The sequence below is a fragment of the Malus domestica genome, chromosome 03, assembly GCF_042453785.1.
Source record: "Malus domestica chromosome 03, GDT2T_hap1".
Classification (NCBI taxonomy): domain Eukaryota; kingdom Viridiplantae; phylum Streptophyta; class Magnoliopsida; order Rosales; family Rosaceae; genus Malus; species Malus domestica.
The window spans coordinates 13,651,231-13,795,409 of NC_091663.1; the positions used below are offsets into that span (position 1 = coordinate 13,651,231).

Genomic DNA, 144,179 nt, shown 5'->3' on the forward strand with positions numbered 1-144,179 from the left:
GTGGTAATAACAATTTCCTTGATTTATACATGTCAGTTTCGTTTTTGCAATATAATAACAAATCAAATTAAAGATAAAATTTGTATACTTTTAACCAAAGTTCTAAAAATCTCCGCCTAACGCCGCCTAGGCCTCGACTAGACAGTAGGCGGCTAGCCACCGCCCTAATTAATCTTTAGGCGCCGTTTAAAAATTAAGAAAAAACGCCTAGACCTGCTTAGGAGTCCACCTAGCCCACCGAAATGTCCGCCTAAACCTGCTTAGGTCGCGACTCTCCCTTATACTAAAAATTGATAACTTGCATTTGGATTTTAAATTTTCAATTAAATGTAAGAGACTTGTTAAATACTTGAATGAACACTCATTATATGCTTGTTCCCATGTTCTCAATATGTTTTAATACTTTATAATTTATAAGTCATTTTATCTTGCAATTTATTTATCCTAATACAATTATGTATCATTTTTAAGTATAAATATGCACTTATTTATACGATAATAATAAATTTACTTAAATTCGCCTAGGCCCCAACCCCCCACCCAGCTAGCGTCTTTTACAACCTTGCCATTAACTCATATCAAACATCTCGATGATATTAAATATAGATATAGTGTAAGATATAGACATTGTCACTTGAAGCTTCCTTGTACAAAACAAAAATAAGAAAGATAACCTAATTAGATGAGAATAAATAAAATGGCTCTTATACATGTCAGTTCCATGTGGAGGACTAGAGTGAAGTAGAATTTCACTTTTGGAATTGCTTTTTGAGAATGACAGTAAATATAATTTCAACTAGAACTGTTATAGTTTTATAATTCAAGTCCTGAAATTTTTTTAATTCAACCTCTCAGAACAAATATAATAAGCTTCAATCTAAACTGAAATCAAAGATAATTGAAAGATTCCCTTTCTTGAGGGTTATCGTAGCTCATACTCATCATCAGATCTCTTTTCGCTCTTTCATAATACACTTTACAAACTAGATCTTCCATCACTCTGCCACTTAAAAACTTATGCTCTACAATCAACGAAAATCAAAGTTTCCATCAAGAAAGCAAAGAGTCTCATATACAACTACGACCTCCACAAATCTCATCGCATTTGACACATAATAACCATCCGATCCAAAATCATCTGGTATAAACTCGACTGAGTGTAGCATGTGTAAGTTTAGCTTTATTAATTATATATATATATATATAAAGACTGACTCATATACCGATCTAACCACTAACCTGAGGAAGACATCGTCTCAGAAATAGGGTAAGGAACTGAGGCTCTTTTGTAACTCTGCACTGATCGGAAGCAAGACTCACTCAATGGGGCTTGATAATTTCTGTAAACTTGCGTGTGTTTAGTGAGAGCACAGGGACCTCAATTATATACTATATGTGATGGTCTTTGATTAGGAGTCCTCCCATTAAGTAAACCCTATCAAAGATTAACCTTATCACCGAAGATTACTTATGCATAAATCATCTAGGAGAGTTCTAGTTTATCTAAGAATGTTTCTGACTTGTATACCTAAGTAATACAACTCCTGAAAAGTCTACCGCATGTGCTAATGTTAATCTCCTTGTCGTCCCAAGAGTCTTTGTACAAATCACAAAGTGTTTGCTCTCAAATAGAACTTACATTCTCCCACTAGAGCAAATACTTTGTAAAGTTGTATAATCATACTTGAGTTGGGAAGAATTTGAATTGGCCATGAGATTAACTTTTGACACTTCTTAGTTTTCCAGTCTTCGTCATTGTTAAGCATTTATGAGAATTATAGGGCAACACACTCATTACACTGAAGAGTACCGTCCCCATAATTACATTCAGTAAAGCTTATCAACACATAAGATTCCAACAAGATATATAGCATGTAAGACACAACCGAACATGTATTAATTATGTCAAACATTTGGTCCCTTTCAGAATCGAAAAACCGATCCATGTGCTTCTATATAAAGCCCTCAGGTTGTCTGACACTGTATAATGAATAAGAATCATAAACAGCATGCAAAAATATTCATGCATTATCATAGCTAGCAGCTGAACTCTTTAAGGGAACTTGAACAACTTTTCAGCTTTATTCTTTATTAGCTAAGAAAACTTCATTGTTAATACTCAAAACTTATCCTCCATAACATAAATCGCTATTGAATTAAAGCTAGCATAAAAGTTTAAACCTGTTGCATAGCTCCCACTAATTCGCTTCATCAAAACCAGCCAAGACTCCCATGCTAGTGACATGCTTCTTGAAAACAATGGTGGGAACTGCTTTATTTAACGGATCCGCAATCATGGATCCAGTCTCCAAATAATCAACTTTAACTAGACCTGCCATCACCTTCTCTCGAGCAATGAGATATTTTATATCCAAATTCCTTGTTGCATTAGACCTCTTATTATTCTTAGTAAAGAATATGGCTGCATTATTATCACAGAAAATCTGTATAGGTCTCGATATAGAGTCCATTACTTGAAGCCCAAGTATGAAATTCTTCAACCAGATAGCTTGATTCATTGTGTCACAGACGGATAAATACTCTGCAACCATTGTTGATGCTGCCACAGTTCCTTGTTTGACAGACTTCCAGGAAACCGCACCATATGCCATTAAGAAAACATAACCTGTAGTCGACTTCATATCATCTGGACAACCTGCAAAATCTGAATCACTATACCCTTCCAAAACCAAACTCTCGGTTCTTTTATACATTAACATTTGATCCTTGGTTCTCTGAAGGTATCTCAAAACCCTTTTGGCAGCATTCCAGTGAGCTTCACCTGCATTGGATTGAAACCTCCCAAGCACAGAAATGGTGAAAGCCAAGTCAGGCTTTGTGCACACCTGTGCATACATTAAACTTCCCACCAGGGAGGCGTATGGTTTGTCGTCCATAGCCTTCCTCTCTAAGTCTGTTTGTGGACACTGCAGCTTACTCAATTTATCACCCTTCGATATAGGCATCTCAGTAGTTCCACACGAAGACATGTTAAACCTTTTTAACATTTTCTCTATATATGCTTTCTGTGACAATCTTAGCAAGCCTCTCATTCTATCCCTTTTGATCTCAATGCCCAAAACATAAGTCGCTTCTCCTATGTCCTTCATTTCAAAATGCTTCTGCAAAAAGGTTTTTGTATCATCCAACAAACTGTGACAATTCGTGGCAAGCAGTATATCATCCACATAGAGAACTAGGATGATAAAGTTGCTCCCACTGAACCTCAGATAGATACAATTGTCTGAAGGATTCTCGGTGAAGCCATGTTCTTTCACAATTCTATGAAATTTCAAGTACCACTGCCGTGATGCTTGCTTCAATCCATATATGGATTTGTTGAGTTTGCACACTAGGTTTATTCCTTCTCCCTCCTTGAAACCTTCTGGTTGTCGCATGTAAATGCACTCTTCAAGGTCTCCATTCAAGAACGCCGTTTTTACATCCATTTGATGTAAAATCAAATCAAAGTGAGCCACCATAGACATGATAACCCTAAACGCATCCTTTGTCGACACGGGGCTGAATGTTTCTTTGTAGTCTACACCCTCCTTTTGTGTGAAGCCTTTCGCAACGAGCCTGGCTTTGTGCCTTTCTATGTTTCCATTTGAATCCCTTTTTGTTTTAAAAAACCCATTTACATCCTATGGGTTTTGATCCTTCTGCCTGTTCCACTAAATCCCACACTTGATTGTTTGCCATCGAACTCAGTTCACTCTTCATGGCTTCTATCCATTTACCAGCATCTGGTCCTGCAATTGCTTCTTTGTAACTCAGTGGATCATTAAACTCTGAAAGATCAGTGTCAACCTGTGTCAAATATACAAAATCATTTAGGGTTGTAGGTTTTCTAACCCTAGATGACCTTCTTATATTTGCAGCACCCACAGCCGTGATGTTGTCTTCATGTGCATGGTGTTGTTGTTGTTGATTTTTTATCACAGCATCTTCAAACACATCTTGTATGACAGTGTTATCATGCAGTTCGATGTCATGTGCAACCTCTATCTCGTTACATGGTTCATCAGAATCATTACTTCCCATGTTCTCGGTTGCTACAATTATTGGTGCCATAATCGTTGTGTTATGATCAACGTTTTCAACTGCAGCTTCTTTATTGTTAATTTCTTCTTCAAATACGAACCCTTCAACCCTTGTCCCATAATCAACGCTTGCATCAGACTCAATGAAAACTGCTTTTCCAGTTTCGACAATTCTTGTATTTTGGTTAGGGCAATAGAATCTAAAACCCTTCGATCTTTCAGCATATCCAATAAAATGACAACTGACAGTCTTTGAATCAAGTTTCTTGTAGCCAGGATTATATATCTTTGCCTCTGCTCTACAACCCCATACATGCAAATGGTTTAAACTCGGTTTTCTACCTGTCCATAGTTCGAAAGGTGTCCCTTCCACAGATTTTGAAGGTACCCTATTTAATATATAATTTGCAGTTTTCACTGCTTCACTCCACAAACAACTTGGCAGATTAGTTCTACAAATCATGCTCCTTACCATGTCCATGAGAGTTCTATTCCTCTTCTCGGCTACTCCGTTTTGCTCCGGAGTACCTAGTGTGGTATATTGGGCTACAATTCCATGTTCTTGCAGAAATAACGCAAAGGGTCCAGGATTTCTACCAATTTCAGTATATCTACCATAGTACTCCCCTCCCCTATCAGACCTTACAACCTTAATGTTCCTTTCCAATTGATTTTCGACTTCACTTTTATAAATTTTAAAGGTTTCAAGTGCTTTAGACTTTTCTGAAATCAAATAAATGAAGCAAAATCTTGAGAAATCATCAATATAAGTTATGAAATATTTGTTTCCTTCTAAGGTTTGTGTGGGAAAAGGACCACAAATGTCCGTGTGAATGATCTCTAATGGTTGCTTACTCCTAGTTGAGCCTTCTTTTCTAGTGTTTGTCATTTTCCCTTTAATGCAATCCACACAAAAATCAAAGTCATTGAAGTTTAATGGAGGTAGAATTTCGTTTTTGACAAGCAGCTCCATTCTTTGTTTAGAAATATGGCCGAGTCTCTTATGCCATAATATTGAAGATTGTTGAGTTTTGACTTTATCCTCTTGTACGTTGAAAACACATTCAGTTTGATTCAATTTAAGTTGAAACATACCATCACTCATGAAACCATGTCCTATTTGAGAAGACTCATAAAAAACGTTGAAGCCCCTTTTATTAATAGTAAAATAAAAACCTAATATCACTAGCTTTGAAATAGAAATCAACTTCCTTTTCATGGAAGGCACATAAACAACGTTATCTAACTCTAAATAAAAACCAAATTCTAGCTTTAGTCTAACACTTCCTAAGGCTTTGACTTCAACTCTTCTTCCATTGCCAACCGAAACTTTGACTTCATCCTTATTTGGTGTTCTCCTTGTTGTGAAGTCCTGCAATGAATTTGTAACATGTATAGAAGAGCCCGAGTCAAGCCACCATTCAGTGCTAGGTATGTTAATTAAATTTGATTCAAAGCAAGCAAAAACATTTTTACCTTTCTTTGCTTCTTGTTTGGCAAGCCAAGCCTTATATTTGGGACATTTTTTCTTCATGTGGCCTGCCTTTTTGCAAAAATAGCACTTGAAAACTGAAGGTTTATTAAGTTTGAAGTTTCTTTTAGGAGAGGGAACTGACTTGGTAGAATCCTTTTTTGGCAGTATCGGGGACATGAGATTTAGTAGCCCTAGTAACACTTTGGACAAAATTCACAGACTCAATTCTCTCTTTCTCAAACTTTTCTTTCTTCATCCTTTCTCCTTCACTCACACAAATAGCTATCAATTCATTCACATCCCATTTCTCACGTAGACCATTATAATAAACTTTAAGTTGTGTATAACTCTCAGGCAGAGAATTCATAATGACATGTACCAGAAAAGTATCAGAAATTGGTACCTCGAGTGCATTGAGTTTTCCAGCAACGTCCACCATCTTCAATATGTATTCTCGCACACTTTGAACCCCATCATATCTCATGGTAGTGAGAACATTCATGAGATTACCTGTCTCAGTTTTTGGCGATTCCCTATACTTTGCCTCAATGGACTTCAGAAAATCTTTTGCATTTGATTCATCAGGAAAGCCACCTCTCACCACATCTGTCATGCTCCTTTTGATGATCAATAGGGCAATTCTGTTGGATTTGTGCCATTTTTCATACTTGGAGATTTCTGATTGGAGGTGCTGTCATCAGTGAGTGCCGGAGGCTCTTCAGTTCTCAGTGCCAAATCCCAGTCCATAACTCCCAAAACGATTTCGAGATCTTGTTTCCACTTTCTGTAGTTGACACCAGTAAGAGGCTCAACTGTATTGAGATTCAAAGAGCTGGGATTCACTGAAAAGAAAACGTTCATGATGTAAAGAGTATTAATCTTTAACCCCAAACCATAAATCACATCTTCAACATCTTTAGATTGATGAATATGTGAAAACTTTCTTTAATCATATCACTTTTATAGTCAACATTCGAATTTCTGTAATTAAAATCACAAGCCTTTGTGGTTTGACAATATTAATTCGATTCAAATATATATATATATATATATATATGTATGTATATATATATATATATATAATGATATGCTGCTCAAATTCGAAGCATGAAAGAAAAATCATCTTTAGATGATCAATAATCATGTCTTGAATTTTAAGCATCATCACTGGTACATGTATCGATTGAAAAACATAATATCCTTATGATCAAGGATAACTTTAGTCATCCTTGAACGTGTTTTATATATTTTTCCTTGATGATACAGTTCCAGTTCCATAACCTGCAAGACAGAATGAAATTTCTTGATGCCTTTCACATAGGGTCAGATGATATGTGAGGGCTCTGATACCAAATGTAAGTTTAGCTTTATTAATTATATATATATATATATATATATATATATAAAGACTGACTCATATACCGATCTAACCACTAACCTGAGGAAGACATCGTCTCAGAAATAGGGTAAGGAACTGAGGCTCTTCTGTAACTTTGCACTGACCGGAAGCAAGACTCACTCAATGGGGCTTGAGAATTTCTGTAAACTTGCGTTTGTTTAGTGAGAGCACATGGACCTCAGTTATATACTATATGTGATGGTCTTTGATTAAGAGTCCTCCCATTAAGTAAACCCTATCAAAGATTAACCTTATCACCGAAGATTACTTATGCATAAATCATCTAGAAGAGTTCTAGTTTATCTAAGAATGTTTCTGACTTGTATACCTAAGTAATACAACTCCTGAAAAGTCTACCGCATGTGCTAATGTTAATCTCCTTGTCGTCCCAAGAGTCTTTGTACAAATCACAAAGTGTTTGCTCTCAAATAGAACTTACAGCATGTACCCTTCTATCAAGAATGTGAGAGGATGTCCAACTTTTTCCAATGTCCACCATCTCAACACACCACAAGTGAGGATGTCTTTCCAATGCTGTCCAGACACAAGATGTTGTGGATAAAAAAAAGAAAACAAGAGTCTGGTCATAAAACATCTACGTAGCAAGACGTTGAATTCTGATGTAGGCTTCAGTAAAGGTGCATATGGCTCTTCTTGCTTGTCCTTTAGTTATTGTATGAGCCTCGAAAGGGGGACTGTACTCGGATCTCTCAAAACTGCCACAAAAAGCACCTCGAGTACACTTTCTCGGTCTGTCTCTTCTTCAATTGATTCGTTGTATGAGCTTAGTATCTTTGACATATTAGGATGTCTATGATCATAGATACCCTCTCTATAATACAAAAACCTAAAAGCCAACTGGATAAGTGCATAACGTTGTTTACTTCTCGTGGTATTTATGCCTAAATCTAAGTGTTGAACACCACAACGACTCTCTTCGCTTACAACATTTATATGTTTTCGAACACCCATGCGCATAACGTGGATCTATAGTAGATAATAGATTTGGTTGGGCATGTGTAAGCATTCATGGCAAAGCTCTCCAAGGAGATTACCTTTTTGTCGATCCGATCGCATTCTTTAACTACGCTCTTGTGAATTTTTCCCCTACATATGCGAGCACTTGTGAGTTTTTCTCCTACATATGCGAGCACTTGTGAGTTTTTCTCCTACATATGCGAGCACTTGGGTATAGAAGGTCTCATTATTAATGCTGAATCAAAAATCTGCCCCCATCATGATATAATAAGGCCTTATGATAGGAATAAGGGAATCACCCTTATTCTTATCATAAGGCTACATTATATCCTGATAGAGTCAGATTCTCAATTCAGCATTAATAATGAGACTCTTTTAATATATTCGAAGATGTGTGTAGCTTGAGCTAAATCTCGTGCACTAGAACATCGATATGCGGAAACAAATTTGAGCCCAGCATGTTGGTTAGTTATACGGGTCCAAATGCTAGCATAGGTAGGAGAACCCACCATAAGGGTATGTTTAAAGCATGTAATCGGCTCTAAAAAGAAGGTAATCTAAGAAAAGAGGGCTTCACCATGTTGCACAAGCCAAACCGCATCTATCATTTACTATATCGTGGATCCACTACATGCAAAGGGTGTCTGAAAATATATGGATTCAGTGAGCAAAAAGATTCTCATTGTGCTTACCAGATACATTTAATCATACATGCCATGGGAAGTGAACAACGTTATGCACTTAAACAATTGGCTTGTAGGTTTTTGTATTACAGAACTTCGATTATCATAGACATTAATGTGCCAAACATACTAGGCTTATACCACAAACTTATTGACAAATAGACTACTAGAGTGTATTTGAGCCCTTTTTTGTGGCGACTTTGAGAGATACGAGTATAGGTCCCCCTTTCATGGCCATACAATTGTTGGATAAGAAGAACCATATGCACCTCTACCGAAGCCTAAATTAGATTTGAGCGCATTGCTATACAGGTGATTTATGGCAAGACTTATGTCTTCTTTTCCTATCCACATTGTCTTATGTCTGGAAAGCAGTGTAAAGACATCCTCCCCTATAGTGTTTTGGGATGGTGGAGATTGAAAACGTCGGACATAATCTTACATTCTTGAGAAGACGGTACATGCTACACTAGATTAAGTTTATATCGAGTGATTTTGAATTAGATGATTATTATGTTTCATAGGTAAAGAGATTTGTGGACGTCGTGGCTGTAGATAAGAATATGCTTGCTCAATGAGAACTTTAATGTTCGTCAATTGCAAAGTGTGACATAGAGGTTTTTAATTGGCAGAGTGATGAAGGAGGAACTTATTTGCAAAGTGTATTATGGAAGAAAGAAAAGAGATCTGTTGATGCACAAAACCAGAGGTCTTGGAACAACGTAAATCCGATCGTGAATCTGCAAGAAATGTAAATAACACAAGATGTATCGTGGTTCACCCCAAGGTTTGGGCTACGTCCACACTGAATATTGTATTTCTCTGAGAGTATGAGGGAGATAACCTCTGAATATGAGAGGGGATGTGAGAGGGGTGAGAAGGCTCTAGAAATGGCCTCCCCTAATTGTGAGGGTGAGGAGTCCTTTTATAGAATAAGGGCTCCTCACTTATTACATATTTGCCCATTCCTTTATCACATAATTACATTTAAGTCCCCCGAGTATTTGTACGAGATCTAAATACTAGGCCCTAAATATGGTATAAACAGTAGTCCCCCAAGTCTTCAGTCAAGAGAGTCTTTTGGCTGAAGACTTGAAATTCAGTCCATGTGTGGGCCGAAGTAACTAGATGTCGTCTAGAACTGATGCTCGATATGAGGCGGTGCCCAATCTGAAATGATGCTCAACTAGAAGTAGCATATGTTGCGAGGCCGCTCTGCTTGTGGCTTATGTTGCCTTGGTTAGCTCAGTTTGTGGCGTTTGAAGGTGAAGGAGTCCATTTTATAGTATAAGGGCTCGCTTCTCAATACATAAATATGGGCTAGAGTTGATGCTCGCGGCGAGGCGGTTGCTCAGTAGACAGCTATGCTCTCTAATGATGGTGAGGGAGTCCCTTTTATAGAATAAGGGTTCACTCCTCAATACATGAATAACGGGGCTAGAGTTGATGCTCTCTAATGATGGTGAGGGAGTCCCTTTTGTAAAATAAGGGCTCGCTCCTCAGTACATAAGTGATGGGCTAGGAGTGATGCTTGCGGCGATGCGGTTGCTCAGCTGGTGGCGTTGCTCTCTAATGAAGGTGAGGGAGTCCCTTTTATAAAATAAGGGCTCGCTCCTCAGTACATGAATAATGGGTGCTCTCTAATGGAAGTGAGGGAGTCCCTTTTATAGAATAAGGGCTCGCTCCTTAATACATAAATAATGGGCTAAGTCCCCCAAGTATTTTTCATGAGGCCCAGTTGAGGCCCAATATATGGTGTATAGTGTAGTCCCCTAAGTCTTCGGTCAATAGAGTCTGTTAGCTGGAGACTTCAAATTAAATCCGTGTATGGGCCGAAGTGGCAGTTGTTCGGAGGTGGTATTTGTATACCTTGCACTGAAGCTTTGTAGGTGAAGCTTTGCAAGTGAAGCTTTGAAGCTGGAGCTCTGTAAATGAAGCTTTTGAAGTTAGAGCTTTTTGTAAATGAAGCTTTTGAAGCTAGAGCTCTGTAAATGAAGCTTTTGAAGCTGATTGACATGAGTAATGCTCATGGATGTTGACATGAGTGATGCTCATGAATGTTGACATGAGTGATGCTCATGAATGTTTATGTATGATTGATATGAGTGATGCTCATGAATGTTTATGTATGATTGACATGAGTAATGCTCATATATGTTTATGTATGAATGACATGAGTATTGCTCATGTCTAATTTGGAGTACTAAGCGTACTTTTGATCACCTGGTTGTTGGCATGAAGGAGAGTACGGGTTATACATTTCATCACCTGGTTGGTGGCATGAATGGCTAGTTGCCAAATGATATTAGAGTACGAGTTGTACATTTCATCACCTGGTTGGTGGTAATAGTTTTGGAGTATTGGGCGTACTTTTGATCACCTGGTTGGTGGTAATAGCGGCAGGTTGTCGAATAATTATGGAGTACTGGGCGTACTTTTGATCGCCTGGTTGGAGCTATTTTGGGCTTATGGGCCTTCGCCCTCTACATAACATTCCAACCCATTTGTTTTTGGCTTTGCCGTTTTTTAATTTTTTTAATTTTTTTATTTTGTTTTATTACCCTCTGATGGGGTTTATACAGATGTATCCGAAAGATAAGAAAAATAATTTACATCATTCAGAAATAAGAAAAGTAAATCACATCTTTTTGGTGAGGTGTTTATTCCTTGCTTTTGCAGTGTCCCCATGTGCCTCTCTTTTACTTTTCTCTTTTTCTTTCTTTTTGCAAATGACAGATAAGGAAATAGCGACATTTCCCTTTTCTTTTTACTTTTTCTTTTGCTTTCGTTTTCAGCTTACTTGATTGCTTTTGCCTTCTTCTTTTCTCTTTTCTGCTTCACCTCTCTCCGTCTCTTCACCTGGCAGACAAAAGGAATCACGATAGAAATAATAATATGAAGCTTTATCTTTTTAGAGTGGGCATCTTCTCAAAGGCAACTCTGTTCTCCTTTCCAGTGAGACCGACGTATCATCCAAAGAAATCAAAGGCAACTCTGTTCCTTCTTTTGTCATGGGCCAAAGTTCTCCTAACGTGAATTTGTCAGGCACGCCAATATCTATCTGTTCCACCTCAACCGGCACGACGGGGAATGCAGTTCTCCCAGGATTAAACTGGTGCGTTAGCTTGGGCGCCTTGCCCATCGGAGAAAGCTGCAGGTTCACAGCCATACCAGCCGCCGATTCCCTAGGATGGCGGTCATGTTGGAGTTGCTTCACGGAGCGGTGAAGCATCTCCAACCGAAACGTCTGGCCGTCAAAGAATTATCCGGCGTTGTTGCCCTTGTACTCCTCGCTGCTCCCTTGTACTCCTCGCTGTTTTGTTAGTTTGTGGAGAATGTTTCAGGTGAAAGTGGGACGATGAAGTGGGGCCCACACCTTGCTGACATGGTAAGATGATCGGAGTGATGACGGTGCCTTTGGGGCCCTTTCAACGTTTCCTCCGATGCCCACTAACATCGTGGCATCCGTCGTGCCGATGGTTCCAAACCTTGCAGCGGGCCAGAAAACTAGCAAGCATTTTCGACGAAGACATCAATGTCAAAACCTCACTCCTCCGCTCTCAGCCCTCCCTTAGGTACCTTCTACGTTTCCTTGAATGCCCACTACTATCGTGGCATCCGCTGCGCCGACGATTCCAAACGTTCTATCGGTTCTGACGAAAGTGGCGTCGCTGAGGGGTTGAGGTGCTTGCTGTTGGTGAGATCGTGATGAGGAGGATGAGGGGGATTTCAACAAGAAGTTCATTTCCTGCGTTTCTCTGCTACAGGGCTTGTTCGGAAGTGAATTCAAAACGGGTTTGGCAAGGGAACTCTGGGAGCTGCAGTTGCTGTTGTAATTGTTCGTGGCAAGGAAATACTAGTGCACCTGACGGTGATCGTATGAAGGACACGATGAGGAGGAAGAAGAACAAGTGGAAGCGGAGTTGATGCGTTGCTGAGCGAGTTTCTGGAACACGTCTCTTTCGAGAGAGTCGAATTCTTCGGCGACCAAATCCCAGTCGGCGTCCTCCAAAGCCATTGTTGGACAGGAAACTCAGAGAGTTGCAGAGTGCCGAGTCACAGACTTAGTGAGTTACCACTCTCGTATTTGCAGAGTATTTTGAAATTTTGGTGTTTTGGATTTTTTTTTTTTTGTAAGAGGATAGCCAAGTGAGAGATAAAGTATTTGGTTTCCTGGGTTTTTTTTTCTGGGAAAGCTTTGGGTTGTTGGGTTTTTACAGATTCACGATGGAGGTGAAAAAAATGAAAAAGAACCGACACAACTTTTCGTATTGCTTCCCACAGACGGCGCCAAATGTTGATGCATAAAACCGGAGGTCTTGGAACAACGTAAATCCGACTGTGAATTTGCAAGAAATGTAAATAACACAAGATGTATCGTGGTTCATCCCAAAGTTTGGGCTACGTCCACCCTAAATATTGTATTTCTCTGAGAGCACGAGGGAGAGAACCTCTGAATATGAGAGGGGATGTGAGAGGGGTGAGAAGGCTCCAGAAATGGCCTCCCCTAATTGTGAGGGTGAGAAGTCCTTTTATAGAATAAGGGCTCCTCACTTATTACATATTTGCCCCTTCCTTTATCACATAATTACATTTAAGTCCCCCGAGTATTTGTACGAGATCTAAATACGAGGCCCTAAATATGGTATAAACAAGATCTAATAATGAGTGTAAGGGAGGATAACCTCAAGAAAGTGAATCTTTCAATGATGTATGATTTCACTCTTTTAGAATGCGGCTTACTATATCTGATTAGAGGATTAGAGAGTTAAATTAGAAGACTTTTAGAACTGGAATTATAAAACTATAACAATTATAGTCACAATATATTTGAATTACTTTATAACTATAAAGTTATATGACATACAATCAGAAAGTCAGCAACAAAACATTATCTTCATATTGCATCGCTCAAGTGCAAAAACCAAATAAAAAGGCATACGTTACCCAGTATAGGTTGTCTGTTCCCACTTGCAAGTAATCAAGGGAGAATTTGTTTTCATCATGCATGACATGGTAGTGTGTAGGCCGTTAGTTCCCTACACGAATAGAAGATATCAATTCAAGCTATAACAAAACTTAAGATTTCATATTTTGCAGTGAATAGGAGACGAATATAATACCTGGTATATATAAATAAACAAACATAAAATACCTGAATGCCAGTATGACTGTTGAGATAATAATCGAACTCCCTCGGATGACAAGATTATTTCTTCACGATGAGCTTGTGCAGTAACAAGTCCTCGGTACTAAGTGATCTATAGCCAATCCATTGACGCTACCACCTGTTGGAATAAATAAACATGTTAACACGTTGTGCATTTTTAATTGAATTCAAATCAAAATAGACGACTGCACTTACAGGCGGAATTGACGGACTGATGTCCTTTCCAGGTTGAGGATGAGTAGGGAGGATTGAGGATCCTTAGTGTGAGTAGATCTGGTGGTTTAAAGGGTTTTATGGAGACAAAAGAAGAAATCATAAGATTGGATAATGATACGTGGTGCAACATGAATGGTTGAGAATTTTACTAAAAATCTGAACGGATTGCTAATGAAGAATAACACGTGGCACAACATCTATGGTCGATAATCTTACTAAAAATATGAGCAGATATTATTAATGGATAATAACACGTGATATTACACGAATAATCAAGAATCTTAGCAAAAATCTACTACGATAATGACACTTGGAGATATGACGAAGAAAACATTAAAAATTAAAAAATATACTTGTGAATAGTAATTATCCTTGCTCTTGCCCTTCATTTTCCCAAACGGGTGGACTTGCATAAAGACAATTACTATTTAAAGTGAATAGTAAGACAATTTTATTGCCCTTGCCAACAATTGTCATTGCTCACCAGTCATCCGTTAGGCCGATAATTGCCCGGGCTAATTAACAACTGGCAGTTATTAATTTAGTGAGTAGTAATTACTCGAGGCAATGACATTAAAAAATTGTTTATTTATTTTTAAAAAATTGTTTTTAAAAAAAAAAAATTAATAATATTATGTTTAATTTCTAATTCTCTTAATTTTGATTTTTTTACTTTTTGTATTCTTTTATAATTAAATTTTTTTTTCTAAATGAATAATATAGACCGTCAGATTACAATTTTTTGCAATCCAACAACCATGTTGTGCTACGTGGGCTCAACCTTTTTTTAGATTTTTTTTTCTTTTATTTAATTTTGTTTGAATTAAAAAAGGTAGATTAATATGGACCATCGAATCTAAGAAATGCAACAGCCCACGTGGAAAGAACATAAGTACGCCTGTAGCGTGGGTACCACCGACACTTTTTGGTCCACTCACTCTATCTTACTCGCACGTAAAGGCCATGCGCTTGATGCCCAAAAAAAATTATGTATATACGTGGCTGACGTCATATCGACTTAGGCGGACAAGCGGGTGAGAATGCCCCAATTGTTTGGTCTGAGCCGTTGGGCCACTAAATAGCCCCACTCATTTGGGTGGGTTGGAGCAATTTTTGTTAGGGTGGGGGGATTGAATCACCCAATTGCAAGGGGGACTGGAGAAGTAGGGTTGCTTCAAGCAATGCCTTTGGGCAAGCTTAATCCACTCTAAGAGCATCTCCACTAATTGGTGGAGGGCAATGGCAATTGGAAGGCAAGGGTAATGAAATTGCCCTTGCGATTCACTCTAAACAGTAATTGCCTTATGCAAGTCCACCAGTTTGCAGGACAACGACAATGGCGATTACTAATGACAAATATTTTTGTTTAATGTTTTTTCATCTTATCCTCCACATATCATTATCATCATAATTTAAAATGTTTCATTTGCAAGTGTGTTGAACTTTGTAAGATTTCTTAAGTGTGAACTTTGTAAGTTTTTTTAATGCTTATAATATTTTTTTTTAATTTTGGATATTTTAGAGTTAGTTTAATATTGACCGTTGAATTTTTCAATTTTTTAGAATCTAACGCGTCACGTGGCACAACCCTAAATTTTTAAAATTTTTTTTACTGTTGGAAATCCAACGATTGTTGTTGCATCAAAATTGAGTAGTTTGGCTCTGGTCCTTCACATGGGGTGGCCCCCTTGTCTACTCCTTCTCCATTCAGGATCCACTTAGGCAGACAAGTAGGCAAAAATGGCTCGATTGCTTGGTCTGAGGGGTTGGGCCATTGAATAGTCCCATTGGTTTGGGTAAGCTGAAGTAGTTTTTGTTGGCGTAAGGGAATTGAATCACGCAATTGCAAGGTTAACTGGGGAGATGGAGTTGCTCTAAGCAATAATTGCATTTATGCAAGCTTATCCACTCTAAGAGCATCTTCACCAGTTGGTGGAGAACAATGGCAATTGGAGGGTAAGGACAATGAAATTGCCCTCACGATTCACTCTAAACAGTAATTGCCTTTGTGCAAGTTTGCCAATTTGGAAGGACAATGGCAGTAGCAAATACTATTCACAAATATATTTTTATTTTTAATGTTTTTATTCATCTTATCCTTTACATATCATTGTCATCGTAATTTAAAATGTTTCACTTGCAAGTGTGTTGAACTTTCTAAATTTTTTTAAATGTAAACTGTGCAAGTTTTTTATAATGCTTATAATAATTTTTTAAATTTTGTTGGTAATTTTAAGATTTTTTTGGATTTTTTAGAATTAGATTAATCTTGGCCGTTGAATATTTTAGTTTTTTTAGAATCTAAGACGTCACATGGCATAGCCCAAAATTTTTTAAATTATTTTTACCGTTGGAAATCCACCAGTCTTAATCAACAGACCGTTAGAAATCGAACAATTGTTGTTGCATCAAAAGGAAAATTGTCCCTTGGCTCCACATAGTTGCTGATGTATGGATCTCCCTCGTGTTACCCACCAATTGGGTCCTACATGAGCAGGGGTGTTGAAATATCTCACATCGACCATATCTCTGAGAAAATAAGAGTTTAAATATCATAAACCCACTATAACTAATACCGAGACATTTTGTGATAAAACCTCACACCTGATGAATTGTACAAGTGGTAATTAACAAATTGGGGACAATATCGGCGTTGTTGGAAATGGGTCTTTGACCCGTCTCTCTGATATTTCTACAAGGAGTAGGCTTTAGTCACTAATTTTTCCTTGTGTTTCGGTTTCAATTCCACCTTATATGTCTGCACTTTCTCAATTCCCATAGAGTTTTGGATCTGGTTTTACTGGTACTAGTTCTTATTCTAATATGGGACTACCTCAATCTCCAACTTGGTTATAATTCTAATCCTAGCATTTTCAGTGGTTTTCATTCAAATGGTACTAATTTTGGAGGTCAAGGGAACAAATCTTTTAGAAATGACACTTACAAACCCAAAGGCCCTGGTGGATATAAATCTAAATTCCATGGCCCCAAGTTTGGTAATTCTTGGAGATAAAGTTTGTTTTTAGGTTTTAATTCTCAGTTCTGTTATTTCTTCTCACTCTCAAAGGAAACATATAAATACATTAGCCGCACATTTTGCAGCACAAGGAAAGTAAATGACTCTTAGACTAACTAGAAAACACAACCAAAGAATTATATTTATATTTACATTTATTCAAATAGGGACTCAAGTTAACACTCTCCCTCAAGTTGGTGCGTAGATATCTCCTAGCCCCAACTTGTCAAGTGAGTTATGAAACCTCCTAGCAGAGATCGCATGTGTTAGAATATTTGTTAACTATTCTTCCATTCTGACAAATGGAATGTCAACGAGCTTAACATCCAACTTCTCTTTTATGAAGTGTCTATCCACCTTAACGTGCTTGGTTCTATCATTTACATATCATTGTCGTCGTAATTTAAAATGTTTCACTTGCAAGTGTGTTGAACTTTCTATTTTTTTTTAAATGTAAACTGTGCAAGTTTTTTTTAATGCTTATAATAATTTTTTAAATTTTGTTGGTAATTTTAAGATTTTTTTGGATTTTTTAGAATTAGATTAATCTTGGCCGTTGAATATTTTAGTTTTTTTAGAATCTAAGACGTCACATGGCATAGCCCAAAATTTTTTAAATTATTTTTACCGTTGGAAATCCACCAGTCTTAATCAACAGACCGTTAGAAATCGAACAATTGTTGTTGCATCAAAAGGAAAATTGTCCCTTGGCTCCACATAGTTGCTGATGTATGGATCTCCCTCGTGTTACCCACCAATTGGGTCCTACATGAGCAGGGGTGTTGAAATATCTCACATCGACCATATCTCTGAGAAAATAAGAGTTTAAATATCATAAACCCACTATAACTAATACCGAGACATTTTGTGATAAAACCTCACACCTGATGAATTGTACAAGTGGTAATTAACAAGCTGGGGACAATATCGGCGTTGTTGGAAATGGGTCTTTGACCCGTCTCTCTGATATTTCTACAAGGAGTAGGCTTTAGTCACTAATTTTTCCTTGTGTTTCGGTTTCAATTCCACCTTATATGTCTGTACTTTCTCAATTCCCATAGAGTTTTGGATCTGGTTTTACTGGTACTAGTTCTTATTCTAATATGGGACTACCTCAATCTCCAACTTGGTTATAATTCTAATCCTAGCATTTTCAGTGGTTTTCATTCAAATGGTACTAATTTTGGAGGTCAGGGGAACAAATCTTTTAGAAATGACACTTACAAACCCAAAGGCCCTGGTGGATATAAATCTAAATTCCATGGCCCCAAGTTTGGTAATTCTTGGAGATAAAGTTTGTGTTTAGGTTTTAATTCTCAGTTATGTTATTTCTTCTCACTCTCAAAGGAAACATATAAATACATTAGCCGCACATTTTGCAGCACAAGGAAAGTAAATGACTCTTAGACTAACTAGAAAACACAACCAAAGAATTATATTTATATTTACATTTATTCAAATAGGGACTCAAGTTAAAACTCTCCCTCAAGTTGGTGCGTAGATATCTCCTAGCCCCAACTTGTCAAGTGAGTTAGGAAACCTCCTAGCAGAGATCGCATGTGTTAGAATATTTGTTAACTATTCTTCCATTCTGACAAATGGAATGTCAACGAGCTTAACATCCAACTTCTCTTTTATGAAGTGTCTATCCACCTTAACGTGCTTGGTTCTATCATGTTGTATTGGATTGTTAGCTATCTCTTGTGCCACTTGATTATCACAATACAACATCATAGATCCCTTAGGCTTGAATCCTATCTCAACGAGTAAAATCCGAAGCCATAAAAGCTCACAAATATCGTGAGCCATTCCCCTATATTCTGCTGATGATCTTGCCACAACATTATATTTTTTACTTCTCCAAGTGACAAGGTTACTAGCTACAAATGTGAAATAACCTGACGTAGATCGCTTATCAGTAATATTGCCGACCTAATTCGCATCAGTTTACCATTTTACCTCCATGTGTCCATGCTTCTTGAACATCAAACCTTTTCCAAGAGCCATTTTTAAATAATTAACCATCCGCATTGCCGCCGTCATGTGATCCTCACTTGGTGCATGCATGAATTGACTTACCACACTTACAACATACGCAATATCAGGTCTCATAAGAGATAAGTAAATCAGTCTCCCAACTAACCTTTAGTACCTCTCTTTATTCGTCGGAACTTGATCTTGATAAATTGCCAGATGGTGGTTTTGCACAATCGGAATGTCTACTGGTTTGCATGCCAACATACCCATTTCTGACAACAAATCCAATACATACTTACATTGTGACAAGTATATGCCTTCTTGAGACTTGACAACTTCTATTCCCAGAAAGTATTTGAGACCTCTAAGATCTTTCATCTCAAACTCGGAGGACAAATACCCCTGCAACTGTTTAATTTCTGTTGTATCATCACCTGTGACTATCATATCGTCCATATAAATAAAGAGCAAAGTCACCTTACCACCTTTACACTTGATGAATAAGGTATGACCTGAGTTCCCTTAACGATATCCATACTTGTTCATAGCTTGAGTAAATCACCCAAACCACGCTCTTGGTGACTGTTTCAAACCATACAATGCATTCTAAAGTCTACATACCTTCCAACTGGAGTTTTCAATGCCATAGCTTGGTGGAAAATCCATGTATACCTCTTCATCTAAATCCCCATGCAAAAGCGCATTTTTTACCTCAAACTGTCTTAGAGGCTAATCAAGATTAGCAGCAAGCGATAACAGAACTCTAATGGTATTCATTTTCGCCACCGGAGCAAATGTTTCCTGATAATCAATACCAAAGGTTTGAGTATACCCTTTATCTACTAACTTTGCCTTTTATCTGTTAATAGTTCCGTTCGCCTTATGTTTAATGGTGAACACCCATTTGCATCACATCGATTTTTTTCCCTTAGGAAGTGTAACCACACACTAAGTCTTATTCTTCTGTAATGCCTCCGTTTCAACTTGCATTACCTCCGTCGACTTTGGGTCTTTTAAGGTTTCTTCTACTCTAATAGGTATTTTAATAATTTTCATTTGTTGGACTAGTGCACAATACTTTGGGAAGAGTTGGTGAGTAGAGACATAGTTAGCGATTGAATATCATACCTTCCCTTATGGAGAGTACATGTCTAGTGATTTTCCTCGATTTTGTCTAGGAGGCAATACATAAATTTGTTTATTAGATTCTGAATAGGTACTTGAAGGATTATTTTGTGAAAACATGTTCATTTGAATAACATCTATAGCATGCATTTAACAATTAAAAGGCGGAAACATGCTTGCATGCATTAAAAAACAAAACATTACCCATGAAATTCAAAGCCTAGTAGATTGGTGAACCAAGACTCAACTCAAATCAAAGTGAGTTGAGAAATTTATACCTTTGTAGATTCCTCTTTGCATAAGCAAAGGCTAATCACCCAAAGAGAGGGCCTTCATTCCTTGCTTCTTAGATCCATGGATTTGGATGGAAGAATATGGTTCTCCAAGTTCCCAAAATTGAGAACCTCTAAGTATCCACACCAAGGTAAGATTGATGAAGACATGAGTGACCTTGGAGTAGTGGGATTGCTAGATACACCCTCCAAGGGGGCCGGCCTTTTTAGAGAGAAAGGAGAGCATTGTGTTCTCTCCAATTTCCTAAAAGAAAACCCTAAATGAATTTTGGCTATAAAGTCATATTTATACCTTTATTCATTGTAGTGACAAACTTGTAATTAAAGCAAGTTCACTACCCTCCTCTAAATGGCCGGCCATAGGGTTTTGTTTGGGCCTTTTTGGGCCTTTGTGAATTAAGTTGTCATACAACTTAAGTCAATGGGCTTGACGTTCGAAGCACATTGGGCCTTAAGGTCCAAAACTATCCCGAGGTCTTTAACGAACTTATTCGTTTAATTAATTAACATATTAATTAATCCTTGCCATAAATAATTAAACCATTTAATTATTCTTACTCATCTCCATTGTTTCTTCAATCTCCACCTTACACGGTGTACGATTCATTAGGTTCCTTTTACCGAGGCAGTGGGCGATTAAAACTCTTTAAAATCGATTGTGAATTGAAACTTACTTTCAATTCTCCCTTTAGTGTTTATACACGTTTAGGGCTTCCACAAACCAAGAGTGACACCTAGCAGCATATCATGGTTACCCAAGCTAATCAGAAGAGGTAGAGAACCTATTCAGTTTAGGATTACAAATGCAATACGGTCTTTTTCTAATACAATACTCTTGACCACATTGTTTGGTTTGATAGTTTATTCATGTCTACTATCCAATGTGATTCGTGTGCTTATATGATTACCTTGAATGTGATTTAGAACGACTTTTCTAAATCTCATTCATACTCTGGCCAGAGATTCTTAATCATATCATAGAGTATTCTCCCCCAAACGGTTTGAAGGTTAGAGATCCCTTGTTGTGCATTCACTTGCCTCCATAGCGAAGTGGCTTAACCCCAACGATGTTGTGGACACCCTCCTGATGGAGTGACTTTGACATAATCAAAGATCAAGGACTTAACCACAAGACAAACGTGATGCCTCAGGTCAAAGGACTACTTTGCATTATCCCAACCATGAGTTCTCATGTGACATGAATATGAGAACTCTTCGTTGATCGTGTTCAGTGAACTCATTCTCTATTGAGCACCTACGTACTTGTCTTGATGTCACACACACCAATGACTCGAGACTAGTCACTTTCCCTGAGAGAATACACAGCACGTACTGATCTTAACGGACTATCAATGCCCAATTGGCAATCCTATGATCAGGAACGTTTAAGATGTGTCTACGAAAGAATGGTCTCATGAATCTAACTTCTTTAGATCGCATTCTCCCAATCACATATTCCTTGGACTTATCGTTTAAGCATATAACATTTATATGAGACGGCTCAAACAATAATCTTTGCCCTTGATATTAAACTAGATTAGTTTAACATGTGAAATGTCCATAAAGTATCATCATATGATTGGTTTTAGGGCACATTTCCAACAATCTCCCACTTGCACTAGAGCCAATCAGCTTAGTCATTAGTGATGATACCTCTTCTGTAGTCATTTCATAAATGGCTGAATAGTAGGCCTAGACAATGGATATCTATATGTTATCCATAGAAGCAACCTTGAGAATAACGACGTCACCATTATACATGATTCTCAATCATGTGGTTCAGTCTCTCATTTGAGTTCGGACCTTGATGAGACCTTGATTCCCTGGCTTGAGCTATCGCCCCATTAGTGTCATAGTGTCAGTACACTAGATACACTTTCTGGTTGGAACCGAATAGAGAGTTCATAAATGAACTTTCCCATCCAAACAACATTGTTGTAAGCTTCTATATGGCAATATATTTTGCATTCATAATGGAACATACTAAAGTCATTACTTTAATGTTTCCATCCAAATATCTCTTTAGTCATAATAAAGAGATATCCGTTTATCTCTTCATTCATAATGAAGAAACATCCAATGATGGATTAGATTCATAATCTAATACATTTACGCTTCCATTACGTTACTCTAATTCTTCCTCAATCTTTGAGGAATCTATCCTTTAGTATTTCTTAAATACTTAAGGACTCACTTGACAGTTGCCATGGTTCTGATCCTGGGCTTGCACTGATATCGTCTTGTACCGTTCTAGGTACAACTCATATCAATGTTTTTCATACAATATGAAATACATAAATCACCTTTATGCGTATGCATAAAGGATTCTATTTACGCATTATTTCTTTGGGAGTCAAAGAGTACGTTCTCTTTGAGAAGAGCAACTTCTTAGTCTCACTAGAGCTGTCCTTCTAATTGAAGTTTATCATCATATGAGAAACTTCCTAGCATCTTTTGTCTATATTTAGGGCTTGATATAATCCAATTATATCATGAAATATATCATTATAGATTTCCATCCCATGTTTATAGACTATATCTCCCATATACATTCTATCTTCATATAATGTTTTAAAGTCATAACTTTAACGAAGAAGTATTCTTTTATTTCCAAAATTAATATATCATATTTATTTAAATTTTAGGAACATGATTAACTCCCACTAACCTTTTGTAAACCTAGTAAACAAAAGATTCATTTACATCTTTATGAGAAATCAAACGATTTGATCCTTTTCTCATAAATTGCTCATAGCTCCTACTAGCTTGCTTAGATTCATGATGGATGGATCTCTACAACTTACATGTCTTGTGATTCATAGTTTTAGACATATATTATTAAGACTATCTTAATAATGGTTTCGGAAACCCATATAATGTCCAAACATTGAATCACCATTTAGTTGTAGCTAGCTATCTTCGAATTAATTGAAAAACAAGACTACGTCAAAGATGGTTTCTTCAAAGTCAACCATTCTCTTTGATTGCAGTCACCTTAAGCTACCAATTAGCTATGGGGGTTTCATTATTTCGGGTCAAATGGTACTTTACCATTTCCTTGAGTATATATCATATATATACACTCAATGTAGTCATAAGGATTTTCATTCTTATTTCTTTCGAATTAAGAGGTGCAACTCTATGACATAGTCATAAAGTTCAAACCATTCAACTTTGACGGTTTATAAATCCTTTTCGACTACCTTGGAGCTTGTGGTATAGGAACTAGGTTGTTATATTTGTTGATTACTATCTTGTTTCTCAAAGAACCTATTCTTTGAGTTCTATCTCTCGTTCATTTGTTTTTAGACAAATCACATTGTAGGATTACAATGAACTACCCAACAAAACAACATTTGTTAGTTGGTTTATAGAAGCGATATCCAAAAGTTAATTTAAGGATATCCCACAAGATTGTTATCAAACAAATATTGCTTATTAGCTCACAATCCCAAATCTTAACATGCTTGAGATTTGTCTTTCTTTCCAACTACATCTTATGGAGTCATGAAAAATTTGGAAGATCTTCTAATTGACAATCATATTGTTTTTAGAAGTATATATCCTATTTATGGGTAATAGATAACATCTAACGAACTAAATCTTATTTGAGTTCGTTCTTCTCCTTAATGGAGAAATTTATTATCTTATGATGCTTCTTTCCTTGATATCTTTCAAGGAGACTCATCTAAAGTGTTTCTTTTCCTTGGATCAAATCTAAGGAGGTAAATACTTTAGATGTCTTACTCATCAACTTACATTTCTTGAATTCTTTGAAATCTTTTGCAAAGTATTCGGACTTGTGTTTATTCAAAATAAACTATAGTCCAACCGAGAGTGATCTTCGGTGAATGTCATACAACATGAGTAGTATTATGTTTTGTGGACAAGTACCACTAACATCTAAGTGAATTAACCTCAACAACTTTGTGATTCTTTCTTCTTTCCAAAAGAATAAAGATTCGAACATTTCGCCTCTATACAATTTTAACAAGAAGGTATTGGATCCGGATCTAACGATCCATAGCATCCATCTATGACCAACTCGTAATTTATGTTTTAGAGGTATCACAACTTTAGTTGGGATTAGTCAGATTTCTATAATCCAATCATTGATTAATAAAGAACAATGTTTTGTCAAACAAAACATTCATCCATCTCTACTATAGTGACGGAATTAAATTCCTTAAAATTGGAATGTAAAGACAATCTTTGGTTTTTCCAATTTCTTTGGTAGTTCATATGAGGAAGTAAGTACTATCTGCCTTCGCAGAGATCTATATTTTATTCACGTTCCGAATGTGAAGTACCTTTTCTTCTCTCATATATCTTCTACTTCTTATTAGTCACACTTTTACAACGATTGTAAAACATAGTTGCTAATACGGAATCAAGCATTCAAGTAGAAGAACCAACTGTTTTGAACTATTCAAGAACAATTTACAACACCTTCGAAAGGTGTGTTCTTGACACTTGCAAGACATTTCTTGCAAATACCCCTTCCAATGTCCATCCTTTCATAAAGAAAGTTTGTTCCCTTAGAGTTAATTTTATCTTCTTCATTTGACTTCTCCTTTTTTACTACAATAGTCATGGTCCCTAAACTCCCACTATCTCTCTTGAAACCTTTTTTTCAATTGTGTTATACACATCAAACATTTTGGAGAGCATGTGTTTATTGTTCACTACATAGTTTACAATAAACTTAGTGAACCATTAGGATAGGGACACATAGGTGAAGTCCTTGCCTAGTTTCCGTCTCGTTAAGTGGTTTATCACTTCAACACTCAATGATTCAAAATCATCATAAGTCCATGTTAATGGACTATTTTTGTCAACCAACCATTATGTTCTAAACATAATTACAAACTTTCAAGAGTTGTTCAAGGCAACTCTCATTTCTTCATACAACAATTTGCAAGTGAAGAATCATGGCACATTAAGTGTCCATGCCTTTGTGCTTTCTTCTAAAGTTCCTTGTTCATGTAACAAAGAAACAAGCACTAATGTTTGCATTGATTAAGGGTTGTTCAAAGCAACTCTTATTTCTTCATACAACAAATTGTAATTGAAGAATTATGACATTAAAAGTGTTGTCCTCTTTATGATAGACTTTATCTAACATGTTCTTCCAATGATACATTATCAATAGGAAGATTGTGAGGATGAGACTACTTAGGTACATTTACAAGTCATTTAAAGACAATCTATGGTTTTGTAGTACCAAGTCCGGAAACTAAAGCTTTCGGCTTTTATTTGTCAAGTGTTGGATAGCGTTTGCAAATATATTGGTAAACAAATACATAACGAATATAAATTGATTGATTTTAAGCCATTTGATTCGGGTCTTTAAATCAAATAGCACCACCCACTATTTTTGGCAAATTCCATATCCCTCATTGGAATTCGAGAGTTTTGGATGAAACTCTTAGTAGGGTATGGGAGACTCACTACTACCAAGCTCACCTCACAATGATATGATGTTGGCTAGCATTAATAATAATGAGAGAGTACGCTTACTCATTTGCATCTCTTGCAAGTACCCATCTTATTTGGCCTCTAGAGAATGTCACCTCACAATGATATGATGTTGGCTCCATTGCACTTAGTTAAGTCATTCCCACCATGCTTAGTTCGTGAAGGGGTTCAAGAATAGCCTCACGATGATACGATGTCGGCCATCCTCGTTGCCTACACTCACCTCATCAAGTATGTATATAGACTCCTCCTGAGTATAAGCATGCACTTTGCACTCCCCCATGATAGGGTGAAGGCGGTGTACAAGTCATAAACGATTGGAGCTACCATGGTGGAAGGCCACGAAAGAGTGTTCAAAGCACTCTCACGCTTATCAACTTAATAATGGTTTGGTTGAGGATTTTAGGTCTCATCACATATAAATATTCATTTTAATCTTATTAAAACAATTTTGGTCCTATTACAACTATTGGTCCATTTGATTGTTTTAGTTGTATATAATACTCCCACTATGCTTATAAAACGGTTTTTAAAGCAAGAGTATATGATACTACTAACATAACCTTTGCATTCATTTGATGGACTATATAGTTGCCTTAGGGCCTTAGGATGATTATGAACCTTTTAATTAGATCCAACACGAGCCTTGTGTTGAATCTCGGTCTAGGGATGGTGATTGATTTTAGTTACGCGTTTAATCACATTAAGGCGTGTTGTCTTAGGGGCGTTGGACCAAACTACTTCATTTTCATGCATATCAAATAAAGCAAGAAAGAAGTACTTCAAAGTAAAGGTGAGCTTATGCTCATTACAACATTTGCATAAATCAAATTACTTTAAAGTAAAGAAGAGCTTATGCTCTTTTACAACATTTGATCAAATCAAATTACAACCAAAATCTAATCTACACATTCCCATGGTTCAAACAAATTTGAAACGGCCTATCACATAGCTCAATTATATTAGGCTTAGGTTCATAATCACCCTTTAATTAATTAACACTTTAACTAATTAAATTGAATGCAACATTTTCATTTGGTTTTTGTATCCATAAAATTGATTTAAATGGAGCTAAATGAAATGAAAATCCAATTCTCATTTAAAGAGACAAAACAATTTTGTTTTCAACCTTATTTGGGCCATCATGCAATAACCACAACTTTTTGGGCTATAAAGCAATTAACCTCAACTTTTGGGCTATATTGCAAAACTTTTGGGGTCACTTTGTAAAAACACAAAAGTCCACTACTTCATGTAATTACAACTAGAACCCAAAATTTTAATAATGCAAAAACTTCATTAAAGGAGCAAAACAATTTGTCCTTTAGCGTTTTTGGACCTAAACGTAAAAACGTAAACTTTTGGGCCAAAGTGCAAATACACAAAAGTATCAAAACTTTATGTAATTGCATAAAAGCCCCAAAAGTACCCTACATGTAGGGTGGCCGGTTTTGGAGAGGAGATGTGAGTGATGTGTGTGTTGATTTGTGAGTTTTGACATAAAACATGCAAGTGCACAAGTGGTGTGTGTGAAAAGGAATTAATCCTTTCACACCCACCATTATTATTATCACCATTTAAACAAATATCTAAAACAATTAAACATTTGAAAAACATAAAACATAAATTTTATGAAATAAATCAAAACTTTGAATCAAAACACAAAACTTTTTGTTCTTGGCAAAAATGTCAAGAACAATGAAGAACATTCATGAAAAACCCAAATAATTTCCATGAACATTTTTCACCCAAAAACATCTTAAAACCATTCAAACTTTAGGGAAATAACATCTAACCAAACTAGGGTACATAGGGGTTCCAAAAGTTACTTGAAAACACTTTTAACAAGTCAAACAAGAACCCAAAAATCCACCCTTTGGATTTGGCCGAAAATTCCCAAAAGCATGGCACCAAATTTTAGCTCCAATATTCATGCTCATAAGAACTACATCTACAACATTTGAGATGGCAAATTTTCTAACAAAATTTACATTCAAAGAAACAAGAATAAAGCTTGTAACATATTACAACTTTTAAATCACAAACTATGAACTACAAAACCCAAAAGGATTCACCAACTACTAGACCTAGGCTCTGATACCACTTGAAGGATTATTTTGTGAAAACATGTTCATTTGAATAACATCTATAGCATGCATTTAACAATTAAAAGGCGGAAACATGCTTGCATGCATTCAAAAACAAAACATTACCCATGAAATTCAAAGCCTAGTAGATTGGTGAACCAAGACTCAACTCAAATCAAAGTGAGTTGAGAAATTTATACCTTTGTAGATTCCTCTTTGCATAAGCAAAGGCTAATCACCCAAAGAGAGGGCCTTCATTCCTTGCTTCTTAGATCCATGGATTTGGATGGAAGAATATGGTTCTCCAAGTTCCCAAAATTGAGAACCTCTAAGTATCCACACCAAGGTAAGATTGATGAAGACATGAGTGACCTTGGAGTAGTGGGATTGCTAGATACACCCTCCAAGGGGGCCGGCCTCTTTAGAGAGAAAGGAGAGCATTGTGTTCTCTCCAATTTCCTAAAAGAAAACCCTAAATGAATTTTGGCTATAAAGTCATATTTATACCTTTATTCATTGGAGTGGCAAACTTGTAATTAAAGCAAGTTCACTACCCTCCTCTAAATGGCCGGCCATAGGGTTTTGTTTGGGCTTTTTTGGGCCTTTGTGAATTAAGTTGTCATACAACTTAAGTCAATGGGCTTGACGTTCGAAGCCCATTGGGCCTTAAGGTCCAAAACTATCCCGAGGTCTTTAACGAACTTATTCGTTTAATTAATTAACATATTAATTAATCCTTGCATTAAATAATTAAACCATTTAATTATTCTTACTCATCTCCATTTCTTTAATCTCCACCTTACACGGTGTACGATCCATTAGGTTCCTTTTACCGAGGCAGTGGGCGATTAAAACTCTTTAAAATCGATTGTGAATTGAAACTTACTTTCAATTCTCCCTTTAGTGTTTATACACGTTTAGGGCTTCCACAAACCAAGAGTGACACCTAGCAGCATATCATGGTTACCCAAGCTAATCAGAAGAGGTAGAGAACCTATTCAGTTTAGGATTACAAATGCAATACGGTCTTTCTCTAATACAATACTCTTGACCACATTGTTTGGTTTGATAGTTTATTCATGTCTACTATCCAATGTGATTCGTGTGCTTATATGATTACCTTGAATGTGATTTAGAACGACTTTTCTAAATCTCATTCATACTCTGGCTAGAGATTCTTAATCATATCATAGAGAATTCTCCCCCAAACGGTTTGAAGGTTAGAGATCCCTTGTTGCGCATTCACTTGCCTCCATAGCTAAGTGGCTTAACCCCAACGATGCCGTGGACACCCTCCTGATGGAGTGACTTTGACATAATCAAAGATCAATGACTTAACCACAAGACAAACGTGATGCCTCAGGTCAAAGGACTACTTTGCATTATCCCAACCATGAGTTCTCATGTGACATGAATATGAGAACTCTTCGTTGATCGTGTTCAGTGAACTCATTCTCTATTGAGCACCTACGTACTTGTCTTGATGTCACACACACCAATGACTCGAGACTAATCACTCTCCCTGAGAGAATACACAGCACGTACTGATCTTAACGGACTGTCAATGCCCAATTGGCAATCCTATGATCAGGAACGTTTAGGATGTGTCTACGAAAGAATGGTCTCATGAATCTAACTTCTTTAGATCGCATTCTCCCAATCACATATTCCTTGGACTTATCGTTTAAGCATATAACATTTATATGAGACGGCTCAAACAATAATCTTTGCCCTTGATATTAAACTAGATTAGTTTAACATGTGAAATGTCCGTAAAGTATCATCATATGATTGGTTTTAGGGCACATTTCCAACAGTACTTACCTTAAAAAGGATCCGTATGACCAAAGGTATGTAGTCAAAAAGTTTAAGATGAGTTGTTTTTGTTGTTGTTGGGCTCATGGGAATCCACACCTAAGCCTTGGACTTCACTCGTCCATGAGATAGCAGCAGGCCCATTTGCTATCTCGGCCTGGTTGTTCTCGGTGCAGCACCAAGAACCATCACGCTTGTTTATGCTTTGTGGGCTGTTATCATCTGCAACAGCATTTGTGTGACACCCATAATTATCATGCCCATTTGGGGCTTTTTGGTTACCATGCCTACTTGGGCCTTATTCCTTGTCATTTTCGTGCCCACTTGGGCCTTCTTATTTCTTATTTCTTTCGGTGCTGCCACCTGCAGTGCTAGTTGGCTTGATGCCTTCTACAACATAATCATCATTGTATGCCGACTCGATGGACTGCCTTCTATGGGCCCAAATACAAGGCCGGAGACATCTACCCATCCATAATCTTCCATTCCAATTGTCTCCCCCTGAAGAGAATGGTTGGGCGGAAAAAAAGAGTTCATCTTTGGAGAATGTCATGTTCATAATGATGTATACATGTCGAGTAGGGGGATAATAACTTTTATACCCCTTCTATTGAGGACTAAAGCCAATAAAAACACATCGCACTATAGGTGGATCAAGCCTGCTCCATTGATTTTTATGAAGATAGACATAAGCCACACACCAAAAAACTCGCAGTTTGAGATGAAGGGTGGAAGGGAAAAAGACATGATCAGTAAGCATAGCTAAGGGAGTTCTAAAATAGAGAACATGTGATGGCATTCGGTTCATGAGATAAATGGCATAAGTTACCACATTGGCCTAGTAAGTCTTACGTGCACCCGCACCAATGAGAAGGGCACGGGTAAGTAGTTTCATGGAGGATACCCTTTTCTTGACAAAACTGAGACATATCCTGATTAATATATTCACCACCATTGTCAGACCAAAGTACTCTAACTGAGAGTGAATATTGAGTGTAAATCATGAGATAAAATATTTTGAAGATGCCACCCATATCACTTTTGTTTTTCATAAGGTATAACAAAGTCATCTTAGTGTAGTCATCAGCGAATGTTACAAACCAACGTACTCCATGTTGAGTAGTAACTGAAGATGGTCCCCACACATCAAAATGAACTAACTCAAAAGGAACTGTTCGTTTAGTAAAACTTGGAGAATATGAAGCATGGTGGCTTTTAGCTAATGTGCAAACATTACATTGTAGTGAAGAATTTGAAATATTACTAAACAATTTGTAGTGAAGAATTTGAAATATTACTAAACAATGACGGAAGTAATTTCCATAGATAACCAAAGGAAGCATGACCAAGACGACGATGCCATAACAACTGAGCAGTCTTCAACTTTCCACTATTACGACCTTGAACTTGATGAACACGGCTCTGTGCAACATTGTCAACATAGTATAACCTCTTTTTCTTAGTACCACACCCAATGATCACCTGAGTTTGAATATCTTGAAGTAAACAGAAAGACGAAAACATTAGCACAATGCAGTCTAATTGCTCGGTGACTTGTCCCATTGATAATAAATGGCTAGAAAGTGTGGGAACAAGTAAGCAATTATAAAATGAGATAGTAGGAGTGAGTGCTATCGAACCCGCCCCTGTAACCAGAGTAACACCTCCATTAGCAGTGACAATACTATCCTGTGGTGGTGGCGTTGTAGAATTAAATGAAGTATGATCATAAGTCATGATCAGTGGCTCCAGAGTCAATGATCCAACCTGTATCAAGATCAATTGATGCAATTAAGGCTTTGCTTGTGTTACTTGGATCATTGGATTGCTCACGGGAAGCAATCAAATTCAAGAGTGATAGTTGTGGGCCCAAATTATCCGAGTCCATGTCTTGTTTCCTTCCTGTTGGTGGATCTATGAATGGCTTGCTGGCAGCACTAGCATTGGTATTAGTGAAACTTTTCTTGAGTGGACCATGGGCTCCGTTGTTTGCCATAGCAGTGGCAAGTAGTAGCTTTGGTTTGTTAATTTCATGGTTTGGGATTTTAAGGGGAGGTTCTGGTCTCTTGTTTCGAGACATGGGTTTAGGATGTTTAACAGATGTCTCTTGCTTCAAGACTTCTGTGCTGGGAGTAAGCATGCCTATGCCTAGTCTACCACTATCAGCTCCTACTCTCGGACCATTGGGAACTTGGGCTCCAGACTCGGCAAACCCACATTCTTTCATACTGGAGGTTAGCGCAAAAAAAAAAAAAAAGGGCCAACGTCCGTAACTTTGGCTTGCCCAACATCTGCAACTTTGGTATGCATGGCATGGCTTTCAGCCATTGAAGGCAACAAATTGTGAGGTCATGATGATTTAGTTTTCTAGGATTAAATCAAGTGTGACTCTTGTTTCGAGATCACACTTTGGTGGTCTAGCAAGTTTGTATTTTTCTAGCCAACAAGAACTCTAAGTCAGCAGCCAAGGGTTAGGGTTTAGAGTTATTTCTTCTCACTCTCGGATGAGACATATAAATTAAATACATCAGCCGCACATTTTGTAGCACAAGGAAAGTAAATGACTCCTAGACTAACTAAGAAACACAACCAAATAATTATATTTATATTTACATTCCTATTCGAATAGGGACTCAAGTCAACACTTGGCAATCATAGTTTGGCAACACTTTCACAAGATATGACACTACTCCTTAGTGTCAAATTTGCTCAACTGCAAAAGCTAAGTATGTATGAAGGGACAATAATTAACCTTACCAAGAGTGTCAGTTTGTGGTAAGAGGGGACACATAACTATTAACTGTAGGCATAGAGGTAACTATGCTTATCCAGGCACTTAACCGTTTGTTACATTTTTCGATCAATTATGTATTTCAAGGTGTTAATCCTAATACTTGGTTTGCTGCTCCAAGCTATTATTCTCCGACTTCATATGCTAATCAAGGCCGGCCCTTTAATGTCTTCTTTGCTATTCAAGGAAATCGTTTGCTACCTTTCGTATGTGCTTTGACATCTCAAAGTCCTCATGATTTTTCCTGGATCTGATTCATTGAATGTGGACATAGGAGCCTCACATCATATAAGTCTTGATTTCACAGTCTTGACTAGAGTAGTTTCTTATGATAGAGATAAAAATATTATTAGTGATAATTAACTTACTGCCAGTGAAGCTGATATGTAAAGATAATCACAGTTGATTTTTATGTGATGATGTTCAATTCTTGGTGCATAACAAGGCAAGCGGAGTTATACTTTATTGCGGAAATAATAGCAACAATGAAGTGTTTAAGATTCCTGTAATGTTTTTTTTTCTTTTCCAACTTTGTTGAATCAAGGTGCATTCCCTTCTTTTGTCTTATTGGAAAAAGTTGTAAAATCATCTATGTGGCATCACATATTGGGACATCCCTCAAATGAGATATTGGCAGCTATGACTAAAGACTCTAATATTTCATATTCTAGTGATGTAAATGTTCAACATGTTCCCACATGTTTCTAACTAGCTCTTGACGCATTGTAGAGAACGGTAGATACTCAACTTCGGCTGAAGTCTTCCAAATGGTGATACCCAGTTTTGGATGGGCCCACCGACATATAAGCTCTGCTTCAGCTGAGGCATACCAAACAGATCTCTCCAACTTTGGCTGAAACATTTCAAACACGTTCATCTTTCTCACCCACTTTTGGGTTTGTTTTTACAACATATGGTAGAATTAAGGCTTGTCAAGGTATGGCATCATGCCTGAAACATGATCCTTGGCACCTAAGACTTAAAACTTCAAGAATAAGGGATATTGTTCCTGAACCTTAACCCTGGAGCATCTACTTCTGTCTCGATGGAATAGATCATTGGTTATGCACCTGTTTGTGCCCCTACCAATGTCGTTGGGGAGTACCATTTTAGTAGTCAATATGTGAGACTAATTTTGCTCCACCAAACACCGTTGAAAGAGCAGAATTTTGACATGAATTGCCATGTTGGCCAAATCCACCTTAGTAAATTTTGGTTTACTTTTCCTATGTTCTTGGATTCACTTTTGGTGTTTGTTTTAGTTTTGGATAATCTTATCAATATTGTCCTCGAATATGAGTTAATTGAATCATGTTCTTAATACATGTGACCAAATTCAATTAAACACGTGATTAGGTACGAATGTGGGGAGGTTAGTTGTCTAGGTGAATGTTTCGACAAAAAAAAAAATTGTCTGGATGAATGTGATACTACGCATACTAACTTTATATCTTAAACACATCTCTAGCAACGATTTCAGGTCTATCCAATCTGATTAAAGAGTATTGGCACACTCCTCATTGTATAAATGGTACTAAATTACCATTTAATAGACCTTATATTCTCCCCGATCTGGAAGAACATCGTTGAGTTTTAAGGATATTCGAGAGAACAATGATCATGAATGAAACCACTAAAGAAAATAGAGTAGAATATCTTTGCACCACCTCCAAAAATGTGCCTGAAGTTTTTCTTTGGGGCCAATGGGCTGCCTCTCAATTGGGATATGCCACATGTGGTCGGCTTGCAGCCGGGTGATTCAAGCAGTTTACTTGCTTTGGAACGACCTTTTGGGACGCTTAGGTCGAACAATGATGCCACGATGCATCTCCTTACCCAAAGTAAAGATCTTGTGCTTACAAGCACACTTTGCCAAGCCCGTTCATTGGGGAATTTGATTTTCTATTTCATCACTTGCAAGGATACGAAATCACCCTTTTTCACAATGGATTCAAGGGAATATATGTGGACTAATCCAACCAAAATACGGACAATATAAATACTTATGGTTTTGGTTGATGAATCAACAAACTGGTCACATGTTTGTCCCACACATTGTTGTTATACCTCCTGGCCGATTTTAAAGGTTCACCATCCTAATTATCTCATAAAGTTTGGAAGACTGGATAATGCTGGAGAGTTTATATTGAAGGTTTTCGATAAGTATTGTATGTTTTTCAGATTTATAATTGGACATCGAATTCCCATGTTCACCCTAAAATAACCTCGCAGAGTGATCATAAAGTAGAATTTAAATGATCATGGACTTTGGTGAATGCACCAAGCTTTCAGTTTATGTCTAAGGCTATGCAATCTTGTCCACAGCTATGATGGTCCACCTTGAGGCCTATTGCCACCCAACCTATTCAACTTTACAATTGGTTACTGGGTACGAACCTGACATTTCGTACTTCCGCATTTGGGTGTGCATTCTATGTGCCAAGTTGCGCCGCCTTAACATACCAATATGGGTCCTCAAATAAGACTATGAATCTTTGTCGATTATGATTCTCCTTCGTACTAGCTTTCTGAGAGCCCTTGCATGTGATATTTTTATCGATCATTTTGTGGATTGTCACTTTAATGAGACAGTCTTCCCACCGTTAAAAGGAGATAAGAACATCAATGTTCCTATAGATTGACGTGAATTTTTATGGACATTGCCCACTATGTCTCATTTCGATCCCCGTGTTGCATAAGTATGATAAACAAGTGCGATGAATTTTAGCTTTCAAAATGTTGCTCTAGATGCATTCCTCTGATCTAGCTAAAGTGACAAGACCATATACCATCTGCAAACATGCTTACAAGGATAGATGTACTTAACAGACGTCGAGTCTACATCTCCGAAGGATGTGCCGCCCCTGAAGGACGAATTGGTCGCCCTTGTTAGACGACCCGGTACCTCAGCGGATAACCAATCAATCTATCTCGGCCTAAAGCACGACATATCACTCGGTTAATAGGATTCACTTCCCTAGAAGAGGAAGGTTATGGCACACAATGAATCCATACTCAATCGCTATTTTAAATCATTTCCATCTCATAAGATTAATCTGGATTAATCCCGAGACTTTAAGTTCTTGGTCTAGTATATTAGTTTGGATGAGATAATGGAATTGGAATGAGATTATCATCGATGATGTTTTCACTTATATGGTAGCTACGACATAAATGAAAAGCGATCATATCGAATTGAGTTCCGTCAATTAGTGACAACGTATAACTGATTGTACAACCGAAATCACAATCCAGGTTAAATTCCTTACCAAGGTATGTTTGGACCTATAGTTCCTACACTACCCAAGGTAACCTTGTTGTGTTATTAGTGGGAAAGGAAGTGTAATGAGTTGAATGAAATAGTACGATATGATGCATGCCTTACGGCAAAAGGTTTCTCTCAAACACCATGTAATTGATTGTAGCATTATAAATGTGGTTAGTGTTTCTCCATGGGGATATATGTATGAAGATTTATATGTAACTTCCCGAAGAATTACATAGACTTGATTCAAATAGTTCCAAACCACAGAACACCCTCTCAACTCATATGAGGCGTTCACTTTAAGGTTGAAACAACCCAACAGATGTGGTATACCCATCTAAATGATTATTTGATCAGTCAAGGATATGAATGAATGTCCTTGCGTGTTAAACTATGAAGTCTTATTCCGAATTACTAGAGTTACAGCTTATGTCCATGACATGAATCTCACTAAGACTCTGGAAAAGCTAGAGAAAACTGCCTCGCACCTGAAGACAGAATTTGAGGTGATGGATCTTGGGAAAACTCATTTATGCCTTGACCTAAAGTTCAATCGTTGTTCTAACGTACTTTGGTATACTAGTCAAACTACACCCCGAAGGTGTTACCTTTGAGTATACCTATGATCTTCCATACACTATATGCAAATAAGACCCTTGAAAAGGTTATAGAATCCGAAGTTCCATATCTAAGTTCAACGTTGTGCTTTGTTGTACTTGGCACATTACAATTAGATAGGACATCTCATTCGTTGTTGATCTATTGGCAAAGATGCAGCACTGTGCCTACATGCACCCACTGAATTGTATTAAAGACGTTTTTCCACTACCTTGAAAGTATTACGGATTTGGGCTAATCCCAATGCATCCTAAATTGATCCATCCCCCTTGATCTGCATAATGATGTTTGCCTTATTTTTTATGCTAACGCTGGTTACTTATCAAATCCGCATAAGGCACATCCCCGAATGGTTATGTCTTTATCGTTAACGATATTGCAATATCTTTGAGGTCCACAATATGACCTTAGTTACGAAATCTTCGAATCAGTCCAAGACTCACCTCACTTCACTACGCCACATGTGAGACATGGTTGAGATCTCTTGTTAAGCATAGTCAAAGTACTTGCTATTTTCATCTATCGTTGAGTCCCAATGACAATCCATGAAGATTGTGCCGCATGTATCTACCTAACGAAGACATGATACATCAACGAAGCATCTACACCACATTAGCAAAGTATCAGGAGATTGAAGTCATGCAAACTGATCTCAAACAACCTTATCAACCTCTACATGACGTCACTACTGAAGTCAACCTTCCAGAAGCTTGTCCGAGGAAATGGTATGCCTAATTATTCATATGCAATGCTTGTAGTTCTCATTTGAAAGTTCTGTCAAACTCAAGAAAAGTATCCAGAAGTATACTCACTTGATCTTAATGTAATGTACTCTTTTTCCCTGTAATTAGGAGCATTTTTTCCACTGGGTTTTTGCTACCTAACTAGGTTTTGACGAGACACCCATCATGGGCTGGTCATACCCTTGTGAGCTCTTCTACTTGCGTCCAAAAGATGTTTAATTTTGACTTAATGTAACTTCTCACGTTTCTCCTTAGTCTATGGGTTTTTATCCCACCTTGGGTTTTACCATAGCGAGGTTTTGTGAGTTTTACCTTTTATGCATTCTTCTGTTGATTTGAGACTCGCATTCACTCATTGTGCCAACAACTTCACCAACTATACTTACTTCATCGCTGAAGACTTGATGTGCCATTTACTTGAGTATTTATACACTCAAGGGAGAGTGTTGCAATCCTATTAGATTAGGAATGTGATCGTGTAAATCTTAAAGTATTTGGAATATCTTTAGAAGATTCTCTAGGGTTATATATTATCCTATTAGAGTTGTAATCCTATTTGGGTAAGAAATTTATCTTCCTTACTATTATAAATAAAGACACAATGGGGTGAGATAACACACACCTCACAGTTACACATCTCTCGCTTTCTCTCTATTGTCGCGCACCCTCTTTCTCTATCCTAATTATAGTTCAGTAAATTGAGCTTACAACAGATAATAATTTTTTGTAATGTTTCAACATCGTTATTTTAAAAAATGAAAGAAAAACAAATGAAAATGGCTTGAAAACTTTGAGTTTTAATCAAAATGACAAAAGGATGTTGTAAGTGAATAGTACAAAGAATGACTTTTTAGAGTAAAAATGTCATTTTCGTTAAAAGTGAACGGTACCGGAAGTGTTTTGTTAAAACTCTCATTAGAATATTATTTTAAATTTCGATTTAATCGGATCGAGTCCTAAAATTCATAATCCAATATTGCATATGCATATGCAATAAACTCAGGGCTGGTTCTGCAAGTACTTTAGAGAAAACATTTTGAAACCAATTCTTTAATAAAAATGCAGGTTAATTTTTAAAAAGAATTAGAAGTGTTTCCTGATTTCAAGTGCTTTGAAAACTCAAAAATATTTTTCCTTCATATATAGAAAGTGATCCTCTTCAAATCCAAACCATCCGGATCTGGCGGACTAAGTAATCTCAGTTGTCCACTTAAAATCGTGTAGCGGATATCACTCTTCTACTTTAACTTTCTCACTCTTTCTCTTTCTCCTCAATGCCATTGCCTTCTACTCCAGCAGCTATCGACGAAGCAGAACCATAGAGAAAGAAAGAAGAACAAGAAAATGTAAGGGGTCGATGGTCTTGGAAAATATGCGGTGGGAATTGGGGTGGGAGGTTCGCAAATCCGGATCGTCCAGATCCGGAGAGGATCTATATCTAATTTGTCCTAATTTAAATAGGGACCCTTCCCAAATGAGCCTTAATTGACAATTTAACAAAGTGAACATAACTTCAAAAACCACCTTATAACTTGTTAGAGAGAATAGATTTTTTATTGACTGGAATACGAATTGTACATCACATGTGATTATATAAGTAGAGGAAAGTTTTACATTTTAAATCATCATTTATATTGTGACAGGTGTTGTATCATCCAGTGTTCTGAGTACATTGAAAAATCTCTTGTTAGAGAGAGAGGGGGTTTGACCTGACAGATAGCTCGGGTGCGGTGCTCTGAGTCGCCATGATCACCCAACTTAAGTGTTAAGATATATACTCCTTTCTTGCTGAGTAGCGTCTTCGTCTGAACTAAACGATCGACATATAGCTCATGACGATATAATAATGGTTACAATATTAGAAATGTCCATAAACAGGGAAATTTTCATGTTCCTGATTAGGCTCAACTCAAAAATATGGAAATCCAGATACTTCTTTTGTATTTTCTTTTGCCACCTTGTCATCACATCATTTTTCGGATTCCAATTGTCTCAACTCATACAATGACACGTGATGCTGAAGATTTGATTGCATTTAATCCCTCATATTGTTTAAGATGAGCAGTGTTCTAAAAATCAGTCTAAACGCCTTCTGGATGCTAGACAACGAGGACCAATGCGATTTAGGCCGAAACGTTAGCCACCTATGCGGGTTAGGCGGGCTAAGCGGTTCTATTATTTTTAACTTTTTTAATTAAGTTAAAAGTTTTTCTGAATAACCTGCTTAAATAGTGAATTTTCGAATTTAGTTTTTGGTTTTTCTTATTTTTTTGTTGCATTTGTGTGATGGCAATATGACTTAAGTTTTACATTTTAACTTTCCTAAATTCTCAATACAAATATAGTTTTTATTTTTTAGTGTCAGTAAGCACTTATTTATATGTTATATATACTAAATTTAATTAAATCTGCTTAGTCTGCTACATCCCGCCTAATCGCCTAAGCGCTAGATTCTAGCCCGCCGCCCAACTAGCAACTAATGTCTTTTAGAACCTTCAAGATGGGCAATCATTACAATTGACTCTTCCGTTTTGGTTGAGTCACATTATAAGAGTCAATACTCTCGTCTGGTATCAAGAATTGAATTCGATTAGATAAGTCTTCAGATTCACTGATAGGTATGTTCGAAAGAAGAAATTGATGTTAACTAACAAATTTTGGTGCAGGTTGGAAGGTTCAAGCAGGATTAGCCATGAAGGAAGTTTATCAAACAGAAAACCCCACTAACATAAATTTCAAACACGAAACGAGTGCGGTACTTTATCAATTAGGAAACCCCATTAACAGAAATTTCAAAAGAGAAAGCTCCCCGTTTCAAAGGAAGTAGAGAACCTGCTACTAAGCAATTATTTGAGGACACAAACAAAAAACATTCAACACTACCAGAAACTGGGATTTCTATGCTGCATCTTCCTTCTTTCCAATCCCATGTGACAAGTTGTAGATCCCTCGTGCCTGGAGAAAATGCCATCGAACATCGCAATTAGAGTGCAACAGAAACAAGGGAAAAAACGGTTTTTCTTTTTTTCAATATAAAGGGCTTGCAAAGGCTTAGAAGAAGTGAAGTAATTAGAAACTCACAATAAGGAACAATGAACTAGCAGCTAAAGCAGCTGGAATGGCAACAGAGGTAATCTTATCATACGGTCCCTTCAGGTATGTGTGCTTGTGGATGCTTTGGAACATCTTTTGCTTCTCATAGATCTTCTCGCGTGGTCGGAAGGGTGGTTCTGACATCCTGTATTACAGACATTATTAAAAGGTCGTTCAATGAAAGTTATATCCAAAAACTAAATTTCTCCAAAAGCAGAAAAACCTCATTGTTCTATGGGTAGAGGTTCCAACAAAAATGCACCACCCAAATATCCCGTGAATAAGCACCATAAACCTGATAAGGGTAGCACAGGGCCTCAATTTTTAGAGACCCGTTAGACCAGACACTAATCCTTCCATGGTCCATTGAAAAGAAAAAAGGTTTAGGGGCAGTTTACCAAATTTGGTGATTATGGTCATAATTGGACTTAATCAACAAACAAAATCTGCGGAAAACCAGCAGTTAGCTTCTTCTAATGTTGGAGGTCTAACTAAAAAATGATTCTGCAGACTAACAACCAGAACTTATATACCAGCATTGGTGACAACCATACTTGTCTACCATACAATCACTTCAAATGAGTTAAAACCACAAACAACCTGGACTCTAATATATAAGACGACCAAGTAGAACTGGTTAGTAACCACTACCCCAAATATAACTCAGGAACAACAGTTCAACATAGAACATCTCAGCAAAACAATGCTCTAATGTCAAAAACAATACCACGCCAGCAAGGAAGCTAATAAATCCCCATCAGCCCACATACCGGAAAACTGAATTGATCATTTATGAGATTTCAGGTTCTATGCCTGAGGCATTCACAATTTCAATTACACTATCTTATCCGATCTCTTACTCAATTACGCGCCGCCAAACCCAAATTAAAACTGAAGATTTTTGCCCCTTTCCCTATACATAAATCATATAAAAGCATAAAAGCATAAAAGCAGTAGCCTGCATACTGAAATTCCACAAACTGCACTTCCCCCTCAATTCCAAACCCTAAAACATAAATCTTTCTCAACGGTCAAATTATCAACCCACAGTATCAATCATTTGCCCTAAACCCAATCTTCATGAAACATTGAATCCATGATTGAAAACCCACATCATGATTGAATCAATGAAATCATTTAAAAATTTCACCCCTCCCGCTAAAAAAAAAAAAAAAAAATTGGAAATCCTAAATGGGCAATATGTAATCGGGTCAATAAACATAAACATAGCGATCAAATATCAAAGATAACGATTAATCAAAACAAAATAATTAGCAAAGGAATTCAAAGGCAACAAAACCTAACCCTACATCTAAGTGTTAAAGCAGACGAGATTTGTGGGCGTTGGAATATTTGAAGCGGAAATTGGGGATTGGGTGGAGGAAATCTTACGCAAAATTGGAAGTGACTGGAGGTGGAGAGCAATCAGGTTTCGGAAAGCTGGCGAAGCTGCGAGCGATAAAAAGATGGAAGAAGTGGAAAATGATACGGAAATTTCTAGTCCGATTGGGGTGGGGTATACTCCTCTTCGGTTATATTGGAGTCCAGATCTGCTGTCCCCAGATTACCTCTACCCACCCTGCAACTTCTGTCTACTTTTGGCACCTGTCCCTGTTTAACCCGTTAACTTTTATATGAGAGTTAAGTAGTACACAAGAGATTAAGGGCTGGTTTGGTATTGTTGTGCTTTGAAAAAAAGTTGTTTCTATTGTGTTGTGAGAATAAGCAGCTGTGAAATAAAGTAGCAGAGTGTTTGGTAAACTTTTTTGTAAAAATGCTTTTGAAAAAAAAAAAACAGTATTATAGTTTTTGGTAAACTTTTATGTAAAACAGATGTGAAAAAAGCCGGTTTTTCAAAGCTGGGTTTTGCAGCTTCTTGTTTTTGGCTTTTTTTCACCCAAAACTGTGAAAAAAAACTGAAGCTGAATGTTTACCAAACACAAAAAAGCTCCCACTTTTTTTTTATACCAGCTTTTTTCAGAATCACCTCAGTACCAAACCACGGCTAAGTGTACTTTTATCATTTACATATATGAATTCTAGAATGATGTACTTATACCAGTCGAGATGGAGTGTTAGATTCCACATCACCCAGATGAGTGGATCCTCTATATCTTATATGGACATACCCACCTCTATTAGCACGAGGTTTTTTGGGAGCTCATTGGCTTTAGGTTCCGTATGAACTTCGAAGTTAAGCGAGAAAGGGGCTAGAGCATTCCCAGGATGAGTGACCCACTGGGAAGTTCTACTAGCATGAGTTCCCAAAAACAAAACCGTGAGGGCGTGGTCGGGACCCAAAGCAGACAATATCGTGCTACGGCGGAGTCGAGCCCGGGGTGTGGTGAAGCCCGGGTCGAGGTGTGACATGGAGTCTTTTAGGTTATAGAATCCTTATTAAACCGTAAGAATCCTAGAAGATATTTAGGAGTAGATATTGCATTTTCTTAAAAGTGTAATTACTTTTGCCGCACTCCAATTTGTATATTGTAGGAACTCCAATAATATAGAAAAAACTGACTAATTCCATACCGAATCAGGTTTGTGTATCTTGAGACAAACATGGTCAATCTCAGCAAAGTTGCCAAACTTCTCTCCGAACAGAATGATGATTGCATCGCTGATCCATATGTGCAGCTCTGTGATGAAAAATATTCAATCCGTGATCGGAATTATGAGGTATTAGTGTTCCTACCCACTTTACTTTGGCTTTGGAAAATCATGCTCCCACAATGATAGAGATGATCAAGTAACCTTTGTTTTCTAGGTTCTAGATGATAAAGTCAATACATATATAATTTTGAGTCAAATTTTCAAGTAAACTGAGTGAATTATCTTCTCAAGTTTTATTAGCAAGTTTTTGGTAAAAACATCATGCCAAAGTATGGTGAAACATTTATTTCAAACAAAACTAACTTACAACAAAGGCCTAATACATGTACACAAAGCAAAATGGGACCTTCCAAACAAACCAAAAAAGCCCAACCAAACGTTGGGACCCAAGAAAACAGAAAACTAAAAACAACTGAGGGTTCGTTGCAACCACCTCCGCAACAACATTGCATGTCGATCCGCACAAATCCCATCCCCCAACTGAACCTCGCCTCAGCAATCCCATCAACCAATTCCAATCTTCAGTTCAAGCATGGCCACAGATAGCAAAGAACCTACAACAAAGTGAAAGAAGCGCGTGGAAATCCACAAGCAACACAACAATCCAAGGCAGACAACAAAGAGAAGGTGATGGTATTTGGAACATCCGACCCAGTGGAAGCACTAGATCAGAACTCATCGACTTGACAAGCCGCAAAATGTGGCAAAACTTGACTAAAGATCAGAAATTAGAGCAAGGAAGAGGAGATAATGAGAAAAGAGTAAATTGAACCAGGAAGCAGGGGAAAAAGCAATGAAAGGGATAAGAGAGGAGACAAAGGCAAAAACAAAAGAACACCCACCGATCCCAGCAGCAACTAGGATCGGCGGCAACGAACTTGAACACGATTGAGAATCACTCACACGAAAGGGTGAGAATCGCCCCTCAAGGAGAGAAAGGTTGAGAATCACCCTCAAAGAGAGGGAAGGTCTCTCATAGGGAGAGAAAATTCCAGAATTTTTTAAGTGTGAACATTACTCTCAAATATTTGGAGTAATTCTAAATCGGTCCAAACATTTAAAAATATTTCAATAGTTACGTACCATTCAAAAATTGAACATGTATTAGACCATCAATGTTAAGTGATGACCTTAATAATTATCATAGTAAATTTTCACTCCTTTTAAGCTTAAACAAATTTAGAGTTTGACTTCACCCAGAGGTTGTGAATTTAAAACTATATAAATGACTTGTTAGTGAAAATAAACTTAAGTATTTGTTTAGCCCGTCACTTAACATAATAGCGTCATCAATTAACGGTAGTTACTCATCGGTTTACGTCGATGATCTAATGAGCATCCAATTTTTAAAACACCAGGTAGGTATTTGAATGTTAAAAAGATCGGGGAAATTAAGTGTAAATATCAAAATTTTTTACTTGCAAATGAAAAGGAATATCATTAAACTTGACGGAAAGGAGAAGAACTTAATCTCACAATGAACTAGTAATAATGTAGTTCAAACCGTAATACTTAACTGACTGCAGTTATTCGTATTTAACTAAATAAAAAATATAAGCCAGGAAAAAAAATTCCTAAACCGGGTAGTTATCCAATACTAGAATAAAAAAAGAGCATTTTCACCTTCTCCCCCTCTTTCTTCCTTCGAGCTCTGGCGCAACCTCACTAGCTACCTCTGCCCGGTGCTTCCTCATCCGGTTTCTGCTGAAAAAATGCGTTTAAAGGATAAAATCGCCTATTTTTACGACGGTACACTCTCTCTCTCTCCTCCTCCTATCCTAACCCCTTACTCCAACAAATCTCTCTCTCTCTCTCTCTCTCTTAATCCCTTTTGGATTTTCTAGGATTGTGGAAAATTTGAGAAATTTAGTTTGACAACAACAATGGGTATCTGCAGGGGATGTGGGTAGCGTCTACTTTGGGCCGAACCACCCCATGAAACCGCACCGGCTATGTATGACCCATCATCTCGTCCTCTCCTACGATCTCCACAAAAAGATGGAAATTTATGTAAGTATCCAATACTTGTAAGTTTGTTCAATTTTTTGTGTCATTGGGTGTGCAAGTGTCGACTTCAAGCATTAATCTTTGTGTTGTTTATTCTGGTGTTCCCCAGCGGCCGCATAAGGCGTATCCGGTGGAGCTTGCGCAATTCCATTCAGCTGACCATGTTGAGTTTCTGCACAGGATTACGCCCGACACCCAGCACTTGTTCTCGAATGAAATGGCAAGATGTATGACTGTTTGTGGCATTGCTGTGTGTATATTGTTAATTTGTGCTTTTATATAGTACATTGGTTGTTCTTTGTTATGAGCCTGAACATAGAACAGTTGGTTAAGATATGCTGGCATAGGTGTGATAGAAATTTTATCACGAGAAAGTGGTGTTCACTGCACTTACAGAATACTAAAAGAAAGAAATCATGATCAACTAGCTAAGGTAGGGATTTTCGGAACTTCCTGATAGGCATGGCTGAGCAGAAGTGGTTAGAGTCAAGATTAATAGGTGCCCTTTGACTGTATTTCTTTTTTCTGGCATGCTAAGTTTTACTTTTTAATAAGTCATTGAGCTACAATATTAAGTTCTGCATCATTTTAAAACTTTTAGGGTGCGTTTGTTGCACCTCCTTAACTAGGACTAGCTTAGGTAGAACTACCGTCCCATATTTGGTGAGGTAAGGATTAACAATTAATGAGCTTAGCTTGGGATCGCTCCGACTCCAGACCTCCTTAACTGGTCTTACACAGTCCCGTGTGGAAGTGGAGAATTAGCTTGGACTACCAAAACCCATATCCCTTCCCTGTCTGCAATTTCACCGTGTTGTATGTTCGTCAGTTCCACGGCATCATTCCCTGCCCCACCCTGATTGAGACACTGCAGCACCAAAAATTCCGATAAAAATGTTCATGATGAATATGTCAAGAAATTCGGACAAAAAATTCCATCAGGATTAGTCACTCCCCACCCCTTTTCATCATTGGACGCCGTCAAGAAATTCCAATCAAAAAATTCAAAGCTCTTGTTGAAGCTCTCCCCTGGTAGCTTGACAACTTTGTCCTATTTCTGATGGGTGAGTGGGTTGGTGGGATGGCCGAAAAAGCAATTCCCATATGAAGATTGAGGACGATGATCAACTATTTCAGAACAAATTGTCAAATTCCCATCCGGGTTTTGCCAATTTTGGAGAGAGGATAGAGATGGTGGTGTTGTACTGGATGTGAGGTTCTTTATTTATTTAGTTTTTAAGTTTTTAGATTTTCATTTTTAAAGCAACAAGTGTGAATTGAAAATGATAAAAAAATTAATTTGGGCCCCAAAATATTCAGTCTATAGCCTAGTTTGGCACTGAACCAAACACTTCACTAACTTATCCTACTTAGTCCAAGCCAAGCTAGTCTAGCTTAGCTCCTAAAGCTAGTCCAGTCCAAGATAGTCCGGGGCACAAACGCACCCTTAGAGCTTAGTGGTTACTTTTTCTGTTAGTAAATGCTGTAACTCATTTAAATGTGAACCAGAATATTAAAAAAAAAAAGTTTTGTGTGGTGTTAATTAATGGTCAATGTTAATCAGTTTAATTTGAAGAAATTTTATTTGTTAGCATTGACTGCCACAATTAGGTTCTTGGAGTCGCTATTGCAAAATGGTTGTCAGAGTTTTCTTAGGTTTTTTCTGTTATTGAGGACGAACAAAAAAGAACATAAAATTTCACTCACTCTTCTCTTTGAGTACCACTCTTTAGCTTTCTGCATGAGTAGTTCAAACCTCTAACTTGGTTTACTGCAGTCCCTGTAATCTCTCTTTCCAATGTGCTCATGTGGTTTACTGATTCTTTTTGTTTATCTTTATGCCAGATAATCTTGGAGAAGATTGCCCTGTATTTGATAACTTATTTGAATTTTGTCAAATTTATGCTGGCGGAACAATAGGTAATTCTAGTTATCTGATGGCGGAAGTGTGGGTTGCAACTATTCTACCCTATCCGTTGATTGAACTTTTCTTGCAGATGCTGCACGTAGGTTGAACAATAAACTTTGTGATATTGCTATCAATTGGGCTGGTGGACTACACCATGCCAAAAAGTGTGAGGCATCCGGATTTTGTTACAGCAATGACTTGGTCTTGGGGATCTTGGAGCTTCTAAAACGTCATGCCCGAGTATTGTATATTGACATAGATGTGCATCACGGTGATGGTGTAGAAGAAGCTTTCTATTTTACTGATAGGTACATAGCTGTTCTTATAATGAATTTGGTTAAGGAATAGGATTATTGAATTACATGTAAATAAATGAAACTTACCTTACTGTTTGCAAAATTAGCTCAGGCGTTTATGAACATTTTGGTTGTGTTTGATATAAGCAAAATGATGATGCTATTTGTAAAAATTTTTAACTTGCTAAATATTTGGTTGTGTTCAAAAGGGTGTTGATCATAAGAGTTGGAATTGTTGCTTGAGAAGATAACTTTGCATTCATGTATGTAATAAACTTATAGATGAATAGAATTAAAGTTTTAACATGCTATTTTATGGATATAGTATTTCGAAATTTGGTCTAGTAATGAATTATTGAATTGTTGTACAGCTTAACTAGTTCTCTGTTCAGAAAATATGTGATTCTATCATTCTAGCAATTTAGATTTTACCGATGTTAACTAACTAATGCATACACCATGATTTATACAGTTTCTTACTCAGTTTCTGATGTTTTCCTTTTTTATGGTTACCTATATGTCATTTACTAACTAGGAATTGTATGCGATATAGCTATATATTTTCTTCTTGTTAATCAATTAGAATGCATGAGTTAATTTGTTGCGGTGTTCATTTCTGAGTTAACACGGGGAATTACTTACGTGATCAGCTGCAAGCACGAAATTGAAAGATACACACACACAAGGAACAAACATTTGTGCACACACAAAGGCATGTGAATTTGTGCACACACAAGGAACAAGCATAATAACTAGTTGACATGCTTGCTGCTTTGGACAATGTTTTTGTTTGGTTTGCCTTCATTTATTTGATAATCTGGCATGAAATTTTTATGTTATAAAACCTGGAAATGTTGTATGTCCCTTTGCTAGTCTTCAGTAAGTTGAAATTGGAATTTTATATATTAATATCATTCGTTTTGCAGGAAGTAGGAGAAAGAAAAGGCAAGTTTTATGCCATCAATGTCCCACTAAAAGATGGAATTGATGACACTAGCTTCAGTAGACTTTTCAACACTGTAGGTTCAATTAAAAGCCAGATTCTTACCTTTGGTTTTGGCTTCATGTTGTTAAGTGTAAAACCTTACTTGTAAATTTAAATTTTGTAGATTATTTCTAAGGTTGTTGAGACATATCTACCAGGCGCGATAGTTCTCCAGTGTGGAGCAGATTCTCTTGCTGGAGACCGTTTGGGCTGCTTCAATCTCTCCATTGATGGTGCATATCTTATTGTAATTGAAGCACTTTTTTCTCCTCTTCTGTATTGTCATTAAATCACATCATCCTTGTTTTTTCTTTGATTGATTATTAATGGTCTCAAGCTAGCTGGTGCTTTTGGTGGTTGTTTATATGTTATGGTAAAGTTTACTCTGTCGTGACATTTGCTTCATACAGGCCATGCCGAATGTGTTAAGTTTGTGAAGAAATTTAATATACCCTTACTGGTATGCTCTTTAACCGATTGAACCTTGGCCACCTTTCATCAATGTCGTATATCTAGTGTACGGAGAATGTTTTCTGTCTGAAGGTTACAGGAGGTGGGGGATACACGAAAGAGAATGTTGCTCGGTGTTGGAGTGTTGAAACTGGGGTTCTTCTTGATTCAGAACTTCCCAATGGTACTTTTATCAAATAACTCTTCATTTTAAACTTTGTGTAGTGGAAACAGGAACTTTATTAAAATGAGGTAGGTCGTCGTACCCAGTGCACAAGGCTCCCGCTTTACGCAGGGTCTGGGAGAGGTGAATGTCGGCTAGCCTTACCCAAGTCCAGTCCAGGGAGGATAACCATGCTGATATGATCTTGGTTTGATAAAGGAATGCCGAAGATCTTATCGGTCAATGTGTTTTATATAGACTTTGAATGATATATCTTTTTCTTCCCTCCTTTTTGGGGGTTGCAGGAAGGAGGTATCATAATTGACGATGATTATTTTATAGTTACATTCTTTAAGTTTGTAAAATTTCTAATGTTTCTGTAGATGTATTCATACACACCTGGAAAGGATACCAAATAACTTTTGAAAGCACTCTTATACCCATAATACTGACAAAATCCTCACTCTGAGATTTAAGAAAACTTTTGATATCTAATTTGAAACTGTAATGATATCTTGAGATTCATCTCCATGGAGAATTGCTGAGACTTGTTTATCCTCTTTCCTATCTATTTTCATTTGCTTCCAAGAAGGTTTTTTCAGAATGTGAGACGGCATTCACGATGTTTATCTTGATTTTGATAAGGATTGTGCTAGAATAAATCAATACATTTTATGATTCAGTGATAGTTTTTGTTGTGTCCATGTTTTATATTTCAGTTCTCTTATTAAGATCATGTGTTATAATTTTAGTTCTGTTGGGTTGATATGCAGCTTTATATGTGTCTTGTCTTTTCTAACTGTCATGGCATTGGAGGGTTGAATGACCTATGCCATGCTGATTCCTGTGAGCATATCTTCTCACTAACCCGCAGTGGCCTGCATGCATGATTGCTCGCAAGTAAATTCTTATAATTAGTAGTTTAATTGTTGGAGGTATTTGATTAATATGTTGCATTAGTTTGGGTAATTAGCAATGGGCATGGCATGGAAGTTTCTCATACCTGCGTGCATTTCTATTTGCTGGTTAGCAATGACCTGCATGCACTTTTCTTTCTCCTTATTTTTGCTACCTTCTTGTTGGTCTCAGACTTGGGTTCTGATTTCTTTTTTCCTGGCTGCCATTGTTAGATTTTTAATTGTCTTGTGTAAGGTGCATACATGGCTGTTATTGTTGCGTCTGCAACCCCACTTATCATTTGAGCGTTCTTAAATCATTTTAGTTCAGATTACTTTTCTATGCATGTGGGAGTCCGTTCCAGCATGGTTTTACTCTGAATATGAATATCTTATTTGCAGAGATCCCAGATAATGAGTATATCAAGTATTTTTCTCCAGACTGCTTGTTGAGGATTCCAAGTGGGCATATAGTATGGCATTAAAGTTTATCTAATTTTGCCTTTACATTATTCAGAAAGTTGGACTTTGTTTTTTTTAACCAATTCGATTGCCACAACTGATGTTGGTAGTCTGTAGTAGGTGGATATTAAAATGCTTCAAATTCGTCATTACTAGTTTTTCAATTTTCAGTAATTCTTCTACAACAACAACAACAACAACAAAGCCTTTTCCCACTAAGTGGGGTCGGCTATATGAATCCTAGAACGCCATTGCGCTCGGTTTTGTGTCATGTCCTCCATTAGATCCAAGTACTTTAAGTCTTTTCTTAGGGTCTCTTCCAAAGTTTTCCTAGGTCTTCCTCTACCCCTTCGGCCTTGAACCTCTGTCCCGTGGTCACATCTTCGAACCGGAGCGTCAGTAGGCCTTCTTTGCACATGTCCAAACCACCGTAACCGATTTTCTCTCATCTTTCCTTCAATTTCGGCTACTCCTACTTTACCTCGGATATCCTCATTCCTAATCTTATCCTTTCTTGTGTGCCCACACATCCAACGAAGCATCCTCATCTCCACTACACCTATGTGTTGATGCTTCACCGCCCAACATTTTATGCCATACAGCATTGCCGGCCTTATTGTCGTCCTATAAAATTTTCCGTTGAGCTTCAATGGCCTACGACGGTCACACAACACGCCGGATGCACTTTTCCACTTCATCCATCCAGCTTGTATTCTATGGGTGAGATCTCCATCAAATTCTCCGTTCTTTTGCAAGATAGATCCTAGGTAGCGAAAACGATCGCTTTTTGGTATTTCCTGATCTCCGATCCTCACCCCTAACTCATTTTGGCCTCCGTTTGCACTGAACTTGCACTCCATATATTCTGTCTTTGATCGGCTTAGGCGAAGACCTTTAGATTCCAACATTTCTCTCCAAAGGTTAAGCTTCGTGTTTACCCCTTCCTGCGTTTCATCTATCAACACTATATCGTTTGCGAAAAGCATACACCAAAGAATATCATCTTAAATATTAAGTTTGTAATCTTCGCTAGATTGCTCCGGTCATTAGTGTGGATAAGTATGTAAATGGATAGAGACAGGAAGCAAACACAAGATGTACGTGGTTCACCTAGATTGGCTACGTCCACGGAGTAAAGGAGTTCTCATTAATTGTGAAGGGTTTACACAGTATATAGGTTCAAGCTCTTCTTTAGTGAGTACAAGTGAATGATTTAGTACAAATGACATTAGGAAATATTGTGGAAGAATGATCTCGTAATCACGAAACTTTTAAGTACCGAAGTGTGGTATCGTCTTCACTTGCCTTATCTGTCTCATAGGTAGATGTGGCATCTTCTTTGGAAGTACTTTTCCTCCCTCCAGGGGTGGTATCTTTAATTGGTGGAGATGCACAAGGTAATGTATCAATTTCACTTGACGCTTACTTGTAGTTTCAGGCTTGGTCAAGCGCGATACAAACCATGTAGTAGAAGTCCCCCAAGTCGCCGAGCTAGGGGATCTGTTGAAAGAGGTGACAGACAAGGTAAGCAATCAGAGCTCCAAGCAATCAGTCACAGATCAGAAGTTTTCCGGCTGATTGTTATCCTTCTCCTTATCTTGCAGGTAGCATGAAGGATAAAGAGAAGAAAAGGAGAAAAGGTGATGTGAGATACTTTTGCTTTTGAAGAAGTAACTTTCCACAGGCTTATTCTTGAACTGGGTTGGAGGGTTTTCTTGTTTTCGCCAGAGTATAAGGCCAACTGAAGAATTTGAGGGTCAAAACAAGTCCATCAAATCTAGAGTACGTTCGACCCTGCTGATATGAGATACTTTTGCTGTTGACAAAGTAGTGGATGTATCGGCACGTGTTCTGTTGCGCCTGTCTCCACATGCTTCCTTGTATCCTTCTCACTTGCCCTATTTATTCCTCAGGCAGATGTGGTATCTTATCGGGAAGCATAAGATGTTGAAGATGAGTACTCGAGAGCAATGGGGTTCCAGGCAGTCAGTTCCGGACTGGAAGCTTGATTCCAAGTGCTGATTGATTGCTCTTTTTCTCCTTGTCTTACAGGTAAGAACGAGGCCAAAGGAAAAGATAGGAAAAAAGCATGATATGAGATACTCTTGCTTTTAACCCTGATGATATGAGATATTCTTGCTCTGGTGTAGCTTGTTTGCAGAGGTATTCTCGGGGGGAAAGAAAGCTGAGTATTTCAAGAAGCTTCGTTGGAAGTGCCCTCTCAGATATGAGGAAGGGTTAAGCATTTTTGCAGGTCTGCCTGTCCGTTGAGGATGGAGGTCGACATATATAGGAGTCTCCCTAACAAGGAGTAATACTATTCTTTTACCCTGCTTGGTCATAGCACGGTAGTGGGAGCTGCCAGCTTCACGTGTTTTAACTCTGTCATAGCACTTTGAAAAAATGGTCTGTGGTATTTGGAAAGCTGATGTTACGTGTGAAGATTACAGACAAGCTTTATCCAAGGAGATCTGGCTCTCGAAGTTGAGAAAGCGGTGTGAGGATTACAGACAAGCTTTATCTAAGGGGCTCTCGAAGTTGAGAAAGCGGTGCCTCTTCGGTTTTCGAACAAGCAATCCTGTCGGGGATCTGTCTCTCGAGATTCGGAGAACGGTGCCTCTTCGATTTTTGAGAAAGCAATCATGCTAGGACTCTGGCTCTCGAGATTCGGAGAGCGGTGTCTCGTTGCTTTTTGAGAAAGTAATCATGTTGGGAGTCTGACTCTCGAGATTCGGAGGACGGTGCCTCTTCGATCTTGAAGCAAGCAATCTTGTTGGGAGTTTGTTTTCTCGAATGTGAGTAAAGGTTAGGCCTGTTTGCTAGTCTACCTTGCCACGGAGCACAGAGGTTGACACACAAGAACTTTCCAATTATCCAGCAGTGGTCCTGTTCCTTTACCCTTGTGGGTAATAATATGGTAGCTAGACCTTCAAAATTTATGTGTCTAAACTTTGTTAGTGCTGTTTCTTACCGTTGGGGATTCTGTGATGAAGAATGATATGACCGCTGCGGTGGTGGCTAGGAACCTTCTCACTCCCAAAGATAACAGACTACTTTCCAAATGGTCTGATGAGTTGGCTGTTAAGGATTCTCTGGCTCTCAGTGTTCAGTGTGCAGGTTCTGTGTCTAATATGGCCCAACGCCTATTTGCTCGAACCCGCCAAGTTGAATCATTGGCGGCTGAAGTGATGAGTCTCAAACAGGAGATTAGAGGGCTCAAGCATGAGAATAAACAGTTGCACCGGCTCGCACATGACTATGCTACAAACATGAAGAGGAAGCTTGACCAGATGAAGGAATCTGATGGTCAGATTTTACATGATCATCAGAGGTTTGTGGGTTTGTTCCAAAGGCATTTATTGCCTTCATCTTCTGGGGCTGTACCGCGTAATGAAGCTCTAAAGATCAACCTCTGATGCCTCCTCCTTCTAGGGTGCTGTCCAGTACTGAGGCTCCGAATGATCCCCCTCCGGTGCCTTCTCTTTTTAGGGCTCTGCTGAGACTTCTCCTAAGCAACCTTTGTGAAGGCTTCCTCTTGTTTGTTTATTTTGACGTGTATATGTACATATTTGTAACTTCTTAGAGATATCAATAAATAAGCTTTGTTTCATTTCAACGTATTGTGTTAAATACACCAAAGCCTTCTTCACTAAGTTCTTTGAATTTTTCTTTTGTTGAAGCTTGTATGTTGAAGCTTTGTGAGTGGAGCATGTAGGTTGAGGTAGTGTTCCCTTAATTTCCCGAGTGGGGAAAACTTCTCGATTGGAGACTTGAAAAATCCAAGTCACTGAGTCGGGTCGGCTATATGAATCTTAGAACGCCATTGTGCTCGATCCTGTGTCATGTCCTCCGTTAGATCCAAGTACTCTAAGTCTTTTCTTAGAGTCTCTTCCAAAGTTTTCCTAGGTCTTCCTCTACCCCTTCGGCCCTGAGCCTCTATCCCATAGTCGCATCTTCTAACCGGAGCGTCAGTAGGCCTTCTTTGCACATGTCCAAACCACCGTAACCGATTTTCTCTCAGTTTTCCTTCAATTTCGGCTACTTCTACTTTACCTCGGATATCCTCATTCCTAGTCTTATCCTTTCAGTAATTCTTCTAAAAAGCCTAAATCTGTTTCTTTCTTTTGGGTATGCAGGAGAACCTAAATAGTAAATCGTATCTTAGCACAATTAAAATACAAGTCTTGGAAAATCTGGGTTGCATCCAACATGCTCCTAGTGTACAGATGCAAAAGAGGTAAGCAATCAAGTAGCTGCCAATGCAGGTATCTAGCATTTGACACATAAAATAAATAGGAATTCACCTTGTTTAGATTAACAGTATAGCAACATAATATGTTAGACTTTTATACCATTCCTCCTACTTTACTGCATGCAAATTATTAATCTTGACTTACTGAAAGAATTATGCTCTTATATAATGTGGTTCGCTCGTTACAAGTACCATGAAGAACGAAATAAATAGGATTGTCTAGGCTTGAGTGACAGATCCACGAATCAGGGAGGTCTGCTAGGTCTATTGATTTGTCATTGTTTTTACCATCTCTAGATTAGAAAATGGCCAGAATATCATACTAAGATTGCATTCATGATATAAGTTGTCATGCCCTGAGACGTGCTCTACAGATTAGTAGGATACTCAAAGAAAAGTGATTCCAATGAGTCTCCCAGATGACCCACATTGATCCAACACAACCGGTATGAGACTCGGTGTGCACTTTCACACCAAATAGGTCTCCATTAGGGCCGATAATCAAATCTCTAACATCCTATTCATAAATCAGACTTTTTTAGATGGCAGGCAGTGTCCCTGAGTCCGCACGATGGTATAGGCTGATTCTAATACCATTTATCATGATTCAACGATACATTTTCCGCATTGACTTAATATTTGAAATGGCTAGTAACTGATAAGACTTCTCGAAATGCTTTTTACACACTTAGGTCAATCAATGCAATCGTTGTAGGACCGAACACATGCACAGACACCCATATCCAAGTATATAGCATAAGTTGACTTGAATCAATGTGTTGCCTACTGCAGGTTCCACCTGATTTCTATATTCCCGACTTTGATGAAGATGAGCAGAATCCTGATGAACGTCTGGATCGTGAGTAAAATTCCTTGAATCCTTATGCACCAGCATGGATGTGTTAGAAATCAAGGATCTGTGAAGAAAACAAAATTCTAGAGAGAGTTTAGACAGAAAGAGAATCTAGAGAGAGACTGAGGTTGTTGAAGAATAAATCTCATTAATTTCACACTCAGTACAGGTTGTATGTTATACATAAATACTCAGTAATGCTGACTAAGCATTCTAATACAACAAACTCTAACAAACCAAAACTTAACAACTAAGCTAAGTATCTAGGTATTAATCTGATACATTGTGTTCATGATTAGTAGATAGTCCTGCAGTATCCTTAACACACCCCCTCAAGCTGAAGGGAGGAGAACAAACTGAAAGCTTGTGACTGAGAGTAGCAAAACGAGATGCAGATAAGGACTTAGTAAAAATATCAGCAATCTGAAGGAGAGTAGGAACATGATGAATGCTGATATGCCCTTGAAGAACTTTTTCGCGGATGTAATGGTAATCAATCTCGACATGCTTTGTTCGAGCATGAAAAACAGGGTTCTTAGCTAATGCAATAGCACTTTGATTATCACAAAAAATCACAGGAATGCGAAGAAGAGGAAAAGAGAAGTCCTGCAAAATTTTACACACCCAAGTGATCTCAGCAGCAGTATGGGCTAAAGATCGATATTCTGCTTCAGTAGACGAACGTGCCACAGTGGTTTGCTTCTTGGCACTCCAAGAGATCAGATTTGGACCCAAGAAAACACAATAGCCACTAGTAGAGCGGCGGTCAACGGGACAACCTGCCCAATCAGCATCAGACCAAGCTGTGAGAAACTGAGTGCCAGGTTTAAACCATAAACCGAAGTCAACAGTACCCTTGAGATAGCGTAAGATCCGCTTGACAGCCTGGAGATGAATGGTACGAGGAGCATGCATGTGTTGGCACACTTGATTCACTGCAAAAGCCAAATCAGGGCGAGTCCATGTCAAGTACTGAAGAGCACCAACAGTTGATCGATAAAAAGCAGGATCGGAAAGAATGGTGCCAGAATGATCCAACTTGTCGGAACTCACTGGAGTAGAACAAGGTTTGACACCAAGCATATCGGTCTTCTTAAGCAAGTCCAAAGCATATTTGGATTAATGAAGAAAAAGACCAGTAGAGGATCGGTGAACCTCAATGCCAAGGAAATAATGAATATCTCCCAAATCTTTGACAGGAAACAAAGATTGCAACTTCGAAATGATGGAGTGGCAGACAGTAGGCGAACTCCCAGTGATGATAATATCATCCACATAAACCAGTATAAAGGTAATAGTAGAGTCTTTCTTGATAAAAAGACTAGTATCAGATGAGGAAGAAATAAATCCCAATGAGAGAATAGCACCATAGAATGCTTCATACCAGGCTCGGGGAGCCTGTTTGAGACCATAGAGTGATCTTTGCAGTTTACAAACGTGATGCGGATTGGCCGGATCAATAAAACCAGGTGGTTGCACCATGTACACAGCCTCTTTGAGGGAACCATGAAGGAAGGCATTACTCACATCCAACTGGTGAATAAACCAATCATAGGTAATTGCAATAGAGAGGAGAAGACGAATTGTAGTAGGTTTAGCTACAGGACTAAAAGTCTCAGAGAAATCAAGACCTTCTTGTTGATGAAATCCCTTGGCCACAAGCCGAGCTTTGTAGCGCTCTATAGAACCATCAGCTTTATGTTTGAGTTTGAACACCCATTTGCAGCCTACCAAATTATATTGAGGATCAGGAGGAACGAGAACCCAAGTACCAGTGGACTGGAGAGCTTGATACTCAGCCTGCATTGCTGCCAACCAGTTTGCATTCTTAGAAGCTTGCAGGTAGGTGGTTGGAGTAGGAGGAATAACAGTAAGGGAATCAACCGTGGGAGGAAGAGGATGTTTAGTTGCAGTGAACACTTTAGGCTTGTGGATGCCGGCCTTAGCCCTTGTAACCATGGTATGAGTATTAACTGGAATAGAAGGTGCAGGAGGTGGAGCAATGGATGCAGATTCTGGAGAAAGAGCAATGGAGATAGAGTCTGGAGATTGAGCAAGGGATACAGGTTCTGTAGGGGCTGGAGAAGAAGAAGTAGGAACGGGTAAAGGTGTGGAAGGAGGAACTGGTATAGTAAAGGAAAAAGAAGGAGCGGATGGGGGAGGAGAGGATAAAGAAGAAGTAGTAGGAGAAGCAGGGAGATGCTTAAAAGGGAAGGAAGATTCATCAAAGACAACATGTCGGGAAATGTACAGCTTGTTGGTAACTGGATCGAGGCATCGGTAACCACTGTGATTCAAACTGTAGCCCAAAAATACACAGAGCTTGCTTTTTGTGTCCAGTTTGTGAGAACTATAAGGTTGCAACCAAGGGTAACAAGCACAACCAAAGGTCTTCAAGGTGTGATACTTAGGTGCAGCCTTGAACAATAACTCCCAGGGACATGAGGAAGACTGAGAAGGTAGACGATTGATGAGATACACAGCAGTTTGAAAAGCTTCTACCCAAAACCTGGATGGCAAACCACTGTGAGATAACAAAGTCCGACCCATCTCAACAATATGCCTGTGTTTCCTTTCGGCACAACCATTCTGCTGAGGAGTGTGAGGACAACTCAACTGGTGGATAATACCCTGAGTATTAAGAAATCCTTGTAAAACAGAATTGAGAAACTCACCCCCTGAATCAGAACGCAAGCACTGGATCGTACTGTCAAACCAATTCTGAACTTTCAAAACAAAAGTTTTAAGAACAGAACAAACATCAGACTTGAAGTGCAAAGGATAGAACCAACTATATTTGGTGAAATCATCAACCAAAACAAGATAGTATTTATAGCCAGTACATGAAAGAGTGGGAGAAGGACCCCATACATCAGCATGAATGATATGAAACGGCCTAGTGGATGTACAAGATACAACTGAAAATGGAAGCCTAGAAGCTTTCCCAAATTGACAATCAGAACAAAAAGACTGTTTATGTACTGAACCAGCAACAGGCAGGTGACTTTTATTAACAATCTTATTTAAAACAACACTAGAAGGATGTCCAAGCCTTCTGTGCCAGATATTGATATCAGCTTGAGCAATCATAAGAGCATGAGGAGAAATAGCAATCCAAGATATGCCATTAGATGCATTCCAATAGAAAGGATAGAGACCTCCTTCACCGGGGCCCTGGAAAAGCATCCTCCCAGTGCGCAGGTCCTTGACATAGAATCCAAATGGATCAAATGTCAGAGAACACCAATTATCATGAACAAATCGATATACGGAGAGCAAGTTATGAGATGCTTGAGGAACTAAAAGAACATCATGTAGTTTAAACACAGCATTAGCAGTTCGAATAAAAGCAGATCCAGTGTGAGAAATGCAGAGACCTTTACCATCACCAACAAACAGTTGATCAGTACCAGTGTATGGAATGGCGGAGTTGAGAGAAGCAGGGTCAGGAGTCACATGATGGGAAGCACCACTATCAGTAAGCCAGTAGCTTGGAGAAGGGGAACCAGTCATGGCAGACATACCGACAGGAGGATTAGTGAAACCTGGAGATTGCTGAGAAGCAAATTGAGAAAGACGGCCACAAGAAAGAGCACCATGACCATACTGATTACACAACTGACAAGGAAGAGATCGGCCAGAGGAAAAATATGAGGAACTCGCTTGATAGTGATTAGGAATAAAACCAGAGGATGAAGAGCGATTCGGAATTGGAGCAGGACCAAGAACACCACCAAAATTGCGATTAGGACCAAAATTTCGATTAGGACCAAAGTTACGAGGCTGATTAGAACGATTCCGATTCTGAAACTTTCCTCTAGAATTGCCTCGAAAAGAATTGGAGCCAGATGAATGGTGTTGTGCTGTATAAGCATGAAAAGGTGCTGAGGAGGAAGAAGAGGATCGAGTCTTACGCTTCTGGAGCGAGATTTCTTTACTGAGAAGAAGTCCGTGAAGTTCATCAGTAGTCACATCTTCAGATCGCGTCTCAATGGAATCAACAAATGATTCATACTCATTAGGCAAGCCAGAAAGAATATAGGCTACAAGATCCTTCTCAGAGATCGGCTCACCAGCAGCAGCCAGTTTATCGGAGATTTCTTTGATGGAGTTGAAGTAGTCGGTCAGCGAAGAGTCACCTTTCTGAATAGTCTGGATCTTGGAGCGAAGACTATGCACATGAGTGCGTGAAGCACCAGCAAAACGACGCTCAAGAGACTGCCAAAGAGATCGCGAATCCGCCATCCCAATCGTCAACGGAAGAAGATCCTCAGCAAGGGTAGAGTTGATCCAAATCGTCAGAATCTGATCACGTTCACACCAAAGTTCATGAGCAGGATTGAGAATCTAAGATCCAGAAGAATCACGAACAAATTCCGGTGGACATAGATCATCGCCATTAACGAGACCTAGAAGCTTGAATCGTTTCAGAACAGGAAGAAACAAGCTACGCCAGGTAATATAATTCTGACGATTGAGTTTAATCGGAATCATGCCAGCAACATTCTGAACCGTAATCGATCCAATCGAAGGATGAAGCTGATTAGACACCTCGCCATGAGATGTAGGACCAGAAGAAGGAGAATAAGATGTAGTCGCCATGAAAGCAGCAAACAATTCGCAGAAAAAGAAAGAGAGAAAGATCTGTTTGGGAAGTAAGAAAATGCACACAAACGGAAGGAGAGAAAAAAAAAATCGAAGTCGTTAGACAGCGGCGAATGATACCATGTTAGAAATCAAGGATCTGTGAAGAAAACAAAATTCTAGAGAGAGTTTAGACAGAAAGAGAATCTAGAGAGAGACTGAGGTTGTTGAAGAATAAATCTCATTAATTTCACACTCAGTACAGGTTGTATGTTATACATAAATACTCAGTAATGCTGACTAAGCATTCTAATACAACAAACTCTAACAAACCAAAACTTAACAACTAAGCTAAGTATCTAGGTATTAATCTGATACATTGTGTTCATGATTAGTAGAGAGTCCTGCAGTATCCTTAACAGGATGCACTGTACTCCTTAGGACTAAAAATATGTTGATTTGCATTTGGCTAATGACACTTCTTAATTTTATGAATTATTCTCCCAGAGCACACTCAAGACAAGCACATTCAGCGCGACGACGAATATTACGAAGGAGACAACGATAACGATCACAACATGGAAGATATGTAAACTTAGCACAAATACCGTGTATTTTTTGGGTATATGCTATTCAGTACGGGAATATTTAACTAGGTACTAAATTATGTTAAGTTGATCAAGGAACAAGAAGGAATTTGCAAATATGCCTGTTCATATTGGTCTTAGTATGTTGCAAATGGTTTTCTTACCAGCAGTAATTTTATTTGACTTTGAAGACAAAAGTTCGATTATTTTAATTGCCAATAATTAAAAGGATTAGTTACAATACTTACATGTATTTAATATAATCCGACTGTCAACATGGTAATTGTATTGAATATATATATATATATATATATATATTTTGATAAAAAAATATATGTAATTATTTTAGTCAAATTCATAAGTCATTTGATTTGTTTCTAATCGGAAGCGATGCAAATGGTTGAAAGTACAATCCATCCATGAGTCGGGGAGTCCAAACTAGGGATGGGCAAATACCCATTGGTTATGGATAATCGCGGTTATCCGCTCATTTAAATTAAACGGTTATCCATAACCGTTTAGATAAATAAACGGTTATGGATATAACCGTTTACCTACGAAATTTAAATGGACGGTTATGTATATTAACCGCGGTTATAAATGAGTAACCGTTTAGCTATTTATTTTATATATGTAAAACTAACACAAACCATGTTCTCGATTCAATAATACTTAGCACCCAATAAATTAGCAAGGAATTCATCAGTCATTCTCTCAATAACACTGCTACAGGAATGATGATTCTCATCATCAAGGAATTCGCCAAATTAATTTAAATTCCTTGCGAGTAACCATGAAATTGATAGAAATGTTTTGATAGAAATGTCTTCTAAACAATTTTTGTAACCCAATAATACTTAGCAAATATTATATTTACCTTCATTGGTAACAGTTAAAAATATCATTCGTAAACTATTATTTCAAATATTGGAATGGTATAAGAACTTAAAAAATTAAAATACGGAAATGAATGATGAATGTACCTATAACGATGTTTAATTGTAAAAAAAAAATTATGACAATTTTTTTTTTAAATTTTCAAGTTATTAAAAAAAACATGTAGACGGGTAAAAAAGGGGTAATGGTAAAAAGAAAAGAAAAGATAAACGGGGTTAAAAAGGGTAAATGAATAAACAGGTATTAAATGGTTACGGTTACGGGTATTAAAAGGTTACGGTTAAATGGGTATGCGGTTATGGGTATGGTTAACCATTTATAAACGGTTATGGGTATGGGTATAACCGTTTGGGCAATTACCCAATGGGTAAACGGTTATGCGGATATGAGCATAAACAGTTATGGATAAATAACCGTGATTATCCGGCCGCCATAACCGTTGCCCATCCCTAATCTCAACATCCATCCAAATTGAAAGACTTGGACTCCTAACCATATTGCGAACCAAATAAATGTAGGCTTGTTGTGTAGGTAAACCATATAAATGTAAGCATTAATTAAGTTGTAATTTAAACTTTTGGGTGGTTGTGTTTTTGTGTGCAAGTACATAAAAACTAAGAAGTAATGTTAGAGATCTCAAAATTTTAAATCAAATTTGCAAACCAAATGATGCGTCACCAATAAGAAATAAACATGCTAATCAACGCTTAAGTAATATAGGCATCCATTTTACAATTAACGTGCTCTAACATAAAAATAATTTTTTTAACAAATGATATTATCTACACTAAAAGGGTGGGTAAGTGGGCTAAGCTTCATAATGGACTAACAATAATGTGATTCAAATTCGTCTTTGGTGAGAACCGAACCTAAAACCTCTCACTTACAAATACCACTAAACCATAGTACTAAGTGTCAACATAAAAATCATTTTGGGTGCAGAAGATTTGATCTCATGCTATTGTAATAGTTGTCCATGGTAGCATTAAAACATAGATATGGATTCTTTAATTTTTAAGAGAAAATCATATTTTATAAATTAAATAAAGTAACAATAAAGTAAAACTTCATTATTAAAGAATTTAAAAAGATAGTTTCTCTAGCATTACATTTTTTTGTTTTTTTTTTTTTTGAGCAGTTTGGCCATTCGGTTCTTAGGTGGCTGTAGTATTTAATTAAGCACTATATAGTGGTGAATGTATAAATGTTGTACCATAGTTTCTCTCAATATATTAAAAAAGGGAATTGTTATTAGCACTCCAAAAATCTCATTTTACACTCCTCATAAGTGTATTTTTCTTCCTAATTATGGAAAGTTTGGAGTGTCAAATGAGATTTTTAGACTGCTAATAACAATTCTCTTAAAAAAATTATATTGTTAAATCATATTTTATAAAACACATGATATGACCGTTATGGAGTATTTATCAAATATAACCAAAAATTAACTCTTAATTTCAAAAATGTCACTTTTTATAAAAACTTTCAAATATATCCAAAATTTCACTTAAATAGACACAAATAGCCTCAAATTTAACAATTAAATAAATTAAAGGCTTTTTAGCTACTATCGCCTCAAGCTCCAATCCAACTTCACCTTCACTTCTACATTCCACCACCACAACCCTATCCCCTTCGACCCCCTCATCACCGACATTGAGCGTCACTGCAGTTACCGTAAGTGGGAGCAGCAAAATTTCAATCATGCCTTCAACGTCTTTTTTCTTACTAATATCATTTTTAGTTTTAAATATAAAATTAGTTTTTAAAGTTAATCCACATGTCATTATATGATCGTATTTGTGAGATCCACGTGGTGCCACATAATCACACTAACAGAGCAATTGGCAGATTTTTCATGAAAAAACTAAAATAATCACGATGGACAAATTCAAAGAAAGATTAAAATGATTTATGATAGACAAATTCAAGAACACTACTATTGATTATCATTAATTGTTAAGAACCAGATTAAAAAGTTATATCAATGTCACGAATCATTTTGGCTAAAAAGCCTTTAATTTATTTGATTGTTAAATTTGATGGTATTTGTGTCTATTTAGGTGGAATTTTGGATATATTTGAAAGATTTTATAAAAATGTGACATTTTTGAAATTAAGAGTTAATTTTTTGCTATATTTGGTAAATACTCACCGTTATGGTTGATTTTTTTCTTAATTTCCCAATAAGAAATCCAATCACCATGCAATTAATGGTTGATTTTTTTTTATTCAAACTACTCATTTAGGGACTTAAAGGAATATTTTTTGTGTTCCTAAAAGAATATTGCTTCCAATGGAAGAGTCCCTATAATATAATTCCTTAAATTTGAGGTTTTTTACGATTGTGTCATAATTTGATTAGTTGCAAATTTTTTGTTTACGTTAACTTTCTTTTAATTAGATTAACATTACTTTGTTGTAAAATATTTTTGTGAACATTTTGATAAAAAAAAAAAATTCAAATTCTGATACCAATTTTTTATTTTTTATTTATTTATTTTTCACAAAAATTGTAACTAGAATGGCTATATTATTGGATTATATCAAGCCTACGACATGGCTCCATTGTTGGATTATGTCATGATCATCTATTTTTGGTCCATATAAGATTTCAACTTTTTGCAACAATTGGATGTGGCACATCCCGGTCCGGACCCCCACCACATCCCGGGCTTGATTCCACCGTAACACGATATTATCCACTTTGGGCCCCGACCACGCCCTCATGATTTTGTTTCTGGGAACTCACACGAGAACTTCCAAGTGGGTCAACCATCATGGGATTGTTCTCGCGCGAACTCGCTTAACTTCGGAGTTCTGATGGAACTCGAAGCCAGTGAGCTCCCAAAAGGCCTCATGCTAGGTAGAGATGAGAATATACATATAAAGCTTACAGGTTCCACATCCTTGAGCGATGTGGGATGTTACAATCCACCCCCTTAAGGGCCCGACGTTCTCGTCGGCACACTTCCGGCCAAGGATTGGCTTTGATACCAAATTGTCACATCCCCGCCCAGGCCCCCACCATATCCTGGGCTTGACTTCGCTGTAGCACGATATTGTCCGCTTTGGGCCCCGACCATGCCTATCACATCCCGGGCTTGATTCCACCGTAGCACGATATTGTCCGCTTTTGGCCCCGACCACGCCCTCACGGTTTTGTTTCTAGGAACTCACATGAGAACTTCCAAATGGGTCAACCATCATGAGATTGTTCTCGCGCGAACTCGCTTAACTTCGGAGTTCTGATGGAACCCGAAGCCAGTGAGCTCCCAAAAGGTGATGCGAAATATATAAGCACACAAATTAAACCCTCTTTGGGATTAGGAGGGATTGCTAAATCACTTGAAAACTAACTCAAAAACGTAAAAATAAAGTGTAAAACACTAAACTAGACTCAAAGAATGCAAAACTAAACTCTAAAACACTAAAACAAACCAAAAGACTCAAAACAGCACATAAACACTCAAAACTGCCTTAAAAACACAATCTGGGCAGTTTTGAACACAAAACACAAATTTGGACGAAAATAGGTTATAACTTGACTCAAGACACTTAAAAACACAAACTAAATTGATTTCTAACTAATCTAACACTTCAAAATAAATGAGGATTTGATTTTGACGAAATTGAAAACAAAACAGAAACTTTGTAAACTAAACAGATTTTAAAACGAATTTGATTAAAGTGAATGGATGGAAAGCTGGCTAAGGAGTTATTCTCCACACATGTCACACTTGCATACGAAACAATTTCCAATTGCTTTTCAATAGATTATGAATTCTCAACGCCCCAGATTAACCGTGAATTGCACTAATTAACCTTCAGATTTTCCTAAAGTTATTGAATTTGATGATTGCATACAACAACCCAAAGCATTCCCCACAAGTTCCCTACATGAATTGCATAATAGAGATACAAGCAAGAATCATTAAGTTCTATGAAAACCATAAGCATTGACAAGGCACTTGTTACTATGAATTGCATGAAACTTATGCCAAGAATTTACTTAACACGATTGTGATCAACAACCTTTACTACTTGTGAATATAAGTTCATAACGATTAGGTGAAAATCCCTTATATCCTAGCATTAGATTTATGCATGAAAATTAAGAGTGCACTCTCAACCAACACACACAAATCAGTTTTAATTCATGTAGATAAGCAAATTGAATTCACAACTTATGAAACGCAATTGAAAGTAATCAAATCATATAGCAAGCATGAACATGGTTTCGAATCCCCCCTAGCCAAGGGGGGTTTAGTTCCTCATACGCACAAAGCAAAGATAAATAAATTTAAACATTGAAATCCAAAAAAAGAAAACACCTAGACGCTCCAACGATCCAATCTTGAACAGCAAGCACGTCCAAAGTTCTCCTTCTCCTTCCTTGCTGCGGCACAAGACTTGGGGACAGGTTTTGGGTGGTATTTATATGGGGGAATGGATATAGAATGGTGTGGTAGTGGTTATGATTGATGGTTGGTGCGGCAAGGGTGTTTAAGGGCAGGAATTATGGAGTATGGTGGTGGAAAGCTGCGGCAAAGAGCAATGGATGATTTCTGGCATGAATTGATGTATATGGGAGGTGGTATTTCGGCCAAGGGGTTAACATGAGTATATATAGGCACTTAAAACCCTAGGGAAATCAGATATGGACTTGAATAACCCAAATCCACAAGGAAAAAGGCTTAGAAATCAGAATCCACAAGGGAAAAGGTCCACAAGGTGCGGCAGGTTTGGATAGGGTAAGATAAGGCTTCTAGAAAGCCTTGCAAGGCAAGGAAAAGGGTTCTAGAAAGGGATAGGTGCGGCAAGGATTAGGGGAAAGAGGATAGGGCTTCTAGAAGCCCAAAACCAAGAGGAAATAGGACCTAACCCACGACAAGGATAAGGAAATGTTCTAGAACCTTTCTTTGTGTCTTTCAATGCTGAGGAACCTTCTAATGTTGCTGAAACTTAAGGCCATTTAGGTTTAGGAAAGATTAACCCAAAATAGCAACTTTTAGGCTTAACTTTCCTACTTCAAGTAGGTAACCTTGTTTGAGTAGGAATCTTCATTCTTCTAGGAATCCATCTTCAACTAGGAATCCCTCGTTGATTAGGAATCCTTCTTCAATTAGGACTCCTTCTTAGACTAGGAATCCTTCTTGGACTAGGAATCCTCAAATCTTCAATTTCGTCCAGACCTTTTGTTCCAAGCATGTGCTATTCAATCCAAGCTCACTTTTGCTCCCAAAAGCTCCAATTTGCATTGTTTTGTATAATATGCCCTTAAAACCTGAAAACACATGAAAATAGCTTAAAAGACTACTTTAACTAAGAAAACATAACGAAAATGCATAAGAACTAGCTAACTAAGGCGCATAAATATGCTCCTATCAAAAGGCCTTATGCTAGGTAGAGATGAGAATATACATATAAAGCTTATAGGATCCACATCCCTGAGCGACGTGGGATGTTACAATCCGCCCCCCTCAGGGCCCGACGTCTTCGTCGGCACACTTCTGGCCAAGGATTAGCTTTGATACCAAATTGTCACATCCCCGCCCAGGCCCCCACCATATCTCGGGCTTGACTCCGCTGTAGCACGATATTGTCCTCTTTGGGCCCTAACCACGCCAAGGTTCTAAAAGTCGCTAGGCGCTAGTCGGGCGGCGAGCTGGGGCCTAGGCGGCTAGGCGGGCGCCTAGTCGGACTAGGCGGATTTAAGTAAATCTATCATATTTCATGTAAATAAGTGTCTGCTTCTACTTGAAATATATATAATTACATCATAAACTACAAAATAGAATGCATATATATCATGAAGTATTGGAACATAATGAAAACATGTGAAATAAGGATATAATGTTTGTTCATTCAAGTATGCAACAAGTCTCTTACAATTTATTGGAAAAAAACAAAATGCAAAATGAAAGATATGTATTTTCTGTCTAAGTGAGTTGCAACCTAGGCGGGTCTAGGTAGGTGCCTAGGTGGTCTAGGAGGTGGGCTGGGGTCTAGCGCCGGCCTAGCGCCTAGGCGGCGCTAGACGGGGATTTTTAGAACAGTGAACCACGCCCTCACGGTTTTGTTTCTGGGAACTCACATGAGAACTTCCCAGTGGGTCACCCATCATGGGATTGCTCTCGCGCAAACTCACTTAACTTCGGAGTTTCGATGAAACTCGAAGCCAGTGAGCTTCCAAAAGGACTCATGTTAGGTAGAGATGAGAATATACATATAAGGCTTACATGATCCACACCCCTGGGCGATGTGGGATGTTACAAAATTGACACACCCCGACCCAAATCGATGAGTGCTGGCCGTCACGTGAAGGTGATGTAGCCATGTGTGCGGTGCAGAAGTGATAGTGATATGAAAGTGTGAGTAAACAAAACCAAACTAACTAAAATACACTATACTAATATATAAGTGCGAGTGGAGTTATTTAGGTATAGTTACATTTATTCAGAGCATAGGTAACCTAAGTGCAGTCTAGCAGGTCAAGTACTAATTATACAATACCAGAGAGGTGGTCCTACATTATTTATAGTCTGTCAGAACCACCGTCGACACCTCGTAAGCCACCAATAAGCACGCTTACCTAGAACCTGGAGGGGTGTAAAACAGAAAGTGTGAGTAGGCAAAAACAAAGCTTTTCAAAACCATTTCTCTTTCCAAAAGTAATAACCTATCGCGGTAAAACCCGTATAATTTCCCAGAAACTAGCATACGTACATATATAGAAACCATACTCGAAAATAGTGAAATCCAGATATATGACATGTCAAATATCTCAGCATAATAATTAAGTAAACTAGGTGAAGTAAATCAATGTAAAGTGATATGTCAACTGGATCCACCTAGTGTGGCCTGTATGGCTGAACCTATAGCTCATCAAGTATGCCTGCACACGAGTTGGAACCACTTAGTGTGGTCTGTATGACAGGGATAGGTGTAATAAGTACGCTCAAGTGCTACGATCACATGAAGGTTATGCGATAAATCGCTGGTCACCTATTAGTCGGAACCACCTATTGTGGTCTGTACGACAAGGCTATGCACTAAACTTGGATCCAAGGTGAGCGTGCAGTGCGGGAGGTGAACATCACGTGAAGGATTATGCCCTGGCCATGAGCGGGAGCACTAACACCGGGGTGCAGGTTTATGAGCTCTAAATGCATCTATGTATAACCATCATAATGCAACTCACAATCATCAATACATATACTCACCTGGAACTTACCTGAGCGTTCGTAGCGTCAAATACTAACATACATAACTACTAATGCATATTCTAAAATACAAAGCATTTGACATGGCATCTAAAACGCAAAATCATTTAAATAAATTTTTTTTGGGAAAAACGTAAGACATATATACATATATTGAAAACCAAAAGCCCACTCATTGATATGTGGCAGGGTCGTAACCCCCGTGTCTCGCCTGACTGCGCTCGTCCTCCGGAAACATCTCACCTGACGCATTTAGTATATTTTGTCAAAATTGACGGAATATTTTGCTTCTTCTCCCATGGTTCGTCGAATTCCATCACTGACCGCCGTCTGGGTCACCGGAAACACTTTGAGGACTTAAATCTGACGAAAAATAGTCGAAAAATTCCTCGCAATTCCGGCTAAACCTTCTTAAGTCTCAAAACTAGCTAAAACCTTCGCGATCACGTTGGAGAAAATTGCACTCCTTGCCAGAGCTCAGGTATCTCAAGTTCTACCAGTCCTCTTCTCAAACCAAAGGTATGGCTCGACTCGTAAGGTCAAGGGAAGCACAATAATGCTAACCTTACACTTGATCTGTGAGGTTTTGGTTCAATTTGAGTCTGATGTCTTCAGTTGTACGGACAAAGAAGAAAATTCGAGAAGGGAAGGGAGAAAAGGTGAGGTTGCACATGTGTGTGTGCGCATGTGTCCGAATTGGGAAATTTAAAATGGTCTCAAGCCCTAATTGGGCTATGGGATTTAGGGCCTAACTGATTGGTCCAAATAATAATAAAACCAACCCAATCTCACTTATTCATCCGTAACGTTTTCGTTACAAACCCAATTCGGCCCTAACTCACGTCGACACCCTCGTGACGTCGAATACAATTGATCACATTGGTAGGAAAATAGTTTAAAACAATGTAAGTACATCCACGTCACAAGGCCCACAAGGGCAAAAATAGTCATTTCCACGCACTTGTGGATAAAATATATTTTAATTCGGGACGGGTCATCACAACCTACCCCCTTTAATAAAATTTCATCCCCGAAATGTCTGTTTGCTAGCATACAACAATCAATATCCATAAAACAAACGTGGATATAAATCTTGCATACGATCCTCCGTCTCCTAAGTAGACTCCTCCATTGAGTGGTTCTTCCACAAAACTTTCACCATGCGCACAGTTTTGTTTCTTAGAACCTTATCCTTTTAGTCTAAGATCGTCACTGGTTCTTCATCATATGTCAAGTCTGGATTAATTTCTAGTGGCTGAGGAGGTATCACGTGTGATGGATCAGAGACATAATGACGAAGCATAGAAACATGAAAAACATCATGCACCCGTGATAATTCTGAAGGTAACTCAAGTCTGTAGATGACTTCACCGACTTACTCAGTGATCTGGTACGGTCCAATATAGCGAGGACTTAACTTACCTTTCTTACCGAACCGCACAACGCCTTTCCACGGAGATAGCTTAAAAAAATACCCAATCTCCAACTTTATAGACTCTAACAGTGGCGTGTTTATCGGCAAGGCTTTTCTGTCAATCTTGGGCTACTTTCAGGTTAGATTTAATTACCTGGATATTCCAAGTAGTCTCATCAACAACCTCAGGGCCCACTAACACCCTCTCACTAACTTCTGACCAACATAAATGAGTACGACAAGATCTACCATATAATGTCTCTAAAAGTGACATCCCGATGCTAGAATGGTAACTGTTATTGTAGGCAAACTCCACCAAATCCAAACGCTTATGCCAAGCGTCGCCAAACTGCAGTACCGAAGATCTCAACATATCTTCTAATGTCTGGATAGTCCTCTCAGATTGCCCATCTGTTTGTGGAGGATATGTCATACTATAAAGCAATCTCGAACCAAGAGCTTCTTGAAATGCCACCCTAAAACTTAGAAGTGAACCTAGGATCCCAATCATAAATAATACTAACTGGAACCCCGTGGAATTTAACAATCCCTGATATAAATAACTCGGCTAATCAGCTTAAACACTATTTCTCCCTTACTGGAATAAAGTGTGCTGATTTAGTAAGCCGATCCACTATCACCTAAATGCCATCGTAACCATTTCGTGTACGAGGAAGCTTGTACACGAAATCCATGGTAATATTTTCCCATTTCCACTGGGGAACATGAAGTGGCTGAATCAATCCAAAAGGTTTTTTTTTCTCTCAGCTTTGACTTGCTGGCAAATTGCACATCTACTCACATATTCAGCAATCTCTCTTTTCATGCTAGGCCAATAGTAAAAAGGTCGAATAGTGTGATACATCTTGGTACTCCTAAGATGTATCGCATAGGCCAATATATGTGCTTCATCAAGGATATCTTTCTTTAATTCTACATTATTCACACGTACATTCGTTTCTCCTGCATAAGCATACCATCAGACTTCCGAATTCTGAGATCTTTTTTTTCCCTCATGATATTACCTAAATTAACTCCTGGGATTCCTCATCATTCACCTGAGCCTCGAGCACACAATCAATTAAAATCGGTCTGACCTGGAAACTAGCAAGTAAAGCTTATTCCCGATCTTCCACCCCTAACTTCACTCCAGTGGATCTCAAATCTGTGAGAAAGGGAACACGACAAGCATATAAGGCGTTATGTCGGCCTTGAGATTTCCTCCTAAGTGCGTCTGCCACCACATTTGCACGATCAGGTTGATACTCAATCGTGCAATCATAATCGCTGAGCAATTCTATCCACCTCTGCTGGCAAAGATTAAGATCTCTCTGGGTGAAAAGATACTGAAGACTTTTATGATCCGTGAAAATCTTACATTTTTCTCTATAAAGATAATGTCTCCAAATCTTCAAGGAAAATACAATGGCTGCTAACTTAAGATCATAAGTAGGATAATTCATTTCATGAGGTTTCCACTGTCGCAAAGCATAAGCAATCACCCTACCATGCTACATCAACACACAACCCAGACCATGCAAAGAAGCATCACTGTAAATTTCAAAATTACCACTGTCGTCTGGAAGGGCCAAAACAGGTGCCTGAGTGAGACAATACTTTAGTTACCGGAAACTCTGCTCACAATTATCATCCCATTCAAATGTAATATCTTTTCTAGTCAACCTTGTCAGTGGTAATGCTATAGTTGAGAAATCTTTAACAAACCATCTATAATAACCTGCTAGGCCAAGGAAACTCCGTACCTCTGTGACAGTTCGTGGCTGCTCCCAATTCTCAATGGCTGCTACCTTTTGTGGATCCACTTGAATACCTTGAGCTGATATGACATGTCCCAAAAATGCTACTTGATTTAACCAAAATTGGCATTTGCTAAACTTAGCATATAATTGGTGTTCCCTCAATTTCTTCAACACCAAAGTGAGATGTCGTACATATTCTACCTTAGACTTAGAATACACCAAAATATTGTCAATAAATACAATGACAAACCTGTCAAGATATGGCTTGAATACTCGATTCATCAAGTCCATAAAAGTTGCAGGTGTATTAGTTAATCCGAATGGCATCACAAGAAACTCATAATGACCATATCGAGTCCGAAAAGTCATCTTAGGAACATCTTCACTTCTGTTCTTTAATTGATAATAACCAGACCTCAAATTAATCTTAGAAAACACGTATGCGCCTCGAAGCTGGTCAAATAAATCATCTATACGCGACAACGGATAACGGGTTTTAATCGTTACTCGATTTAGCTGCCGATAGTCAATACACAACCTCAAAGTTCCATTTTTCTTCCGTACAAATAAAACTGGAGCTCCCTAAGGTGAAGTACTAGGCTGAATGAAACCCTTATCAACCAATTCCTGTAACTGAATTTTCAATTCCCGCAATTCAGCAGGAGACATTCGATAAGGAGTTAAAGAAATAAAATCTATACCTGGAAGTAAATCGATAGTGAACTCCACTTCTCGGACTAGTGGTAGTCCAGGTAAATCATCAGGAAATACGTCAGGGAAATGCCCTACTACTCGTACATCCTCTACACTGATTGGAGTATCGACATTTAATACCATGTGAACCAAATACCCCTGACAACCGTTCCTCAATAACCTTTTAGCCCTCATGGTAGAAATAATGTCGTGTCTCACTCCACTATGCTTGCCCACAAATGTGACCATAGGCAAGCCTGGACGATGAAAAGTGATTGTCTTCCCGTAACAATCCATCTTGGCACGATTGTAATATAGCCAATCCATGCCCAAAATAACATCTAAATCAACGATATCTAACGAAACGAGATCAGCTAGCACAACGACATTCTCCACCAACACGGAACATCCTTGATACACCCAACTAACATAACATGTCTCACCTCTAGGCATTGAAAACTCTAACTCATATCCGAGAGGTGTGGGATGAGGTCGCGTTGTCTGAGCAAATGTATTAGAAATAACAAAGTGTGTAGCACCACAATCAATTAATACTCTAGCAAAATGACCAAGACTATTCAACGTACCCATAATCAAATCAGGGTTGTTTTGAGCATCCTGTAACGTAATATGGTGAATATGACCCTATGCCTGCTTTCGTCCTCCATGACCCCTATTTAGCTTGATTTCCACGTCCCTGTAAACTACGTCCCTGGCCAGGCTGATTAGGCTGTCTCAATGACCCTGCACTACTAGAAGCAACCTTCACATTCTGGGACTATCCCCTGGGATACCACTGTGATCCACCAACTGAATATGGCGGATATGGCGTATAACCTCCTGGATACTGAGCATAGCCACTCTGATGATATAGATTGTGTGGATACTGATACTATCATCCAGAATATGGAGCTATATCACCCTGATAATGATAAGCACCCCCGTGACTCGTCTGGGTATAACCACTAAGCCCTGGAACCTACTGAATCAGAACTGGTGGTGGTAAAGAAGGTGGCTGGGGCTTATGCTGGTTCTACGGGCACTGAATAGCCTGATGTCCCATCTGGCCCACAAGTGAAGCATCCACTGCTACCTCGTCTACATTCCCCAAAATGTCGATTATTGCACCTACGGCACAAGGGAGCACCTGCGTTACTGGAATCCCTCTATCTCTAGAACCTAGAACCACCTAAAAACCGGCCACCTCTTCTCGGTGCAGTAGAACTCAAACTCCCACTGGAAGAATTGGAACTAGTACCACTTCTCTTAAAACACTGCGTCTTGCGAGGTCCCTGTGATGACTGGCTCTTATCTTTATTATTATTTTTCTTCTGGTTACTATCTTTTTCTTCCTCTTCCTCGCTGTCACTGGGCATATTTTCAGAATCCTCAATTCGTAGTAAAATCTCATAAAACTCCTAATATGTAGCACATGGAGTTGTGGTCGCCATGGAAACGCCATTTCTTTCTAGTACCCAATCTAAAACGGTGAAGCATCTCTGCAGGATTTGCAGCAATCTCAGGGCAATAACGAGATAAATCAGTGAACTTCCTATAATACTCATTAGCTGACATCTTTCCTTTCTTTAGGTGAGTGAATTCTTGCTTTTTACAATCTATATACTCTAGGGGTACAAATCTCTTTTGGAATAATTGCTTAAAAATCTCCCAATTTGTAGCTTCCTCTAGTGACAACTGAAAAGATTCTTGCCTCCACCAGGATGCAGGCTCCTCACCCAAAAACCAAGTGGTCGTCTTGACCCATCTATCCTCAGGAAGATTTCCCTATCTATGCATCAATCGAAAAGTTTTCTCGATATGATTGAGCCAACACTCGGCTCCCTCAGGCCCCTCAATACCCACAAAATTATTCAACTTTAGATTATACACAGTCTGTAGGAGAGTCTTCTGGGGAGGATGAAGCGAAGCTGAATGACATTGGCAATTGCTTCCCCAAGTTGAGTAATATCTGGGAAACTAGACTCAATGGAAGTATATGGCTGTCTACGAGGTGGCATGGTTCTGAAAAAAGACACCAAAATTATTAGAATACTTACAAAATATGTAGGACTGCCAAACCTAGGCTCTGATACCAAACTGACACACCCTGACCCAAATCGAGGCGTGCTGGCCGTCATGTGAGGGTGACGTAGCTATGTGCGCAGTGCAGAAGTGATAGTGATATGAAAGTGTGAGTAAACAAAACCAAGCTAACTAATTTTCACTATACTAATATATAAGTGCAAGTGAAGATATTTAAGTATAGTTACACTTATTCAGAGCGTAGTAACCTAAGTGCAGTCCAGTATGTTGAGTACTAATTATACAATACCAGAGAGGTGGTCCTACATTATTTATAGTCTGTCAGAACTGTCGTCGACTCCTCGTAAGCCACCAACAAGCATGCATACCTAGAACCTGGAAAGGCGCAAAATAGAAAGTGTGAGTGGGCAAAAACAAAATTTTTCAAAACCATTTCTCTTTCCAAAAGTAATAACCCTTCACCGGAAAACCCATATAATTTTCCAGAAACTAGCATACGTACATATATATAAACCATACTCGAAAATAGTGAAATCCAGATATATGCCATGTCAAATATCTCAGCATAATAATTAAGTAAACCAGGTGAAGTAAATCAATGTAAAGTGATATGTCAGCCGAATCCACCTAGTGTGGCATGTACGGCTGAACCTATAGCTCATCAAGTATGTCTGCACACGAGTCGGAATCACCTAGTGTGGTCTGTACGACAGGGCTAGGTGTAATAAGTACGCTCAAGTGCTACGATCACACGAAGGTTGTGCGATAAATCGCGGGTCACCTAAGAGTTGAAACCACCTATTGTGGTCTGTACAATAGGGTTGTGCACCAAACTTGGATCCAAGGTGAGCGTGTGGTGTAGGAGTTGAACATCACGTGAAAAGTTGTGCCCTGGCCACGGGCTGGAACACTAACATCGGGGTGCAAGTTTATGAGCTTTAAATTCATCTAAGTATAACCATCATAATGCAACTCACAATCATCAATACATATACTTACCTGGAACTTACCCGAGCGTCTACAATGTCAAATACTAACATACATAACTACTAATGCATATTCTAAAATATAAAGCATTTGACATGGCATCTAAAATGCAAAATCATTTAAATTAATTTTTTTGGGAAAAACGTAAGGCATATATACATATATTAAACTAAAAGCCCACTCACTGATATGTGGCAGGGTCGTAACCCCTGTGTCTCCCCTGACTGTGCTCGTCCTCCGGAAACGTCTCACCTGACGCAGTTAGTATATTCCATCAAAATTGATTGAATATTCTGCTTATTCTCTGGTGGTTCACCGAATTTCGTTGTTGGCTGCCGTCTGTGTCACCGGAAACACTTTGAAGACTTAAATCTGACGGAAAATAGTCGAAAAATTCCTCATAATTCCGGCTAAACCGTCTTAAGTCTCAAAACTGGCTCAAACCTTCGCGATCACGTCAAAGAAAATTGCACTGCTTGCCAAAGCTCGGGTATCTTGAGTTCTACCAGTCATCTCCTCAAACCAAGGGTATGGCTCGACTCGTGAGGTCGAGGGAAGCACAATAATGCTAACCTTACACTCGATATGTGAGGTTTTGGTTCAGTTTGAGTGTGATGTCTTCGGCTGTACGGACAAAGAAGAAAATTCGAGAAGGGAAGAGAGAGAGGTAAGGTTGCACGTGTGTGTGTGCATGTGTCCGGATTAGGCAATTTAAAATGGTCTCAAGCCCTAATTGGGCTATGGGATTTAGGGCTTATCTCATTGGTCCAAATAATAATAAAACCAACCCAATCTCACTTATTCATCCGTAACATTTTCGTTACAAACCTAATTCGGCCCTAACTCGCGTCAACACCCTCGTGAGGTCGAATACAATTGATCAAATTGGCAGGAAAATAATTTAAAACTATATAAGTACATCCACGTCACAAGGCCCACGAGGGCAAAATAGTCATTTCCATGCCCTCAAGGATAAAATATATTTTAATTTGGGACGGGTCGTCATAGGATGAGATTTTCTTATCTCAATCTCATCCGTCGGATTGTTATCTATCTTTTTATCCTCTCACTAGAAAAATTATGTCTTTATCTCTTTCACATCCATCCTATTAAACGGTGAGGTGGTGGGAGTCCATAGAGAGTCTCACTGTGAGAGAGTCATGCTATCATTTCTATTTTGTAAAAAACATGATGTGACAATTGATAGTTGATTCTTTCTTAGTATTCAAATAAATCACCATGTGATTGATGATTGATTTTTTTTATTTATTAAAACACATAATGTGATAGTTAATTTTTTTCTTAATAATAAAGAATCCAACTCCATACGGTTGATAGTTGATTTTCTTGTTAATGATTCAATTAAAAATTCAACTAACCACCCATGTCATATATGTACTAAAAGTAGGGAGATGGAGGAACCTCACTCCACCCCTCCTCTCTCTCCCTTCCTGAGATTTTAGGAACTTAAAAAGGAAATTTTTGTGTTTATAAAAGAATATCGACTCTAATGGAATTTTGGGAATCCAACCATTAGGGGTGGTTTTGGTACATTATCGTACCAAAACCTCTGTACCAATTACCATGTCAAATATTTGGTACGGTAAAATCTATTACCATTACTGTACTAAATTTTCGGTATACCAAATAGTTTGGTTGGTATGGTATGCGAATGGTAATTGCCACTTTGTTTTATGCCACTTAGTTTGCCCAAAATCTAATATTTTTTAATTAATGTGGAAGTGTAAAAAATATAGAAAAAAATATATAAACACTCATAATAACAAGCTTTACAACTTTCGTGAAGAGCTTAACTTTGAAATTCGCCATTATAATAATATAAATCATAGATCAAAATTTAATCGTTGATTGTTGTTTACATTTACGCTTAATTTTTCTCATCAAATTTTTTTCTTTTCGGATTTTCTTTTTTGAAATCATGATCTATTAGAGGATACAGGAAGATGAACGGTTTGGATCATTGATATTATGTTTAGAGTTTTACGGTTAGTGAAAATATTGCTTGATATTTATAAAGTTTCTACAAACTATATGACATCAACTCATATTTCAGTTAATCGTAAATATCGAAATGTGATATCAAAAATCTAAACCATTCATCTTCTTACATCCACTAGATGATCATGTTTTCAAAAAAGAAATTTTTAAAAATGAAATTTAATAAGAAGAATAAAGCATAAATGACAATGGATGGTTAAATATAAATTTAAGGTTTATGGATTATAGTTTTGGATTTTGAAGCTGACCCCTTCATGAAAGTTGTAAAGCTTGTCACTGTGAGTCACTGTATATTTTTTTTTTTACATTTTTTACACTTCTACAATAATTATTATTAATTTTATTAATTTTTCTCTCAAATAATTATATGAATAAATACATAATATAATATTAATAATATTGGTAGGTATGGTATACCACCGGTACTGGTTTTGGATACTAGTACCACACCAAAATAGTATGGTATGGTACAAATACTGTTCCATTACCAATTGGAACAAATTTTTGGTAATAATTTGGTATGGTATGGTTGGTAGGGCAGTTGGTACGATAATTTGGTAAAAATTTTCACCCCTACCAACCACCACATTTTGACGACTCATTTAGGAACTTAAAAGGAAATTTTTGTGTTCCTAAAATAATATTCCCTCAAATGGGAAAGTCATTATAATAGAATCCCCAAATTTGAGGTTTTTACGATTTTATGTAATAATTTGATTAGTTGCAATTTTTTGTTTATGTTAAACTTTTTTTAATTAGATTAACATTACGTTGTCGTAAAATATTTTTGTGAACATTTCAATAAAAAAAATTAATTTGATACCAAATTTTTTTTTATTCCCAAAAATAGTAACTAGAATGGCTACATTATTGAATTGTGACATGGCTACATTATTGGATTATGTCGTGCCTGTGTCATGATCAGATATTTTTGCTCTAGATAAAGATTTCAACCCCTTGCAACCATTGGATGAGATTTTCTTATCTCAATCTCATCCATCGGATTGTTATCTATCTTTTTATCCTTTCACTATAAAAATGATGTCTCTATCTCTTTCACATTCATCCTATTTTTTGCATACATGCTTCAAACCCTCAAAATTATCCTTCTCAATTACCAAACCATAATGGCACAACAAGGGTATGATAACTCATCCTTTGACGATGACAATCAAGCTGTGGTGACGACAACTATGCACGAGGAATGACAAAGAATTCAGGGGAAGAAAGTCACAAAGGCTAAACATGGTGGCACATCATGAAGCCAAAAACGCATTCCAAGAGATAGGGTAAGTGGTCATGAACTTCTTATGCGTCATTACTTTGCTAACCCTCCCATGTATCCAACTGTTCATTTTTGGAGCATTGAAATATTGACACATGTAAAACTGTTGTAGGTTAGTGGAAGGAACACTGTTGCCATTCAAAGGAGGATTCCTCTAGTTAGTGACATTCCCGCAATCATCTTTGGTGCGGATGTTACCCATCCTCAACTTGAAGGACAGCAGTCCGGTAATTGCCGATGTAAGTTCACTCGTAAATTCATTGTGCTAGGGAGCATTTCGGAGCATTTTGACAAGAAACTGGCCGAAAACCAGACAGAATTATCCTCTTCATGTAAGAATTGTTTTTGCTGTGGTCAAGAAAAATGACATAATGCTCTGCTAACATTTGTCAAGAAAAATGACACAACGCTCTGCTAACATTTGGCTTGTCAATCGATGCAGGAGGGATATCTGCCATCAGTTGCTTTTGTTGTGGTACAGACTGATAAGAGTGGCAGTTTTCAACCATGTTACAAATTTTAGATGCATTAAGATGTAGCGCATTTGATACTTTTCCGTTTTGCGCATTGAGATATTGTAAATTTGATCTTTTACCATATTGTGCTTTAACTATCATTACCTTGTCAGGCACTATTGCTGACACCCAGATTTGTCATCTGAGGGAGTTCAACTTTTATCTCAATAGTCATGCTGCCATTCAGGTATTATTTGTGTTGTTGATTTATACATGCCAATTTCGTTTTTGCAGTAGTTTACTTGCCCTCTTATGAGGATGTATTCGTGTTCTATTCAGTGCTAAATATAAAACCTTAAGTTGTGGTTATAGTTCGAATTGCTATTTTCTGTTCGTGTAAGGAAATAACAGGCATTCACAATACCATGTCTTGTATTGCGATTTTTCAGTTGTAAAGGGACTATCCTTATTCTTATCATAAGGCTTTATTATATCATGATGGAGGTAGATTCTCGATTCAGACTAATAATGAGACCCTCTTAATATCTTCGAAGATATGTAGTTTGAGTGAACGCTCGATCACCAAATCATCTATATGAGGGAACAAATTTGAAATCAGCAGGTTGGTTAGTCATATGAGCCCAAATGCTAAATAGATAGAATAACCCACAATGTATAGTTAAAGCATGCAATGGGTTTCAACACGGAGGTAATGGGCTTCGCCAAGTTGCTTGCACAGGCCCAACCGCATCTATTATCTACTATACCGCGAGTCCATGCGCAAGGCTGTCCAAAAACATATGGATGCTATGAGCGAAGAAAGTGGTGGTCAACACTTTGATTCAGGCATACATGCAGTGAACAACTTTATGCACTCAGATTTCTCAAAGCCGCCACAAAAAAGTGTTTCGAGTATAATTTCTTGGGCTGTCTCTTCTTCAATGGGTTTGTTTATAAGCCAAGTATCTCTGCGTATTAAGATGTCAGGAGCCAACTGTTGAAGTACTGTTCACTTTCTGTGACATTAAACTCTATTCGCTCACAACATCCATATGTTTTTAGATAACCTTGCGCATGGATTCACGATAGTATACAATAAATGCAATTGAGCATGTGCAAGCAAACATGATGAACTTGTTACATGGTTTAATTGTAACTCATGGGGTTGTTCTACTTATGTGAGCATTTGGACATGCATGACTAACCAACACGTTGGCTTCAAATTTATTCCGCATATAGATGCTCTGGTGCTTGAGCGTTCACTCAAGACATCCTCACCCGTGGCTTATTGAGATGGTGGAGAGTGGAAAAAGTTAGTCATCTTCTCACATTCTTGTGAGGAGGGTACATGCTACACTCAGTCGAGTATCGAGTGATTTTAGATCAAATGATTATTCATCTTGGCTGTAGATGATTTCTCGATAGGAACTTTGATGTTTGTCGGCAGCAAAGTGTGGAAGTTTTTAATTGGGGGAGTGATGAAGGAGGAGCTGATTTGCAAAGTGTATTATGGACTAGCGGAAAGAGATTTGATGATGAGTCTGAGGAGGATAACCCTCAAGAAAGTCTTTCAAGACTTGAATTATAAAACATTAACAGTTCTATTTGTCTGTTCCTATATAATAAAAAAAAAACAGTTTTAGTTGTACAAAAAGCAATTCCAAACGAGAAATTCCACTTCACTCACTCAAGTCCTCGCAATGCATGTTAGGACTTTGTATTAGTTGAAGCTTAACAACTTTGTTTCGTGAAGTTTCTATGTGTTTATATTTCACTCAATGTATCCATTGTTTCTTATTTGGCTCTTTGAGCCTTCCATTACTATTTGTGTTGTTGATTTATATATGCCACCCTCTTCCGAGGTCTTGTTTATGATTTAATTATGTGGTTTCTGATGAGTGCACATGTAGGGAGAAGGTTTCCTGAATCTTGCTGGAGTGCACATTTTTACAATTTGAATCCAATACAATGTCTTTATGGTTTCCAGTTATTCTTTATCTAAGTGTACCCACTTGTATTGAAGCAATTTAATTTACACATAATTTTAAGTTATATCACGCTTATATATGTTAATGCAGAACATCGATTAGATTATGGGTCAAGCTTACCATTTTGTAGATCAAAGATTTAAGTGTTCTATTTTGTAGGAATCTTATGCATGATTTTGTGCCTACTAACTAGTCATAAAGGGTAAAATCGACATAAAATTTTCACTCAAGTTTTGACTAAACTCTAATTTGAATTGATCACCTTAAAAAATGAAAGTTCGTTTACGTGAATTGTTGGTCAAAGGGTTTAACTGGAAGTTACTCAAATTTTTGGGTTTTCCCTAAAATACGCTATCACATTTGAGCTAAAATCAAAATTTGTGTTAATAATATCAGCTCACATCTTTTAAAAGATTCTTGATTATTCACTTCGTGCCTCATTATCTATTAATAATATCTACTCATATTTTTGTTAAAATTCTCAACCATTCACGTCGTATCGGATGTTCTTATCCAATCTTTAGATTTACTCATATTTCTTCACAATAAGGAGTAGAACTCACAAAACTTTATTATGATAAACCTTAGTTAGGATAAAAAAACCGTAGTCTAAGAAGAAAAATGAGTACTTGGTAAGTCAAAACTAAACACATTCAGGATGCAAGTAAAATGCACACAAGGTTATGACCAGTTCAGGATCGGTGTTTGGTTAAAACCTTGTTAGGTAGCAAAAATCCAAAGCAAAAAATGCTCCTAATAGTAGGAAAAAATAGTACATTAAGATTAAGTAAGTATACTTCTGGAAGCTTCTTTGTGTATTATAAAACTTTCAAATGAGAACTACAAGCAATTCAAATCAGATAATTTATGCATACCAATTCCTTGAACAAGTTTCTAGAAAGTGGACTTCAACAGTGACTTGTAAAGAGGTCAGCAAGATTGTCCTGGGACGGATCTGACAATATAATATGTCCGCCTTCCATACTGATCCCCTCATATATGCACATTATTAATCCTAAAATGAGACCCCGACAGTAATAATACAAGTTATGAGGTCGTAATGTGCTGGAGTCCGTGTTCATTGTTTCTGAAAAGAACCACCCCAGGATCCGCTACTAGAGAATCGATCACTGCCGGTAGAACCCTTACTGGCTTGAGGTGTAGTGGTATAAGATCCATCGCTAGTAGTATGCCCTAAAGGCTGACCCTTCTTCTTAAAAACCTTTTTACCTTTCATTCCACCCCCATAAACAATGCTTCCTTGATATTATTGGCCTTGAACTTATTCTTAAATCCACTGAATTGTCCTCCCTAGTGCTTGCTTGCTTGCCTTTCGCTACCTGTTTCTCCACTTTCCTGTTATTAACTTGCTCGACCTGTGGAGCTGTGCGAAAAGTTGTCTCATAGGTAACACCATCACTAACCATCACATAAGTACACAACTCTGGATTCAAGCCCGCAATGAACTGCTTCCTCTTCTATTTTGCATTATCTTGAATACCCAGGCAATACTCCACAAGACGTTGAAACTCCCATTCATAGTCAACCATAGATATTTCTCCTTGCTCAAGAGCTAGAAATTCTCGCCTGTTGATAGCTTGAAATTCGAGACTCATAAATTGTTCTTGAACCGCTTCTTGAAGAGATTCTAAATCCATGATGTGTTAGCAAGAATATTTCTGCTCCGTTTTCCACCAGTTCTTAGCGCTCTCCTGCTCATTTGCTAATCCTCGAGACATCTCATAACTTTGAGGACATCATCCATATGCTCTAACCAAGATTCAACTTTATCTCCAGCCCAAGACCATCAATGGAGTAAGCACCATGACTCATGTCAACTCTGCTTGAGTGCAACCTCTATTAGAATTGCAGATTAGTTGAGCTAACTTACTGTTGTAGCCCTGAAATAGAAGTACGTTCACGCCTAAGCGACATAATTCTGTCAAGTAGACATTAAATTATTTAGCACTACAACTGGCATCATTCGATGCAAACGTATGTGCATTAACTAGGCTCTGATAGCAAATTGACATACGCCGACCCCAATAACACCAGTTACAAGGTTGTAATATGATGGCCACCACTAAATTGACCATATGGCGTCATCGAGAGATGACATCACAAGCCAATGTAAGATAATTATGATGTGAAAGAGTTTAAAACAAAACATTCCTTATTAAGTTAAAAGTCAACTAACAAGCACTCCTAATCAACCTCCCCACTTGGGGACACATGTTCAGCAATACAATCCCATTATTATCACATCACACCAGAGCAAATAGTAGTTTCATACAATAGTTAACATAAAACAATGATGTGCTGTGTATACTCTTTTCATAAAAAGCTTTCTAGATAATATCGTTAAAAAATAGAAGGGTAAATTACATAGTAGCCTCTCAGGTTTGAGGTTTATTACAACTCCATACAACGTCTTTAAAACATTTCACTTTCATACCTCACGCATTATTTTATTTCAAAATAATACATTCGTTACATTTTCCATATCCGTTAAGCACTAACGTAATTGCCACATTTGTGCCACGTGTCTGCCAAATGTGTGCCACATGGCAAATTTTTTTTTTTTTTTTTAAAACCTGAATTTTCTAAATTAAAAAATACTAAAAATAAAAATAAAAAACCAAAACCCATCCCATCTCCCCATAAACCCCCTCCCCCCACCACCACAAACCAAAACCCAGATCCCTTAAAAAATAAAAAAATAAAAAAAAACGAAACCCATCCCATCTCCCCGTAACCCTTCCCCCCCCCCCACCCATCCCATCTCTCTGTAACCCTCCCCCCTCGGGACCCAGCTCACCCACAACCCGACCCCCACCCTCTTTATCCCTTCTCTCATATGCAACCCCACCCACCGTTTTCTACTCTCTGCAACTCGCTCGGACTCACCTTTCTCTCCCATTTGAACCCTGCTCGTCGGCGAGTCGGTCGACTTCGACAATGAGGTATGTATTTAAGTTTGTCCTTCAAATTTTGAATTTTTTCAATGCTTGGTTGGTGGTGGAGTTAGGTTTGCTAAGGGTGGGTGGGTTTGCAGATGAGAGAAGGGAGAAAGGGGGTGGGGTGAAGAGGAGAAAGGGATCGGGGAAGGTGGGGGTGGGGTGGGGGTTTGCTAGGTTTTTTGATGGGAGAAGAGGTGAAAAGAGTGGAGGAGAGGGAGGTGGGTCGAGGGGGAGGGGGTAGGGTTTCTGGGTTTGTTTGCGGGAGTGGGGGGTTGCGGGAGGTGGTTTTCAGTTTTATTTTTTATTTTTTTTAAAAGAAGATCCATGTGCTCTTTTTTAATTAAAAAATTATTTTTTTGCCATGTGGTGTGCCACGTTGGCAGCCACGTCAGCACTTAACGGATCAATGGATGAAAAATGTAACGGATATATTATATTGAAATAAAATAGTATGTGAGGTATGAAAATGAAATGTTTTAAATATATTATATGGATGTTGTAATAGACCTCAAACTAAAGAGCTCCTATGTAATTTAACCAAAATAAAATTACCCAACAAAACCACATTATTTTGTGTTAAAAAAAATATAAAACCACATTAACTCACCGATATAACCCAAACTATAAATATAAAATTCCTCTATTTCCGGAGGAAACAAAAGAAGGGGCGTGAAGTCGTCGTTATTGGAAAAGCTCTGACATTCATGGTTCGTTGCGTATGAATACTGTCGTCGTTTTGGTGCCAAGCTCGACAAAACTCTCCCGTTTTGATGTTTGGTTTCTGAGGTAAGATGCGAAAACAGTATAAATTTATGCAAAATTGAAAATTCAGTACAACAATCCAAATTTGTTGGTTTTGGAAATTGAACTTCTTCCCCTTTGCCTTTTTTTTCATGCTTTTTGAGCTTTGTTTATTTGATTGATTGGAGATTGGAGATTCAATCAATCACATAAACAAATTTGTTGGTTTTCATGCTGTTGAAAATTCAATACAACAATCCAAATTTGATGATAGTATTTCGTTTTCAGTTTTCAGTTTTTGGCTCGAGTTTGGCGGAACATATTGAATTAGCAATGTTGAGCAAGTTTAATTTCAGTAGTAAATGAGTTTAAGATAATGTATTGATGTAGGTGCCTTAATTGAGACAAGGGGTGTTGAATATCGAATATATTAGTCGAGGTTTCGTCCTTGGAGGTGTTAAATTAAGGTTTTTGGAGTAGTTAGTTGTATACTTTGTGCCCAATGGCTACTTCGGAAGTTGTTCGACAAGTTATGTCTGGGGCATTACCTCGACTGGGCTGTTTTGATATATGTTTGAGCAATATGAATGGAGTTGTTTCTGTTAAGCCCGGTGTTAATAATGCACGGAAAATAAGTTCACTGAGTGTCCAAGTGCATAAAAGTTCAAGAGTTTTGAGGGACCGCAGGAGGATATGTGCGTTGCAGGGGAGAAATGATGTTTTTCATGGAAAGGATCGTGTCCGTAGGTTGGATTCAATGAGTTGCAAATGTCAACAGGCAGAAAGTTTAAGAGGGGCAACTGAAGAAGATCAGCACGGGGCAGTTTTCGTAGACAAATCAGATAAAGCAGTATCAGTTCCTCCTAATGGTATAACTAGTCCAGATATTGATGAATTGAAGGTGGATCAACAACTGAATCAGGAAGTGGGAGGTTTTGGGTCAAATACCAAGCCGACTGCAGCTAGAAAAAAGAAAGGTTCTACACGGAAGTCTAAGGCTGATTTGATTGAGGAGGAAGCATGGACCTTACTAAAGAACTCCATGGTCTATTATTGTAACAATCCTGTTGGAACCATTGCCGCTAATGATCCAAGCTCTCCTGGTACCCTTAACTATGATCAGGTCTTTATTCGTGACTTCATTCCTTCTGGGATAGCTTTCCTTTTAAAGGGGGAGTATGATATTGTGCGGAACTTCATTCTTCATACCCTTCAGTTGCAGGTAAATTAATCTCTTATTTGAGTGCCAAATCCACAAACGGTTGTTTAAGTTTGACTTAAGCTCATTTGATATTCTTTTAGATCATTTGGTTCCATACATTCTGTGTTTTTGTCCACTTTTTTCTTGCCCATGTTTCTTAGAAAGTTGTTATAGTTTGATTCCCACCTTAATATAACCAAAACATTTCCTTGTGTTAGTTATGTATTTATCTTTTCATTAATAAGAAGTTTGTTTAAAGTTTACACACCAAATGTTTAATCTGCATAAGCTTGTAAGATCTTAGTGTTGAATAATATGGAAAACAAACACTTCTGAAAAATTCATGCTTAGAAAGGGCCTGTTTTGTGGCAGATTTCTGGAAACATGAATTCCGTTACAGATGCTGACTTTCATTGTATGTAGTTTTATTCGTTTCTGCCATTCTATTGAATTTTTTCGTTTAATCGGCCAACTTCTTCTAGTGAATTACACTCCTTTTAAGTTTAAATTGTTCTTGTCCATTTAGTGAATCATCCTCCTTCTTCCATTGCAGAGCTGGGAGAAAACCATGGATTGTTATAGTCCTGGTCAAGGACTAATGCCCGCCAGTTTCAAGGTTCGCACTGTTCCACTTGATGGTGATGAGTTTGCAACTGAAGATGTATTGGATCCTGACTTTGGTGAAGCTGCTATTGGTCGTGTTGCCCCAGTTGACTCTGGTAGGAAGTTCATTCTATTTTTTAAATAGTCTTTGAAATTAGATCTAGTTTTTGAATGTTTATGATCCAAACCGAATAGGGAGGCACTCTCATTTTAATATTTTTTGTAATTCAAGTATGTCACATCAGTTAATAAATCTTTGGCTTTTGATCTTTTTGTAGGGTTATGGTGGATTATATTGTTACGAGCTTATGGAAAGTGCTCTGGAGATCTTTCAGTGCAGGAAAGAGTTGATGTGCAAACGGGGATAAAAATGATTTTAAAGCTATGTCTTGCTGATGGTTTTGATATGTTTCCAACATTATTGGTTACAGATGGTTCTTGCATGATAGATCGCCGCATGGGAATTCATGGCCATCCTTTGGAGATTCAGGTATATACCTTTTATGGATTGGTGGTCATAAGTGCATTTCAAATGAATTCTTTTATCTATTTATGTGCATGTCATTTTCTTGCTTCTTTATAGTGAATACTGTGAGCAATCCCTCCTTAAACTTTGCAAGTCATTAGAGTGTGTTCCCCTTCCCCTCTTCTTTTTCTATCTTTTAGTTTCTCCGTTATTTAAAAAGTTAGCATTCCTTCCGTTGGGCTTGTCTCATCTGCATATTATCACCCCTAAGATTAAGCACATTCAGGAACTGCCTGAGTAGTTTAGAGTTTCATTTCATATAAACTAATAAATGTATTTTACACAAGGGGCAATATTCTGAATCATACCAAATACCTGTTCATTATTTTTTTCCATACTTTTAAGTTTCCCCATAGCAATATGTTTTGGGTATACTTATTTATGCTTGAGATGATTATGAAGATCGCTGGTATATCGTTGTAATCATCAGATAGATTTCAAAACATTGTTTGGTGATTACATCACCTGATCTCATGCTCATATCTGATTGGTGGCTGCAGTCATTTACCCCTATTTTAAATAAGGCTTTTTTAGTCCTTCCCTAACAATGAAAATCGATATAAGTGGTCCCTAAGTTTGTTCACCGTAACCACCTTTTTAAGGTTATTTTTGTCTTAACGATGATATTGACAGATTTTTCATGGAATGACCAAATGATTTACGGTGAACAAACTCGGGGACCACTTTTATCGATTTTCAATGTTAGGGATGAAAAGTTATGCCAATATCAAGGACCATTTTGACTAAAAAGCCTTTAAATATATACTCTATGATCAATTTTGTGAAATAATTGTTATTTGTTCTTTCTCCAGCCAACAATCAATTGTGTGTTAAATTTAAATCAATCAAAGTTATTCTGTACTGTTATAATTGCAAGTTAATATCACAGTTGGAGATAGTGGAATTAATAGTCTTCTTAGGCGGAGGAAAAAGTTTTAATTGGGTACAGAAGCTTGTCTTTTAGTTTAAATCTCTGTGGCATCATTGGTTCGATTTCTCATGTCACTGTTTCCTGTCCTTGTAGGCACTGTTTTATTCAGCATTACTTTGTGCGCGTGAGATGCTTGCTCCAGAGGAAGCATCAGCGGACCTTGTGCGAGCACTTAACAACCGTCTGGTTGCATTGTCCTTCCATATCAGGGAACATTACTGGATTGATATGAGAAAACTCAATGAAATTTACCGATACAAGACAGAGGAATACTCGTACGATGCTGTTAATAAGTTCAATATTTACCCAGATCAGATTCCGTCGTGGCTGGTGGGATTTATGCCCAGTACTGGCGGGTACTTGATTGGAAACCTGCAGCCTGCTCACATGGACTTTCGTTTCTTTTCTCTTGGAAACTTATGGTCTATTGTAAGTAGTCTCGCAACAGACTTGCAGTCACATGCTATTCTGGATCTTATTGAAGCAAAATGGGATGAATTAGTGGCAGATATGCCGTTTAAAATATGTTACCCTGCTCTTGAAGGCCAGGAATGGCAAATCATCACCGGCAGCGATCCCAAAAACACGTAATGATTCTGTCCTAGACTTTTGAAATTTCCTCTCTCCATGTTTCCTGACACCTCCTTTATATGATTTTATGTTGTAGTCCCTGGTCTTACCATAATGGAGGTTCTTGGCCAACGTTGCTCTGGCAGGTAAATTTTTGTTTGAAAGTGAACAATTTTTTTCCCAATTGCCCTCGGCCTTGCTTCGTACTCTTAGATAATAGATAACTCCAGATCATCCCTGTTCTATGTGAGTTCAGTATTGCCATTGGTAACTTTATTACCTAAAACGACTCTGTTTTTGGTACTGATTTCACCCTTATGTCACTATGACACTTTCCTTCCTTCTGTATATGCGTGTCTGAGCCTATAAGCACACTTAAAAGTGAGTAGTTTTAGTTCAAAATTATGTGGAGTGGAGAACCTATGATTAGTTCAAGTAGATGAAAGGTTGTCTTCTTGGGAGTAGTACGATTTGAGATTGCTGCCTAGTATAGACTATAGAGCATGAATATAATGATAAAAGAAAAAGTTGGAAATGCAAATAAAGCAGATTGTGAGATCGCTGCCTCAAGACAAGTTACTTCTCTTTCTTTAAGTTGTAGTTTCCGGCCACCACTTCATTTGAAACGGTGCAAACCAGGTTCCCATTGCTGTGAATTGGCTAGTCTGCCCACTTACAGGGAGGAAGGGCTTGTTAGGGAAAAAACCAGAAGAGCCAAGCATTTTTCTTTCTAAAGTCTGAAATTAAAGAAATGCGATTTGTGTGATTAACTGTGCAGAATCTTTGAATGTGTTGAAAAGAATGCAAAAGTTCCCTGTTATTCCATTAGCATTTGGCAGTGACTGATTATTTGTGTGATTTAACACGATTATGGGGCTTGTTTCAGCTCACGGTGGCATGCATAAAACTTAACAGACCAGAAATTGCAGCGAAGGCTGTCGAGATTGCTGAGAAGCGCATATCTATTGACAACTGGCCTGAATATTACGACACCAAGCGAGCAAGATTTATTGGAAAGCAGGCACAGCTGTATCAAACTTGGTCGGTTGCTGGATACCTTGTAGCAAAGCTCCTCCTTGCCAACCCAAGTGCAGCAAAGAATCTTGTGAATGAAGAGGATTCGGAGCTCATAAATGCATTCTCATGCATGATTAGTGCCAGTCCAAGAAGGAAACGTGGTTGGAAAAAACAGATTTTAGTATGAAGCAAAGTGGATCGGACGGAGAATTCAAGTCTCAAACATTTCTATAGTGAACTATGCAGCTGATAACAAATTGAAGCATCAGACAGAGGTCCAGCTTAACCACAACAGAACAGACAGTTCGTGGCAGTATTCTCAGTACATTCACTTTGATACGGCTTTTTTTTTTTTTTTAACGTAGTTGTAGTTTTCATACAGTAAAGAGTTGTCAAAATGATGATCTTGTGTTCAAGTAACATTCAACATACCCTTTTGTTTTGAATTGAATTCAATCTTGCTCAGTGTACCTGGTAATTAGATACACACGGAAGAAGTGATTTTTATTTTAACGATTGATAATCTACACAAAATTCATCTAAACCCCTTTTGTTGTAAGGTAGAGTAGTTTAGAACGTAGTTGTGTCAAATATATGATAGAAAATTAGGTTCTTGTTACCTCATGGTAACCAAAGGTTCCAGCTGAATCAATCTTGAGCTTGGAATCCAAACCCCTTTTGTTGACCAGGTCCCGGAAGAACTCTGGGGCAGCAGGGCTTCAGCAGATGTTGCCAAGGCACGCGAAGAAGACGGCGAAGGGTTTGATCTCCGTCGCCATGGAGGGATTAGGAACAGCCGTTGGTGCTTTTCTCAGAGACCCAGATGAGAAGGAGGTGATTTAGAAGTTTTGCTACTCCACTGTGCAATGCCTTCATTTTTGTCCAGGGAGTGGAGAAAAGCGTGACGTTGGATTTGGTAGTGGAAAAGTCAAAAGTGCTTCTGGCTATGGAGATGCTTATGGGCCGAGGTTAGGAAGGAATGAACTCAGTGCTTTTATGCCTAAAATGGTTTGAATGGTTAAAAATGCTTTTACAGGGATAATACTTGCCTACCTAGCCTCATTTACATGTAAAGGGTCTATTCATCATTCAAAGACGATGTAGTGTCATTTCACGGCACAAACATCGTAATTAGTCATCCATCAATCAAACAAATTGACGGTTCTTGGTATGAAGATACTACTAACAAGAGAGCAATGTCCAACCAAAAGGCAATTCCAAATTAAGCAAATCCAGTCCAGATGCTGTTCCATGGCAAGCTTCGAGTTTCAACAAAAAAACTTCTTCGGCTTCTAAGCTTTAGAGTAGACTGCTGATTACATAAGAACTCTTTTAAAGGACAGTCTTGGATAATACCTTTTTTAGTTACAAAAACATTACCCAAGTGCAAAAGTGCTTCACCAACAAGTGCTTTCAAGAGAATACATAATAAGCACGTAATGTTTCTAATGAAATGTTTTGCTTCTAACATAAGCACAAGGGATTAAAAGCGCTTCATATAGAACCACACTCTCAAACAAACTTCTCTCTCTTTGGACATGAAAGACGGGTTAGAAACAACGAAAAGAACTAGCAATAGCCTGTTCACATGAGCGTTAAACAGTTTATAACCCAGTAGGGAAGGTGTATTGCATGTTTTGAACCTGGAAAAGAACAGCAGTAATTATACATGATTTTCTAGTGATGAGGGTACAAACTTGCATCTCTTACGGGGGGGATCATATTGTAGGAAGAGATGAAGTTCTAGCAACATGAATACACCCAAATTATACGACAAAAAGAACAAGGAAAATGCTAATCCGATTTCCATTTCTCTCAGCTACTGTATCAGTATCCATATATCATATTCTACAACTAGCCACCAGTATTGTGAGTTACATTTAATTTACACTATAAGCTAATACTATCAGTTAAAGAAACCGAAGAGAAAATTTGGAAAAACAACATCACCTTTCCTCCCCATATAAAAGCTTTAAAACAGGTCAAAGTCTATATGCTCTTCTATACCCTCCAACTCCTTGCAGCCCGTGCTCTCCTGTTTCTGTGATGCAGATTGTGTACTAATTCCAATATCACCCCACTTGGGAAGCTCTGGTGGTACCGCACACCGAATCAATGCCCAATTGAGGCCTTCAAAGAAAGGATGTTGCTTGATTTCTGCAGCCCCTTTCACTGATCCTAAACGATTTTCAGGGTCCTTTATTAAGAGGCCTCTGATCAGATCCCTTGCATAAAAACTCACTATAGGTGTATTTGGGAACTTGAGACTTTTCGACACAACATTGGATAATGTGTCCTCATTTCCTGACCCCTTGAAGGGTGTCTTACCATATAACAGCTCGAACAGAAAGATTCCATATGTCCACCAATCAACAGCATTCCCATGGCCGTCTCCTTTAATGATCTCCGGGGCAAGGTATTCATGGGTTCCAACAAATGAGTTGGACCGGGCACTAGTTGGCTCCACTACAAGCTGTGGCAATGGACTGACCTGGGCAGCAAGCTCGGATTTCACTTTTCGAGACTTTGCAGCAGCGGATAAAAGTCTGGGAGTGAAGCATGGAACTTGCCAGGATGGTTGAAGGCAAAAAGGATCAATGCAGCTAGATTCTATGCATGGGCTTGACATCTTTCCTGTGCTCTCCAAAACAGGAGACGATGATTTAAGCAGCGTTGGATTGACCGCACATCTAAGTGACAAATCAAAATCTGTGAGCATGATGTGGCCGTCTTCTCGGACCAGAATATTTTCAGGTTTCAAGTCTCGATACACAACTCCTAGCATGTGTAAATACTCCAAGGCAAGGAGGACTTCAGCGACATAAAACCTGTAGAGACAGTACACAATCATTTGAAATTAGTCGAATGAACATTTAAAATACAGTTGCGATGATGTAAATAAATCATGTAGTTCTCTAAGGGCACCAGGCCAACCCTTGATTGACAATATGAGATTGTTTTGTGGATATTAGATCCCAAGTTTAAATCCCGGGAAATAAAATCTAGTTTAACATACCGAACATGTATACACATGGCCAGAGCATGTTATCTAGTGTAATCCTCACCAATAGTTGACTGCTAGGTCTTATATACTTTAACCATTCTGACAAGTTGATTTTGGAAACTCAAGGAGAAAAAGGAAAAGTAACATAAGAGTATGCGCTAGTATCAAACAACTATCAAAATGAATTTTTCCAGAAATGGAAAATTAGGAAGACAACAAACATGTAACCTACTAAATAATAATGTCAAATCTATCCATTTGATTGTCTTCCGCAGTTAAAAAAAAGCAAAGGCACAGTTAACTAAAAGTGGACCTTAAAGAAGAAAAGGTACCTGGCCGCTTGTTCACAGAAACTCCTGCCAGGTTGCTTTTGCCGCAGCACGTGCAGATCCCCACCCGGACAATACTCCATAACCAAACATGAGAGGTTATCTGACACACAATGGGAATATAGTGTGGGAAGAAATGGATGATCCAGCATTTCCAGTATCTCTCTTTCTGTTTGGGCCCTGATCATTTTCTTCCTGGTAGCCAAAAACTCGTTGTCCATCACTTTCAAAGCAAATACACAATTTGTTCCAGTTAGCTCGGCAAGATAAACAGTCCCAATGTCCCCAGAACCGATCCTCCTAAGCAACTTAAAGTGCTTCAAACCTAAGCTTCCATGCTGCTTCTGGACGTGATGGATGGCTTCCCATCTCAAGTCTCTTGACATGTGAGGCCTCTTGCCGCTACGACCAGACCCACTTAGACTGCTCTCCTCACTAGTGCATGTAGTGCTGCTACAGTCACCAATGCTACTTTTTGAGCTTTGTGAGAAATCCCCGTTTTCCTTTGATCTTGACCTCTCATCAACTTTTGTCACCGCAGAGTTAATCCTACTACTGTAATTTGAAGCGAAATCCAGTGTGCTTGTACCTCTGTTAACAATACCTGAATTCAATTCTTTGCTAAGACTTGTACTGCTTGATGCCAGAGATATTTTCTCATTTCCTTTCCCTTCATGCTTTGGAGTACAGTTGTATGTTTGGTCCTTTAACTTGCTAGTACTAGAGCATGAATCACTATCAACTTGTCGGTTATCTGATTTGGAACTACTAGAGCCAGAACTTGAATCCTGCTTGATATTTTTCTTAACCACGTTTTTGCTCCTGAGGACCGGCTTGATTAGATGTGAACTACTGCCAGATGATTTGCTTACCTTACTACCAGTGCTAGAGCCAGATGGAGAAGCAGCAGAGTGCAGCCCCTTGTTTGAATTTGAAGAATTAATTGGAACATCGGCAGAGACAGAAGCAACCGCACCCCTCTGCATGACTTTCTTACCATGATGAAAGTTGAATGAAGATTCTGCTGATTCCGGTCCTCTATCTTCTCCCTTCGATATATCACTTTTAACTGCTGATGAAAAAGGAGTAATTTGATCATGCGGTGCTAATCTGGTCTTACTAGCATCGGGCATCAGTCCAGCTCCCAAAGTTCTGGCAGTATCAACCTGTGTCTCTGATTGCATGGATCCAGGATTGTTTTCAGAATTTTTGGATGTTTCAGGCACAAGGGACACCTCTACATAATTCCCTTTACCTTCAGTCATAGGTAGGCCAGGCCCGTTAGCCTCGGCTACCACTGTGCCATACAACCTTTTGATAGTTCCTGCTTCTGAAACTCCTGATGAACGACCTGGCCTCGGTAGCCGCTTCATGGCAGCCAACTCTGATGCCTGAGTGATGCACAATCCTCTAAGTGCTTGCTTCAAACTCACAGGCTCTGAAATTCCGATACCTGATGTATTTGATGAACCAACTCTCATTGGCCTTTTCATAGCACTCTTCCTCAAAGCATCTTTGCTAGCCTCATGCGACAGACCTGATATCCTAGCAGACTTTCTACCATCAATTGCCTGAAAAAGCTGATTAATATCATCCTCGATTGAATATTTATTTCCTAATTTTAGCATGCTGTGTTTTCCACCTTTCTCGTCCATTTTGGACTCCGAGTGGAGCTCTTCTCTTGATTCAACAATTTCACATGTAGAGCGCAATGTACTCATTTTTCATGAACCAGATGAAATACAGCAGACGATGTAATGTCCTTACAAATTCAAACTAACCCACTTCTGATGAAGCATTGTGAAGATACCGCAGCACAGAAATAGGAAATAGAGCTACATATCTTCTCAAGTTTGCTAGAACCATACTGATTTGCAGACTGAAATGACCCACTATGATCCCCTTACTCAGTCCAAAATGAAGCATCCAAGGCAGGCCATGATTGCTGCATTGCAGTTAATATCAAACTCATCAAATTTCTATTTTCGTAACGTATCAGCCATGTCTATACTTTATCCACGCAATACTACAATTAGCATAAACAGTACCTAAAGACAATATATATATAGAACCAAATGGAAATTGAGAGGTAAAGGGAAACGTTAAATGGTGTTACTCTAACCTCAATTAATGAAAGATATGGAATACTCTAGTTAAAATAAAAATTTTGCTATCACATACGTAAGCATCATCAAAATATGGGTTAAATATGTCAACTATCTAATTCAATACTTTTCCGATTTCAAGGTAAGACAACCAATTCGATCTTTATTCACAGAAGTAAGACGTTTAACATAATCAACGATTGCAAAGTCCAAAAGTTTGGACGAAAACAACACCAAATGTCACCTGCACACAAACTGGCCAATTACGGCTTAACGGAAAGAAACAAAAGAAAGACGAGCCATTCCCACCACTTTGGAGACCACGAAGAATGACAAAGTCATGTATCGATAATATCTTCAGAACATAAAGCAAACAACAAATCTTGTTCACAAATCCTACACAATCTTCCACACACACAAACACCAACCTCACTATCAACAAACAGACATAGTCAGACATTTCAAATCAATTTTTTTTAACAGGGATCTTTGGAAACAAGCAAAAACAGAAAACCCATCATTCCAATTCACCAACAAAAACAATTTAATTATCAAAATTAATATAGATCATAATTCACAGCAAGTAAAATCAGGCTCATAAATAGCATAAAAATTAAATTTAAAATAAAATAAAATAAAATAAAAAAACCTTTACCATGAACTTGAACTCCAAAGAAGAAGCTGAAAGGAGGAGATAATTGGGGTTGATGGAAATGAGGAGGAAGTTAGGGTTTAAACTTTGAAACTTGTATTTATTTGATTTTTTGTGGGGTTGGAATGAATTAAATTTGTCGGGTGGGTGGTGGGAGGATTTAGGGCACACGAGAGGACAGTTGGGGGCGGTGTGAATGAGAGAGAGGAGAAGAAAAGGAAATCAAAGTCACGAGAAATGTGGTGACTACTGAAGACTGAGGACTGTGGAGGGAGAGACACCCGGTCCTCTGTGTACTGTGTAAATATTGGATGCTCTCTCTCAATATCTTCTCACTACCACTTTTCTTTCTTTCTTTCTTTAAAACTCGACCACCACTTTTCTTTCTTTCTTTCTTTAAAACTCGATTTTCAAATGGGCGGAAAAATACTGTTTATAAATTATCACCTCTCTGATTTAATGATATTTTTCTTCATTTGTTAGTAAAATATTTTAAGTTCAATTCTTATTAAAAACAAATTTGAACTACATTATTATTAATTCATTGTGAGATTACGCTCATCTCTTTACCGTAGATAATATCATTTGTTTATAAACAAAAAAAATTAAAAATAAAAAGTTATCATACACACTGCACAGGAATCGGGAGGGAAACAGAGGCTGGGGCTATTCTGTGGGAATCCCATGGGGTTTTCTTACACTTGACCTACAATCCAATAGTATTTTTATTTTCAAGGATCACTTCTATTTTATTATTCTCTTTTGAGATTCTATTTTAATATTCTCAAACTTCCACTTTCACATGAATTAGTGGGTGAAAATTATATCACGTCATCAATTAACAGAAAAGCACGACCAAGCTAAAGTTACAAAAGTGGTAGAAAATTATGAAAGTGAGAGGAAAATAAATCTATTAGTATGAAAAGCTAGAAGTTAAGAAACTTGAGAGTAGTTAAATGAAAATTACCTTTTTTATTTTAATTATGTATCATATCATGTACGACATTTTAATTTTTTTTAAAGTTGTCTGACTTATAACTCAAGTGATTGATAAGTATTACTCTAGTACTCGAGGTTCATTTCTTCAATTTTTTATCAATAGAAACAAAACTTCCCTCAGGAGTTGTATGAGATTTTCTTTTACTTGATTTTTTTTAATTTTGTTCCGAGAAAAATGGTACCATTTATATAAAGATTCATTATTTGTCTCGTGAGGGGTGGGAGGGAAATGGAGTTAGAATTAGAACAAGGAGTAGGATTCTCTCCTTAGAACAAAACCAGAGTCAATTACTTTCATTATGACAAAAAGTAAGTCAAATAATAAGTTCTGTAATGTTGAGGAGATTCTCTTAAAAGTTAGGCTCTTTATGGATTTTCTACCACGTCATAATTTAACTTCAATTCCCGTTCGGGGAATTATAAAACATTGTGCCAAAAACATGAAGTAACATAAAGTTATAGAGAGTCCAACTTTTGGGAAAGTCGTCTTGGCATATCTCTAATAAATTTAATCAATCACATAAATCTAAGGGGAAAAATTGCTAGAACTTACAATCATTAAAAGTTAGTGAGTACACAATAAGTTATGTATCATGACCCTTCACTAAGATTAAGGGCTCGTTTGATGGATTGGATGAGATAGATTATGGCCAGTTAAAATGGCTATGAGTCCAAGTCCAATATTTGATGGTGTTAAATGTAACTGGGATGGGATTAAACGTGATCGGCTACAAATCCAAAATCAGGTGGCTTATATAACCCAACCTCACACATGGGTTACAAATCCCATCTACATGAGGCGCATGTCGTGTTCTTCCTCGCCTCTCTTTGTCATTATTTCATTCCGTAATCTTCATCTCTCTCTCCCGACTTTTCTCTCACTGGACCTTGTCTCTCTCCACAACATTGTCCTAAAAATACCTGCCTAGAGCCTATGCGCTAGGCACTAGACGGCTATCCACCACCCCAATTAATCCCTAGGCGTTTGAAAATTAAGAAAGAGCACATAGACCTGCTTAGGCACCCACTTAGGTCGCGACTTTCACTTAGACAAAAAATAGATAACTTTCATATTTCATTAAAAAAAAATTATAAGAAACTTGTTGAATATTTGGAAGGAAACTCATTACATTTTGGTTCCCCATGTTTTCAACATGTTCTAATACTTTCTAATCTATATGTCATTCTATTTTTCAATTTATCTATCTCAATACAATTGAGCACTTTTTAAATATAAACTGACAATTATTTATACAATATATAATAAGTTTACTTAAATCTGCCTAGTCCACCTAAGCCCGCCTAGCCACTTAGGTGCTAGACCCCAGTCTGTTGCTTGTCTAGCACCTAGCATCTTTTAGAACCTTGCTCCGCACATCTCGTCGCGAGCAGCCCCAACATGTGGGGTCGTCAAAGCGGCATTGTGGGGTGGTCGAGCGGTGTGACATCGTGGGTGGGTCACGATAGTTGTTGCGAGTTGCGAGCAGCAAGTGGGCGGGTGGTGTGGGTCGTCGTTGGGATGTTATAGTTTTGTAATTGCAGAAATAAAGAGAAGTCAAATGTTGTAATTTTCCTTATTTTATAAGGAAAATTAATTAAATGACTTGAAAACTTTGAGTTTTAACGAAAATGACAAAAATAATGGGTAAAGTGAATAGTACCATGATTGACTTTTTACTGTAAAAATGTGGTTTTTCGTTAAAGTTTCCTATTTTATAAGTAAATTAATTCATAACCAGCCCAAGTTACTTGTCTACACTAAACATGTCTCATCCTGTCCACTCCAATCCAATCCTAACCTATCCTAAATATTAAGTCCAATCACATCCCACCTACCAAACGAGCCCTAAGGGTTAAATTAATCGAGTACCGAGATGATCAAGTTTGGCTCAGCTAATACGATTCAAGGTTAAGCTTGAACGAAGCTAATAGATTCAAGCTCCGGTTGAAGGACATTTCTAAACTCGAGGTCGGCTTAGCTCAATTCATTTATGGATTGAGCTCTACCTCATAATGGCTCAACTAGTTTTTAAACGAGCTCAAACTGAATTTTGGCTTATAGCTCAATGGTGACTGAAACATAATAGCGCAAATAAAAAACAAACATAATAGTCGAACATGCTCTAAGAAGACTGTATACATTCATGAGATGGTCAATATGTCAATATGTCAATATGAAGAAAGAAAAGCTATCAACATTTCAATATACTTTAATTTAACATAACCAATATAATAGTTTGATTTGATTTTTCATGACATTTTATATTTTCATTATAAGATTAGAAAGTCTAACTATTAGTCAAGCTTTAACGAATTAGTTGGGGTCAAATCAAACTCAAGCTATCTCATTACAAGGACATATATATATCACCTTTTATTTAAAAGAATTCTCCTTTTCTTTTTTAAAATAAGGATTAGTTGGGAGACCCATTTTACATCGAACTTTAATAATCTAAATTATCTACAATTGAAGTCTTCATTTATAGATCATCTTTACAAAAATATCATTTTAATCTAAAACCATTTACTCATTTGATTGTCATGATGAAATTTTAATGTTTCTTATAAAATAGTATTCGTAAATTTCTTTGAACTCAATTTTATACCTCAAATATTTTCCATTTGGCCAAGGATAATCTATAAAGTGCAACTTAAAAATAAAAGTGTACGGATCGTTAAAGTTCGATGAGAAGTGGGCCCTATAAGCGAGAGCAATCTCAAGATGGGTGACCCATTAAGAAGTTCTTGTGTGAGTTTCCAGAAACAAAACCGTGAAGGCGTGGTCGGGGCCCAAAACGGACAATATCGTGCTACGGTGGAGTCGAGTTTGGGATGTGGTGGACCTCGGGTCGGGATGTGACAATTTGGTATCAAAGCCAATCCCTGGCCGGACGTGGGCCGACGAGGACGTCGGGCCCTTAAGAGAGGTGGATTGTGACATCCCATATCATCTAGGGGAGTGGATCATGTAAACCTTATATATATATATATATATATTCCCATCTCTACCTAGCACGAGACCTTTTGGGAGCTCACTGACTTCGTATTCCATCGGAACTTTGAAGTTAAGCGAGTTTGCGCGAGAGCATTCCCATGATGGGTGATCCACTGGGAAGTTCTCGTGTGAGTTCCCAGAAACAAAACCGTGAGGGCGTGGTCGGGGCCCAAAGCAGACAATATTGTGTTACGGCGGAGTCGAGTCCGGGATGTGGTGGGGGCCCGGACCGAGATGCGTCAAAGGGTTTGGTACATAAGGTATCTACGAGCTTTATGAGTCAAATATTATCCAAAATTCAAATTTTAGTCATTCATTTGACTAGCCTTATGTTTTGCTCATATAAGACAAACTCCAATTGTTGGGTTAGAACCTAAAATCTAGGTTTTAAACCAACCCACATCATCTCTAACTATTGGGTCTAAAATAAATTCTAGAATAGAACCTAAAAGTTGGGAAAAATTAGCTAAGAAAACCGGCCAAACCTATTTCTTTTAGCCAACTATTGTGCGTGGACGAGCCACAAAAAAGGCCAATTTTGGCCCAACAACGCCCGACACTTCTTTTCACGCGACAAGGCAATCAACGCTAGTACCTAGCAGGCTAACGCTAGGGATAGGAAAAATACCCACGGATAAGGGTAACTGCGGTTAACCGCCTATTTAAAACTCATGGTTATGGTTATGGGCATAGATGAAAATATCGATAATATCGGCGAGCCGATATTATCGTTTTTTTCGTATAACGATATTTCGTGAGTATTTCTTTAATTATCGTTATAATATCGCGATAATATCGATAATATCGATAATATCGCGAAATTATCGATAATATCGCAAGATAAACCTAAAAATATTTGAAAATTTCTGAAAAGTCTCAAACTTGCACATAAAGGGATTCGAACCCCTCCCATCTAACTCCTTCAGCGCCTTGACCACTATACCACTTATGTTTTTGTGAAAACATGCTAAACTATTTATATATATGGTTTTGTTTTGAATTCTTTTTGCAAGAAACAAATTTGCCCATATTCCAAATTTTTTGTGGTATTATATTTTAAATTGTGTCAATTAATTACTTAGTCAATGGCATGTGGTTTTTAATTTTTCTATTTTTTATTTGGTCACTTACATGTATGGTTGGAAAAAATTCCCGAAAATCCCAAACCAAACCGAAAAAGTCCCAAACCAAAACCATCCCGAAAAATACCGAAATTTTCGATATGGGATTGGTTTCCAAATCCCATTTGTTTGGTAATCCCGAAATCCCAAAAAATACCGAAGTATTCGGTTTCCTATTGACTTTTGGGTTTCGGTTCTTGAAAGCCATTGTCATGGTTGCTGACTACTCTTCACAATACACTTACTCTACACATAGAGATGATGAAGATAGTGAAAAATTTGAACCTCATAGGAACTCTATGTGGTACTTAGTCACTCATGTATCTTACCATGCAATGTATAAAGTGTAAAATATTGTACTAATTCATTATATATAAATGATTATGGTGTGTTTAAACTTCTTTCATTAATTACTACATATTTTCTACACTCACAATGTTTGCCAGCTCGCTATATAATCAACTTAAATCAGTTAAATCCATCATGCAATGCATTTCCTTTCAATTTTTTGTGATAAACTAATAGATAATTGACTAAATAAACATCCTGCAAAGTTTCAATAAAAATTTCCAAGTTTTTCTTACAATTTCCGTGGTTTCCATGTAATTTTTATCGATATCGATTTATCCCGAGATTTCCATCGATATTTCCGTATTTTCGGACTACCGATATTTCCGATATTTTCTTCCTTGGTTATGGGTAACCGTTTAGATAAATAAACAGTTCTGGGTATAATCATTTAACCATGCAATTTAAATAGGCGGTTATGGGTATTACTTGCGGTTATAAACGGGTACCCATTTAACTGTTTATTTTAATTTGTGTAAAATAAAAAAAATAAAAAAAAAGGTTAGTTTCTAGCTAAGTTTAGTATCTCAAGATATAATTGGTTATAAACGGACCATAATATATATATATATATATATATATATATATATATATATATATATCACTTGAGAGAAAAATATAGTTGATTGAATGGGTCTATGTTTAATATATATGATTGAACGTGCTAAAGCATTAGAGTGTTTGAAAGTTTTATTTTGGAGTATTTTGGAGATTTGAATCATATAGTATTCAAGATAATGATTATCTTGATTATAAGCATGTTATTGCCGACTGATACGTACATATTTATATATATATATATATATATATAAGTGGCAATTGCATTAGCATCTTCTTAATCTGCAAGTGAGTTTCATCATTTTTTAGTCTTTCAATCTACGGTCTATCTTATCTGTTAATCTGCTAAGTTTGTTTGTTCGACTCCCCAATCAAGTCGTAAGGCGTGTTCCAAACAATAAGTCCCAAGAGAGGCATGAGCGGCTCGCATGAACGAGGAAAGAGTTTAGCTAATACGCGAGCAAGGTGACGCATTTAAGTTTTCTGTATTTTGTTTGCCTGAATTGTGAACTTCATGAATAGATTATTTAGATCTAATTCAATGGCCAGCACTAGCTCTAGATCCAGTTTAGGCACAATTCCATATATTGTTAATGAAGAACAAAAACTTGATTTTCAAATTGATGAAAGTGTTAACTTTGGAGATTGGAATATCCCCAATGTTTCAAGTAAAAATATTTACAAAAAGAAATGGTCAGTAGCCTCATTTAGAAGTGAACATCATGTTAAAACAGTTGAAAAAGCTTATGCTCTTAGTAAAGAACATGAAACTTGTCAATTGTTTTCCCCTGAACAAATCAAAACACATAGAAAATATGGTCATAACTATATCCACATTGGCTTAGTTCAAATAGTTGTAAAACAATTAACACGTAGAGGCCTTAACACCTCTATTTTGTTATGTCTCCGAGATGCTAGATTCACTAACTTCAGTGATAGTATACTTGGAATGATTGAATCCAATCTTTATAACGGACCTATCCATTTTGATTGTTTCCCAGACCTTACCATAAGTCTTTCAGATCCTCATATGCTGAAAGCACTCACATTAAACATTAAAACTTTAGGATACCAAGTCCTTGAAGGAACACAGCCCTTGACATTAATATATCGAGTTTACTACAAAGTCACTGGCACAAATATGAATTTCCAAGCTTTACCCAAAAGTCCTAGAGATCATACACTCTTAATCCAAACCAACCAAGAAAATGCAAACATCAAAGTTCCCATAACCATTAGATGGTCAGATATCAGTCTACCTTTAGATTGGTGTTTGATCAATGAAAGTAAACCAGAGTAGCCATCCAAAATAGTCTAGTCAACCTAGACAACATAGAACAATATTTTAACAGAACTGTTAAAATCAACTTTGACAGTCCAGCCAGAAAATCATGTGAGTCCACCCAATCACATAGATCATTTGCTCCTAGCAGAATTCTTTTTTTGGATCTATACCAACCGATAGGATGGGTTAAGATTAAGAATTAATCAATTCATTAGCCAATAGGAAATTAAAGACGGTAGACACTAGTTCATCTGTCACCCAACAAGAATTAATTAATGATTTGATCAATATCAAATTAAAATCAGTAGAAACAACCTTTCAAGTCACACATCCGAGATACCAACCTCATACCCAAGAACAGAAAGAACAAACCACTCTTATAGAATCTGATTTTGAAGCAGGACAAATTAACCATCAACTTTTAGTTATAAACAAACATTTCAAATGGAACAGAAAAATGCTCAATGCTAATATTGAAGCCACAGAAAATATTCCCAGAATGAACGTTTTTAGAAACAAATATACCAAAGAACAAAAATTGGAAATTTACAAAGAATGGACTAATTTTATGGAAACTCACATATTTGAAGTATTTTTCTTTGATTATGTTGAAAAGTACTATGAGCCTGCAAAGAAATTAGAGGTAATAACCAAAGAAAATTGAATTAAAGAAGACAAAACCATTGTCTCTTCTAGCCATCCCCCATAAGAAACAATCCGCATCACAACTGTCAATACCCAAATTCCAGCCACTCATTTTAAGCTGCCCAAGGAAGATGCAGGAGTTAAACCAGTCATTGAACAAAATAATTTCACTAATCAGAGTCTTCACACCATAGGAAAACAGTTAGATAAAATAGAAACAAAGATAGATAAACTTTCTCAACCAAAACCAACACACAAAGAAAAACCATTAATCAACTTCCCAGAATCTTCTTCTAGCATAATCGCTTTAAAGACAATGTCCACAAGACCAAAAATAGACCAAATGTTACAACAACTAAAACAAGAAAAAACAGTCAATGTTTTACAAAATCAAGATGAGTCTCATGTAGAAACAATTTCTACAATATGGGATTCAGAAAACAAAACTGACACAAATTCTATAAGAAAGGTGGAACAAGCTTTTTAAAATCTTGAACTCAAAAAGTTTACCAACAAACGTGTTAACCCAACACCCCTCACAAAATATTGGTATCCCAGGCCTACACCTCCTGATATTCAATTTGAAGAAAGAAATATCCAAAATCAATTCTCTGTCTCTTCTGATAAACTCTATGAATGGAATATAGATGGCTTATCAGAATAAGAACTCTTAAACAAACTCCAACATATCTCCATGGTTGCTAATAGCTATATCACCAATCATAACCTCAGCCAACCACAAGTTGTTGACATTTTGGTCACTGGATTTACTGGAATGCTTCATTCTTGGTGGGAGAAACATCTCACTGAACAATCCAAAAATGAAATAAAACATGCAGTTAAAAGAGATTAAGAAGGAATACCCATCTTCGATGAACAAATAGGACAAGGCATTCCTGATGCAGTCAACACATTGCTCTTCACAATTATAGAACATTTTATATGAACACTTAGTAATGTCACCTCTAGGATCCATGATCAACTCAAGTAATTTAAGATGTCTTAAACTAAGCGACTTTAGATAGTACAAAGATGTATTCATGTCTAGAGTCATGCTTAGAGAAGATAGTAATCAACCATTTTGGAAAGAAAAATTTATTAATGGATTATTAAATCTTTTTGCTCGTAAAATTAGAAATGTCTTAGTTAATGAAGAATGTGTCATACCATATCATACCCTTACTTGTGGAAATATAATTAATATTATCCATAATGAAGGCTTGAAAATGTGTATAGATATGAAAATTTCAAAACAGGTTAACAAAGATAAATCCATTGCTAAGTATGAATTAGGAACGTTCTGCGAACAATGTGGACTACCTCCTATTGCTCCATCAAACAAAAAGAGAAAATCACAAGTCTACACCAAGTATCCCCATAGATACTCAAGTAGACAATACCCCAGATATAATAATCATAGGTCCAAAACCAAAAACTTTGAAACTAACAAGTTAACCCAAGATTGATAAGTCAAAGAGAAAACCTTCAGAGAGATTTTTCCCAAAAGAACAAAAAGGAAAATGCTACAAATGTGGGAAATTTGGCCATTATGCCAACAAATGTTGAGTTAAGAAAACAATTAATTAGTTGAAGATCTTTGATGAAGAGAAATTTCAACTAATCCAAGTTTTAGAACTTAGGGACACATACCGTAGTCAATCAGAGGATGATATACAACCGTCTTCTTCAGAAACCAATTCATCTAGTAGTCTTTCTTCACCTAATATTAAAATAGGTTGCACTGATACTTGTTGCAATAACAAGATTTCAGTACTCAACAAACACGAAGAACAAGAAAATCTCCTTATTGAATTAATTAGTAAAGTCGATGACCCAGAATTAAAATCTTTTTACCTCCAGAAACTAAAGAAATTAGTTTCTCCCGAAGAACCTGGCACTAGCCAATCACAACAAATTCCAAAAATATCTCTTAGCACAACCTTGGAAAGGTTCAATAAGTCTAAGAAAGAAATCACAGTTAGAGATCTCCAAAGAGAAATTAATAAGATCAAAGACGAAATTAGATTTTTAAAATCTGAAAATTTAGAAGTTCGTACTCACCTTAGTAAAATTCAAACACAAGCACTCATCAAAGAAGAAGAATGCAGTAGTTCCTCTTTAGATCACAATTCGGATGCTCAGCCGAGCCAACATTCCACATAAGACTTAGTCTTAGGTCTCTTAGATAAAATAAGAATCCAGAAATGGTATTCTAAAATTAAAATAATAATTGAAGATTTTCATTTAGAAACAATTGCTTTGATTGATTCCGGTGCAGACTTGAATTATATTCAAGAAAGATTAATTCCTACTAAGTACTTTCATAAGTCAACAGAAATACTTAGTGCTGCTAACCAGTCACTAATGCAATTAAAATATGAAATACCTAAAGCACATGTTTGTCAAAACAATATTTGTTTTAAAACCCCATTTGTTTTAATAAAAAAACATTTCAGATCCAGTCATATTAGGTCTCCATTTCATAGCACTTATATATCCTTTTAAGGTTCATCACAGCCAGATTACTACCAGAGTTTTAGGATAGAAAGTCACATTTGAGTTCAGCTTGGAAACATACCTAAAAAAATTAAGGCACTTACAGAAAAATAATATTTCAAAAATCATTAGTATAATTGCTAATAAATCACAACACATTAATTTCTTAAAAGAAGAAATTAATCTCAAATGAATTGAAGAACAACTAACAAATAAATCTTTGTTAGAAACTATTAATAATTTTTAAAAGAAACTTATTAATGATATCTGTTCTGATATTCCCAACGCCTTTTGGCATCGCAAACAACATATTGTTAAACTTCCTTACATAAAAAAGTTTAATGAATAAAAAATTCCAACCAAAGCCAGACCCATCCAAATGAGTTAAGAAGTCATGAAATTCTACAAAATAGAGTTCCAAGAACTTCTTAATAAAGGAATTATTAGAAAAAGTAAATCACCATGGTCATGCCCTGCATTTTATGTTCAGAAGAACGCAGAATTAGAAAGAGGGACTCCCAAATTAGTTATTAACTATAAACCTTTGAATGAAGTTTTGGAATAGGTTCGGTATCCAATTCCCAACAAAAGAGATTTGATAAAAAGGCTTTCTCAAGCAATTATTTTCTCAAAATTTGACATGAAATCAGGGTTTTGGCAAATCCAAATACATGAATCTGATAAATACAAAACAGCTTTTGTAACATCTTTTGGTCATTATGAATGGAATGTAATGCCTTTCGGCCTCAAGTATGCACCTAGTGAATTCCAAAATATCATGAATGAAATTTTTAATCAATATAGCCATTTTTTTATTGTTTATATTGATGATATTCTTATTTATTCAAAGTCAATAGACGAACATTGGAAACACTAACATATGTTTGCTCGAATAATCAAGTCCAATGGATTAGTTATTTTTGCATCAAAAATTAAGTTGTTTCAGACTAAGATTAGATTATTAGGATATAATATCTATAGGTCTACCGTTCAACCCATTGATAGAGTCATTCAATTTGCCGATAAATTCCCAGATCAGATTACTGACAAAACCCAATTATAGAGATTCCTTGGATCATTAAATTATGTTGCAGAATTCTATCCTCACCTCCGACAAAAAGGTAAACCTTTATTTGATCGCCTCAAAGATAATCCTCCATCATGGTCTCCCATTCATACTTACATTATTAAATAGATCGATTCACATGTTAAAACCTTACCCTGTCTTGGCATTCCAACTCCCAACTCTTTTAAAATAATTGAAATTGCTGCATCTGATATCGGTTATGGAGGTATCCTCAATGAGTCGATTTCTTCCAGATCTTCTAAACAAATTGTTTACTTCCATTCAGGAGTATGGAATCCAGCACAACATAACTATAGTACTATTAAAAAAGAAATATTATCTATTGTATTATGCATTAACAAATTTCAAGATGATTTACTAAATCAAAAAAATTTAGTCAGAGTCGATTGCAAATCTGCAAAACATGTTCAAAACATTGCATCAAAACAGATTTTTGCACGATGGCAAGCCATATTAAGCATTTTTTTATTTTGATATTGAGTACATTAAAGGCAATCGCAATAGCATCCCCGATTTCCTAACAAGAGAATTTTTGTAGGGGAAGAATGTCAGGACAAAAGCCTAATCAAAGAAGACTTCCAGCCACTTTACCCCCACCAAAACAAGAATCAAGCCCAGAGTCTTCATCGACCTTAGCCATGACCAACCTATTCACTCCTTTAGGATCCACAGTAGGAAATTTCCGACCAAACTACAAAACACCAAAACCAAACTACCAAACGGCATTAGTTAGTCAATATGATCCTTATTCATCCCACTATCCATCTTCATCAAGCCCATCAATTAGTTATACTAAAACATCTCCATACGTCAATAAATCACCCAAGGAATAATTTTTCAGCATAACTCCAATATCTCCCTGAAACAAACACTAGCCAAAACGATATTCTTGACCAATTTCCATTATTTACCAATTGCACTACATAAAACCCTCAAATATTATCAAGCCATTCTCAATAAGACTGAATCCATTGCTATTAAGCAAATTTTCAGTACAACTCATGCCAACAAAATTCTTTACCATTCCCTTCACATTGGAAAATTCCTAACAGAAACAGAATGGGGATCCCCCCTTTACCAATCCAAACCTCTTCATTCTCAGCATGTCCTTATTCCCAATAACAAATACAATTATTTTGATTATATCGACGCTTGGTCTAACATTTTTCTCCATAAAAAAGAAGACTTTAGTCATTCATGGTTTATTACTTTTGATAAAAGTTTTAGATTGAATTTTCCAGCATGGTTTCCCAGATGGTGGTCTTCTTATGCCCCAACAGCTAGCCTTCTTCCCGAAGATCTCATGCACGCTTTATTAGAAAATTTCCAAAAGAAATTTGACAGAAGCAGATTCAACCATTATATCACCCTTCTCCCTTTGTTCATGGCCAAATACAAAATCTCGTGGATAATGAAGTGGAATTATGAAGTTGAAACTAGAGAAGTCTATCGACAAAGAGCAATCAAATGGTGGGACAAGTTCAATCACCAAAAAATTATCAACCTGGTCCTCTCTGAATTTCCCGTCATTCAAGCTCAAGTTCAAGCCATTCGGGCACAACCAGTCCAACAGAAAATGGCATTGCCAACAGTTCCAGAACAATCCCTATCAGACATTAGTCTCTCTTCATCTCTCAAATGCACTTCTAAGTCATCCAAGTCGAGTTCGAAAAAGAAAGAAAAATCGTCCCAACTCAAGGATCTTGCCCAACAACTACTTCAGAGGTAGCCATGCTCCATACTGAAGACTCACACTCCAAATCTTCAGATGCATCATCTCAACAACCCGCCAACACATAAAAAGCCAAATGGGCAAATTATCAGGATTCCCAAGACCCATTTGAATTGTAGAATTCAAATATGTAATAATTTGTATGCATTTCAAGTGTTTTACCCAAGTAAATTCTACAGTATCAACCATGTGATCCCTTCAGAAAAGATAGCATCTGCAATCATTCAGACAAGTTACTATTCATGAATACTAAAACCACTTTTACTATTCATCCATCATTTCAAAAGTGATGCGTAAAATAACTAAACATACAAATTAAACCCTCTTTTTATCAATTGTAGTAAAGTATGTAAGTAGGGATCGTTCTAGGCCGGGGATTAGGAGGGATTGCTAAACACTTGAAACTGACTTAAAAACATAAAAACAAAATTTAAAACACTAAACTAGACTCAAAGAATGCAAAACTATACTTTAAAATACTTAAACAAACATAAAACTCAAAACAGCAACCTAATGACTCAAAACTGCCTAAAAACCACTTTCTGGGCAGTTTTGAGAACCTAACAAGAACTTGGACGAAGTTGGATGAAAACTTGAATCAAAACACTTAGAAACACAAATCAAAACACTTTCTAACTAATCTAAGACTTCAAAATAAAGGGGGATTTGTTTTGGACGAAAATTGAAAACAAAACAGAAACTTTAAAACAAAATAGATTGTAAAACGTTTTTGGATGAAAAGGATGGATAAAAGGCTAGTTAGGAGGTTCTTCTCCACACATGACACACTTGCAAACAAAATGATTTTCAGTTGTTCTTTCAATAAATTATGAAACTCAACACCCCAAGTTAATTAGATACGCTTAAATTAACCTTCAAGTTCTCCTTAAGTTAATGAATTGGATGGAAAAGCGCATACAACAATTCAAAGCATTCCTCAAAGGTTCCTTACGTGATGAGCACAATAAAGATACAATCAAGAATCATGAAGCACAATGAGAACTATAAGTGTTGACGAGGCATTCGTTACTATGATGAGCATGAAACTAGTGCCAAGAATTCATTCAACGCGATCGTTTTCAAGCGACCTTCACTACTTGTGATTATAAGATTGTAACTATTAGGTGAAACTCCCTCATAATCTAGCATCATATTCATGCATGAAAACTAAGCGTGCACTCTCAATCAACATACACAAATAAGTTATCAATCAAGTAGATGAACGAATTGAATCCGCAACTTATGAAATAACAACTGAATGTAATGAAATCATATTGCAAGCATGTACATGGTTTCGAATCACCCCCCAACTAAGGGGGTTTAGTTCCTCATTCTTGCAATACAAAGATACATAAAATTAGACATTAAAATCAAAGGAAAGAAAACACCTAAAATGCTCCAACTTGGAAAGCAAGTGCATCAATGGATCTCCCTTCCTCCTTGTTGCGGCATGAAGCTTGTGGACAGATTTTTGGGTGGATTTATGGTGTAGAATGGATGGGGAATGATATGGAGGGGTTTAGGGTGAGTGTGGAAGAGTGTTTGATGGCTGGAAGGTGGTGGAGAACTAGGCAAAGAGGGTGGAAGAAGGTGGAGTGGCTGTTATGTTTTCTAGGCACTAGAATGGTGTTTTTGGGGTGTTTTGCTTCCTAGGGTGTGTATGGACGAATTTCTGTGATAAAATGATGAATATGGGGGATTATTCTTTGGCCAAGGGGTGTAAACATGTATTTATAGGCCCCAAAAACCTTAGAAAATCAGGTTAGGTTAAGGATGAAATGCATGGCAATTTGTGTGTGTGTTGTGCAATGGTCCAAGGGTGAAAATGAAGTGATGATGCAAAGTGTGAAGGGTAAAATGGAGTGGTCTTGTAGCTAGGGGGCATGAATGATTGTGTACATTGCATAGAGATGGAAAGGGAGGTGAAAATGTGTCAATAAATGGGTCAAAAGTGCAGCAACATGTGGTACACAAGGCATGGGATTCCAAATGTGAATGATGGAGCATCAATTGGTGCATGTAATGGATGTAAATGTTGTCTAAAATCTAATGAGTGAAGGGAACAAGAGGTATCAAGCAATTGAGTGTAATAATTAAATGAATTGAAGCATGAAATTAGAAATTATGTAGGGGACAAGAGTGATCAAGCATGGCATGGAATCCAAAGGGAATTCTATGTGGTTTGCATGGCAAGGAATGCAAGTTGGGGTGACAGATTTTTGGGCTGTTTTCTTCATCTTTTGGACCATAATTCTTCATATTCTTGGCCTCTTTAGTTCTCAAATTCGTCCATCCACTTGGCCCATGCATTTGCTATCCATTCCAAGCCCGAAACATGCTCCAAAGGCCTCCAAAATGCATCTTCTTGCATACTTTGTACTTAGAGTCTGAAAACACACGAAAATGACTTTAAACATTAAAATAACTAAGGAAACACGACATAAATGCACAAGAATAAGCCAACTAAGTCGCATAAATATGCTTCTATCAAAAAGCAGTCGTGTGACTCCACAGGAAAAAGAAAATAATTTCTCCAACTTTTACAGCTCACAGCACAAGCATAACCAGTATTCCCGTTTCAGTTTCAATCATCTTCAAGACAGCGAGATTCTTGGGCTCAATTATTCCATCGGTCTATCTCCAACCTATATCAACACAACTCAGAATTCATTCAAGGGGGGCTGAAAACTCTGCATATTCTCTAGAACAAGAACAGAGTCCAGTATTCAGCTGAAACACTTCTTAGTTCAAATTGTAAACTATTTTAGTATCAATACCAAGTATGTCTGCGAGCATCATCATCTTTTCTTTCATCATCCAGCTTTGCTGAATCAATTGTAAGTTACAAAATAAGTTTTCAATAAACTTAATTTCAAATATATCTGCATCATTAATTTTAATTGACTATTTTCATTATGAAGAATATTTTTATCACAAATGATTTTGAATGGCATAAATGTCTTACTCCTATTCAGTTCATTGAGTATCTCAAATTCCAGGTAAATATTGACCAATCGTTTATTATCTTCTTCCTGTCTGTTTATAACATATGGTATGAAATCTGCAATCCCAATGATCATAATGATTATAGTCTTGATTGTTGCCCTCATAATTTCTACCATCATCAGTAGATAATCGCTCCGCACCCATTTGGTATCAAAGCCAAGTAAGTGGTAATTGCATTAGCATCTTCTTAATCTGCAAGTGAGGTTCATCCTATATATATATATGATCAAGGGACTTTTACAGCATTTTTAAGTCTTTTGATTACATGACAGTCAAGGGTTCTTATTTATTCATTAAATGACATGGATGCTTATGTGGATTTTAATTAATATTAAAGACAAAAAAATTGAAAAAAAATATAAAATTTGGAAAATTAAAAATATAATTAAAAAAGGAAGATAATTTAATTGAAATTGCTTCTCCTATTCCCATTTCGATTCAGACCTTGAACCCTAATAAAAAAAAATCATGAAACTTCTTCTTTGCCGATGAGGAAGCTTGATGGAATTGAAACCCTAAGGTGATCCCAATTAGCCAAATTATCCATACTGCTCCATACCTTTGACTTCCAGCAAATACTACTCTCGACAAAACAAAAGGAATATCGCTTCCATCACCTCGCTTCACAAGCCCATCTATTGTCGCCAAAGTAATACCCATAGGCATCCAACCCAAAACCAACTGCCAAAGGTTAAGAACCAAGAGCTTATTTATTGACATGAATCACTAAGAATACCCTATGTAAGATTAGGGTTCAAAGTCTGAATCTAAGTCTTGATCGAAATGGGAATGGGATAACCAATTTCAGTTAAATTATCTTCCTTTTTTAATTTTAGCTTTAATTTTCCCAGCAAAAAATAAGAACTATCTCAGCCGGCTTTCCATCTGTCCCTGGTTGGAAGAAGAAAAAAAAAACATCAGTTAAATGATGTTTCATGAATCCAAAGTCTGAATCCAAGTCTTGATCGAAGTCTGAATCCAAGTCTAAAAAAAAAATTAGTTAATGATTTTTTTATTAGGGTTCAAAGTCTGAATCCAAGTCTTGATGAAAATGGGAATGGGAGAAGCAATTTCAGTTAAAGTTTCTTCCATTTTTAATTTTCCAGATTTTAAGTTTTTTTTTAAGTTTTTTTTTTAATTTTTTTTTATCTTTAATATTAGTTAAAATCCACATAAGCATCCATGTCATTTAATGAATAAATAAGAACCCTTGGATGTCATGTAATCAAAAGGCTTAAAAAGAGTGTAAAAGTATTTGTAAAAATATTTGTCCCTTGATCCTATCCCATATATATATTTAACCCAAAAACTAGAAATGATAAAATGGCTTGGATCGATGAACATATGTTTCCAAGTAAAAATTCAAATATTTATCAAGTTAGCTAAGAAGCAGACTAATGCGTAATATATAAACATAAAAAAAATTAGAAATGATTAAATGGCCTGGGTCGATGAACATATGTTTCTAAAGAAGTATAAGAATCTAAATATTTATCAAGTTAGGAAGAATATTAATTAACCTACAACCATGCATGATTTTTGTAATAGATTGACCATCATATAATTGGAAGACATCACATATATTCATAAATAATATTGCCCTTAATACGAAAATGCATGTTAAATGTACTTATAACGGTGTTTAATTGTTTGAAAAAGAAATTTGTCAACCTCTCAGGAGCATGGGACCGGCATCACCCATGTGTAGCCCTTGGTTAACTGTCTTGTTTCCTCCCATCATATTCATTATCGTTCTGTCAAAGATCCCAGAAGTAGCTAGAAAAAAAAAACCAAAAGGAGCCATCTTTCACGGGCTAAGCCCCTACTCAACAGGACTTTTCTCCCAAGAGAGAACCCCATTTTCGAAAGTAAGGATTGAAAAAAATCCATTGAGCCGAGTTTCAGACAAAGAAGATAGAAAAGACTGGACAGTGTTGCTACAAAGAGGAAAGGGATCGCAGCCTTTGGCTCTATCTTAAGAAGCGATTGAAATACCTCTTGCATGTTCACAACAGTTAAGTAAATTAGCTTCCACCACCATAACCTTGGCGGTCATGATGACAACATCCCCCACAATTCAACTTGAGGGTTACCGGTCAAGGTATATTAAGGATTGGGCAATTAGTAAAGCTTGAGAATGTCGTTACCCAGTTTTTATTTGATAGGGAGAGATGAGACTTTTTTATCAAGCATCACCAGCCCCGAAAAGCTATTACTTATGTGAAATTGAGGTGCCACACAGCCCCAGGTTTGGCTCTACGAGCTGAACCACTTTTCCCAGAAGAGGGGGCGGTTGATCATTTAGGTTGTTTGTTTAGCGTTGACGAGATCTATGGTATCGATGTGTTAAGTTGTTTACTCCCTAGGGTGGGAGAAGAACAACATGAATCAAATTTCTTTTTTAATTTTCAAGTTGTTAAAAAAAATAGGTAGACAGGTGTAAAAAAAGGGTAAACAGATTAAAAACATGTGTAAACAGGTATACAGTTATGGTTAAATAGGTATGTGGTTATGAGCATGGTTAACCACTTATAAACAATTATGGGTATGGGCATACTCGTTTATGCAAATACCCAACGGGTAAACGGTTATGCGGGTAAGAGTTTAAAGGGTTATGGGTAAATAACTGCGGTTACCCGCCCACCATAATCGTTGCCCATCCCTAGCTGACGCCTATTGGCCACTTGCACAAGCCCAACGAGGGTTTTTTTTGTGATCCAACGACTGAAACTAATGGGTTGTTAGTTGATCCAACGGTCCAAATTCATTATTTTTAATCTAATTTATAAGTTTATTAAATCCAACAGCTAAGGTCGAATATGATCAAATCTAAAGTAAAAAAATTAAAATTAAAAAAAAAAGACCTAACGGCCCAAAATTAGATCCAACAGCTAAAACAATTAAAAAATTCACCTAAAAGCTCTATGAATATCTATGTATTTGTTCAAACATCCACACAAACTTTCTTTATACAATTCTTTCATTTTTTTTCTTTCTACCCACTTCAAAAACTATTTCTTCTCATTTCCAATTTTTTCAAAATGGCAAGAGATCATATTAAAAGACCTAGTTGGTCAAATGATAAAGATGTTGCTTTGTGCTTGTGCATGAGTTTCTACTACCGAAGATGGTGTCGTTGGCACAAATTAAAATAAAAAGGTCTTGTGGATTAAAATCGTGAGAAGTTCAATTCCAACTATAACACCAACCCAAGGAAAGTGGTAATGTTTGCAATCGGTGGAAGATTATCAACAAAGCATTCACTTTGTGGAAAAGGAAGCTTGGAGAGAGCCATGGTTGAAATGGTTATTGGAAGGAGTGCCCAATAAGTGGTGAGTGTCAACCTTAGTTTATTTTTCATGTACACAATATTATTTTGTGACTAAGTGTCTTTATTTACTCCTTGCATAGAATGACAAAGCAATGGCGATTTACAAGACAAGAACCAAGCTCAAAACCAAACTTTTAAGTTGCACCATGCTTGGGACGTCATCCAAGATAGTTCGAGGTGGCAAACTGATGTGGACCATCAGTGCAGAAAATTATTTGCTCATGAAGCCTCAAGCGTTAATGTTGGCAATGAAGCTGACGATTTGGTGAACCCATCATCTTCTATTACAGGACCTCGGGAAGAGTTAAGCAAAAGGAAGCAAATAGAAAAAGGAAGATGCAAGATTCGATTGGTGTCAAGATTTATTCTAGAGTTAAAAATTTGACTGAAGGCCGAAAATAGACACATGAAGAAATGGTCCAAATGCGACTAGCTCTTCAAGAAAGAAGCAGAAAAAAGATGATGCAAGAGACCTTTTAGATGAAGAAAGGTTTGATTTTGATGTAATGAAGGAAGACCTCAACGAATACACTCCAAATAGGAAGAAGTTCTTCCGTGATAAGCAAAAAGAAATCTTGCGAAGGAATGTCGGAGGGCATATCTTTTAGGAGGATGATGCATTTCATATATTTTCCCAAGTTCACCATGAAATCAACCACCAAGTCAAGGACCAAGTCAACCAAATGATGACGAATATTATTATGAAAAACTATTTTTGGGTTAAAACCTAAATCTTTTGGGCTAAAAATTTAAGTTTTAACCTCAACAGTTGGAGTTAGTCTAGGTTTCTATAGTTTTATCATGAGCTCACCCACATTTGATCATGACATGCTCCTTACACAATATGCACCAAAATTCCAAACCATGCTCCTCCACTAGACCCTACACCTTTATGTGAGCTTAAAGGTATGTCATTCAATTTCAACTTGGTATAGCTAATAAACGATAATGTTGCTACCACCCATCGTTATTTACCCCACTCACCTATTTTTCCATCCTTAATAAATTTCAGAAGATTATTTATTTATTTACTTTCTCATTGTTAGGTTATCCTTAATTAATTTGGGATCCTCTCTAAGATTGTCAATGTATTATAAAAATGTAATTTTTAATTGTAGTTAGTGTTGGATTCCTGCCTAAATAGGGATTAATATAACTATATACATATTGTAATATTTTCCTTAATACAAGGAGTCATAATTCCACATGGTATCACTCGTTTAGAATGTCTCTCTTTGGTCCTAGGGTTTATCTCCTCATTCCCTTCTATTGTTGTCCAAACCAAAAAAAAAAAAAAAAACCAACCATAGCAACCTACTGCTACTCACCTCATTAATCTTCTTCGACACCTGATTTAGGTTGGACCACTCCTTATCAAGTTCTCTTTGATCATCGTCCCACTTATCCTCATCTTCGTGGTTTTTGTTATCCCTGTTTTCCTCACCTTGAACCGTATGTTACTCACAAGTTAGAGAGTCATTCTAAACCATGTGCCTTTCTAGGATATAGTCCTCATATTAAAGGTTACCATTGTCTTGATCCCTCAACTAGTCATGTTTATGTGTCACATCATGTTATTTTTAATGAATAAACTTTTCCTTATAGTACTTTGCATATAATGCCATCTTCAGAGTATATGAAGCTTACCATTACCCAGGCCACATCACGCAACCGTTGCACAAGCCCATTCCCATTCTGCCATCCTCGACACCTAGCCAACACACCACTTATTCAGCCTAATGCCTTAGTTTCTCGAGTGTACAAGATTTCCAATGCGAGCCATCCCACTGCATATGCCTTTGCCTGCCATCTCTCGGTTTGCCTCAAACCTATCATCTTTCAGTAGCCCATCAACCTCTTATGGCTCACCTCCTAATCTTGTAGCCATTTCAATACATGATTCCCAACGCCTACGTACTTCTAAGCTTTAGACTCACTTAAGGCCTACACCCAATCCTTCTGGGCTTTAGCCTAACACAGGGCCTACGCCCAATCCTTTAATAGACCACACTAGGTTAGTGCCCAATCCTTTAGTAGATACCACTGGGCATGTGCCTACTTCTCCCTTAAACAACACTAGTACATGTGCTCATTATGGGCCCGAGTCTTATCTTTATGTAGCTCCCTTAGCTACAACCTCCACTTATTCTATGGTCAAGTCATCCAACCCAAAACCTGCACTATGACATTGTACAATATCCTCTTCTGCATGTGTTTTTAGCTTTTCTAGAAATTGACGAACCCATATGTTTTTCACATGCCTCTAAACATCCTTATTGGTGCCTAGCCATGACAAAGGAAGTTAATGCTCTTTTGCGTAATCAAACCTTGTCTATTGTACCTTCTCGTCATGTTAAAACATTGTTAGATCCAAATGGGTTGTCCGTATAAAACGGAATCTTGATGGCTCAGTTGAAAGGTATAAGGCTCGTCTCAGCCCCTGGCTTTGTTGAACCTGCCTGTCCTCACCATGTTTGCCACCTTCATAAATCTCTCTATGGTCTCAAACAGGCTCCTCGTTCTTGGTTCAACCAGATCTGTTTCTTCCTCCTGACTTTTGGATTTATTTAGAGTACTTTGAACTCCTATCTTTTTATCTTTCGGTGCCTCATTCATACTGTCTTTTTGCTTCTTTATGTGAATGATATTATTGTCACTAGTAGATCTTCTGATCTTGTTACATAGTTTGTTGATCTACTTGGCAAGCGGTTTGACATTAAGAATTTAGGTCCTCTTAGTTACTTTTTGGGTTTACATGTTACTCATAACTTTACTGGTCTACATGTTAATCAACTTAAATATGCTCATGATCTACTTAGAAGTTTGATATGGTTTCTTGTAACCCGGCCTCGACCCTTCTTCTTGCCAAGGTTGTTCTCACTACTACCGATGGTTCTTTACTTGCATCTCCTATAGCTTTTCATGAGTTAGTTAGCTCTCTAGAATATCTTACTTGCACTCATCCTAACATCTTTTTAGCTGTCAATACGGTTGCTCAGTACATGAGTTCAACAATCATAAGTTCTTAGACTACTTCTGCTACTTTGTCTATTTATTCGGATGCTGATTGGGCTAGTTGTCCAGATACTAGGCGCTCAACTACTGGTTATCTTATCTATTTGAGTTCCAATCTCATCTCCTAGTGCTTCAAAAAGCAACTTACTATTTCCTGCTTCAATGCTAAGTTTGAATATGGCTTCCTTATTCATGCCTCTGCTGAGACCACTTGGGTTTGCTTTCTTCTTGGTGAGTTAATGGTTCGACTGACTTCTCCTACTTTGTTTCATTGTGATAATTTTGGTGCCACCTATCTTGTTGCTAATCTGGTCCATCATGCTCATACGTGTTACATCAATATCGATTATCACTCTGTCTGTGAAAAAGTTGTTGGTAGTCATCGTGTACTGTTCTAAAAATCCCCGCCTGGCACTACCTAAGCACTAGGCGGCTGGTCACCGCCCCGATTAATGCCTAGGCATTTGAAAATTAAGAAAGGGCGTTTAGACCTGCTGGCGTGCCCGCCTAACCCGTTCAGACCCGCCTAGGCACCAGCCTAGGGCGCAACTCACTTAAACAGAAAATAGATAACCTTTATTTTGCATTTTATTTTTTTCAAAAACATGTAAGAGACTTGTTGCATACTTAAAAGAACACACATGCATTATATCCTTATTTCACATGTTTTCATTATGTTTCAATACTTCATAATATATATATATATATATGCATTCTATTTTGTAGTTTATGATGAATTATATATATTTTAAGTATAAGCAAACACTTATTTATATGAAATACGATAGATTTACTTAAATCCGCCTAATCCGCCTAGGCGCTAGGCCCTAGCTCACCGCTCGACTAGCGCCTAGCTTCTTTTAGAACCTTTGATAAACCAGTTGATCTTCTCATTAAAGCTCTTTATCAGCCTCATCATGGACTTCTTTGTTCCAATCTTGTACGATCAAACTCGTCTTGTTTGCCTGGGGCGTTAGTTATCCTTAATTAACACGGAATCCTCTCCGTAATTGTCACATGTATTATCACAAAAGGCCTTCATCAGCCTCGTCATAAACTTCTTTGTTCCAAACTAGTCCTATCAGACTCCTCCAGTTTGCCAGGGAGGGAATGGTGGTGTTAGATTATCCTTAATTAATTCAGAATCATCTTTGTAAGTCGCATGTATTATAGGAATGTAATTTCCAATTGTAATTAGTGTAATCCTACCAAAATAGGGATTAATATAACCCTATATATGGTAATATTTTCCACACATTAATACAAGTAGTCATAATTCTACATTTATCTTCCATTATTTACTTTCTGAAACAAAAAATATTCATTATTCACTAGTATGCGTAGTTTATATGGTTGGAGACTATAATTTTTCTCAAATCTGTCCAATTTTCTACGATGATCTCTTCGTTAGATGTAGTGAGCTTGACTGCTGGTTTGTTTAGGTGATGGCAGTAGTTTTAAGGAAGGTGAATAAGTATAAAATCAAAATTGGCAATATAAGTAATAGTCTAATTTACTTATAAGCTTATACAAGGTCTTTCCTCTCATCAATGTGTGATTCATTTTAAAACGCTCCTTCACATGTGGCGAATTTTTGAAGCCTGACACCTGGATAACACAAACGGGATGATGTGGAGCACGTTTAACCGCTGAGCTTCACACGTGTGAAAACGTGCTCTAATATCATGAAGAAAGTTGATGTTAGACAGTTACACCATAAAACTAATTGGCAATATGGGAAGTAGTCTAACTTACTTATATGCCATGCAAGATATGTCCTTCCATCAATGTGGGATTCATTTTCAACTGAATTTAGCTTGTTTTGCACTGATGTCAGTTGTTTAGTTTGTGTTCTTTTTGTTCTTAATTTTTTTGGATCTCGTTGTCTTGTCACAGTGTTTCATGAAACTACTGAAGTTTATTTGTTTAATGGAAAATGTAGGATTGCCCCTCGCATAGCTCTCCAAGGATGATGGCACTTTTGGTCTAGTAGTCAAGCGTGCTCATGCTGCTTGATGTGCTACAAGATAAGGTTGAAGTTAGTTTGAAATGTGCCTTTGTAGGGCCTTAGGTGTAGGCCTTGAAGATCACAATCAAAACTAACAATGTGTTAGGCGTGCCACTGCTATCTCAGCATAATAGATGTAGAACAAGTGTGTTTTAAGCTGATTACTTGTGCCCCAAGTTACTTAAACTTCTTGTTATCAAAGGATTATTGCAGATGGGTTAAGTCTGCATTAAATTCTTTTTCTTGCCTTGTAAACAAGGACTTTCAGTTCATAATCTTCTATGTCCAAAAAGGAGGGAGTCCAGAGCCCTTTAAACCGTTTCCTTAATTCTAGTTTGTTCTTAATGAAAACAGGTTTATTTAAGTTAACCAGATCTGAATGCAAATGGGGCTATTAAGTAGAAAACAGTTGGGAATCACTTGAATACATGTTGAAAAGTACATTTAAACGATAGTTCTATTAAGCTAAAGTACAAACAAAGAGACTCGAGCAAGATTTCACCTTTTATGACAAGGTTGAACTTCTTGCAGCCACTTCTCTTTGAGTTTACAGAGGTTGTATGCTAAAAAGGGTGGATGGTAAACATATTTTACACGAGGGAATAGATACTACAACATTAGGAAAGGTGGCAAAGCTTTTAAACTAGACAAAAGATAGCTTTTCTAAGGGAACTATTACTAAAAGGACTAAATCTTGGCATGTTTCAATTTTCTGGATGCAAATCTGGCTTGAGAGCAGAGTTTTTATGTTGTCTGAGTTTGATTGGTTAAGTGTCCTTGTCTCTGTTGTCTCTTCCTCCTTTTATAGGCGATTTGACCCGACTATCCTGGCTTTGTTCTTGGCCGAGGGCTCTCAGGGGCAGTGAGTCATCATATATTTACTTATAGTGCCATTAGAAAGTGTTTTTTGGTTGGTAGTGAGTTGGTCTCTGTCAATTGTCACTTCAGTTCTAGGCACATGGCCTATGCCTTGGCTGAGAAGACTTCAATTCGCATTAGGCTTCAAGGCTAGGTTTCGGGCAAGTTCAATTTGCTTTGGCATCTTTGGGCTTTCTCTTATGCAAAGCCCAATATTTAAATATCAACCCAAACATTACTTGAATTGAAAAATAGAATAAGAAAAATGGACTACTTCTTTCGAATTCGATGAAATTTTTTTTTTGAGGACTTCGAATGGCAACAGCTTTGTCGTCGATAAAAAGGAGTGTCACAATTTGGAAACTACTTTTACACAACTAATTTAGAAGGAAAACAAAAAACGAAAAAAAGAAGGCAAAACTTAACAAGTTTTTAAAAGAAAAATCATTTTAAATTTTGAAAAAAAAGAGTAAAAGAACATGTGAACCAAAACGGCAAAAGCAAGAGAGACAGAGGCCGATATATGTTGTCCCAATCCAGATGCATCCAACTTGATGTTGTAATTAATACCAAAAAGAAAAAGGCTTGGAGAGATTACCTTAACCAACAAACAATGAAGACCTAAACTAACTTTATAGGCTATAAACAAGGTAATTAAGTTAAAACTTTGCCTTCTTTTTCTCGGTTGGTGGAAGCTTTGCTGTTTTTAACCATCATTCTGCATGATTTTACCCTCCTCTTTGACGGATAAAGTGAGATCAATTATATATGGGGTTTGAAATTTTGAATGCGCCACTAATTTTGTCCAGATTATTGATATTTTCTGCCTTGTTATGATTATGAGAAGAAAGGGAAAAGATCCATGGGTAACAAAGCTAAGATCCATGAGGCAATCCTATAGTGAAAAATTCTGTACAAAGGACGATAACAATATTGTAAACTTTATGGTTCCATGCTAATCAAGCACACAAAACCTTACTAACATCGACATGAGAATTGATGGATGAACAAACTTGAGAACGTGATAGCTTGAGAACGTGACGTGAGATTGATAGTTGAGAATGAGTTGTACATAGATGGGAGGAGGGACCCTACATAGGCTTACAAGAGATTGTGCTACTCCTCATATTACATATTTAGTTTTATGGTGGAACCTCAACTTTCTTTATGGTATCAAAACAGGTTATCCCTCGTGTAAAGTCCAACAGTCATAAGTGCTCGGTGCTCCACGTTGCCCGAATTGTGTTGTTCACGTGTTAGGCTTGAAAATTCACCACTCGTGAGGGGGCGTGTTGAAAATGAATCCCACATTGATGAGAGAAGGGACCTTGCATGAGCTTATAAAGGTTGGACTACTCCTCACATTGTCAATTGGTTTTATAGTGGAACCTCAACTTCTTCAACTCTCAGCATAAAACAGTTGGTTTCTTCCTCCCTTGCGTTGTCTTGTGGACGAGATTAAATTCAAGTGCTCCTGAACTCCACATTTGGTTGTGTTATTTTTTGTTCTTTTACTTGGCGGATCATCAAAGTTTATAGATCTACTTCCTTAATCTTACTTAAGGCCTGCAAATATATAATTAACTTTATCCTTAATTATTTATTCTCTCTAATCCCTTCCTTACCGCAATAAAGTCACGACAGTTGTGAATAAATAGTGGTTGTCCTTATACAATGTGTGATTGTTTATAAGGAAAACTAATGAAAATGGTTTGAAAACTTTGAGTTTTAATCAAAATAACAAAATAAATGTGTAAGTGAATAGTCCAAGAGTGACTTTTTAGGCTAAAAATGTCTTTAACAGTGAACAATGTCAGGAATGTTTCGTTAAAACTCCATAGTTTATATAGTAAACTATCTTAAACATCCTGTACTTGATGCCTATGATAGTTTATAATGAACTATCATAAACATGTACTTGATTCACATGATGATAATGGAAGATACTTGAGTTCTTCTCACATTTTCTTTCTTATTCTCTCTGTTTTATTTTTAATAACGACTACATTTATCTACAAATACGCTAGCTAATTAATAAGAAATAATAAAACAAATAAGCCTGATTAATTAACATTAAGCTTATATATATCTATATATTTTTTTTGGAGTTGTTTCATGAGAAAGATACCCATTGTTGAAAACATGAAAAATTGCTCTACTTTTTTTTTCCTTAAATTCTAGCAAGACTTCGATTAATTATTTTTTTCTTCAATTGTAACGTAAGTTTAGTATAGTCAACTTTCGAATCCTAGATTCGCCACTGATGTGTAATGTGTATTCAACAATATGTAGACTACTAATAAAACATTCCATATTTATCATGTTATGAGAAACAAGCGATATCTCTAATAAATAAAATAATTAGTGATTTCATACTAAAATTTGGGCGGTGTCTAAAATTTATTGGGGGATATTACACAGTGGAATGTCTAAGCAATATTTAACTCATCCGAGGAAAAAAAAAACTTAAATACTAAGCTCTACACAGTAATCCTACACCATAAATAAGAAATTAAAATAATAAAATGCATCAAAACTGAAAATTGAGTAAAAATAAGATTTTCTCCGTCCGTCCATTCATTAAGAAACTTATATAGCTCACGTCTGTAAAATTCCAAACACTAATTCGGGCAAGTTTCGAGCTTAGCCCAAATGATAAATCATCAACCTAAATTCAACGAGTATTGTCTAAGAGACTAGCCCATGTATGAAGTAAACTAAGTTCATTGTTAGAGCCGGCCGGGTTTTGGTTCAACCGGTCCATTACATTCGTATGTGATAATCGTAGTTGGCCAAAACATGAAGAAAGTAGCAGTTCGATCAGCGCGAAGCTCATGAAAACCGAAGACATGCAAAAACAATCACTCGACTTATGTACTATTGACGACTCTAACTCTTACGATTCGCATGAAGAAATTAGCATATGAAAACAACACTCGCAGACTGATCAGGCTATAAAATCATATGCCTTCTCTTATTTGAGCTTACAGCATTATTAATCTCGAGATTTTTTATTTGTCATTTCCTTTTCGTCTTACTGTTTCTCTCTCACCTGGGAAAATGGCTGAGCAACGGCTCAAAGAACTCATCAGCTCCTTGAAAAACCAAGTAATTATTCAGTTTATTTGCTAATTGATATGCTTATATTTATTTTTATTGATTTCCCTTTTCAAATTAATTTTTTGGAGTTTTTGGTTATAGTTTCTTTCTTCCATTGCAAGATTATACGACGAGTTTGTGTCTCCCTTGATCAATTACCTGTAATCATAATTTTAGTGAGAAACAACCTTAATCTATTTTTGTTTTTCTTTAAGCTTGTGTCTCCCTCCAGTTTCTTTTTATTTAAATAATTACAATGAAAAATAAAAAAAGTGAGAAATGAGGAGACTGAGGAGAGAGGGTATTGGATGAGAGAGAATTTTATTACTTCCTTAAACACAAGCATTTTCATTTTATATACTAATTAATTATTAACCATGTTTCCTGCAGGGGATTTTGACCGACTATATCGATATAGTTACAAGATGAAAACGATCCTCGTTTTTTGGAAAATCTCATCCCTGACTTCTTTACGAGTACGGAAAAAATTATAGCAAAGCTCACATCAAATCTGTAATTTCCTTCACTATTTTCTTTAAGTACAATTATTAATTGTTCTATTTTACATGCATGCATTATATATATTTCTTAAACCATGCATTATATATATTAACGATTGGAGAAACTTCAATTTTAGGAGTGAGGCTGACGTCAACTATTCCAGCATGGTTCATCTCGCCTACGAGATAAAGGGAGAAGCCTCATAGTACGTAATTGATTGCAATCAACAATTTCATATATATGAAGTTATTTTCGTGTGTATATACATAAGTATACGTTTTTGTGTGTGTGTTTTTCTTAAATAATATGCTTGTTTTCTTGAATACCATTCATCCGCAAATAGTTTATTGATCATATGATCTTGAAATTCAATTTTGGTTACATCTGCATTTACAAGTTTGGTTACGTCTGCATTTTTTGTTGTAACTTGTACATCATATTGTTTGGGCCCAAAATACTGGTTTGGGCGTAGTTTAGAATTGTTCTTGGCCCGGAAGCCTTACTCAAGGGTCGCTGGGGGTCATTCAGTTCATGGGCTGCATAGCCAAGGCCGCCTGTATCCTATCAGGAAGTGGAATACTCCAGATAAAGAGGAAGTGGGTGAGTCCCATTGCAAGACGGACGGATGGGGTAGTTGAATCCTGATACAAGAAGAGGTCTCAGCGGGATAAGGATGCTGAAACTTGGGAATGAATGCGGCCTGATTAGGGGTGGAGTTCAAAGTCCTAATAGGAGTAAGATTGGCCGAGATAAGATTGGATTGAGGTAAGGAGTCCTAATCCAAATATAGTTTTGACTTGATCAAAAGCAGGTTTGTTACTATAAATAAAGGGAGGAGTGCATCATTCAAAACCCCTCCAATTCAACACACAAATTGCCCTGCACAAACTCTCTCAACAACCTTGAGATTTTTATTTTCTTTTTCTGCCAACACATCTTCAGTTTGGATAAACAGTACTATGAAGGCAATCGGTGATACCTTCAGTTTGGATAAACAACACTATCACCAAAGAACCAGCCAACCGTGAAACACCTTCAGTTTGGATAAACAGCACTGCGTCGAGGCCGACTGGTTATCTATCCAAGTCTCGATTGAGAAAGACTTTCGAGTCTTTATTGGCAGATGTCATCTCATTAGCCCTTTTGGCGAGGTGAGGTATTACAATTTACTAAGGCTCGGCACATTGAACGTCGAGTTGTTTTATGATTAGATACTCACAAGTAAGCTTTAGAGTTCAGCATTCTGACAGCCGAACCACATTTACCATCAAGACATATATCTGTTTTGAGTATCTGTGCCCCCTATACTCTGGTGTCGATTCAGCGTGCTTATACCCTTACAAATATAATCACTGTGATCGAATCCGGCACCGACGATTTGTGAACTTCACAAAATAGCCTTGTCTTTAGGCTCAAGAACCCAAAGGCCAAGACATGTTCCTTCCTCGGCCACAGTCGCAAGATCGAGAAGTCAGTCGTGCGCTCAACGCAACATCAACACATTTTACTCCTTAGCTAAGCTCGGCCGACGAGTTGGCACGCCTCGCATCAACCGAAAGACGTAGTTAGCTCATTAGTTACTCAGCATGCGCGCCACGTAGGCTTGTAGTTTTCGGCCTGCGCGCCACGTAGGCTTGTAGTTTTTAGGGTCAACATTTTGGCACGTCTAATGGGACGTAGTGCTAAAAACTACAAAGTTCATGACCATTGAGACACGATCGGTTAAAAAGAAAACAGTCATGGGAAAGTCCACGACCAACCTTCCAATCCAGAACCCAGGACAAGAGGACTCGTCACAGGCACATAATCCTCTTGTCTCCATGACACCTGAAGACACAAGCGCGACGCCCTGAGAAAAAGACGTTGGCCTTGACGGCTAACCTCACAATGCAGGAACCCCTAACAAAATCGGGGTGTTTTAATAGAAGATTGTGATGAGGATGGTGGTGAAAGCTATGATCCACCAACTAGGTCATTTTTCCAAAAACGGCTTGAAGAACAATCTCGGCAGTTTAAACATACGTTCAGCCGAGAAATAAAATTAATACTCGAAGAAGTACATAGTTACAGCGCCGTGTATACTAAATTGCTCGAGGTCCTGGTTAGCAATACCTAGAATATTGGCTACGCTGACCAATCCAGACAACCTATTCCAAAGAACAGTTCAATAACAGTGTTACCAGCCAAGAGAGGATCTGCTTAGCTCAGAATGATTGATTTGGAAAAAAAAAGGTAGATCATGCAGCAAGATGGACGACTTTGACCAAGGCGTAGAAACGGCATTCGTCGATGTAATTGAGGTCCAAAGAATGATTGATTTGGCCCTGAGAAAAGGGCTGGAATTCCCAAAGTTCATTCATCCATACCCAGTTTATGTAGAAAAGTTCGAATATCCAAAAGGCTTTAAGATTCCAGATTTCAGCCTTTTTGCTGGAGAATCGTCCATGTCCTCATTAGAACATGTAGCCCGGTTCACTGCGCAATGCGGAGATGTTAGTACTGACTTCCATAAACTACAACTATTTAACTTCTTGTTGACAGGCTCGGTATTCGCATGGGACATCAACCTCCTGCCTAACTCCATCCAAAGTTGGGAGGAACTAGTCGATAAATTCCATGAGAAATTTTATCGGCCGGGAATGGAAATGTTAGTGTCTTCATTGGCCAGGACGGCTCAAGCATCTAATGAGTCACCAATGGATTATCTTGCAAGGTTTAAATTGGCCAGAAATTGGTGCCGAGTGTCTCTGCCCGAAGTCAAGTTTGTTAGGCTTGCTTTGAATGGGTTAGACATAGAATACAAAAAGAAATTCTTGGGGGCAAATTTTTGGGATATCTATGAACTGGCTCAACATGTCGAGTAGTATGATTATCTACTATGGGAAGAAAAGATATCAAAATCTCCGACTCGAGGAACAATCTACAAGAATCATTCGGTCAGTTATGCATTGGCCAAAGGACAAGACTCCCAATATGCTAGTGCAGACACGGCCGAAATTGTAATCGATAAGCCGTACATATGTAAGGCATTGGCCCATCCTAACTCCAAGGATGCCAAAAATCACTCAGCCTCTAAAGAAGCCACAATCATAGCATCAAAAGTTTATACTTTTGATATCACTAAGGCTGACCTAATTTTCGACCCGTTATGGCTTGCAAAGATTATCAAACTTCGGTCAGGGCATAACGTTCCTAAGGCCGAAAAGTTGAAGGGCAAAACATATTGCAAATACCATAACTCAAGTAAGTATACGATAAACAAATGTGCCGTGTTTCATGATGCCATTCAGAGCTAGATCGATAAAGGAAAGCTAAAATTTCCTGAGAAACAGATGACCGTTGACGTCGACCATTTCCCTTCGACGACATTTGGTATGGTGGATGCTCATTTACCTAAAAACGAAAGGAAATGAAAAGGTCAGGTTCGTTCCGATACAACATGTCCTAAAGCAGAACTCTCGACCACAACTCAAGATCGATTTATCTTCAAACGAACCACCCACGGAGTTGTTGGGACTGGCCATAGTGAAATCAATGTCAGACTCAAACACGTGTCGTCCTAACTGAGCCAAAAGAAAAACCTCCTCATGCTCCAACACTACGACAACCATCTACCGTCGCAACGACATCCCCAACGGTATTCGGCGCAGGACAGCGCCAAAAGGTGTTCGAAAGGCTTGGCCCTAAAAAACGACCTGACGACCCACCATCGGCCAGACGATGTCTTGACTTCGACGCGTCGTTCTACAATGAGGATTATTATTCGCGTAACTCTAGCAGCTTGAGTTCATTGAACCAAAAAACCTTCAAGCCGCCTGAGCCACACGACCAACGATGGTATAGCTACAATTCTCCTACTGGTGTATGTATCGCGTTATCTAAGTCTCAGAAGCGGCGACGCCAATGGATCGATTGCATGGCTCGATGATAAGCGGGGCAGGAGACTTCAGCTACCAAGTGGCAGCCGAAAGAAGCAGTAGGTCGTAAAGACGACCAATAGCCCCCATCAATTATGGATGAATTACTTCAGGAAAAGAAGGCGATCAATCACGACTTTGAAACTACAATTAAGGAATCTGAGAAGCGTATCAAACTCCTTCTTCGACCCGGAAAAATGAAAGCTCGTTTTGAGCAATTTAGAGAAGAAGTGGAAAACAAACTCCCTCTGTTGCCTTCACAGAGCCACTAATTAAAATACGATGAAATCTACACCCCCCGTTTCTCGGCGAGGCTTTAGAGTACATGCGGGAATTTCACAAGAAGCATTCCGCCAATGGCTTGTACGGTTTGCTCAAGGCGTGTCAAAAAGCCCTCGACCTGGTGTTAACTTACCCTGATGCTGAACAGATTATCCAGAAAACCACTAATCCAGCGATGAAGACCAGGTTCCAGCAAATACACGAAGCTCGAGTCATCGGCTTTGAGGTCGACCCATACATTGATATAGGTACCGCTAAGTTCCATTTTTTTCTTGAAGACCTTTAATATGTATGACATCATTTCAAAGTTTTCTCAGTCGTATCTCTCTTCGGCCTTAAGGTCGATAAAAAAGAACGAGTGGTGCGTTTGGATGCTTACCTAGCCATAAGAGATGCTCGAATCGCTTACGAGGAACAGGCCCGTAAAGCGTTATAGGGAAAAAATCAAACCCCAGCAACAAGCAATCTCGAGGACGACAACTAAAATGAAACAGGTCTAATCGACATTCCATAAAAGCAAGTACTAGCTAAGGCGCGAGATGATTAAGTCGAAGATGCTCTAAAGCACATTACTGCACTCGATGACCTAGAAAACGACGATCAAGATCCAATGGGCCCTTCAGTCTTTGAAAATATGGAAATCAGCATGGTCCATGTTTTACCTGTCGAGTTTCAACCCACCACACACCAACCAAACTTCTTGGATGAGGATGTGGTTACCAAGGAGGCAACACAAGTCGATTTCATTGCCACCGAAGAAGATGGGCAAGCAAGCAAAGAAGACAAGCTTAAAGCAGCCTTGGCCGAACTATTTCCTTGCTCTTCTTCGGTTAATCTTCAACATCTGAAGCCGTTGTATGTCACGGCTCATATTGAAGGTTATCCAATTTCTAAAATTTTTTTCAATTATGGGGCGACGGTTAACATAATGCTTGTCTCCGTCATGAAGACACTGCGACGATCTCACGACAAGCTTATTGCATCAGTGATAACCATGAGCAGCTTCGTCGATGACAAATCCCAAACCAAATGAGTGTTTCCTTTAGAGGTGAGCGTTGCAGGTCGCAATCACATGACCGCATTCTTCATAGTTGACTCCAAGATCGAGTATAATGCATTGCTCGGTCAGGATTGGATCCATCAAACAAACGGTATCCTTCTTCATTATATCATGTTCTCATTTTTTGGGATGGTAAATCGGTCGTGGTCCATCCGGTCGATAATCAACCGTTCAAAGCCAACATGATACAAGCACGTTACTATGACGACCACATCGGCTATATCACCTTGCACGGTCTTAACGATGAAGGACGATCGACTCGGATTTCGGTTAAAAAAGCCATCGAGTTAGGCGCCAAGACTATTCACCAGGATTCGGCGAAACTCGGATTGGTTGAGCTCATCACCAATGCCAATGTCTGACACCAAGAATGCCGAACGCTGGGCTGCGGTTTCATATACCATGGAACGATTGATGGCCCACTGGTTTGCTATTTCCAAACAACCAAATTCAGGCATCAATCTCGTGGAGTTTCTCGCCAAATGAGATAATGGTCACACCCTATCCTTTGATAAGATTCAAGCTACCCTGACCTAGCGAAGATAGTCGGCCCCAAGTCAAAGATCCCTTGGAGAAAATAAATGTTGGGATGGCCGACGATCCACGGCCGTTATTTGTTAGTGCTTTGTTACCCTAATATATGAAAGATGAACTTTCTGATTTACTTAAGGAATTCAAAGATTGCTTTGCCTAGAGCTACCATGAGATGCCTGGTTTAGATCGAGCACTCGTCGAATCCGAGTTACGCATAAACCTGGGTGTAAACCATTCCGTCAACCACCTCGACGATTTTCAATTGAGGTACAACTCGGCATAAAGGACGAGCTCGTTCGACTTCTGAAAGTCAGGTTCATTCGGATAACTCGATATGTCGAATGGTTAGCAAATATCGTCCTAGTATTAAAGAAAAGTGGCACTTTACGTATTTGTATCGATTTCCGAAATCTCAATCTGGTAACTCCAAAAGATGAATATCCAATGCCTATCTTAGATTTGTCAACGCAATAGCAAAACACATGGTCTTATCTTTCATGGATGGACATGCCGGCTACAACTAGATTTTCATTGCCGAAACCGATGTTCACAAGACCGCTTTTCATTACCCAGGGGCACTTGGCATATACGAATGGGTTGTCATGCCATTCGGCCTCAAGAATGCCAGCGCCACGTACAAACGAGCGATGAATACCATATTCCATGATTTAATTAGAATCATCGTTGAAGTCTACATCAACGATGTTGTAATAAAATAAAAACGTCGAAAAACACATTTGGATGATCTTCGACAAACTTTCCTACGCATGCGCCAACATAACTTGAAAATGAATCCTGCCAAATGTGTTTTCAACGTATCCGCTGGTAATTTTTTAGGTTTCCTCGTACATCACTAGTCAACATAAATAAGGCTCAAGCAATCATCAATGCTCCACCCCCTGCGACCAAAAAGTAACTACAGTCGTTGCTCGGCCAGGTTAACTTCCTCCGCCGATTCATTGCTAATTAGGCGGGGGAAAATGTTAGCCTTTTCTACACTTCTGAAGCTCAAGGATTCTAATATGTTCGAGTAGCGGACTGAACATCAAGAGGCTTTTAGATAAATCAAGGTTTCTCTCACGACCCCACTTGTCCTTATGCCACCTCAACGCGGTAAACCTCTCAAGTTGTACATCTCTGCGGCCGAAGAATCCATCGGTTGCCTTCTCACACAAGACAATGATGCTTGGCACGAACAAGCCATTGTTTACCTTAGCCGTAATCTCAACCCACCGGAGATCAATTATCCCGCTGTTGAGAAGCTTTGCCTAGCCTTATTTTTCACCGCGTCAAAGCTTCGACATTATATGGTCCTGTAGGTCACTCAGGTCATCGCCTAAATCAACATCATTCATTACATGCTTACTCAGCCAATAGTAAAAGGCCGAATATGGAAGTGGACACTGGCACTGTCTGAATTCAGTTTGCAATATGTGCCCTAGAAAGCCATCAAAGGCCAAGCTTTGGCCGATTTTTTGGCCCAACATCCTTCACCATATGGTTTTGGGGGCAATGACGTTGAAATCGGCATGGTGGAAACGCTTGATAATTACTAGACGATGTACTTTGATGGCTCTAGTACTTTAACCTCAGCTGGTGTCGAGATAGTTATTCACAACCGTTGGTATTTTTCGCTTCAGCTCTATTTCGATTGTACGAATAATCAGGCCGAATACGAAGCCCTTGTCATCGGTCTTGGTGTCCTACATGATTTGCGGGCCACTCGTGTCCTTATTCTCAGTGATTCCTAACTTATGATTAATCAACTTAATGGGACTTTTTGTTGCATGAGTTGTACTCTGGCACCCTATCATATGGTTGCTAGCTATTTGGCCAAATCTTTTGACAGCATTAGTTTCCAACACATTTCACAAGTTCATATAAAGAGCAAACTAGGCCAAGAAATACCTGTGTCATGACGAGTATACTCAGCCTTGGTTAATCAGCAAGTTCTCCAACGCGATTGCGTGATCCATACAAGAGTCATGTCTTTACCGTCATTGTTAGAGCGGAAAGACCCTATAGAGGTTTGTGCTGTCGAGGCATTACCAGACGATTGGAAAAGGGCAATTATGCGATATCTCGATAACCCAGGCGAAAAACATGACCGACAGACAAGGGTCCATTCCACAAACTACGTATCATACCAAAATGAGTTGTATCAAAAAGGTGAGGATGGGCTAGTGTTGTTATGCCTCGGCCCACAAAAAACAACTCAAACAATGGCAGAAGTACACGAAGGAATTTGTAGGGCTCATCAATCTGGATGAAAGATGCGTTGGCTGCTTCAGTGATACGGTTATTTCTAGCCGAGCATTTTGAAGGATTGTATCGAGTACACAAAGGGGTGTGTGCAGTGTCAAATTCATGGGCCTATTCAGAGAGTTCTGGCTAAGTCACTTCATTCGGTCACCAAACCATGGCCGTTCAGAGGATGGGCCATAAATGTAATTGGCAGAATTGCACCATCATCCGGGACAGGAAAACATACGTGGATACTTGTTGCAATGGATTACTTCACCAAATAGGTCGAAGCCAAGTCATATGTCGAGTTAACGTCTAAAGAAGTTTGTAATTTTGTAGAAGAAAACATCGTGGCTAGATTCGGCATACCAGAAACAATCATAAAAGATAATGGTACGATCTTTACATCTGGCAGGTTTCAGGAGTACACAAAAAATCTAAAAATTCGACTCGAGCAGTCTATGCCATTTTACCCGCAAGCGAATAGACAGGCCGAAGCAAGTAATAAGGTTTTAATAGATATTCTCGAGAAAATGGTAAAAGAAATGTCTAGTATGTGGCATTTCTCCAAACGCGTTAACTTATGGCCACAACGCTATGTTACCAGTCGAGCTAAGTATAAACTCATTGCGAGTGATTGAACAAAAAAGTTTGTTCAGTGCCGAGTACAGTCAGGCCATGCAGCAAGAGTTAGAAGATTTGGAAGAAAATCGACTTGACGCTTATAATTTATTGATGGCACAAAAAAAAACACCGAGCGAGCTTATAATCAATGAGTTAGACAAAAAATGTTCAGCGAATGAGAGTTGGTTTGGCAAACCGTACTACTCGTAGGAATTAAAGACCCCAGGTTCGGCAAGTGGTCGCCAAATTGGGAAGGGCCATTCGTTGTTCATAAAGTTCTCGACAATGAGGCATACCATCTTAGGGATCGAACTGGTGTAATTCACAAGTTGCTAATCAACGGGAAGTTTTTAAAGAAATATTATCCAGTCATATGGGAGATGAGGGAATAAAAGTTCATTTCATTAAGTTCGCAAAAGGGTGTACAAATAGAGTTGGTTGATCAGTTTACAACTAATCCTAAGGTGATGAAGAAATGAGATTTAAGAACGACCTTCAACTCCAACCACCTCACCTCGCCCATTATGACCTTAGCTTACTGATTTCTCTTATCCATCTTCAGCTGCTCGACCTGCTTCACGCTAGTCGCGTATTCGGCTAAGTAATATTTGTCGTTTAACTTAAAATCCTTTGCAAGCTCGAAAGCAACTATCGATCTTCGATTTTGGAGTTCGGCAATTTAACGGTCAAGGTCGGCCGGTGTTTCTTTTTCCACCTTCAAAACTTAGACCTTTGGACGAAGAGCTTCTCGAACAACCATTGCAGCTTTCAAGTCTTCTTCGGCCCGAAAAGTTTTCTCGAAAATACCGAAATATTCTCGAGTTCATTTTAGGATAGAAGACACTCGAGTGATAGCTTCAATGCCCAATTGACCATCAGCTGCGAGATATTTCAAACATGCACCCATTGAGTCGAGGTCCTGACGTTCGAGAACTTATGAAACAGAGAGAGACAATAGCTCCTGCAGCCTAACAAGAACATTTGATTCGACCGTTGATATGAAGGGCCCGATTGTAGCTGCCGAAGGGCCGCTCCCGAAGTATTCGAAAGAAGAGCATCGAACTTGACTTCCCATGAAGGCTGCACATAAAAAGAATTTAGGCAAAAGGAAAATCGTAAAAGAATATAGCAAAGAGAATTTGTTTTAGACCTGCCGATAGGAGACTTCAGCCATGTCTCCTGGTTCATTGCTCGAACCTAGAGAGCTTAATGGCTGAGCCTAGTGTTTTAGACTGCTTTTCAATTCATGCAGCCGATGAAGGTTATCTATGTTCGACGGCCACTGAGGTGGCCAGGAAATATAGATAACACCCTTTGGCACATAGAATTTTCGGTGAAATGAATAATTGGGCACCTAACATTTAATTTTTTTTTGGGTTCAAACTCGTTATAGCAAAGTTAACAAAAGAAAGCAATCAAGCCTTACAAAAGCCGAAATTGTTTCTTGAGGGGGAACGTCGAGGTCTTGATCCTGCGGGTGAATTGGGGTTTTTACCGTCGCTTCAAGCTCAACATGAGGCATTTTTCCATGATCAGCTGCAGGAGAATCGACTTGGTCAGTTGCCTCAACCATAGGGGGAGGATTGATGGAAAGAGGTTTGGTTGATCGAGGGCAACTCGCTAACAGAATCTCGTCGTTCTCATCATCTTAAAACGCTATTAATACTTTTGAATTTAATGAGAGAATGGAGTTACCAACAACATAATCACACCTCTTCCAAGATGATCGCTGTTTGCTTTGGATTTTTTAGGAGATTTTTCCCGACCGAATGGGTTACCTCCTCCAAGACAGGTGCAACGGTCGGCCCCGAAGCTGCAGGCTTTTCGAGCAGCGGTGTAGCAATTGGTTCGACCATGACCTCAGGGATCATAGGGACGGGTTGAATTTGGAATGTTGGGCTAGTTGGAGTTAGTTGTTTCTCCGTCAAAGCCTGGACAACGGAAGCAAGAAGAAAGGCACTATGAGTGGTCCGGCTGGAGATAACGTGAATCTCCTGTTCTTCTTTCTTCCCCAATTTCTTGACGCGTTTTGTGGGACGAGAACCTTCACCTACAGTCTTGATTTCTTAGCAAGGCCGTTTACTCGGCAAGGTTTGCATGGCAGTTTTAGTTTTTTTGGAGGAAGATACCAATGTTTTCCTAGCCGCAGCCACGGCGATCACCTCTGCTTGTTTCAGTACTCGACCGCCTGAGTAAGCGAGATCAAGTTAGTAAAATCAAGTAAGTGTTTGGACAATAAAGGAAAAGATAGCCGTATACCTTGGGTCGTCTCTTTGGATTGAGAGGCAAGAGCTTTTTTAGGTCGGTCGCCAAAAATTTTGTTAACCACGTCTTCGACCGAAGTGCCAAAAAAAGTAATGAGTGTATCCTTCCCACCAGTCACCAAAGGTGTCAGTGCCGAGAGATTCAGGAACAGTTGGTCGGAGGTGGAATTTTTTGCACCATTCCTGAAACTCTTTCTCGGTATCTCTGCACTCCCTCTCTGAGGAACCAAAAAGGCGTCTTCGACTTAAGAGGGAGCGGGAAGCAAGTAGAGGCATCGGGCAACCTTGAAGGTAGCCGAGCTGTCGGGCAGCAAAATAGGGGTGGTAAACCTCCCAGCTTGCTCAGCTAGCGTCGCAGCTAAGGGGAAGGTCACGTGTTAACACAAACGACCCCCAGTTTTGACGAATACCAGCATCTTCACTTTCACTCCATGTTGATGTTAGAAGCCTGATGGAAAATGGGTACTCTTTACGACGACATATTAAAAATTCATCATCAAAAAAGACATCTAGGTCGAAAAAATATTTGAAGACTTCTTCGGCCCGATGAGGAGGTGCTGGTCGAAAAGCCAACTGAAGGCCAAGCGCTGCAGTAGACTGAAAGTTGGGGATTTCTGGCTGAAGTGTGGAAAAATAGACTTGCAACCAGAGTTGGAATACCCAGAGAGGTCCATTCTAGTGTGGGTCAATCTTGTTGATGGTCATTTGGGCCAGGCAGCGCAGGAGGTTAGCGAGGATAGCTGGACTGAGCGCCATAAAGTCACCACTAGCCAGGGCTTCAGCCACCGGCATATTTTTGACCAAGCACTTATTTGACTTGGTACAACAGATAAACTTGTTGTACCAGTAAAATAGGAAGGCTTCGTGCTCTCCCTTTCTTAGATTCGCCTCCCCCCGGCCAGCAAAGTGAAGGGTGAGGGTGTTATAGTTGAAAAAGTTCTTGTGCAATTTCTGAACTTCTTCTTTTGAAGGCTCTTGACCTTTTTGGCTCAACGTCTCGACGGCTCGTTCGTGGAATAGTGCTTTGAGGTCGAGATTCGACGGGCACCCAAAAAATGCAGCATCTATTGGGATGCCAAAGGGAGAATTGCCAAGGATAGCTGAAATATCGAATATGGTGGGGTTGATAGGGCCAAAGGGAAGGATCATGGTGTTGGTGGCCGAGCACCAAAAGCTCATAGCTCCCATGAGTAGTTCTTTATCCATGGCAATCTCCATGGTCGAAAGTTTAATGGCGTCGTAGATGCTAAGAGCTTCTCATTCTTTACCAAAGAATCTTTCCATCCGTTCGACCCAAGCTGCCCAAGTCGCGTTGGTCAAAGGCCAGGCTCCTTAGGGCTTCGTCAGGCACCACTTCAACCAATCAAACCCTTACAGCAAGGGTGTTAGGTAGTGGTCTTTGAAGAGGTTGGTGATTGATGGCACTGCGTCTTTGAAAAGTGGTCCCAGGATTTGATAAGTGGTGCTTGAATCACTCTCGAAACATAAAGTCTTGACAGCACTCTGGTCAATGAAGTCCTTGCACTTGTTGTATTCATTGGAAAACTGGGAGATGAAGGAGGCCATTAATGAAGACTCAAGGATTTCTAGGTTAAGAGCTTGGGGTTTTCTGGGATTTTGAAAGCAAAATGGCAAGAAGGATTCAAGGGTTTTGGAAGGCGTAAAGTACGAATGGAAAGGATTCAGGTATTTATAGGCATCTTGGAAGGAAGGTTAAATGCTTGATTTTCTAAATTAAGGGTAAAATCGAGCGGGAAAGTCATTTATCATTATGGATATTCAGATAATTCAGGTGAAAAGAGCGAGGTTTTTACGGTTTGAGGATGCACGATTACATGTTGCGGTAGATTTAATGTAGAAGAGACATTTTGACTGTTGCACGTTTTCGAGGGTCATAATTAAGGGCTACTAGGTTAACCAAAGGATCGACAAGTGGCAGAATGATTGGGAGAATCAAGATCGTGAAATCATGTCTTATAAATAAGCATGATGGTATTTCTCGAGAGGGTTCAATGTTTGTTTTAGGTCGGTTTCACTTGTTCAAGGCCGAGGCTTGACCAAGGAATGTAAGTTGACGACCTCAGAAGCGAGAGGGCAATGTTTGGGCCTAAAATACTGGTTTGGGCTGAGTTTAGAACTGTTCTCGGCCCGGAAGCCTTTGTGAACACGGAAAATTCCTGAAACGAAAGAGACAAGAACAACGTGCACAAACAAATATTAAGTATTTGATGATTTTGGGTTACAATCTCTCTCTATTTTGATCCTCTGATTCGATCTCCGTAAGGTGTTGATTGGTGGGTGTTTCGTTGATCCAAGGGCCGTTGAGGGTTAATCTTGGATGAACAGTTGGAAGTTTCTTCAAAGGGCCGTGGGCTTGATCTTTGAAGGTGGATTTGAGCGGATCTTCAAGGGCTTTTGGGCTTGATCTTGAAGAAACAGTGATGAACAGATCTTCAAGTGCTTTTGGGCTTAATCTTGAAGAACGGTTGGATGTGTGGATTTGTCGACGTTGTTGATCCAAAGGGCCGTTGGGGCTTGATCTTGGATGAACGGATGATGAACGATGGTGCTTTCTTCAAGGGCCGTCGAGGCTTGATCTTGAATTGGTGGATGGTTGATCCAAGGGTCGTCGGGGCTTGATCTTGGAAGAACGATGAACGAAGAACGAAGAAGGCTTTCTTGATTCTTCGGGAACCTATATGCTTGAGAGCTTCGGGGTTTCAGAGCTTCAGAGCTTCAAGGTGTAATATGAATTGGTCCTCCTTAAATGAATGAAATAGGCTTGTATTTATAGAATTTTCCAAGGCCTAATTTTGAGTATAATATTCCAGATGAAATAAGTCGTTTCTGCCAGATGTTGACACGTGTCCTATTTGATGACTTTTCCAACTCATTTCAATTTTCGTTGAGTCACACGCTACGTGTAAAATTTATGTAATACATGAGCGTTGACACTTTGATTTATCGGTCAACATTTATTTACGAAATTTCGATGTCTACAAATGCCCCCACTTCAAGGCACGTCGTATACATGTGCTTGTCACGTGTAGGAGATGCGTTTTGAAGTCCCTTACTGTAGATGTCGATCCACGGGCCATCGAGGCTCGATCTTGAATTGGGCTGGAGATTGTTTCAAGGGCCGTTGAGGCTTGATCTTAAATTGGGCTTGAGATTTCTTCAAGGCCCGTTGAGGCTTGTTCTTGAACTTTTGTTTGAAATTTCTTCAAGGGCCGTCGAGGCTTGATCTTGAAGGTTGAAATTGGACCACAAGGAGCTTCATGTGGTAGATGATCTTCGGCTTTGGTAGTGGGTGAATCGGCACGTATTTTGTTGCGCTTGTTGACTTTCAACAGCTTCGATCTTGAACTGGGTTGAAGGATTTTCTGGATTCCTTCAATTGTTGATTTTCCACAGCTTATTCTTGAACTAGGTTTTGATTCAAGGGTGGTAGACACTTAATCTTGAATCGGACTTGTGATTTCTTCCAGGGCCGTCGAGGCTTGATTTTGAATTTGGCTGGAAGTTTCTTCAAGGGCCGTTGGGGCTTGATTCTTGAAGGCTGACTCGAACACATGGCAAGCAGGCACGAGGGGAAGGTGACGACTTGTTGCTTTGTTCAATCTTTCTAATTCACACCTGAGCAGTTTGGTCAATGGTATGATTTTCAAGATTGATGGGCTCTTCTTCCAGTTGGTGACTTGATCTTTAAGGATTTGATTCAAGGGTGGTGAATCGGCACGTGCAGCCCACAACGCCTAGTAAGTCGACCCAAGAATTTGAGGGTCAAAACGAGTTCACCGTCCTCAGGCAGATGCGGCATCTTCTCGAGTTCTTCATCTCAGACTCTTTCTGCTGAGTTGACTGTGCATGCTGCATTCTTCTCTGCTTGTTTCTTCCGGCAGATGTGGCAGCTTCTCGAGTTCCTCAGTTCGGACTCCTTCTGCTGAGTTGACCGTGCAGACCGCATTCTTCTCTGCTTGTTCCTTCTGCACCTTGTCTCTACATGCTGCAAGGTATCATTTTCACTTGCCTTATCTGTCCTCCAGGCAGATGTGGCAGCTTCTCTGAAAGTACAGCAGCAGTGGAAGGCGAGTACTCGAGAGCAGTGCTAGGTAGGCAATCAGGGAAGGGTTCCAAGCAGTCGGTTCCTTACCCGAGTTTGAGTGGAAGTTCCGGCATATTGTTTTCTTTATCCTTGTCTTTGTAGGTAAGAACAAGGACAAAGGAAATGATAGGGAGAACGTATGATATGAGATACTCTTGCTTTCTACCCTGGTGATATGAGATACTTTTGCTTTTGGAGTCATTGGCTTGCAGAGGTACCCCAAGGAATAAGGAACACTGAATGACTCGAGAGGTTTCGTTGGGAAAGCATTTTTTTGAGATGAAGAGAGGCTCTGTAGGTCTGTCTTGCTACGGAAGGTGAAGGTGGACAGTTATAGGAGGTCCCTTAATACCTGTAGAGGTACTATTCTTTCACTTGTGTCGGCAACTAACGCGTGATTGAACAGTAAACTTTCACGTGCTTTCTCCTTCACCGAAAATCTTCGACAAATTGCCCGTGATTTGCGCAAAGCTGAGTTTGCGTGTGATGGGTATTGACGTGTCTGGAAAAGACTGGCGTCTCTTCGATATCTGGGATCGGCGCTTTGACAAATCACCCGTGATTTCCGCAAAGCTGAGTTTGCGTGTGACGGGTGCCGACGCGTCTGGAAAAGCAAGATGCTTCTCCGATTTCTGAGCTTGCCTCTTCGATTTTTGAATGGCCTCTTCGCTTTTGAATGGCCTCTTCGAATTCTGAGCTCGCCTCTTCGATCTCTGAAATCCCGCCGAGTGCTGCTTTTTATAGAGGCATGCAGTTCGTTTCAAAGCACACTTGAATTTTCGCTTGTGAAAACTCCCTTCTTGTACTTCTAAGATCTTGATTTGTCCGATCTTTTCTTCCTTCAATACTTTGAAAATGTCTGGACCCTCCGACCGTCGTTTTGATTTGAATCTTAGTGAAGAGGCAGTCCCGCCTTCTCCAGACAACATATGGCGCCCATCATTCATATCCCCTACTGGTCCTCTTACCGTTGGGGATTCGGTGATGAAGAATGATATGACCGCTGCGGTGGTGGCCCGGAACCTTGTCACTCCCAAAGATAGCAGACTGCTTTCCAAGCGGTCTGATGAGTTGGCTGTTAAGGAGTCTCTGGCCCTTAGTGTGCAGTGTGCGGGTTCTGTGTCCAACATGGCCCAACGCCTATTTGCTCGAACCCGTCAAGTTGAATCGTTGGCGGCTGAAGTGATGAGTCTCAAACAGGAGATTAGAGGGCTCAAGCATGAGAATAAACAGCTGCACAAGCTCGCACACAACTATGCCACCAATATGAAGAGGAAAATCGACCAGATGCAGGAATCTGATGGTCAGATTTTACTTGATCATCGGAGGTTTGTGGGTTTGTTCCAACAACATTTGCCTTCGTCTTCTGGAGCTGTACCGCGTAGTGAAACTCCGAATGATCAACCTCCGATACCTCCTCCTTCTGTGGCCCCGCCGACCCCTGAGGCTCCGCCTGAGCAACCTTTGTGAAGGCTCCGCCTGAGCAACCTTTGTGAAGGCTCTCTCTCGTTTCTTTATTTTGATTTATGTATATGTACATATTTGTAATTTATCGAAAACATTAATAAATGAGCCTTATTTCACTTAGTGTCTATATGTACATTTTTTTTTTTATATATATATATATTTTTTATTATTATTTTTTTTTTATATTTTTTTTATTCTTTATTTATTTATTTTTATTTTTTTATATTTTATTTTATTTTTTTATTTTTTATTGTTTTGTTTCACCAACTCTCTCTCTGTCTCTTGGCAGACAAAATGAATCGTAATCATAATGATTTTTTTTTTTTTTAAATTATTATTATTATATTTTTTTTTTTTATTTTGCTTTTCTTTTTCTCTTTCCCTCTTCCTTTTCGCTTTTGCTTTGCACCTCTGCCTTTGCTTTTCTCCAGATTTTGAGCGTTTTGAGTGACGTCCGATCTCCCTTTGTCTGATCACTCAGAAAGTATGAACAGATAGGAGAAAATGGATGCATGACCTGAAAATGTATGCAGTGGAGATGGCGGACCCAAGAACAGCGATAGCACGCAACGTTTGAATATGGCCTCTTCAACATATTTAATCTCAGTGTCGGTGAGCTTGGTGCCGTCACCGTCAGTATCATTCTTAAGCGACAGCGACGTCGTCAGCACGTCCACGTACTTCTCGTTCGTCTAAGGTGGTGGGCGCCTTCTCGAACAGATGCTCCTCATGTCCATGTCGTAACGAAGAAGTACCTACGCTGTCAATTTGTAGCTCATGCAGCATAGCCCTGCCTTGTGTATCATCTGAAACCTTGAAAATCAGCTTCAGACTTAATCGCTGGCGGGCTGCACATGTTAAAGCATTGCCTGTTTTTCCCCGCCTGCTTGATCCTTGAATCTGGTTGTTTTAATCTTGTCGTCCGGATTAGGATAAGAGGCCACTGAGGCCAAGAGATCAACACACGATGTGCTGACACCAAGCTGCCATTAGATATCTGACGGTGGGAAGATGACCTACGTGGTGTTTATTCAATCTCAAACATACAGCTAAAGCTGTATGTCTTTGTTTTTTCCCCAAATATGCTGCTTGCTGGCAGGTAAATATGGGCGTTTAAAGCTTTTCCAGCTTTAACAAAAGATTGCTGCATGTGAGTATCATCATTCGCGGCATGTGTTCTGTAATGTTGGTCTGTTTTGGGGTGTATAAGTAAGCCTTCCTGTAAGGCTTTTAGGCACCAAAGCTTGCTGCTTCGTATTTGCGCAGGTTTGCTTGCTTCTCTGAACACCTCAACTACGCAACAATTTTACGGCCGATTGTGCAGCTACTGCATGCTCGCTGCCTCTTACTGTTGCTGCCGAGCCATTGCACAACCACCATCCTTGCTGCATCACCTTTGTCATCCTTGCCCTTATCATTGAGCACAGCCGCCATTCTCCAAGCACTCGCATCTGACTCAGCAGATCATCACTGGTTTGCTTTTTTTTTTTTTTTTTATTTATTTATTTATTTTTTACTTGTTGAAGGACCATGGACCGTGCCCCCTTCTTCTTCCTCATTTTCATTTGAACTTTTTGCAGCCGCTGCTACTTTGAGCCACAGAGACCAGAGAGAGAAAGAGAAAACACCCATTGGAGACAAGATCAAGTTTCTTCTGGTCCTCTCCTTGGATATTAACTGCACCCTGAACCCCAATCAAGTTGGAAATGTTGGCCCTCTGCAGCAGGAAGACGACCCGTTTGCATTCCAACGAAATGCTAGGGAGCATGTGATCATAGGTTAAATTGGGGTTGCAGGCTGTTCTTGATCGAGAGGCCGGTCGTGAGGACGACGGCGTGGATTCGTTTGAGTTGGTTTGGGTGCGCAGAGCAGGATTACAGGAGGGCGTGAGCATGGTTGCAGGCTGTTCTTGATCGAGATCCCCTTGTCACCTGGATCTCTGCATGCATATATATATATGGCTGGTATTTGGCCTGTCCCGTCGTTTGCATGCATATATATATATATATATATATATATATATTATTTGCTTGCTTATATATATATATATGTATTTTATTTGCTTGCTTGTCTTGTCATCCACATGCGTGTATATATATATATGCATTTGTTCTTTGATGCCGTCCACCGTATGCATATATATGTATATATGGTTGCTTGTCCCATCACTTGTCATCCGCATGCTGACTTTCCATATGTACATGCATTTGTTCCTTTGGCTGGCGTGGGGTCCTCTGCATGCATATATATATATATATATATATATATATATATATATGTATTTGTTTCTATGTCCCGCCATCTGCATGCGTATATATGTATATGTTTGCTTGTCCTGCTGCATGCATATATACATATATATATATATATATATTGGTTTGTCCCATGTCCTGCTGCATGCATATATATATATATATATATATATATATATATATATGTATTTGTTTCTATGTCCCGCCATCTGCATGCATATATATATATATATATATATATTTGTTTGTCCCAGTCTGCACATATATAAAATTTCTCATAATGTGCGCTCCTTCACTGATGGATTTCTTTGTCGTAATGCTAGGGATCTTTAATTACGAAGCTTTCAGAGGCGTGGTATTTGGAGTGAGCAGGGTGTGAGCATATTTGTGCCTTCTGCTGCCTAGGGTTTGTACAAGGGACTGCAACGGGGTTTCGTTGTGTAGTGCCTTTTGCTGCCGCTTGGAAGGACTGTCTCGTAGCTACCCGCTTTGCCGTGCTGCTGCTGATTTATTTATTTATTTTTTTTTCGAGGTCATGGTATTTTTTAAGTGCTTTAAGGGCGGCACCCTTACCATTCTTGCACAGGCCGGTGACTTGCAAGACAGAGGAACGACGTTG

The 144,179-nt window shown here is 38.1% G+C and overlaps 5 protein-coding genes and 3 long non-coding RNA genes across 16 annotated transcripts; 4 read left to right on the forward strand and 4 right to left on the reverse strand.

Moving 5' to 3' along the window:
• Positions 1-6,207: 6,207 nt before the first annotated feature.
• Positions 6,208-14,073, reverse strand: LOC103424147 (uncharacterized). 2 transcript variants are annotated; one of them, XR_011579271.1, is made up of 4 exons: positions 13,943-14,073; positions 13,733-13,865; positions 13,525-13,616; positions 6,208-6,359 (listed from the first exon to the last, which is right to left on the reverse strand). It is a non-coding gene; the product is annotated as an uncharacterized lncRNA (long non-coding RNA). The 2 variants fall into 2 exon arrangements; XR_527735.4 differs by lacking the exon at positions 6,208-6,359 and having other exon boundaries at positions 13,391-13,616.
• A 25,800-nt stretch (positions 14,074-39,873) lies between these two features.
• LOC103424152 (uncharacterized) lies at positions 39,874-41,854 on the reverse strand. Of its 3 annotated transcripts, none has more exons than XM_070819010.1 (3): positions 41,657-41,854; positions 40,253-40,409; positions 39,874-40,126 (listed from the first exon to the last, which is right to left on the reverse strand). In XM_070819010.1, exons 2-3 carry the CDS (start codon positions 40,406-40,408, stop codon positions 40,070-40,072), a joined length of 213 nt encoding a protein of 70 aa, XP_070675111.1. In that variant the 5' UTR covers position 40,409; positions 41,657-41,854; the 3' UTR covers positions 39,874-40,069. The 3 variants fall into 3 exon arrangements, with proteins under 3 accessions (XP_070675111.1, XP_070675110.1, XP_070675109.1); XM_070819009.1 differs by having other exon boundaries at positions 41,575-41,758; XM_070819008.1 differs by lacking the exon at positions 41,657-41,854 and adding an exon at positions 40,488-41,400.
• A 2,634-nt stretch (positions 41,855-44,488) lies between these two features.
• On the forward strand, positions 44,489-60,456 carry LOC103424172 (histone deacetylase 9). Its single transcript, XM_070819011.1, is given in 13 exon segments — positions 44,489-44,626; positions 44,775-44,887; positions 44,994-45,111; positions 46,730-46,804; positions 46,882-47,111; positions 47,974-48,108; positions 48,199-48,307; positions 48,485-48,534; positions 48,618-48,708; positions 49,986-50,056; positions 54,182-54,286; positions 55,090-55,156; positions 60,242-60,456. Coding segments are annotated over 13 exon segments (1,287 nt in total). The 5' UTR covers positions 44,489-44,589; the 3' UTR covers positions 60,328-60,456.
• Positions 60,457-72,200: 11,744 nt separating this feature from the next.
• LOC139194669 (uncharacterized) lies at positions 72,201-73,687 on the reverse strand. Its single transcript, XM_070819568.1, has 2 exons — positions 73,491-73,687; positions 72,201-72,885 (listed from the first exon to the last, which is right to left on the reverse strand). The coding sequence occupies exons 1-2, from the start codon at positions 73,685-73,687 to the stop codon at positions 72,201-72,203; spliced, it is 882 nt and encodes a 293-aa protein (XP_070675669.1).
• Positions 73,688-78,420: 4,733 nt separating this feature from the next.
• On the forward strand, positions 78,421-80,706 carry LOC114823943 (uncharacterized). 3 transcript variants are annotated; one of them, XR_011579274.1, is made up of 5 exons: positions 78,421-78,649; positions 78,758-78,977; positions 79,088-79,180; positions 79,274-79,347; positions 79,550-80,706. It is a non-coding gene; the product is annotated as an uncharacterized lncRNA (long non-coding RNA). The 3 variants fall into 3 exon arrangements; XR_011579273.1 differs by having other exon boundaries at positions 79,274-79,575; XR_011579272.1 differs by lacking the exon at positions 79,550-80,706 and having other exon boundaries at positions 79,088-79,353.
• A 3,224-nt stretch (positions 80,707-83,930) lies between these two features.
• LOC103418893 (alkaline/neutral invertase E, chloroplastic-like) lies at positions 83,931-90,181 on the forward strand. Of its 3 annotated transcripts, none has more exons than XM_070819013.1 (7): positions 83,931-84,051; positions 85,180-86,011; positions 86,544-86,709; positions 86,872-87,083; positions 88,144-88,637; positions 88,718-88,766; positions 89,507-90,181. In XM_070819013.1, the coding sequence occupies exons 2-7, from the start codon at positions 85,292-85,294 to the stop codon at positions 89,822-89,824; spliced, it is 1,959 nt and encodes a 652-aa protein (XP_070675114.1). In that variant the 5' UTR covers positions 83,931-84,051; positions 85,180-85,291; the 3' UTR covers positions 89,825-90,181. The 3 variants fall into 3 exon arrangements, with proteins under 3 accessions (XP_070675114.1, XP_008355223.3, XP_008355224.3); XM_008357001.4 differs by lacking the exon at positions 83,931-84,051 and adding an exon at positions 84,330-84,834 and having other exon boundaries at positions 85,078-86,011; XM_008357002.4 differs by lacking the exon at positions 83,931-84,051 and adding an exon at positions 84,664-84,834.
• A 1,240-nt stretch (positions 90,182-91,421) lies between these two features.
• Positions 91,422-96,089, reverse strand: LOC103427243 (serine/threonine-protein kinase D6PKL1-like). 2 transcript variants are annotated; one of them, XM_008365311.4, is made up of 3 exons: positions 95,731-96,089; positions 92,974-94,915; positions 91,422-92,465 (listed from the first exon to the last, which is right to left on the reverse strand). In XM_008365311.4, the coding sequence occupies exons 2-3, from the start codon at positions 94,689-94,691 to the stop codon at positions 91,610-91,612; spliced, it is 2,574 nt and encodes an 857-aa protein (XP_008363533.3). In that variant the 5' UTR covers positions 94,692-94,915; positions 95,731-96,089; the 3' UTR covers positions 91,422-91,609. The 2 variants fall into 2 exon arrangements, with proteins under 2 accessions (XP_008363533.3, XP_008363532.3); XM_008365310.4 differs by having other exon boundaries at positions 95,725-96,062.
• A 46,455-nt stretch (positions 96,090-142,544) lies between these two features.
• LOC139194198 (uncharacterized) lies at positions 142,545-144,045 on the forward strand. Its single transcript, XR_011578966.1, has 3 exons — positions 142,545-142,781; positions 142,889-143,272; positions 143,884-144,045. It is a non-coding gene; the product is annotated as an uncharacterized lncRNA (long non-coding RNA).
• Positions 144,046-144,179: the final 134 nt, after the last annotated feature.

Bases quoted from the DNA above. Each gene is read 5' to 3' on its own strand.
- LOC103418893 (XM_070819013.1), top strand. From the start codon at position 85,292: ATGGCTACTTCGGAAGTTGTTCGACAAGTTATGTCTGGGGCATTACCT. The intron at 88,638-88,717 runs GTAATGATTCTG...TTTATGTTGTAG, and splicing joins GGCAGCGATCCCAAAAACAC to TCCCTGGTCTTACCATAATG. The intron at 88,767-89,506 runs GTAAATTTTTGT...GGCTTGTTTCAG, and splicing joins GGCCAACGTTGCTCTGGCAG to CTCACGGTGGCATGCATAAA.
- LOC103424152 (XM_070819008.1), bottom strand. From the start codon at position 40,555: ATGGTGCTTATTCACGGGATATTTGGGTGGTGCATTTTTGTTGGAACC. The intron at 40,410-40,487 runs GTTTTTCTGCTT...TCTGTAATACAG, and splicing joins TCTACCCATAGAACAATGAG to GATGTCAGAACCACCCTTCC. The intron at 40,127-40,252 runs GTGAGTTTCTAA...CATTTTCTCCAG, and splicing joins CTAGTTCATTGTTCCTTATT to GCACGAGGGATCTACAACTT.
- LOC139194669 (XM_070819568.1), bottom strand. From the start codon at position 73,687: ATGCCCAGTGACAGCGAGGAAGAGGAAGAAAAAGATAGTAACCAGAAG. The intron at 72,886-73,490 runs GTTCTAGAGATA...TACGTTGAATAG, and splicing joins CGGTTTTTAGGTGGTTCTAG to TCTTGGTCATTTTGCTAGAG.
- LOC103427243 (XM_008365311.4), bottom strand. From the start codon at position 94,691: ATGAGTACATTGCGCTCTACATGTGAAATTGTTGAATCAAGAGAAGAG. The intron at 92,466-92,973 runs GTACCTTTTCTT...CTGTCTCTACAG, and splicing joins TTCTGTGAACAAGCGGCCAG to GTTTTATGTCGCTGAAGTCC.